Raw genomic sequence first — 144,179 nt, forward strand, 5'->3', positions numbered from 1 at the left:
CCTTTTTCCTCCCACTAGATCGGGACATCTCAGAGGACAAAGCAGGCGAGTAGAAAAGCCAAGAACGAACAAAATACTCGTGGCATACAGGTTTTCACATCGAGTCATCAATACTTGGACCCTGCTACCCGAAACAGTGGTGTCCGCACCTTCAATTGACTCTTTCAAGAGAAGACTGGACACTCCCAGAAGCATACTAGAAAAGGAATAACATAGGCCGTAGGCCTTCCGTCCTTACTACACAAATCTGAAAAGTTCTCAGAGGTGAAATGTTTCGAAGCCAACATAAACAATCTACTGGTATCCTTTGGTGACAAGTTCACATACATTAAGCGAATCTCCTATGCTTCCATGTGAACTCAGCGTACATATTTGCATTTCCGCGTTTCTTAAAACGTTGAAGGTTATTCGGGTCAAGGTCATAGCCTAACTGGTTTTTCATAAATTGACTAGTGATGCTATTCCGGGGTTTGACCTCAACAATCTTGGTAGTTGGACTGTAGTTTAATGACACTATTCTAGGCTAACAAAACAGGATTTGTGTCTCTCACTAAACATGCTAAGCAGTTTCATCTCGTAAGTGGCATTTAGTACTGTATTACTTAACAATGATCCAATCTTACAGTTTTTCCAAATATTAATATATAAACTTCTCAGTTTACATATGCGGTCAGATTTATTCCTCATATATTTCATTCCTGTCTGTTGGCATACCGCAGGTCACGGCAACTGTAACGATCGAATCTCCTATTTTGGGGAAATTTTTTCTGTTTTAGTGTGTAGTGTCAGTCATTATTTTAGGCCCATATATCTTATTCTAGCTTTCGGACATTCCATCCTATTCATTCTAATTGAGTCATATTTTGACCTTGTTAATTATTCGCTTATCAATATAGACTTTTTATATCAGCGTATATGTGTGTACACATCATATTCCATGACTCACAACATGTCTGTAGTTTATTTTGTCTGCCTATAAATATTGAGTAACGCTTGACAAAAATGGAGTTGGCTTCCCAGCCATCTTCCCTGCGTGTCATTTTGCTTTGTTCTGTTTCATTCGCTTCATATACAAAATATATGTATTCACAAGTCAATTCTCGTTATTCGACTTATTTAATTCCGTTATTGACTAACGCGATTCAAGTGGACGATGATATACGAGAATAGGCGATAGCAAACATCCATATGATCTAAATAGAGTCAGATCCACGGGCCACAAAAATGGGTCGTCGTTTTTATTTCCTTTTGAGCTATCTCGATTCTTACTCCCCCGAGAACTAGAGCGAGGTCTTGTAGATGTGAAATTGGAGATTAATAATTTTAATGCATCTAGTTTATTTTCAAGACTGGCAACAGCTCGTTCGTGATGTGCTCGTAGTTCGCCTAACTCAGCAGTTAACGATGCTATGGTAGGAGTTTTCTTGTCGTTCGAAGTTTCTGATATTGTCTGTACGTAAGGTGTAGTACAGGGTGTAATTTCTAGAATTTTATCAGCCATGCTAGCAAGACTTTCTAAATCTAATGGTTGGCTAAGAGCGCAAAGAATTTGCCTAACTACTGTTGGCAAACGTTGTAGCCAAATCTCCTTGAGGAAAGCATCATCAAATTTATAAGGGCCGGCCAATTGTCTCATGTGGCGTAATAATTGAGACGGTGACTTGTCGCCTAGCTCACATTCGTGCAGTAATTGTTGTAGTCTCTTTTCATCCGATAATGAGGTACGTTGGATAATTGCCTGCTTCAATTGATCATATGGATTAGATGCAGGTAATTATCCAACGTACCTCATTATCGGATGAAAAGAGACTACAACAATTACTGCACGAATGTGAGCTAGGCGACAAGTCACCGTCTCAATTATTACGCCACATGAGACAATTGGCCGGCCCTTATAAATTTGATGATGCTTTCCTCAAGGAGATTTGGCTACAACGTTTGCCAACAGTAGTTAGGCAAATTCTTTGCGCTCTTAGCCAACCATTAGATTTAGAAAGTCTTGCTAGCATGGCTGATAAAATTCTAGAAATTACACCCTGTACTACACCTTACGTACAGACAATATCAGAAACTTCGAACGACAAGAAAACTCCTACCATAGCATCGTTAACTGCTGAGTTAGGCGAACTACGAGCACATCACGAACGAGCTGTTGCCAGTCTTGAAAATAAACTAGATGCATTAAAATTATTAATCTCCAATTTCACATCTACAAGACCTCGCTCTAGTTCTCGGGGGAGTAAGAATCGAGATAGCTCAAAAGGAAATAAAAACGACGACCCATTTTTGTGGCCCGTGGATCTGACTCCTATTTAGATCATATGGATGTTTGCTATCGCCTATTCTCGTATATCATCGTCCACTTGAATCGCGTTAGTCAATAACGGAATTAAATAAGTCGAATAACGAGAATTGACTTGTGAATACATATATTTTGTATATGAAGCGAATGAAACAGAACAAAGCAAAATGACACGCAGGGAAGATGGCTGGGAAGCCAACTCCATTTTTGTCAAGCGTTACTCAATATTTATAGGCAGACAAAATCAAACTACGGGCCTCCACAAAAATAGTGAGCCCGTTCGACAACATCGTTCGATCTAAACAACGGCAGGACTACGGGCCACCGAAAGTGTAATTCCGGGAAAGCCGCTATGTAAGGCTTTGGTGCATTTCTCAAGAAATGGCACAAAACCCTCAAAATTTTCCCCTAAACTTTGGGAAAAAACCCGAAATTTTCCCCAAATCGGCAAATTAATGGTCAGATCACGAGCTTCCAATTTTAGGGAAAATTTGGCACATGTTGGGGAAATTTTAGGAAGGCCATTTGACTTCGGAAGTTTCCCCAAAATTGGAAGCTCGGGATTCAGATTTGTGTAGTAAGGACAGAAGGCCTACGGCCTATGTTATTCCTTTTCTAGTACGCTTCTGGGAGTGTCCAGTCTTCTCTTGAAAGAGTCAATTGAAGGTGCGGACACCACTGTTTCGGGTAGCAGGGTCCAAGTATTGATGACTCGATGTGAAAACCTGTATGCCACGAGTATTTTGTTCGTTCTTGGCTTTTCTACTCGCCTGCTTTGTCCTCTGAGATGTCCCGATCTAGTGGGAGGAAAAAGAGAGAATGAGTTAGGTCCGAAATCATTTCTCAGTATTTTGTACATCAAAATTAGATCTTCTCTTAATCTGCGATAGGACAGAGTAAAAAGGTCCAGCTTTTCAAGCCGCTCTTTGTATGGTAAACCCCGGAGTTCTGGAATTGCACTAGCGACTGCCTTCTGTACTTTTTCTAGGATATCTGGACCATCTTTTAAACAGGGACTTGCAGCCTGAACGCAGTTCTCAAGCTTATTTCTCACTAAGGATGTGTATACTGTGGTGAACATGGTAGTATATAACTTAGTGAATGTCCGTTTTAAAGCCCAGAGGGTTGGAAACCCCTAAGCTGCGACCTCCAGGCAATGGGCTGTCACCTTAAGAACATGACTCACTGTCACCCCTAGATCCTTATGAGACCAGACCACGGGTAATAGGCATCAGCCACTCTTTAGACCAGTTAATCATATTATTTAAGTCCGCCTGAAGAGCACATGCGTCTGTGTCTCCAGTTATTACTCGCCAGATCTTTACACCGTCAGCGTATAACAACATTGGAGACTGTACTATACTTGGAAGATCATTAACATACATTATAAAGAGTAAAGGACCTAGGACGGAATCTTGAGGTACCCCACTAAGTACTAGTCTTCAGATGGAGCACTTTGAATTTATTGTTATTCTGTCTACGACCTACTATTAAATCCTTAATCCATTTTAAAAGATGTCCTACAGTACCAAGGTTTTCCAATTTTTATGGCATTCTATTTAGTTGGCAACTTGTTAAAAGCCTTACTGAAGTGTATGTAGACAACATCCACTGAGTTTCCGTTGTCTTGTGCGTTTATCCAAAACTCCCTTGCAATAAGGAGGTTCGTTGTACCAGATGGACACTTTCTAAAATCATGTTGTTCTTTGTTTAGCAAGTTATTGGTTTCCGTAAATGCCATTATGGTCCGTTTGACTATTCTTTCCAATATTTTAAACACAACACTGGTGAGGCTTGCAGTTCTGTAGTTCTATGAATCTTGTCTTGGTCCTGTTTTATGTATGGGAGTGACGATTGCGTCCTTCCAGTCCATAGGTAACACACCTTGGTCAAGTGACATATTGAATATCACAGTCAGTGGGGCCGCGATATATTGGGCCATATGTCTCAAGATTTTGGGGTGTAGTTCATCTGGTCCTGTTGACTTCTCCATGTTTAGGGTGCTAAGAGCCTTAAGCACATCGTTTTGGTCGAGGTCCACGGTGAGCAGCTGGTTTGTTGACTCTGTATTTGAGTCTGGTTCTTTCTTTAGAGGAGGTTCCTGAGTGAAAACTGCCACAAAATAGTCAGCCATAGCCTCTGCTTCTTCCTGATCTTCCTCTGTCATTTCAGATTCACTCCCTTCTTTAATTAGGTTGGGAATCCAATGATGCATCATTGTTCTGTAGTTTATGTACGAGAATATTCTCTTGGGTTGCTTGAGTGCAGATTGTGCCAACTGCATTTCATATTTTCTTTGAGCTTCCCGAATTCTTGTTATACACTTGTTTCTTACCGTTCTGTAGCGTTCCATCGTACCTGCTGTGCCAAGGCGGATGGCAACATCCCAACATTTCTTTTGTCTTCATAAACGTTGAATATCCCGGCCTATCCAGGGATGGCCGTGTTTCTTCTTTGGAACTGTCCAGGGTATGTATTGTTGCGTTACCCGATTGTATAACTGCCTGTAAAGAGTTCATGCCTCTTGTACTGATGCATTTGAGTCAATTTCCCAGTTTTCAGCCGATGCTGTGGAGTTGATTGCCTCCATATCTGCCTTCCATATATTAGGACCGGCCGGCGCAACTGTTTGACAGGCAATCTCAGCAATGAATTTGAATAAGATGACTGCATGGTCACCTCTTCCTAGTGGTGGGAAAAAAGTCATTTGACCAACGTCATCACCGTATGTGAAGACTAAATGTAAAAGAGAAGAGGAGTTTCTTAAGTCATATCTTGTGGGGTTTCTAATGTTTTGGAATAAAACCAATCCAATCGAGGTTTCTAACAGTTTGCAATCGAACAACGTTATCGATGACCCTACTTCTAAGTAAACCCAGTTTATATACGGTGCATTAAAGTCGCCTACTACAATGCTTTTACCCTTATTACGTCAGGACTTAAGTTTACTTAGGAGAAAATCATCTGCTACACATTCTAGACTGGGATATACTGCAACTAATACAATAACTTGCCGTCTACATTTCAGCTTACATCGCACCAGTTTACATGTCCCTGAAACACGTGCCACTGTCTCAGCTACTCTTATGGGTACTCTTAGGGTGCTTTTCGTGTACAGGATAACCCCGTCTCCCCTACAGTTTAATCTATCAGCCCTACTGGTTAAAAAACCAGTCAACTGAATTTCATTATCTAATACTTCTGACGTTAACCAAGTTTCCGAGGTAGCAATAACATCCGGGTTTTTTTATCCACCATTGACTTGAGCCCCGCCATTTTTTTTAGTAGACTGCAACCATTTGTGTAGCATACCTTCAAGTCTGTGGAGAACTTTCCCTTACCACCCAGAGTCGTTTGGGGATCGTTTTGCTCCGAACTTTTACAATTTGAAAACCCTTCAGAACGAGGTTTCTTTCACGGTTTCGGCGACGCTCATTTATTTCCACTTCTGCAGCTCGTCTCTTAATACGGCCAGCTAGACTTAGATCCTCACGGACGTATATTCCGGACCCAATCAGTTTACGTGAGTTGTCTAGAATTAGGTTCCTTTCTTCAACCGTGGCAAATATAACCGTCAAGAGGCGGTTTTTCTGAGGAATCTCAGAATCCACCTTTTGTCCTATTCTATAAAGCTTATAAATACTAACTCCTGAAACTGTATCTGGGAATAGTTTGCTTATTAAGGACTTAATATGACTGAGGTCGTGTTCAAATCTAGCCGTTGGTTCCTTATCGGAAGATTCTCTTGACTTATGAAAAGTGACTGACCTCTCAGAGAGATCTGTCTTGACACGCAGTGGAGTTTTTGTTTCTGATACCGTCTTTTCCAATGACTTGCTAACCAGCTGTGTTTTACCTACAGTTTTGGCTTCTAAAAGTTACCATCGTCTCCACGTTTCCTTAAACACTACGATTCCTCAGTTTCAGTTCACATGTCATTTTCTGCTTACTTAACTATCATTATAACATTGGGAATCCGGCACGTGCATATTCTTTACTTCAACATGGAGATGTGTAACTGTGATGTTGTACTAAGTTATTGTTTTAAGCATCTCTTCCTAGTAGCAAAATAAATCATGGTATTTTGACTGGTTCACTATTGTTTTTGGTCTTTTTTCACATGTAGGTATCAATGACTATCACGTTATACATGGTTCTGTTTTAAGCCGTTTTAAGATGGAACGGCTTAGTTTGTCAGTAGTTAGTTGTTTTGTAAACTATTAGAGCTGTAACCATCTCAACTTTCTTCAACCGTATCGATGAGTCATGGGCTAACTTGTCAGTTTCTAAGATAAAAAGGCTGAGATTCCGGTGTCTTAATTTCCAAGTGAGCGGATGCTCTACGTATCCTTTTAAGAGTCCCAAAACCTTTAGCAGCTACTGGTCTCTAGTATGTAATGATTGTTTGACACTAAACGTTTTCTTTCAAATTTTCATTACGTCGAATACAAACATTGGAATGAGAGGAACCAAATATTCATGTACCACGCAATAAGAATGAGGTTGTAAAGAGATAAAAAAGGAAATGTCATAAAAAAGAACAATAAACAGAAATTAGCGTATGAAAGTGAAATAGTAATAATGGGAGAAGCAGTTCATATGAAATGAAACTAACCAGAAAGAATTCTTTTAGTCAAAGAAGTTACTATTACTTTTATCAAGAAAGTTACAACAGTATCGCCACTGGTTTCTATTCTGAACCATGTTTTATAACGTGTTGCATTATCTTTAGGTCCTCAACTAGAGTAGTGAAGGACCAACAGAAGCCAGTTCCGTATAGCTTTCTTTCATGCCATTGCACTATATCGTCCACATCTCCGCTTTTCCCAACCAGTCCCAGTGTCGGCAAATAATGCACGACGTGGAATTCTCTGGGACAACATTCGTAGAACATGTCCAAGCCACCGAAGTCGATGTTTCAAGATAGTGAAACCAGTTGGATTATCGTCTCTGCACCCGAACACACGATGCCGAACCTCTGCATTACTAACATGGTGTTGACACTGGATGTCAGCAATCCTTCGGAGACAGCGATGGTCAAACACAGAGTCGTCTAACATCCTCAACTCGGAGACGCCAGGTTTCACAAGCATAGAGCAAAACTGCTCTCACTGACGTGTTGTAGATCCGACCTTTTACAGCCAGACTAACATCACGAAGGCGCCAAAGATGGCCCAGATTGGCATAAGCCGCTCTGGCTTTCACTATACGTGCATTGATCTCATCACTCACGTCACCAACAGCACTTATGCAGCTACCTAGATACACGAACTTCTCGACTACTTCTATTTGCTCACTACCCAGGGTGAGTGCAGGATCAGGATGCTATCAGTCTTGTAAAAGTACTTTGCACTTCGAAGGTGCAAAGCACATACCATACCCACGGACGCTAATCACCTGCATGGCTTGGGTATTATCGCACAGTAAGGCAATATCATCGACACACTCAAGGTCGAGAAGTCTTTCTCCAGGCAACAGATTCACATAGACATTACTTACATCCATCAGAGCTGTTTCCAGAACGTCATCGATGGTAAAGTTAAAGAGGAATGGTGAGATTGGGCAACCCTTTCTAACCCCACTGCTTGAACAGAACAATGGAGAAAGGTGATTATATGCCCTCACTCTCTTTGGGGTGTTTGTATATACGGCCTTTAGGATGTTAACGAACTTTTCAGACACACCCTTCTTCAATAGACAGTCCCAGAGAACAGTCCTGTCAAACGAATCGAAGGCGCTAGCTTAAGACCAGCAGAAGTGACTTCTTTCACTGATAAACCCCTTTTGCTACCTGGATATCCACTACTATTGGATTTATTATGCCACTTCTAAACCCAAATTGAGTCCTTTTTTGTTCAGGTCTCTTTATTCTTATGGTAAGTGACATATCTTTAAGCACATGCTCATCAGTTTATTGTAGTTTGTTTATTTCTCAGTATTAAATCTTTCTTATTCAGGTTTGAACATTACCTTCCGTAATTATGTCCTGTTTGACCCTTAATCTGTTGATCGACTGCGTAACCTATAAATCTTAAGGATAGTGATTTGTGGCAAGCCCATTTGACTACTGTATCATTTATCTAGTCATTGTAACTCAGACTCAATTCACTATGTTAATTTCGGTGTGTATGATCGAATGTATGTCTGTACATTAACTTTTAAGCTATCTTCCTATTGGTTTCAATGTGCAGATAATCGATAATCTATCCACACCCGATTAACTCAAATATATATGGATTTTTAACAGACTCACTCACTCTCCCTGTTTCATCGTGTGCTTGCTCACCGAACGCTTGTGGATTATTATTATTCATTAACAATAAACTATCTCTATAACTGGTGTTCAGGCTTTTTAATAATCTCGAGTAAATTCGCAATTCTACTAGGTGATTAAGCCTACCTAAAATACTCAGTTACGGGATATTATTATTTGGAGTCAGATATTGAGGACATCATCCTCAACATATTGGAATCAGGCTCAATATCTGACTCCAAATAATAATATCCCGTAACTGAGTGTTTTAGGTAGGCTTAATCTCCTAGTTGAATTGCGAATTTACTCGAGATTATTAAAAAGCCTGAACACCAGTTATAGAGATAGTTTATTGTTAATGAATAATAATAATCCACAAGCGTTCGGTGAGCAAGCACACGATGAAACAGGGAGAGTGAGTGAGTCTGTTAAAAATCCATATATATTTGAGAGTTAATCGGGTGTGGATAGATTATCGATTATCTGCACATTGAAACCAATAGGAAGATAGCTTAAAAGTTAATGTACAGACATACATTCGATCATACACACCGAAATTAACATAGTGAATTGAGTCTGAGTTACAATGACTAGATAAATGATACAGTAGTCAAATGGGCTTGCCACAGATTCCGGTAACTTTAGGAGGAAATGAGTTATTGTGTCATCCTAATTTCTCCCACTTATTGGAAGCGAATTTTCGAACTTAAATCCTTACTCCTCGATTTTATGATCACTCTTATGTATCTTAACTACAAGTAAGACAGCCTTTCATAAATGACGTCAAGTGCTCTCCATCTATTTCACTACTTTCCATTCAGTCTTTTGTAATGGTTGGATGGGGAGCAGTTTTGTATTATTCATATTATTAGGACCTTTTTGTATCTCCGATTATCAGTCCTGTTAGTTTGCTTATTAGTGGAAGCAGTCTCGTTGCAGTCTCATTTTTATTTGGTTCGATTCTATTTGTCTGAGCTATATACATCTTGGGAACACTTATAAGTGACATGCGACAGGTGTTTGAGCAGCAGTTTTGCACATTCGAATGCATCCTGCCTTGCTAAACCTTTTAAAGGCTTCGGATGTGAAATCTGTCCAAAAGTTAGGGTACTAGCCTCTAGCCTTACCATAGTATACGCAGCTTTTTCCCATGGAAAATAACACGGTTGTTGATAGCACGTTTTCGTAACCATCGCTCAAAAGATATTAATTTGTGTCATAAAAACTTGTATTGAACTAAAACTTGTTGGGAAAATACATCAATTTATAATTAAACTATCAGATTAATGAGCACAAGATGAAAACTATCACAAAATCTGGTATTCCGGATTTCTTAACTGAATTCAATGAGAGCAAAAACAGTAGGCTTTAATACTTAAAAAGGGTCAAGACTGGAAAAACTAATCGAAAAAAGAAGAGGTACCAAACCTTTTTAAAATAGGGGTTTTGAGCTGAAAACCAGAGTTCTGAGATGGGCGATAATATTTGTTCTTCGAGTGGATAATTTTGGCGTGGTTTCGTTCTTTAAACTGGACGGTTTAGTCGTGAAGCATTCTTCGTCTTTTTGGACATCGTCATTATATTGCTTTTCTAATTTCTTGTACAATTCAGGGTACTTCATCAAATGCTGAGGAAAAGAAGACTGTTACTCTCCTACCTGGTGATGGGGTGTGGCCAGAACTCTTCGTTTGTGTAAAGTCAGTTTTCAAAGAATTCAATGTACCTGTTCAGTTTGAGGAGGTGAAATTTGGGTAAGAAATAGATTGGTATCCTGTTTGATTCCCCCAGATTTAACAATAATTTAGATCCAAATGGTGGTCTCTATAATGCTGTCAACTCTGTTACTAAAAACAAGGTCGGTTTAAAAGGAATTGTCCGTACACCTGTCGAAACTCAGGGATCTAGTGCACTTAACCTAAGAATGAGGTATGTCTTTGTTTCTGATCAAGTAAGATCCATATTTTTCAATTTATCCGTTTTTCTGCCGTGTTTACAATATTGAAGTTTGTACCTCTATTGTGAACAGTAAATTTTGACAACAGTTTGTTTTGGACTGAACCAATAAGCTTTTTTTTCATTATCATATTTTATGTAAAGTAATTGTCTGTACTGATAGCCAAAAGATGAAAAATATTTGGTCTTATTTCTTAAAGCGTTTTTAGACTAAAAAATGTCTTAAGTATAGACTCGACTATTTGTTGGATTACTTGGTATGAGAATTTGTTGAATAAATGGGAACTGTATATAAAGTGGTTTCCTTCCATACTTGTTCATTATGAGAATCATTTTACTAAATTCAAGATAGTTAGCGGAAGCTTTCCCGTAACTTTTGAATATATTATTTATGTAATACAATTTGATTTTTTTTCTGTAGATAGTTTTATGTCAATTCTGGCACCAAGTATATATTTTAATCTTGTCTTACTGATACTCATTATTTCTGAAGAATTCCTTGTAGTTAGTTTAATAAAAATACCAAATTTCCATTGTCATCAAACACCAAGGTAAATTTGCTGGTCCTTCAAAACTTGTCGGTTTCGATTCGTAAGTTACTTGTTCTTTTTTGTTGGTGAAGTTCCTGAGGTTTAATTAACGTCAGTAAGGCATGCTATTGTCATTTTGAGGTGATGGATAATATTTTAGCTCAGGATGAGAATTTTGGAGTTATTGTGACCCCTGAAAGCTCCACAAGTAATCCGTCTAGCTTTTGTCGTTTGCTGAAATATCTAGTTACTTAATGTCAATGAATAAATATTTGATGAAATATCACCATATTTCAGGGAATAATCATAGCTATTACTACTCTTGTTATTTCAGTACTTACAATAACATTTCAGCTGGTTTGAAATTTCCATTTTTATCTTGGAAAATCACAAACTAGTTATGGAAATACTTTTCATTTAGCTTTTCATTGTGACTCCACACGAGTACCATAGTGTTAGCGGGACATAGACTAGATTAAAGCATGCTCAATTCACGATTGCTTTGGTGCACGCTGATTGGCTAATTCTTATCCAATCAGCACTAGTCGATAGTTGGAGAACACTCTAGAATCTTCTCATGTAGAAAACTATAAATATACTGACGTTTTCTCTATTGTGCTTCTGACTTCCATCTAACCTTGTTATTTGGAATATAATCTCTTCCTGTTCAACCGTGTTTTGATTTGGGGACTTGTCGAGTGAATCGGTGTCCGAGAATACTAAGCAATAGGAATAGCTGGGTCATAACCGTAAGAAGAAAGAGATTATAACAGTGGCGACGGGGAAAAAGGAAAACAAATTCAAGATGCCCATATCAGATGACCAGCTTAACCGAATACTACAACAACAGCAAGCACAACTTGATGCACAAATGCGGTTGTTGGAGACTCTGACTCAACAGCTCAACATCCACAGCTCGAGTTCACACGCTATTTCAAGTTCGTCTTGTGATGCAGTTGCTAGCAGCATCCCAGAATTCATCTATGATCCTGAAAGTGGAAATACTTTTCTCACGTGGTTCAGACGTTGGGAAAATACATTTAGAACAGAATTCTGTAACCAAGACGATGCGTGGAAGACCCGATTGTTGGTACGTAAGTTGGGAAGCAGTGAACATGCACGTTTTGCTGACCATATATTGCCAAAGTTACCTCGAGAGCTCAGTTTCGAGGAGACGGTATTTCAGTTGTCAGAGATATTCGGCGAGTCATCCTCGTTGTTTAGTATTCGATATCGGTGTCTAAATTTGGTGAAACGCGAAGCTGATGAGTATGGTGTTCTAGCAGACATTGTCAACAGAGAATGTGAACGTTTCAAGTTACGCTCGTTGACTGATGACCAATTTAAATGCTTAATATTCATCAAAGCTCTTCAGTCACCACAAGATGCTGAGATCAGGACGAGACTTTTAGCTCGACTGGATCAAGACCCAAACGTCACACTCAGAACATTGACAGATGAGTGTAAGCGTCTACAAAGCATCAGACACGACAACGAGTTGATTGAACGGGTAAATCCTAATTTAACCTGCGGTAGTGTAAATACTATTACTAGGTTAAAAGTTCAGAAGCCTTTAACAACTCGTAACAAACCAAGGACTGCATGCTGGTTATGCGGTGATTGGCATTATGCACGATTCTGTCCATTCAAGAAGCATAAATGTCAGGAGTGCAACAAACGTGGACATAAAGAAGGTCACTGTCCACCGAAGCGTACGTCTCAGCCTAAGAAGAAGCATAAACGTCCTCGACATGTGAAATCAGCCGAGTCTAAATCTCTTTCTCTGGTAGCTGCCTTTCAAACAAACTATGACATTCAGAGAAAGTATGTTACCATCCAGATAAACGGCATATCAGCTCGTCTTCAAATTGACACGGCATCAGATATCACGTTAGTGTCTAGAGAAACGTATAACTTGCTGGGTAAACCGCCAATGAAGCCATCTAAGAAAAGGGCTAAAAACGCATCAGGTGGTGTGCTAAAACTGGTTGGTGAATTACAGTGTGAATTTTCCTTCAATGGAACTAACTGTACAGGAATATGTTACCTAACAGAACGGCCGAACCTTGATCTTCTTGGTCTAGATATGTTAGACAAACTTGGAATAATGGATGTACCAATTAACAGTGTCTGTAACGTATCGTGTTCATCATTGGACACCCCAGTACTTCCAAAGAAGACAGGTGAAAGGTTACTAGGAAAACTGAAAAGAAAGATACGAACACATTCCGATGTCATCCGTCCTACGCCAGCTATTGAACCCCAACGAAACCTATCGATGGAGAATCAGTCCAACCGACATCATGGGGCACAAAGACGATTGTTCACGGTGGGACAAAAAGTGCTTGCTATGGACTATCGTGGGAAACATCCTACATGGACAGCTGGTCGGATCTTGAAAAAGAAGGGGAGTGTGGTTTACGAGGTGTCAGTTGGCTCGGAAGTTTGGGTACGTCATGCTAACCAATTGAAAGCAACTTCGATAGCCAGCAACAAGATTCAATATCGATTACCTCTTGATGTTCTGCTAGACACCTTTGAAATCAAAACGCCGGGAATAGACACATCAGTTTCTGTGCAAGAAAAGAGTGATACTTCTCTATTGCCTAGACGATGGACTAATCGAAAGCACAGGCCAGTCACTCGGTTGCAGTTCGACCCTAGCACCAGATCCTACGAATCTGCTCAAAGGGGAGGTGTTAGCGGGACATAGATTAGATTAAAGCATGCTCAATTCACGATTGCTTTGGTGCACGCTGATTGGCTAATTCTTATCCAATCAGCACTAGTCGATAGTTGGAGAACACTCTAGAATCTTCTCATGTAGAAAACTATAAATATACTGACGTTTTCTCTATTGTGCTTCTGACTTCCATCTAACCTTGTTATTTGGAATATAATCTCTTCCTGTTCAACCGTGTTTTGATTTGGGGACTTGTCGAGTGAATCGGTGTCCGAGAATACTAAGCAATAGGAATAGCTGGGTCATAACCGTAAGAAGAAAGAGATTATAACAGTGGCGACGGGGAAAAAGGAAAACAAATTCAAGATGCCCATATCAGATGACCAGCTTAACCGAATACTACAACAACAGCAAGCACAACTTGATGCACAAATGCGGTTGTTGGAGACTCTGACTCAACAGCTCAACATCCACAGCTCGAGTTCACACGCTATTTCAAGTTCGTCTTGTGATGCAGTTGCTAGCAGCATCCCAGAATTCATCTATGATCCTGAAAGTGGAAATACTTTTCTCACGTGGTTCAGACGTTGGGAAAATACATTTAGAACAGAATTCTGTAACCAAGACGATGCGTGGAAGACCCGATTGTTGGTACGTAAGTTGGGAAGCAGTGAACATGCACGTTTTGCTGACCATATATTGCCAAAGTTACCTCGAGAGCTCAGTTTCGAGGAGACGGTATTTCAGTTGTCAGAGATATTCGGCGAGTCATCCTCGTTGTTTAGTATTCGATATCGGTGTCTAAATTTGGTGAAACGCGAAGCTGATGAGTATGGTGTTCTAGCAGACATTGTCAACAGAGAATGTGAACGTTTCAAGTTACGCTCGTTGACTGATGACCAATTTAAATGCTTAATATTCATCAAAGCTCTTCAGTCACCACAAGATGCTGAGATCAGGACGAGACTTTTAGCTCGACTGGATCAAGACCCAAACGTCACACTCAGAACATTGACAGATGAGTGTAAGCGTCTACAAAGCATCAGACACGACAACGAGTTGATTGAACGGGTAAATCCTAATTTAACCTGCGGTAGTGTAAATACTATTACTAGGTTAAAAGTTCAGAAGCCTTTAACAACTCGTAACAAACCAAGGACTGCATGCTGGTTATGCGGTGATTGGCATTATGCACGATTCTGTCCATTCAAGAAGCATAAATGTCAGGAGTGCAACAAACGTGGACATAAAGAAGGTCACTGTCCACCGAAGCGTACGTCTCAGCCTAAGAAGAAGCATAAACGTCCTCGACATGTGAAATCAGCCGAGTCTAAATCTCTTTCTCTGGTAGCTGCCTTTCAAACAAACTATGACATTCAGAGAAAGTATGTTACCATCCAGATAAACGGCATATCAGCTCGTCTTCAAATTGACACGGCATCAGATATCACGTTAGTGTCTAGAGAAACGTATAACTTGCTGGGTAAACCGCCAATGAAGCCATCTAAGAAAAGGGCTAAAAACGCATCAGGTGGTGTGCTAAAACTGGTTGGTGAATTACAGTGTGAATTTTCCTTCAATGGAACTAACTGTACAGGAATATGTTACCTAACAGAACGGCCGAACCTTGATCTTCTTGGTCTAGATATGTTAGACAAACTTGGAATAATGGATGTACCAATTAACAGTGTCTGTAACGTATCGTGTTCATCATTGGACACCCCAGTACTTCCAAAGAAGACAGGTGAAAGGTTACTAGGAAAACTGAAAAGAAAGATACGAACACATTCCGATGTCATCCGTCCTACGCCAGCTATTGAACCCCAACGAAACCTATCGATGGAGAATCAGTCCAACCGACATCATGGGGCACAAAGACGATTGTTCACGGTGGGACAAAAAGTGCTTGCTATGGACTATCGTGGGAAACATCCTACATGGACAGCTGGTCGGATCTTGAAAAAGAAGGGGAGTGTGGTTTACGAGGTGTCAGTTGGCTCGGAAGTTTGGGTACGTCATGCTAACCAATTGAAAGCAACTTCGATAGCCAGCAACAAGATTCAATATCGATTACCTCTTGATGTTCTGCTAGACACCTTTGAAATCAAAACGCCGGGAATAGACACATCAGTTTCTGTGCAAGAAAAGAGTGATACTTCTCTATTGCCTAGACGATGGACTAATCGAAAGCACAGGCCAGTCACTCGGTTGCAGTTCGACCCTAGCACCAGATCCTACGAATCTGCTCAAAGGGGAGGTGTTAGCGGGACATAGACTAGATTAAAGCATGCTCAATTCACGATTGCTTTGGTGCACGCTGATTGGCTAATTCTTATCCAATCAGCACTAGTCGATAGTTGGAGAACACTCTAGAATCTTCTCATGTAGAAAACTATAAATATACTGACGTTTTCTCTATTGTGCTTCTGACTTCCATCTAACCTTGTTATTTGGAATATAATCTCTTCCTGTTCAACCGTGTTTTGATTTGGGGACTTGTCGAGTGAATCGGTGTCCGAGAATACTAAGCAATAGGAATAGCTGGGTCATAACCGTAAGAAGAAAGAGATTATAACAGTGGCGACGGGGAAAAAGGAAAACAAATTCAAGATGCCCATATCAGATGACCAGCTTAACCGAATACTACAACAACAGCAAGCACAACTTGATGCACAAATGCGGTTGTTGGAGACTCTGACTCAACAGCTCAACATCCACAGCTCGAGTTCACACGCTATTTCAAGTTCGTCTTGTGATGCAGTTGCTAGCAGCATCCCAGAATTCATCTATGATCCTGAAAGTGGAAATACTTTTCTCACGTGGTTCAGACGTTGGGAAAATACATTTAGAACAGAATTCTGTAACCAAGACGATGCGTGGAAGACCCGATTGTTGGTACGTAAGTTGGGAAGCAGTGAACATGCACGTTTTGCTGACCATATATTGCCAAAGTTACCTCGAGAGCTCAGTTTCGAGGAGACGGTATTTCAGTTGTCAGAGATATTCGGCGAGTCATCCTCGTTGTTTAGTATTCGATATCGGTGTCTAAATTTGGTGAAACGCGAAGCTGATGAGTATGGTGTTCTAGCAGACATTGTCAACAGAGAATGTGAACGTTTCAAGTTACGCTCGTTGACTGATGACCAATTTAAATGCTTAATATTCATCAAAGCTCTTCAGTCACCACAAGATGCTGAGATCAGGACGAGACTTTTAGCTCGACTGGATCAAGACCCAAACGTCACACTCAGAACATTGACAGATGAGTGTAAGCGTCTACAAAGCATCAGACACGACAACGAGTTGATTGAACGGGTAAATCCTAATTTAACCTGCGGTAGTGTAAATACTATTACTAGGTTAAAAGTTCAGAAGCCTTTAACAACTCGTAACAAACCAAGGACTGCATGCTGGTTATGCGGTGATTGGCATTATGCACGATTCTGTCCATTCAAGAAGCATAAATGTCAGGAGTGCAACAAACGTGGACATAAAGAAGGTCACTGTCCACCGAAGCGTACGTCTCAGCCTAAGAAGAAGCATAAACGTCCTCGACATGTGAAATCAGCCGAGTCTAAATCTCTTTCTCTGGTAGCTGCCTTTCAAACAAACTATGACATTCAGAGAAAGTATGTTACCATCCAGATAAACGGCATATCAGCTCGTCTTCAAATTGACACGGCATCAGATATCACGTTAGTGTCTAGAGAAACGTATAACTTGCTGGGTAAACCGCCAATGAAGCCATCTAAGAAAAGGGCTAAAAACGCATCAGGTGGTGTGCTAAAACTGGTTGGTGAATTACAGTGTGAATTTTCCTTCAATGGAACTAACTGTACAGGAATATGTTACCTAACAGAACGGCCGAACCTTGATCTTCTTGGTCTAGATATGTTAGACAAACTTGGAATAATGGATGTACCAATTAACAGTGTCTGTAACGTATCGTGTTCATCATTGGACACCCCAGTACTTCCAAAGAAGACAGGTGAAAGGTTACTAGGAAAACTGAAAAGAAAGATACGAACACATTCCGATGTCATCCGTCCTACGCCAGCTATTGAACCCCAACGAAACCTATCGATGGAGAATCAGTCCAACCGACATCATGGGGCACAAAGACGATTGTTCACGGTGGGACAAAAAGTGCTTGCTATGGACTATCGTGGGAAACATCCTACATGGACAGCTGGTCGGATCTTGAAAAAGAAGGGGAGTGTGGTTTACGAGGTGTCAGTTGGCTCGGAAGTTTGGGTACGTCATGCTAACCAATTGAAAGCAACTTCGATAGCCAGCAACAAGATTCAATATCGATTACCTCTTGATGTTCTGCTAGACACCTTTGAAATCAAAACGCCGGGAATAGACACATCAGTTTCTGTGCAAGAAAAGAGTGATACTTCTCTATTGCCTAGACGATGGACTAATCGAAAGCACAGGCCAGTCACTCGGTTGCAGTTCGACCCTAGCACCAGATCCTACGAATCTGCTCAAAGGGGAGGTGTTAGCGGGACATAGACTAGATTAAAGCATGCTCAATTCACGATTGCTTTGGTGCACGCTGATTGGCTAATTCTTATCCAATCAGCACTAGTCGATAGTTGGAGAACACTCTAGAATCTTCTCATGTAGAAAACTATAAATATACTGACGTTTTCTCTATTGTGCTTCTGACTTCCATCTAACCTTGTTATTTGGAATATAATCTCTTCCTGTTCAACCGTGTTTTGATTTGGGGACTTGTCGAGTGAATCGGTGTCCGAGAATACTAAGCAATAGGAATAGCTGGGTCATAACCGTAAGAAGAAAGAGATTATAACAGTGGCGACGGGGAAAAAGGAAAACAAATTCAAGATGCCCATATCAGATGACCAGCTTAACCGAATACTACAACAACAGCAAGCACAACTTGATGCACAAATGCGGTTGTTGGAGACTCTGACTCAACAGCTCAACATCCACAGCTCGAGTTCACACGCTATTTCAAGTTCGTCTTGTGATGCAGTTGCTAGCAGCATCCCAGAATTCATCTATGATCCTGAAAGTGGAAATACTTTTCTCACGTGGTTCAGACGTTGGGAAAATACATTTAGAACAGAATTCTGTAACCAAGACGATGCGTGGAAGACCCGATTGTTGGTACGTAAGTTGGGAAGCAGTGAACATGCACGTTTTGCTGACCATATATTGCCAAAGTTACCTCGAGAGCTCAGTTTCGAGGAGACGGTATTTCAGTTGTCAGAGATATTCGGCGAGTCATCCTCGTTGTTTAGTATTCGATATCGGTGTCTAAATTTGGTGAAACGCGAAGCTGATGAGTATGGTGTTCTAGCAGACATTGTCAACAGAGAATGTGAACGTTTCAAGTTACGCTCGTTGACTGATGACCAATTTAAATGCTTAATATTCATCAAAGCTCTTCAGTCACCACAAGATGCTGAGATCAGGACGAGACTTTTAGCTCGACTGGATCAAGACCCAAACGTCACACTCAGAACATTGACAGATGAGTGTAAGCGTCTACAAAGCATCAGACACGACAACGAGTTGATTGAACGGGTAAATCCTAATTTAACCTGCGGTAGTGTAAATACTATTACTAGGTTAAAAGTTCAGAAGCCTTTAACAACTCGTAACAAACCAAGGACTGCATGCTGGTTATGCGGTGATTGGCATTATGCACGATTCTGTCCATTCAAGAAGCATAAATGTCAGGAGTGCAACAAACGTGGACATAAAGAAGGTCACTGTCCACCGAAGCGTACGTCTCAGCCTAAGAAGAAGCATAAACGTCCTCGACATGTGAAATCAGCCGAGTCTAAATCTCTTTCTCTGGTAGCTGCCTTTCAAACAAACTATGACATTCAGAGAAAGTATGTTACCATCCAGATAAACGGCATATCAGCTCGTCTTCAAATTGACACGGCATCAGATATCACGTTAGTGTCTAGAGAAACGTATAACTTGCTGGGTAAACCGCCAATGAAGCCATCTAAGAAAAGGGCTAAAAACGCATCAGGTGGTGTGCTAAAACTGGTTGGTGAATTACAGTGTGAATTTTCCTTCAATGGAACTAACTGTACAGGAATATGTTACCTAACAGAACGGCCGAACCTTGATCTTCTTGGTCTAGATATGTTAGACAAACTTGGAATAATGGATGTACCAATTAACAGTGTCTGTAACGTATCGTGTTCATCATTGGACACCCCAGTACTTCCAAAGAAGACAGGTGAAAGGTTACTAGGAAAACTGAAAAGAAAGATACGAACACATTCCGATGTCATCCGTCCTACGCCAGCTATTGAACCCCAACGAAACCTATCGATGGAGAATCAGTCCAACCGACATCATGGGGCACAAAGACGATTGTTCACGGTGGGACAAAAAGTGCTTGCTATGGACTATCGTGGGAAACATCCTACATGGACAGCTGGTCGGATCTTGAAAAAGAAGGGGAGTGTGGTTTACGAGGTGTCAGTTGGCTCGGAAGTTTGGGTACGTCATGCTAACCAATTGAAAGCAACTTCGATAGCCAGCAACAAGATTCAATATCGATTACCTCTTGATGTTCTGCTAGACACCTTTGAAATCAAAACGCCGGGAATAGACACATCAGTTTCTGTGCAAGAAAAGAGTGATACTTCTCTATTGCCTAGACGATGGACTAATCGAAAGCACAGGCCAGTCACTCGGTTGCAGTTCGACCCTAGCACCAGATCCTACGAATCTGCTCAAAGGGGAGGTGTTAGCGGGACATAGACTAGATTAAAGCATGCTCAATTCACGATTGCTTTGGTGCACGCTGATTGGCTAATTCTTATCCAATCAGCACTAGTCGATAGTTGGAGAACACTCTAGAATCTTCTCATGTAGAAAACTATAAATATACTGACGTTTTCTCTATTGTGCTTCTGACTTCCATCTAACCTTGTTATTTGGAATATAATCTCTTCCTGTTCAACCGTGTTTTGATTTGGGGACTTGTCGAGTGAATCGGTGTCCGAGAATACTAAGCAATAGGAATAGCTGGGTCATAACCGTAAGAAGAAAGAGATTATAACAGTGGCGACGGGGAAAAAGGAAAACAAATTCAAGATGCCCATATCAGATGACCAGCTTAACCGAATACTACAACAACAGCAAGCACAACTTGATGCACAAATGCGGTTGTTGGAGACTCTGACTCAACAGCTCAACATCCACAGCTCGAGTTCACACGCTATTTCAAGTTCGTCTTGTGATGCAGTTGCTAGCAGCATCCCAGAATTCATCTATGATCCTGAAAGTGGAAATACTTTTCTCACGTGGTTCAGACGTTGGGAAAATACATTTAGAACAGAATTCTGTAACCAAGACGATGCGTGGAAGACCCGATTGTTGGTACGTAAGTTGGGAAGCAGTGAACATGCACGTTTTGCTGACCATATATTGCCAAAGTTACCTCGAGAGCTCAGTTTCGAGGAGACGGTATTTCAGTTGTCAGAGATATTCGGCGAGTCATCCTCGTTGTTTAGTATTCGATATCGGTGTCTAAATTTGGTGAAACGCGAAGCTGATGAGTATGGTGTTCTAGCAGACATTGTCAACAGAGAATGTGAACGTTTCAAGTTACGCTCGTTGACTGATGACCAATTTAAATGCTTAATATTCATCAAAGCTCTTCAGTCACCACAAGATGCTGAGATCAGGACGAGACTTTTAGCTCGACTGGATCAAGACCCAAACGTCACACTCAGAACATTGACAGATGAGTGTAAGCGTCTACAAAGCATCAGACACGACAACGAGTTGATTGAACGGGTAAATCCTAATTTAACCTGCGGTAGTGTAAATACTATTACTAGGTTAAAAGTTCAGAAGCCTTTAACAACTCGTAACAAACCAAGGACTGCATGCTGGTTATGCGGTGATTGGCATTATGCACGATTCTGTCCATTCAAGAAGCATAAATGTCAGGAGTGCAACAAACGTGGACATAAAGAAGGTCACTGTCCACCGAAGCGTACGTCTCAGCCTAAGAAGAAGCATAAACGTCCTCGACATGTGAAATCAGCCGAGTCTAAATCTCTTTCTCTGGTAGCTGCCTTTCAAACAAACTATGACATTCAGAGAAAGTATGTTACCATCCAGATAAACGGCATATCAGCTCGTCTTCAAATTGACACGGCATCAGATATCACGTTAGTGTCTAGAGAAACGTATAACTTGCTGGGTAAACCGCCAATGAAGCCATCTAAGAAAAGGGCTAAAAACGCATCAGGTGGTGTGCTAAAACTGGTTGGTGAATTACAGTGTGAATTTTCCTTCAATGGAACTAACTGTACAGGAATATGTTACCTAACAGAACGGCCGAACCTTGATCTTCTTGGTCTAGATATGTTAGACAAACTTGGAATAATGGATGTACCAATTAACAGTGTCTGTAACGTATCGTGTTCATCATTGGACACCCCAGTACTTCCAAAGAAGACAGGTGAAAGGTTACTAGGAAAACTGAAAAGAAAGATACGAACACATTCCGATGTCATCCGTCCTACGCCAGCTATTGAACCCCAACGAAACCTATCGATGGAGAATCAGTCCAACCGACATCATGGGGCACAAAGACGATTGTTCACGGTGGGACAAAAAGTGCTTGCTATGGACTATCGTGGGAAACATCCTACATGGACAGCTGGTCGGATCTTGAAAAAGAAGGGGAGTGTGGTTTACGAGGTGTCAGTTGGCTCGGAAGTTTGGGTACGTCATGCTAACCAATTGAAAGCAACTTCGATAGCCAGCAACAAGATTCAATATCGATTACCTCTTGATGTTCTGCTAGACACCTTTGAAATCAAAACGCCGGGAATAGACACATCAGTTTCTGTGCAAGAAAAGAGTGATACTTCTCTATTGCCTAGACGATGGACTAATCGAAAGCACAGGCCAGTCACTCGGTTGCAGTTCGACCCTAGCACCAGATCCTACGAATCTGCTCAAAGGGAGGTGTTAGCGGGACATAGACTAGATTAAAGCATGCTCAATTCACGATTGCTTTGGTGCACGCTGATTGGCTAATTCTTATCCAATCAGCACTAGTCGATAGTTGGAGAACACTCTAGAATCTTCTCATGTAGAAAACTATAAATATACTGACGTTTTCTCTATTGTGCTTCTGACTTCCATCTAACCTTGTTATTTGGAATATAATCTCTTCCTGTTCAACCGTGTTTTGATTTGGGGACTTGTCGAGTGAATCGGTGTCCGAGAATACTAAGCAATAGGAATAGCTGGGTCATAACCGTAAGAAGAAAGAGATTATAACAGTGGCGACGGGGAAAAAGGAAAACAAATTCAAGATGCCCATATCAGATGACCAGCTTAACCGAATACTACAACAACAGCAAGCACAACTTGATGCACAAATGCGGTTGTTGGAGACTCTGACTCAACAGCTCAACATCCACAGCTCGAGTTCACACGCTATTTCAAGTTCGTCTTGTGATGCAGTTGCTAGCAGCATCCCAGAATTCATCTATGATCCTGAAAGTGGAAATACTTTTCTCACGTGGTTCAGACGTTGGGAAAATACATTTAGAACAGAATTCTGTAACCAAGACGATGCGTGGAAGACCCGATTGTTGGTACGTAAGTTGGGAAGCAGTGAACATGCACGTTTTGCTGACCATATATTGCCAAAGTTACCTCGAGAGCTCAGTTTCGAGGAGACGGTATTTCAGTTGTCAGAGATATTCGGCGAGTCATCCTCGTTGTTTAGTATTCGATATCGGTGTCTAAATTTGGTGAAACGCGAAGCTGATGAGTATGGTGTTCTAGCAGACATTGTCAACAGAGAATGTGAACGTTTCAAGTTACGCTCGTTGACTGATGACCAATTTAAATGCTTAATATTCATCAAAGCTCTTCAGTCACCACAAGATGCTGAGATCAGGACGAGACTTTTAGCTCGACTGGATCAAGACCCAAACGTCACACTCAGAACATTGACAGATGAGTGTAAGCGTCTACAAAGCATCAGACACGACAACGAGTTGATTGAACGGGTAAATCCTAATTTAACCTGCGGTAGTGTAAATACTATTACTAGGTTAAAAGTTCAGAAGCCTTTAACAACTCGTAACAAACCAAGGACTGCATGCTGGTTATGCGGTGATTGGCATTATGCACGATTCTGTCCATTCAAGAAGCATAAATGTCAGGAGTGCAACAAACGTGGACATAAAGAAGGTCACTGTCCACCGAAGCGTACGTCTCAGCCTAAGAAGAAGCATAAACGTCCTCGACATGTGAAATCAGCCGAGTCTAAATCTCTTTCTCTGGTAGCTGCCTTTCAAACAAACTATGACATTCAGAGAAAGTATGTTACCATCCAGATAAACGGCATATCAGCTCGTCTTCAAATTGACACGGCATCAGATATCACGTTAGTGTCTAGAGAAACGTATAACTTGCTGGGTAAACCGCCAATGAAGCCATCTAAGAAAAGGGCTAAAAACGCATCAGGTGGTGTGCTAAAACTGGTTGGTGAATTACAGTGTGAATTTTCCTTCAATGGAACTAACTGTACAGGAATATGTTACCTAACAGAACGGCCGAACCTTGATCTTCTTGGTCTAGATATGTTAGACAAACTTGGAATAATGGATGTACCAATTAACAGTGTCTGTAACGTATCGTGTTCATCATTGGACACCCCAGTACTTCCAAAGAAGACAGGTGAAAGGTTACTAGGAAAACTGAAAAGAAAGATACGAACACATTCCGATGTCATCCGTCCTACGCCAGCTATTGAACCCCAACGAAACCTATCGATGGAGAATCAGTCCAACCGACATCATGGGGCACAAAGACGATTGTTCACGGTGGGACAAAAAGTGCTTGCTATGGACTATCGTGGGAAACATCCTACATGGACAGCTGGTCGGATCTTGAAAAAGAAGGGGAGTGTGGTTTACGAGGTGTCAGTTGGCTCGGAAGTTTGGGTACGTCATGCTAACCAATTGAAAGCAACTTCGATAGCCAGCAACAAGATTCAATATCGATTACCTCTTGATGTTCTGCTAGACACCTTTGAAATCAAAACGCCGGGAATAGACACATCAGTTTCTGTGCAAGAAAAGAGTGATACTTCTCTATTGCCTAGACGATGGACTAATCGAAAGCACAGGCCAGTCACTCGGTTGCAGTTCGACCTAGCACCAGATCCTACGAATCTGCTCAAAGGGGAGGTGTTAGCGGGACATAGACTAGATTAAAGCATGCTCAATTCACGATTGCTTTGGTGCACGCTGATTGGCTAATTCTTATCCAATCAGCACTAGTCGATAGTTGGAGAACACTCTAGAATCTTCTCATGTAGAAAACTATAAATATACTGACGTTTTCTCTATTGTGCTTCTGACTTCCATCTAACCTTGTTATTTGGAATATAATCTCTTCCTGTTCAACCGTGTTTTGATTTGGGGACTTGTCGAGTGAATCGGTGTCCGAGAATACTAAGCAATAGGAATAGCTGGGTCATAACCGTAAGAAGAAAGAGATTATAACAGTGGCGACGGGGAAAAAGGAAAACAAATTCAAGATGCCCATATCAGATGACCAGCTTAACCGAATACTACAACAACAGCAAGCACAACTTGATGCACAAATGCGGTTGTTGGAGACTCTGACTCAACAGCTCAACATCCACAGCTCGAGTTCACACGCTATTTCAAGTTCGTCTTGTGATGCAGTTGCTAGCAGCATCCCAGAATTCATCTATGATCCTGAAAGTGGAAATACTTTTCTCACGTGGTTCAGACGTTGGGAAAATACATTTAGAACAGAATTCTGTAACCAAGACGATGCGTGGAAGACCCGATTGTTGGTACGTAAGTTGGGAAGCAGTGAACATGCACGTTTTGCTGACCATATATTGCCAAAGTTACCTCGAGAGCTCAGTTTCGAGGAGACGGTATTTCAGTTGTCAGAGATATTCGGCGAGTCATCCTCGTTGTTTAGTATTCGATATCGGTGTCTAAATTTGGTGAAACGCGAAGCTGATGAGTATGGTGTTCTAGCAGACATTGTCAACAGAGAATGTGAACGTTTCAAGTTACGCTCGTTGACTGATGACCAATTTAAATGCTTAATATTCATCAAAGCTCTTCAGTCACCACAAGATGCTGAGATCAGGACGAGACTTTTAGCTCGACTGGATCAAGACCCAAACGTCACACTCAGAACATTGACAGATGAGTGTAAGCGTCTACAAAGCATCAGACACGACAACGAGTTGATTGAACGGGTAAATCCTAATTTAACCTGCGGTAGTGTAAATACTATTACTAGGTTAAAAGTTCAGAAGCCTTTAACAACTCGTAACAAACCAAGGACTGCATGCTGGTTATGCGGTGATTGGCATTATGCACGATTCTGTCCATTCAAGAAGCATAAATGTCAGGAGTGCAACAAACGTGGACATAAAGAAGGTCACTGTCCACCGAAGCGTACGTCTCAGCCTAAGAAGAAGCATAAACGTCCTCGACATGTGAAATCAGCCGAGTCTAAATCTCTTTCTCTGGTAGCTGCCTTTCAAACAAACTATGACATTCAGAGAAAGTATGTTACCATCCAGATAAACGGCATATCAGCTCGTCTTCAAATTGACACGGCATCAGATATCACGTTAGTGTCTAGAGAAACGTATAACTTGCTGGGTAAACCGCCAATGAAGCCATCTAAGAAAAGGGCTAAAAACGCATCAGGTGGTGTGCTAAAACTGGTTGGTGAATTACAGTGTGAATTTTCCTTCAATGGAACTAACTGTACAGGAATATGTTACCTAACAGAACGGCCGAACCTTGATCTTCTTGGTCTAGATATGTTAGACAAACTTGGAATAATGGATGTACCAATTAACAGTGTCTGTAACGTATCGTGTTCATCATTGGACACCCCAGTACTTCCAAAGAAGACAGGTGAAAGGTTACTAGGAAAACTGAAAAGAAAGATACGAACACATTCCGATGTCATCCGTCCTACGCCAGCTATTGAACCCCAACGAAACCTATCGATGGAGAATCAGTCCAACCGACATCATGGGGCACAAAGACGATTGTTCACGGTGGGACAAAAAGTGCTTGCTATGGACTATCGTGGGAAACATCCTACATGGACAGCTGGTCGGATCTTGAAAAAGAAGGGGAGTGTGGTTTACGAGGTGTCAGTTGGCTCGGAAGTTTGGGTACGTCATGCTAACCAATTGAAAGCAACTTCGATAGCCAGCAACAAGATTCAATATCGATTACCTCTTGATGTTCTGCTAGACACCTTTGAAATCAAAACGCCGGGAATAGACACATCAGTTTCTGTGCAAGAAAAGAGTGATACTTCTCTATTGCCTAGACGATGGACTAATCGAAAGCACAGGCCAGTCACTCGGTTGCAGTTCGACCCTAGCACCAGATCCTACGAATCTGCTCAAAGGGGAGGTGTTAGCGGGACATAGACTAGATTAAAGCATGCTCAATTCACGATTGCTTTGGTGCACGCTGATTGGCTAATTCTTATCCAATCAGCACTAGTCGATAGTTGGAGAACACTCTAGAATCTTCTCATGTAGAAAACTATAAATATACTGACGTTTTCTCTATTGTGCTTCTGACTTCCATCTAACCTTGTTATTTGGAATATAATCTCTTCCTGTTCAACCGTGTTTTGATTTGGGGACTTGTCGAGTGAATCGGTGTCCGAGAATACTAAGCAATAGGAATAGCTGGGTCATAACCGTAAGAAGAAAGAGATTATAACAGTGGCGACGGGGAAAAAGGAAAACAAATTCAAGATGCCCATATCAGATGACCAGCTTAACCGAATACTACAACAACAGCAAGCACAACTTGATGCACAAATGCGGTTGTTGGAGACTCTGACTCAACAGCTCAACATCCACAGCTCGAGTTCACACGCTATTTCAAGTTCGTCTTGTGATGCAGTTGCTAGCAGCATCCCAGAATTCATCTATGATCCTGAAAGTGGAAATACTTTTCTCACGTGGTTCAGACGTTGGGAAAATACATTTAGAACAGAATTCTGTAACCAAGACGATGCGTGGAAGACCCGATTGTTGGTACGTAAGTTGGGAAGCAGTGAACATGCACGTTTTGCTGACCATATATTGCCAAAGTTACCTCGAGAGCTCAGTTTCGAGGAGACGGTATTTCAGTTGTCAGAGATATTCGGCGAGTCATCCTCGTTGTTTAGTATTCGATATCGGTGTCTAAATTTGGTGAAACGCGAAGCTGATGAGTATGGTGTTCTAGCAGACATTGTCAACAGAGAATGTGAACGTTTCAAGTTACGCTCGTTGACTGATGACCAATTTAAATGCTTAATATTCATCAAAGCTCTTCAGTCACCACAAGATGCTGAGATCAGGACGAGACTTTTAGCTCGACTGGATCAAGACCCAAACGTCACACTCAGAACATTGACAGATGAGTGTAAGCGTCTACAAAGCATCAGACACGACAACGAGTTGATTGAACGGGTAAATCCTAATTTAACCTGCGGTAGTGTAAATACTATTACTAGGTTAAAAGTTCAGAAGCCTTTAACAACTCGTAACAAACCAAGGACTGCATGCTGGTTATGCGGTGATTGGCATTATGCACGATTCTGTCCATTCAAGAAGCATAAATGTCAGGAGTGCAACAAACGTGGACATAAAGAAGGTCACTGTCCACCGAAGCGTACGTCTCAGCCTAAGAAGAAGCATAAACGTCCTCGACATGTGAAATCAGCCGAGTCTAAATCTCTTTCTCTGGTAGCTGCCTTTCAAACAAACTATGACATTCAGAGAAAGTATGTTACCATCCAGATAAACGGCATATCAGCTCGTCTTCAAATTGACACGGCATCAGATATCACGTTAGTGTCTAGAGAAACGTATAACTTGCTGGGTAAACCGCCAATGAAGCCATCTAAGAAAAGGGCTAAAAACGCATCAGGTGGTGTGCTAAAACTGGTTGGTGAATTACAGTGTGAATTTTCCTTCAATGGAACTAACTGTACAGGAATATGTTACCTAACAGAACGGCCGAACCTTGATCTTCTTGGTCTAGATATGTTAGACAAACTTGGAATAATGGATGTACCAATTAACAGTGTCTGTAACGTATCGTGTTCATCATTGGACACCCCAGTACTTCCAAAGAAGACAGGTGAAAGGTTACTAGGAAAACTGAAAAGAAAGATACGAACACATTCCGATGTCATCCGTCCTACGCCAGCTATTGAACCCCAACGAAACCTATCGATGGAGAATCAGTCCAACCGACATCATGGGGCACAAAGACGATTGTTCACGGTGGGACAAAAAGTGCTTGCTATGGACTATCGTGGGAAACATCCTACATGGACAGCTGGTCGGATCTTGAAAAAGAAGGGGAGTGTGGTTTACGAGGTGTCAGTTGGCTCGGAAGTTTGGGTACGTCATGCTAACCAATTGAAAGCAACTTCGATAGCCAGCAACAAGATTCAATATCGATTACCTCTTGATGTTCTGCTAGACACCTTTGAAATCAAAACGCCGGGAATAGACACATCAGTTTCTGTGCAAGAAAAGAGTGATACTTCTCTATTGCCTAGACGATGGACTAATCGAAAGCACAGGCCAGTCACTCGGTTGCAGTTCGACCCTAGCACCAGATCCTACGAATCTGCTCAAAGGGGAGGTGTTAGCGGGACATAGACTAGATTAAAGCATGCTCAATTCACGATTGCTTTGGTGCACGCTGATTGGCTAATTCTTATCCAATCAGCACTAGTCGATAGTTGGAGAACACTCTAGAATCTTCTCATGTAGAAAACTATAAATATACTGACGTTTTCTCTATTGTGCTTCTGACTTCCATCTAACCTTGTTATTTGGAATATAATCTCTTCCTGTTCAACCGTGTTTTGATTTGGGGACTTGTCGAGTGAATCGGTGTCCGAGAATACTAAGCAATAGGAATAGCTGGGTCATAACCGTAAGAAGAAAGAGATTATAACAGTGGCGACGGGGAAAAAGGAAAACAAATTCAAGATGCCCATATCAGATGACCAGCTTAACCGAATACTACAACAACAGCAAGCACAACTTGATGCACAAATGCGGTTGTTGGAGACTCTGACTCAACAGCTCAACATCCACAGCTCGAGTTCACACGCTATTTCAAGTTCGTCTTGTGATGCAGTTGCTAGCAGCATCCCAGAATTCATCTATGATCCTGAAAGTGGAAATACTTTTCTCACGTGGTTCAGACGTTGGGAAAATACATTTAGAACAGAATTCTGTAACCAAGACGATGCGTGGAAGACCCGATTGTTGGTACGTAAGTTGGGAAGCAGTGAACATGCACGTTTTGCTGACCATATATTGCCAAAGTTACCTCGAGAGCTCAGTTTCGAGGAGACGGTATTTCAGTTGTCAGAGATATTCGGCGAGTCATCCTCGTTGTTTAGTATTCGATATCGGTGTCTAAATTTGGTGAAACGCGAAGCTGATGAGTATGGTGTTCTAGCAGACATTGTCAACAGAGAATGTGAACGTTTCAAGTTACGCTCGTTGACTGATGACCAATTTAAATGCTTAATATTCATCAAAGCTCTTCAGTCACCACAAGATGCTGAGATCAGGACGAGACTTTTAGCTCGACTGGATCAAGACCCAAACGTCACACTCAGAACATTGACAGATGAGTGTAAGCGTCTACAAAGCATCAGACACGACAACGAGTTGATTGAACGGGTAAATCCTAATTTAACCTGCGGTAGTGTAAATACTATTACTAGGTTAAAAGTTCAGAAGCCTTTAACAACTCGTAACAAACCAAGGACTGCATGCTGGTTATGCGGTGATTGGCATTATGCACGATTCTGTCCATTCAAGAAGCATAAATGTCAGGAGTGCAACAAACGTGGACATAAAGAAGGTCACTGTCCACCGAAGCGTACGTCTCAGCCTAAGAAGAAGCATAAACGTCCTCGACATGTGAAATCAGCCGAGTCTAAATCTCTTTCTCTGGTAGCTGCCTTTCAAACAAACTATGACATTCAGAGAAAGTATGTTACCATCCAGATAAACGGCATATCAGCTCGTCTTCAAATTGACACGGCATCAGATATCACGTTAGTGTCTAGAGAAACGTATAACTTGCTGGGTAAACCGCCAATGAAGCCATCTAAGAAAAGGGCTAAAAACGCATCAGGTGGTGTGCTAAAACTGGTTGGTGAATTACAGTGTGAATTTTCCTTCAATGGAACTAACTGTACAGGAATATGTTACCTAACAGAACGGCCGAACCTTGATCTTCTTGGTCTAGATATGTTAGACAAACTTGGAATAATGGATGTACCAATTAACAGTGTCTGTAACGTATCGTGTTCATCATTGGACACCCCAGTACTTCCAAAGAAGACAGGTGAAAGGTTACTAGGAAAACTGAAAAGAAAGATACGAACACATTCCGATGTCATCCGTCCTACGCCAGCTATTGAACCCCAACGAAACCTATCGATGGAGAATCAGTCCAACCGACATCATGGGGCACAAAGACGATTGTTCACGGTGGGACAAAAAGTGCTTGCTATGGACTATCGTGGGAAACATCCTACATGGACAGCTGGTCGGATCTTGAAAAAGAAGGGGAGTGTGGTTTACGAGGTGTCAGTTGGCTCGGAAGTTTGGGTACGTCATGCTAACCAATTGAAAGCAACTTCGATAGCCAGCAACAAGATTCAATATCGATTACCTCTTGATGTTCTGCTAGACACCTTTGAAATCAAAACGCCGGGAATAGACACATCAGTTTCTGTGCAAGAAAAGAGTGATACTTCTCTATTGCCTAGACGATGGACTAATCGAAAGCACAGGCCAGTCACTCGGTTGCAGTTCGACCCTAGCACCAGATCCTACGAATCTGCTCAAAGGGGAGGTGTTAGCGGGACATAGACTAGATTAAAGCATGCTCAATTCACGATTGCTTTGGTGCACGCTGATTGGCTAATTCTTATCCAATCAGCACTAGTCGATAGTTGGAGAACACTCTAGAATCTTCTCATGTAGAAAACTATAAATATACTGACGTTTTCTCTATTGTGCTTCTGACTTCCATCTAACCTTGTTATTTGGAATATAATCTCTTCCTGTTCAACCGTGTTTTGATTTGGGGACTTGTCGAGTGAATCGGTGTCCGAGAATACTAAGCAATAGGAATAGCTGGGTCATAACCGTAAGAAGAAAGAGATTATAACAGTGGCGACGGGGAAAAAGGAAAACAAATTCAAGATGCCCATATCAGATGACCAGCTTAACCGAATACTACAACAACAGCAAGCACAACTTGATGCACAAATGCGGTTGTTGGAGACTCTGACTCAACAGCTCAACATCCACAGCTCGAGTTCACACGCTATTTCAAGTTCGTCTTGTGATGCAGTTGCTAGCAGCATCCCAGAATTCATCTATGATCCTGAAAGTGGAAATACTTTTCTCACGTGGTTCAGACGTTGGGAAAATACATTTAGAACAGAATTCTGTAACCAAGACGATGCGTGGAAGACCCGATTGTTGGTACGTAAGTTGGGAAGCAGTGAACATGCACGTTTTGCTGACCATATATTGCCAAAGTTACCTCGAGAGCTCAGTTTCGAGGAGACGGTATTTCAGTTGTCAGAGATATTCGGCGAGTCATCCTCGTTGTTTAGTATTCGATATCGGTGTCTAAATTTGGTGAAACGCGAAGCTGATGAGTATGGTGTTCTAGCAGACATTGTCAACAGAGAATGTGAACGTTTCAAGTTACGCTCGTTGACTGATGACCAATTTAAATGCTTAATATTCATCAAAGCTCTTCAGTCACCACAAGATGCTGAGATCAGGACGAGACTTTTAGCTCGACTGGATCAAGACCCAAACGTCACACTCAGAACATTGACAGATGAGTGTAAGCGTCTACAAAGCATCAGACACGACAACGAGTTGATTGAACGGGTAAATCCTAATTTAACCTGCGGTAGTGTAAATACTATTACTAGGTTAAAAGTTCAGAAGCCTTTAACAACTCGTAACAAACCAAGGACTGCATGCTGGTTATGCGGTGATTGGCATTATGCACGATTCTGTCCATTCAAGAAGCATAAATGTCAGGAGTGCAACAAACGTGGACATAAAGAAGGTCACTGTCCACCGAAGCGTACGTCTCAGCCTAAGAAGAAGCATAAACGTCCTCGACATGTGAAATCAGCCGAGTCTAAATCTCTTTCTCTGGTAGCTGCCTTTCAAACAAACTATGACATTCAGAGAAAGTATGTTACCATCCAGATAAACGGCATATCAGCTCGTCTTCAAATTGACACGGCATCAGATATCACGTTAGTGTCTAGAGAAACGTATAACTTGCTGGGTAAACCGCCAATGAAGCCATCTAAGAAAAGGGCTAAAAACGCATCAGGTGGTGTGCTAAAACTGGTTGGTGAATTACAGTGTGAATTTTCCTTCAATGGAACTAACTGTACAGGAATATGTTACCTAACAGAACGGCCGAACCTTGATCTTCTTGGTCTAGATATGTTAGACAAACTTGGAATAATGGATGTACCAATTAACAGTGTCTGTAACGTATCGTGTTCATCATTGGACACCCCAGTACTTCCAAAGAAGACAGGTGAAAGGTTACTAGGAAAACTGAAAAGAAAGATACGAACACATTCCGATGTCATCCGTCCTACGCCAGCTATTGAACCCCAACGAAACCTATCGATGGAGAATCAGTCCAACCGACATCATGGGGCACAAAGACGATTGTTCACGGTGGGACAAAAAGTGCTTGCTATGGACTATCGTGGGAAACATCCTACATGGACAGCTGGTCGGATCTTGAAAAAGAAGGGGAGTGTGGTTTACGAGGTGTCAGTTGGCTCGGAAGTTTGGGTACGTCATGCTAACCAATTGAAAGCAACTTCGATAGCCAGCAACAAGATTCAATATCGATTACCTCTTGATGTTCTGCTAGACACCTTTGAAATCAAAACGCCGGGAATAGACACATCAGTTTCTGTGCAAGAAAAGAGTGATACTTCTCTATTGCCTAGACGATGGACTAATCGAAAGCACAGGCCAGTCACTCGGTTGCAGTTCGACCCTAGCACCAGATCCTACGAATCTGCTCAAAGGGGAGGTGTTAGCGGGACATAGACTAGATTAAAGCATGCTCAATTCACGATTGCTTTGGTGCACGCTGATTGGCTAATTCTTATCCAATCAGCACTAGTCGATAGTTGGAGAACACTCTAGAATCTTCTCATGTAGAAAACTATAAATATACTGACGTTTTCTCTATTGTGCTTCTGACTTCCATCTAACCTTGTTATTTGGAATATAATCTCTTCCTGTTCAACCGTGTTTTGATTTGGGGACTTGTCGAGTGAATCGGTGTCCGAGAATACTAAGCAATAGGAATAGCTGGGTCATAACCGTAAGAAGAAAGAGATTATAACAGTGGCGACGGGGAAAAAGGAAAACAAATTCAAGATGCCCATATCAGATGACCAGCTTAACCGAATACTACAACAACAGCAAGCACAACTTGATGCACAAATGCGGTTGTTGGAGACTCTGACTCAACAGCTCAACATCCACAGCTCGAGTTCACACGCTATTTCAAGTTCGTCTTGTGATGCAGTTGCTAGCAGCATCCCAGAATTCATCTATGATCCTGAAAGTGGAAATACTTTTCTCACGTGGTTCAGACGTTGGGAAAATACATTTAGAACAGAATTCTGTAACCAAGACGATGCGTGGAAGACCCGATTGTTGGTACGTAAGTTGGGAAGCAGTGAACATGCACGTTTTGCTGACCATATATTGCCAAAGTTACCTCGAGAGCTCAGTTTCGAGGAGACGGTATTTCAGTTGTCAGAGATATTCGGCGAGTCATCCTCGTTGTTTAGTATTCGATATCGGTGTCTAAATTTGGTGAAACGCGAAGCTGATGAGTATGGTGTTCTAGCAGACATTGTCAACAGAGAATGTGAACGTTTCAAGTTACGCTCGTTGACTGATGACCAATTTAAATGCTTAATATTCATCAAAGCTCTTCAGTCACCACAAGATGCTGAGATCAGGACGAGACTTTTAGCTCGACTGGATCAAGACCCAAACGTCACACTCAGAACATTGACAGATGAGTGTAAGCGTCTACAAAGCATCAGACACGACAACGAGTTGATTGAACGGGTAAATCCTAATTTAACCTGCGGTAGTGTAAATACTATTACTAGGTTAAAAGTTCAGAAGCCTTTAACAACTCGTAACAAACCAAGGACTGCATGCTGGTTATGCGGTGATTGGCATTATGCACGATTCTGTCCATTCAAGAAGCATAAATGTCAGGAGTGCAACAAACGTGGACATAAAGAAGGTCACTGTCCACCGAAGCGTACGTCTCAGCCTAAGAAGAAGCATAAACGTCCTCGACATGTGAAATCAGCCGAGTCTAAATCTCTTTCTCTGGTAGCTGCCTTTCAAACAAACTATGACATTCAGAGAAAGTATGTTACCATCCAGATAAACGGCATATCAGCTCGTCTTCAAATTGACACGGCATCAGATATCACGTTAGTGTCTAGAGAAACGTATAACTTGCTGGGTAAACCGCCAATGAAGCCATCTAAGAAAAGGGCTAAAAACGCATCAGGTGGTGTGCTAAAACTGGTTGGTGAATTACAGTGTGAATTTTCCTTCAATGGAACTAACTGTACAGGAATATGTTACCTAACAGAACGGCCGAACCTTGATCTTCTTGGTCTAGATATGTTAGACAAACTTGGAATAATGGATGTACCAATTAACAGTGTCTGTAACGTATCGTGTTCATCATTGGACACCCCAGTACTTCCAAAGAAGACAGGTGAAAGGTTACTAGGAAAACTGAAAAGAAAGATACGAACACATTCCGATGTCATCCGTCCTACGCCAGCTATTGAACCCCAACGAAACCTATCGATGGAGAATCAGTCCAACCGACATCATGGGGCACAAAGACGATTGTTCACGGTGGGACAAAAAGTGCTTGCTATGGACTATCGTGGGAAACATCCTACATGGACAGCTGGTCGGATCTTGAAAAAGAAGGGGAGTGTGGTTTACGAGGTGTCAGTTGGCTCGGAAGTTTGGGTACGTCATGCTAACCAATTGAAAGCAACTTCGATAGCCAGCAACAAGATTCAATATCGATTACCTCTTGATGTTCTGCTAGACACCTTTGAAATCAAAACGCCGGGAATAGACACATCAGTTTCTGTGCAAGAAAAGAGTGATACTTCTCTATTGCCTAGACGATGGACTAATCGAAAGCACAGGCCAGTCACTCGGTTGCAGTTCGACCCTAGCACCAGATCCTACGAATCTGCTCAAAGGGGAGGTGTTAGCGGGACATAGACTAGATTAAAGCATGCTCAATTCACGATTGCTTTGGTGCACGCTGATTGGCTAATTCTTATCCAATCAGCACTAGTCGATAGTTGGAGAACACTCTAGAATCTTCTCATGTAGAAAACTATAAATATACTGACGTTTTCTCTATTGTGCTTCTGACTTCCATCTAACCTTGTTATTTGGAATATAATCTCTTCCTGTTCAACCGTGTTTTGATTTGGGGACTTGTCGAGTGAATCGGTGTCCGAGAATACTAAGCAATAGGAATAGCTGGGTCATAACCGTAAGAAGAAAGAGATTATAACAGTGGCGACGGGGAAAAAGGAAAACAAATTCAAGATGCCCATATCAGATGACCAGCTTAACCGAATACTACAACAACAGCAAGCACAACTTGATGCACAAATGCGGTTGTTGGAGACTCTGACTCAACAGCTCAACATCCACAGCTCGAGTTCACACGCTATTTCAAGTTCGTCTTGTGATGCAGTTGCTAGCAGCATCCCAGAATTCATCTATGATCCTGAAAGTGGAAATACTTTTCTCACGTGGTTCAGACGTTGGGAAAATACATTTAGAACAGAATTCTGTAACCAAGACGATGCGTGGAAGACCCGATTGTTGGTACGTAAGTTGGGAAGCAGTGAACATGCACGTTTTGCTGACCATATATTGCCAAAGTTACCTCGAGAGCTCAGTTTCGAGGAGACGGTATTTCAGTTGTCAGAGATATTCGGCGAGTCATCCTCGTTGTTTAGTATTCGATATCGGTGTCTAAATTTGGTGAAACGCGAAGCTGATGAGTATGGTGTTCTAGCAGACATTGTCAACAGAGAATGTGAACGTTTCAAGTTACGCTCGTTGACTGATGACCAATTTAAATGCTTAATATTCATCAAAGCTCTTCAGTCACCACAAGATGCTGAGATCAGGACGAGACTTTTAGCTCGACTGGATCAAGACCCAAACGTCACACTCAGAACATTGACAGATGAGTGTAAGCGTCTACAAAGCATCAGACACGACAACGAGTTGATTGAACGGGTAAATCCTAATTTAACCTGCGGTAGTGTAAATACTATTACTAGGTTAAAAGTTCAGAAGCCTTTAACAACTCGTAACAAACCAAGGACTGCATGCTGGTTATGCGGTGATTGGCATTATGCACGATTCTGTCCATTCAAGAAGCATAAATGTCAGGAGTGCAACAAACGTGGACATAAAGAAGGTCACTGTCCACCGAAGCGTACGTCTCAGCCTAAGAAGAAGCATAAACGTCCTCGACATGTGAAATCAGCCGAGTCTAAATCTCTTTCTCTGGTAGCTGCCTTTCAAACAAACTATGACATTCAGAGAAAGTATGTTACCATCCAGATAAACGGCATATCAGCTCGTCTTCAAATTGACACGGCATCAGATATCACGTTAGTGTCTAGAGAAACGTATAACTTGCTGGGTAAACCGCCAATGAAGCCATCTAAGAAAAGGGCTAAAAACGCATCAGGTGGTGTGCTAAAACTGGTTGGTGAATTACAGTGTGAATTTTCCTTCAATGGAACTAACTGTACAGGAATATGTTACCTAACAGAACGGCCGAACCTTGATCTTCTTGGTCTAGATATGTTAGACAAACTTGGAATAATGGATGTACCAATTAACAGTGTCTGTAACGTATCGTGTTCATCATTGGACACCCCAGTACTTCCAAAGAAGACAGGTGAAAGGTTACTAGGAAAACTGAAAAGAAAGATACGAACACATTCCGATGTCATCCGTCCTACGCCAGCTATTGAACCCCAACGAAACCTATCGATGGAGAATCAGTCCAACCGACATCATGGGGCACAAAGACGATTGTTCACGGTGGGACAAAAAGTGCTTGCTATGGACTATCGTGGGAAACATCCTACATGGACAGCTGGTCGGATCTTGAAAAAGAAGGGGAGTGTGGTTTACGAGGTGTCAGTTGGCTCGGAAGTTTGGGTACGTCATGCTAACCAATTGAAAGCAACTTCGATAGCCAGCAACAAGATTCAATATCGATTACCTCTTGATGTTCTGCTAGACACCTTTGAAATCAAAACGCCGGGAATAGACACATCAGTTTCTGTGCAAGAAAAGAGTGATACTTCTCTATTGCCTAGACGATGGACTAATCGAAAGCACAGGCCAGTCACTCGGTTGCAGTTCGACCCTAGCACCAGATCCTACGAATCTGCTCAAAGGGGAGGTGTTAGCGGGACATAGACTAGATTAAAGCATGCTCAATTCACGATTGCTTTGGTGCACGCTGATTGGCTAATTCTTATCCAATCAGCACTAGTCGATAGTTGGAGAACACTCTAGAATCTTCTCATGTAGAAAACTATAAATATACTGACGTTTTCTCTATTGTGCTTCTGACTTCCATCTAACCTTGTTATTTGGAATATAATCTCTTCCTGTTCAACCGTGTTTTGATTTGGGGACTTGTCGAGTGAATCGGTGTCCGAGAATACTAAGCAATAGGAATAGCTGGGTCATAACCGTAAGAAGAAAGAGATTATAACAGTGGCGACGGGGAAAAAGGAAAACAAATTCAAGATGCCCATATCAGATGACCAGCTTAACCGAATACTACAACAACAGCAAGCACAACTTGATGCACAAATGCGGTTGTTGGAGACTCTGACTCAACAGCTCAACATCCACAGCTCGAGTTCACACGCTATTTCAAGTTCGTCTTGTGATGCAGTTGCTAGCAGCATCCCAGAATTCATCTATGATCCTGAAAGTGGAAATACTTTTCTCACGTGGTTCAGACGTTGGGAAAATACATTTAGAACAGAATTCTGTAACCAAGACGATGCGTGGAAGACCCGATTGTTGGTACGTAAGTTGGGAAGCAGTGAACATGCACGTTTTGCTGACCATATATTGCCAAAGTTACCTCGAGAGCTCAGTTTCGAGGAGACGGTATTTCAGTTGTCAGAGATATTCGGCGAGTCATCCTCGTTGTTTAGTATTCGATATCGGTGTCTAAATTTGGTGAAACGCGAAGCTGATGAGTATGGTGTTCTAGCAGACATTGTCAACAGAGAATGTGAACGTTTCAAGTTACGCTCGTTGACTGATGACCAATTTAAATGCTTAATATTCATCAAAGCTCTTCAGTCACCACAAGATGCTGAGATCAGGACGAGACTTTTAGCTCGACTGGATCAAGACCCAAACGTCACACTCAGAACATTGACAGATGAGTGTAAGCGTCTACAAAGCATCAGACACGACAACGAGTTGATTGAACGGGTAAATCCTAATTTAACCTGCGGTAGTGTAAATACTATTACTAGGTTAAAAGTTCAGAAGCCTTTAACAACTCGTAACAAACCAAGGACTGCATGCTGGTTATGCGGTGATTGGCATTATGCACGATTCTGTCCATTCAAGAAGCATAAATGTCAGGAGTGCAACAAACGTGGACATAAAGAAGGTCACTGTCCACCGAAGCGTACGTCTCAGCCTAAGAAGAAGCATAAACGTCCTCGACATGTGAAATCAGCCGAGTCTAAATCTCTTTCTCTGGTAGCTGCCTTTCAAACAAACTATGACATTCAGAGAAAGTATGTTACCATCCAGATAAACGGCATATCAGCTCGTCTTCAAATTGACACGGCATCAGATATCACGTTAGTGTCTAGAGAAACGTATAACTTGCTGGGTAAACCGCCAATGAAGCCATCTAAGAAAAGGGCTAAAAACGCATCAGGTGGTGTGCTAAAACTGGTTGGTGAATTACAGTGTGAATTTTCCTTCAATGGAACTAACTGTACAGGAATATGTTACCTAACAGAACGGCCGAACCTTGATCTTCTTGGTCTAGATATGTTAGACAAACTTGGAATAATGGATGTACCAATTAACAGTGTCTGTAACGTATCGTGTTCATCATTGGACACCCCAGTACTTCCAAAGAAGACAGGTGAAAGGTTACTAGGAAAACTGAAAAGAAAGATACGAACACATTCCGATGTCATCCGTCCTACGCCAGCTATTGAACCCCAACGAAACCTATCGATGGAGAATCAGTCCAACCGACATCATGGGGCACAAAGACGATTGTTCACGGTGGGACAAAAAGTGCTTGCTATGGACTATCGTGGGAAACATCCTACATGAACAGCTGGTCGGATCTTGAAAAAGAAGGGGAGTGTGGTTTACGAGGTGTCAGTTGGCTCGGAAGTTTGGGTACGTCATGCTAACCAATTGAAAGCAACTTCGATAGCCAGCAACAAGATTCAATATCGATTACCTCTTGATGTTCTGCTAGACACCTTTGAAATCAAAACGCCGGGAATAGACACATCAGTTTCTGTGCAAGAAAAGAGTGATACTTCTCTATTGCCTAGACGATGGACTAATCGAAAGCACAGGCCAGTCACTCGGTTGCAGTTCGACCCTAGCACCAGATCCTACGAATCTGCTCAAAGGGGAGGTGTTAGCGGGACATAGACTAGATTAAAGCATGCTCAATTCACGATTGCTTTGGTGCACGCTGATTGGCTAATTCTTATCCAATCAGCACTAGTCGATAGTTGGAGAACACTCTAGAATCTTCTCATGTAGAAAACTATAAATATACTGACGTTTTCTCTATTGTGCTTCTGACTTCCATCTAACCTTGTTATTTGGAATATAATCTCTTCCTGTTCAACCGTGTTTTGATTTGGGGACTTGTCGAGTGAATCGGTGTCCGAGAATACTAAGCAATAGGAATAGCTGGGTCATAACCGTAAGAAGAAAGAGATTATAACAGTGGCGACGGGGAAAAAGGAAAACAAATTCAAGATGCCCATATCAGATGACCAGCTTAACCGAATACTACAACAACAGCAAGCACAACTTGATGCACAAATGCGGTTGTTGGAGACTCTGACTCAACAGCTCAACATCCACAGCTCGAGTTCACACGCTATTTCAAGTTCGTCTTGTGATGCAGTTGCTAGCAGCATCCCAGAATTCATCTATGATCCTGAAAGTGGAAATACTTTTCTCACGTGGTTCAGACGTTGGGAAAATACATTTAGAACAGAATTCTGTAACCAAGACGATGCGTGGAAGACCCGATTGTTGGTACGTAAGTTGGGAAGCAGTGAACATGCACGTTTTGCTGACCATATATTGCCAAAGTTACCTCGAGAGCTCAGTTTCGAGGAGACGGTATTTCAGTTGTCAGAGATATTCGGCGAGTCATCCTCGTTGTTTAGTATTCGATATCGGTGTCTAAATTTGGTGAAACGCGAAGCTGATGAGTATGGTGTTCTAGCAGACATTGTCAACAGAGAATGTGAACGTTTCAAGTTACGCTCGTTGACTGATGACCAATTTAAATGCTTAATATTCATCAAAGCTCTTCAGTCACCACAAGATGCTGAGATCAGGACGAGACTTTTAGCTCGACTGGATCAAGACCCAAACGTCACACTCAGAACATTGACAGATGAGTGTAAGCGTCTACAAAGCATCAGACACGACAACGAGTTGATTGAACGGGTAAATCCTAATTTAACCTGCGGTAGTGTAAATACTATTACTAGGTTAAAAGTTCAGAAGCCTTTAACAACTCGTAACAAACCAAGGACTGCATGCTGGTTATGCGGTGATTGGCATTATGCACGATTCTGTCCATTCAAGAAGCATAAATGTCAGGAGTGCAACAAACGTGGACATAAAGAAGGTCACTGTCCACCGAAGCGTACGTCTCAGCCTAAGAAGAAGCATAAACGTCCTCGACATGTGAAATCAGCCGAGTCTAAATCTCTTTCTCTGGTAGCTGCCTTTCAAACAAACTATGACATTCAGAGAAAGTATGTTACCATCCAGATAAACGGCATATCAGCTCGTCTTCAAATTGACACGGCATCAGATATCACGTTAGTGTCTAGAGAAACGTATAACTTGCTGGGTAAACCGCCAATGAAGCCATCTAAGAAAAGGGCTAAAAACGCATCAGGTGGTGTGCTAAAACTGGTTGGTGAATTACAGTGTGAATTTTCCTTCAATGGAACTAACTGTACAGGAATATGTTACCTAACAGAACGGCCGAACCTTGATCTTCTTGGTCTAGATATGTTAGACAAACTTGGAATAATGGATGTACCAATTAACAGTGTCTGTAACGTATCGTGTTCATCATTGGACACCCCAGTACTTCCAAAGAAGACAGGTGAAAGGTTACTAGGAAAACTGAAAAGAAAGATACGAACACATTCCGATGTCATCCGTCCTACGCCAGCTATTGAACCCCAACGAAACCTATCGATGGAGAATCAGTCCAACCGACATCATGGGGCACAAAGACGATTGTTCACGGTGGGACAAAAAGTGCTTGCTATGGACTATCGTGGGAAACATCCTACATGGACAGCTGGTCGGATCTTGAAAAAGAAGGGGAGTGTGGTTTACGAGGTGTCAGTTGGCTCGGAAGTTTGGGTACGTCATGCTAACCAATTGAAAGCAACTTCGATAGCCAGCAACAAGATTCAATATCGATTACCTCTTGATGTTCTGCTAGACACCTTTGAAATCAAAACGCCGGGAATAGACACATCAGTTTCTGTGCAAGAAAAGAGTGATACTTCTCTATTGCCTAGACGATGGACTAATCGAAAGCACAGGCCAGTCACTCGGTTGCAGTTCGACCCTAGCACCAGATCCTACGAATCTGCTCAAAGGGGAGGTGTTAGCGGGACATAGACTAGATTAAAGCATGCTCAATTCACGATTGCTTTGGTGCACGCTGATTGGCTAATTCTTATCCAATCAGCACTAGTCGATAGTTGGAGAACACTCTAGAATCTTCTCATGTAGAAAACTATAAATATACTGACGTTTTCTCTATTGTGCTTCTGACTTCCATCTAACCTTGTTATTTGGAATATAATCTCTTCCTGTTCAACCGTGTTTTGATTTGGGGACTTGTCGAGTGAATCGGTGTCCGAGAATACTAAGCAATAGGAATAGCTGGGTCATAACCGTAAGAAGAAAGAGATTATAACAGTGGCGACGGGGAAAAAGGAAAACAAATTCAAGATGCCCATATCAGATGACCAGCTTAACCGAATACTACAACAACAGCAAGCACAACTTGATGCACAAATGCGGTTGTTGGAGACTCTGACTCAACAGCTCAACATCCACAGCTCGAGTTCACACGCTATTTCAAGTTCGTCTTGTGATGCAGTTGCTAGCAGCATCCCAGAATTCATCTATGATCCTGAAAGTGGAAATACTTTTCTCACGTGGTTCAGACGTTGGGAAAATACATTTAGAACAGAATTCTGTAACCAAGACGATGCGTGGAAGACCCGATTGTTGGTACGTAAGTTGGGAAGCAGTGAACATGCACGTTTTGCTGACCATATATTGCCAAAGTTACCTCGAGAGCTCAGTTTCGAGGAGACGGTATTTCAGTTGTCAGAGATATTCGGCGAGTCATCCTCGTTGTTTAGTATTCGATATCGGTGTCTAAATTTGGTGAAACGCGAAGCTGATGAGTATGGTGTTCTAGCAGACATTGTCAACAGAGAATGTGAACGTTTCAAGTTACGCTCGTTGACTGATGACCAATTTAAATGCTTAATATTCATCAAAGCTCTTCAGTCACCACAAGATGCTGAGATCAGGACGAGACTTTTAGCTCGACTGGATCAAGACCCAAACGTCACACTCAGAACATTGACAGATGAGTGTAAGCGTCTACAAAGCATCAGACACGACAACGAGTTGATTGAACGGGTAAATCCTAATTTAACCTGCGGTAGTGTAAATACTATTACTAGGTTAAAAGTTCAGAAGCCTTTAACAACTCGTAACAAACCAAGGACTGCATGCTGGTTATGCGGTGATTGGCATTATGCACGATTCTGTCCATTCAAGAAGCATAAATGTCAGGAGTGCAACAAACGTGGACATAAAGAAGGTCACTGTCCACCGAAGCGTACGTCTCAGCCTAAGAAGAAGCATAAACGTCCTCGACATGTGAAATCAGCCGAGTCTAAATCTCTTTCTCTGGTAGCTGCCTTTCAAACAAACTATGACATTCAGAGAAAGTATGTTACCATCCAGATAAACGGCATATCAGCTCGTCTTCAAATTGACACGGCATCAGATATCACGTTAGTGTCTAGAGAAACGTATAACTTGCTGGGTAAACCGCCAATGAAGCCATCTAAGAAAAGGGCTAAAAACGCATCAGGTGGTGTGCTAAAACTGGTTGGTGAATTACAGTGTGAATTTTCCTTCAATGGAACTAACTGTACAGGAATATGTTACCTAACAGAACGGCCGAACCTTGATCTTCTTGGTCTAGATATGTTAGACAAACTTGGAATAATGGATGTACCAATTAACAGTGTCTGTAACGTATCGTGTTCATCATTGGACACCCCAGTACTTCCAAAGAAGACAGGTGAAAGGTTACTAGGAAAACTGAAAAGAAAGATACGAACACATTCCGATGTCATCCGTCCTACGCCAGCTATTGAACCCCAACGAAACCTATCGATGGAGAATCAGTCCAACCGACATCATGGGGCACAAAGACGATTGTTCACGGTGGGACAAAAAGTGCTTGCTATGGACTATCGTGGGAAACATCCTACATGGACAGCTGGTCGGATCTTGAAAAAGAAGGGAGTGTGGTTTACGAGGTGTCAGTTGGCTCGGAAGTTTGGGTACGTCATGCTAACCAATTGAAAGCAACTTCGATAGCCAGCAACAAGATTCAATATCGATTACCTCTTGATGTTCTGCTAGACACCTTTGAAATCAAAACGCCGGGAATAGACACATCAGTTTCTGTGCAAGAAAAGAGTGATACTTCTCTATTGCCTAGACGATGGACTAATCGAAAGCACAGGCCAGTCACTCGGTTGCAGTTCGACCCTAGCACCAGATCCTACGAATCTGCTCAAAGGGGAGGTGTTAGCGGGACATAGACTAGATTAAAGCATGCTCAATTCACGATTGCTTTGGTGCACGCTGATTGGCTAATTCTTATCCAATCAGCACTAGTCGATAGTTGGAGAACACTCTAGAATCTTCTCATGTAGAAAACTATAAATATACTGACGTTTTCTCTATTGTGCTTCTGACTTCCATCTAACCTTGTTATTTGGAATATAATCTCTTCCTGTTCAACCGTGTTTTGATTTGGGGACTTGTCGAGTGAATCGGTGTCCGAGAATACTAAGCAATAGGAATAGCTGGGTCATAACCGTAAGAAGAAAGAGATTATAACAGTGGCGACGGGGAAAAAGGAAAACAAATTCAAGATGCCCATATCAGATGACCAGCTTAACCGAATACTACAACAACAGCAAGCACAACTTGATGCACAAATGCGGTTGTTGGAGACTCTGACTCAACAGCTCAACATCCACAGCTCGAGTTCACACGCTATTTCAAGTTCGTCTTGTGATGCAGTTGCTAGCAGCATCCCAGAATTCATCTATGATCCTGAAAGTGGAAATACTTTTCTCACGTGGTTCAGACGTTGGGAAAATACATTTAGAACAGAATTCTGTAACCAAGACGATGCGTGGAAGACCCGATTGTTGGTACGTAAGTTGGGAAGCAGTGAACATGCACGTTTTGCTGACCATATATTGCCAAAGTTACCTCGAGAGCTCAGTTTCGAGGAGACGGTATTTCAGTTGTCAGAGATATTCGGCGAGTCATCCTCGTTGTTTAGTATTCGATATCGGTGTCTAAATTTGGTGAAACGCGAAGCTGATGAGTATGGTGTTCTAGCAGACATTGTCAACAGAGAATGTGAACGTTTCAAGTTACGCTCGTTGACTGATGACCAATTTAAATGCTTAATATTCATCAAAGCTCTTCAGTCACCACAAGATGCTGAGATCAGGACGAGACTTTTAGCTCGACTGGATCAAGACCCAAACGTCACACTCAGAACATTGACAGATGAGTGTAAGCGTCTACAAAGCATCAGACACGACAACGAGTTGATTGAACGGGTAAATCCTAATTTAACCTGCGGTAGTGTAAATACTATTACTAGGTTAAAAGTTCAGAAGCCTTTAACAACTCGTAACAAACCAAGGACTGCATGCTGGTTATGCGGTGATTGGCATTATGCACGATTCTGTCCATTCAAGAAGCATAAATGTCAGGAGTGCAACAAACGTGGACATAAAGAAGGTCACTGTCCACCGAAGCGTACGTCTCAGCCTAAGAAGAAGCATAAACGTCCTCGACATGTGAAATCAGCCGAGTCTAAATCTCTTTCTCTGGTAGCTGCCTTTCAAACAAACTATGACATTCAGAGAAAGTATGTTACCATCCAGATAAACGGCATATCAGCTCGTCTTCAAATTGACACGGCATCAGATATCACGTTAGTGTCTAGAGAAACGTATAACTTGCTGGGTAAACCGCCAATGAAGCCATCTAAGAAAAGGGCTAAAAACGCATCAGGTGGTGTGCTAAAACTGGTTGGTGAATTACAGTGTGAATTTTCCTTCAATGGAACTAACTGTACAGGAATATGTTACCTAACAGAACGGCCGAACCTTGATCTTCTTGGTCTAGATATGTTAGACAAACTTGGAATAATGGATGTACCAATTAACAGTGTCTGTAACGTATCGTGTTCATCATTGGACACCCCAGTACTTCCAAAGAAGACAGGTGAAAGGTTACTAGGAAAACTGAAAAGAAAGATACGAACACATTCCGATGTCATCCGTCCTACGCCAGCTATTGAACCCCAACGAAACCTATCGATGGAGAATCAGTCCAACCGACATCATGGGGCACAAAGACGATTGTTCACGGTGGGACAAAAAGTGCTTGCTATGGACTATCGTGGGAAACATCCTACATGGACAGCTGGTCGGATCTTGAAAAAGAAGGGGAGTGTGGTTTACGAGGTGTCAGTTGGCTCGGAAGTTTGGGTACGTCATGCTAACCAATTGAAAGCAACTTCGATAGCCAGCAACAAGATTCAATATCGATTACCTCTTGATGTTCTGCTAGACACCTTTGAAATCAAAACGCCGGGAATAGACACATCAGTTTCTGTGCAAGAAAAGAGTGATACTTCTCTATTGCCTAGACGATGGACTAATCGAAAGCACAGGCCAGTCACTCGGTTGCAGTTCGACCCTAGCACCAGATCCTACGAATCTGCTCAAAGGGGAGGTGTTAGCGGGACATAGACTAGATTAAAGCATGCTCAATTCACGATTGCTTTGGTGCACGCTGATTGGCTAATTCTTATCCAATCAGCACTAGTCGATAGTTGGAGAACACTCTAGAATCTTCTCATGTAGAAAACTATAAATATACTGACGTTTTCTCTATTGTGCTTCTGACTTCCATCTAACCTTGTTATTTGGAATATAATCTCTTCCTGTTCAACCGTGTTTTGATTTGGGGACTTGTCGAGTGAATCGGTGTCCGAGAATACTAAGCAATAGGAATAGCTGGGTCATAACCGTAAGAAGAAAGAGATTATAACAGTGGCGACGGGGAAAAAGGAAAACAAATTCAAGATGCCCATATCAGATGACCAGCTTAACCGAATACTACAACAACAGCAAGCACAACTTGATGCACAAATGCGGTTGTTGGAGACTCTGACTCAACAGCTCAACATCCACAGCTCGAGTTCACACGCTATTTCAAGTTCGTCTTGTGATGCAGTTGCTAGCAGCATCCCAGAATTCATCTATGATCCTGAAAGTGGAAATACTTTTCTCACGTGGTTCAGACGTTGGGAAAATACATTTAGAACAGAATTCTGTAACCAAGACGATGCGTGGAAGACCCGATTGTTGGTACGTAAGTTGGGAAGCAGTGAACATGCACGTTTTGCTGACCATATATTGCCAAAGTTACCTCGAGAGCTCAGTTTCGAGGAGACGGTATTTCAGTTGTCAGAGATATTCGGCGAGTCATCCTCGTTGTTTAGTATTCGATATCGGTGTCTAAATTTGGTGAAACGCGAAGCTGATGAGTATGGTGTTCTAGCAGACATTGTCAACAGAGAATGTGAACGTTTCAAGTTACGCTCGTTGACTGATGACCAATTTAAATGCTTAATATTCATCAAAGCTCTTCAGTCACCACAAGATGCTGAGATCAGGACGAGACTTTTAGCTCGACTGGATCAAGACCCAAACGTCACACTCAGAACATTGACAGATGAGTGTAAGCGTCTACAAAGCATCAGACACGACAACGAGTTGATTGAACGGGTAAATCCTAATTTAACCTGCGGTAGTGTAAATACTATTACTAGGTTAAAAGTTCAGAAGCCTTTAACAACTCGTAACAAACCAAGGACTGCATGCTGGTTATGCGGTGATTGGCATTATGCACGATTCTGTCCATTCAAGAAGCATAAATGTCAGGAGTGCAACAAACGTGGACATAAAGAAGGTCACTGTCCACCGAAGCGTACGTCTCAGCCTAAGAAGAAGCATAAACGTCCTCGACATGTGAAATCAGCCGAGTCTAAATCTCTTTCTCTGGTAGCTGCCTTTCAAACAAACTATGACATTCAGAGAAAGTATGTTACCATCCAGATAAACGGCATATCAGCTCGTCTTCAAATTGACACGGCATCAGATATCACGTTAGTGTCTAGAGAAACGTATAACTTGCTGGGTAAACCGCCAATGAAGCCATCTAAGAAAAGGGCTAAAAACGCATCAGGTGGTGTGCTAAAACTGGTTGGTGAATTACAGTGTGAATTTTCCTTCAATGGAACTAACTGTACAGGAATATGTTACCTAACAGAACGGCCGAACCTTGATCTTCTTGGTCTAGATATGTTAGACAAACTTGGAATAATGGATGTACCAATTAACAGTGTCTGTAACGTATCGTGTTCATCATTGGACACCCCAGTACTTCCAAAGAAGACAGGTGAAAGGTTACTAGGAAAACTGAAAAGAAAGATACGAACACATTCCGATGTCATCCGTCCTACGCCAGCTATTGAACCCCAACGAAACCTATCGATGGAGAATCAGTCCAACCGACATCATGGGGCACAAAGACGATTGTTCACGGTGGGACAAAAAGTGCTTGCTATGGACTATCGTGGGAAACATCCTACATGGACAGCTGGTCGGATCTTGAAAAAGAAGGGAGTGTGGTTTACGAGGTGTCAGTTGGCTCGGAAGTTTGGGTACGTCATGCTAACCAATTGAAAGCAACTTCGATAGCCAGCAACAAGATTCAATATCGATTACCTCTTGATGTTCTGCTAGACACCTTTGAAATCAAAACGCCGGGAATAGACACATCAGTTTCTGTGCAAGAAAAGAGTGATACTTCTCTATTGCCTAGACGATGGACTAATCGAAAGCACAGGCCAGTCACTCGGTTGCAGTTCGACCCTAGCACCAGATCCTACGAATCTGCTCAAAGGGGAGGTGTTAGCGGGACATAGACTAGATTAAAGCATGCTCAATTCACGATTGCTTTGGTGCACGCTGATTGGCTAATTCTTATCCAATCAGCACTAGTCGATAGTTGGAGAACACTCTAGAATCTTCTCATGTAGAAAACTATAAATATACTGACGTTTTCTCTATTGTGCTTCTGACTTCCATCTAACCTTGTTATTTGGAATATAATCTCTTCCTGTTCAACCGTGTTTTGATTTGGGGACTTGTCGAGTGAATCGGTGTCCGAGAATACTAAGCAATAGGAATAGCTGGGTCATAACCGTAAGAAGAAAGAGATTATAACAGTGGCGACGGGGAAAAAGGAAAACAAATTCAAGATGCCCATATCAGATGACCAGCTTAACCGAATACTACAACAACAGCAAGCACAACTTGATGCACAAATGCGGTTGTTGGAGACTCTGACTCAACAGCTCAACATCCACAGCTCGAGTTCACACGCTATTTCAAGTTCGTCTTGTGATGCAGTTGCTAGCAGCATCCCAGAATTCATCTATGATCCTGAAAGTGGAAATACTTTTCTCACGTGGTTCAGACGTTGGGAAAATACATTTAGAACAGAATTCTGTAACCAAGACGATGCGTGGAAGACCCGATTGTTGGTACGTAAGTTGGGAAGCAGTGAACATGCACGTTTTGCTGACCATATATTGCCAAAGTTACCTCGAGAGCTCAGTTTCGAGGAGACGGTATTTCAGTTGTCAGAGATATTCGGCGAGTCATCCTCGTTGTTTAGTATTCGATATCGGTGTCTAAATTTGGTGAAACGCGAAGCTGATGAGTATGGTGTTCTAGCAGACATTGTCAACAGAGAATGTGAACGTTTCAAGTTACGCTCGTTGACTGATGACCAATTTAAATGCTTAATATTCATCAAAGCTCTTCAGTCACCACAAGATGCTGAGATCAGGACGAGACTTTTAGCTCGACTGGATCAAGACCCAAACGTCACACTCAGAACATTGACAGATGAGTGTAAGCGTCTACAAAGCATCAGACACGACAACGAGTTGATTGAACGGGTAAATCCTAATTTAACCTGCGGTAGTGTAAATACTATTACTAGGTTAAAAGTTCAGAAGCCTTTAACAACTCGTAACAAACCAAGGACTGCATGCTGGTTATGCGGTGATTGGCATTATGCACGATTCTGTCCATTCAAGAAGCATAAATGTCAGGAGTGCAACAAACGTGGACATAAAGAAGGTCACTGTCCACCGAAGCGTACGTCTCAGCCTAAGAAGAAGCATAAACGTCCTCGACATGTGAAATCAGCCGAGTCTAAATCTCTTTCTCTGGTAGCTGCCTTTCAAACAAACTATGACATTCAGAGAAAGTATGTTACCATCCAGATAAACGGCATATCAGCTCGTCTTCAAATTGACACGGCATCAGATATCACGTTAGTGTCTAGAGAAACGTATAACTTGCTGGGTAAACCGCCAATGAAGCCATCTAAGAAAAGGGCTAAAAACGCATCAGGTGGTGTGCTAAAACTGGTTGGTGAATTACAGTGTGAATTTTCCTTCAATGGAACTAACTGTACAGGAATATGTTACCTAACAGAACGGCCGAACCTTGATCTTCTTGGTCTAGATATGTTAGACAAACTTGGAATAATGGATGTACCAATTAACAGTGTCTGTAACGTATCGTGTTCATCATTGGACACCCCAGTACTTCCAAAGAAGACAGGTGAAAGGTTACTAGGAAAACTGAAAAGAAAGATACGAACACATTCCGATGTCATCCGTCCTACGCCAGCTATTGAACCCCAACGAAACCTATCGATGGAGAATCAGTCCAACCGACATCATGGGGCACAAAGACGATTGTTCACGGTGGGACAAAAAGTGCTTGCTATGGACTATCGTGGGAAACATCCTACATGGACAGCTGGTCGGATCTTGAAAAAGAAGGGGAGTGTGGTTTACGAGGTGTCAGTTGGCTCGGAAGTTTGGGTACGTCATGCTAACCAATTGAAAGCAACTTCGATAGCCAGCAACAAGATTCAATATCGATTACCTCTTGATGTTCTGCTAGACACCTTTGAAATCAAAACGCCGGGAATAGACACATCAGTTTCTGTGCAAGAAAAGAGTGATACTTCTCTATTGCCTAGACGATGGACTAATCGAAAGCACAGGCCAGTCACTCGGTTGCAGTTCGACCCTAGCACCAGATCCTACGAATCTGCTCAAAGGGGAGGTGTTAGCGGGACATAGACTAGATTAAAGCATGCTCAATTCACGATTGCTTTGGTGCACGCTGATTGGCTAATTCTTATCCAATCAGCACTAGTCGATAGTTGGAGAACACTCTAGAATCTTCTCATGTAGAAAACTATAAATATACTGACGTTTTCTCTATTGTGCTTCTGACTTCCATCTAACCTTGTTATTTGGAATATAATCTCTTCCTGTTCAACCGTGTTTTGATTTGGGGACTTGTCGAGTGAATCGGTGTCCGAGAATACTAAGCAATAGGAATAGCTGGGTCATAACCGTAAGAAGAAAGAGATTATAACAGTGGCGACGGGGAAAAAGGAAAACAAATTCAAGATGCCCATATCAGATGACCAGCTTAACCGAATACTACAACAACAGCAAGCACAACTTGATGCACAAATGCGGTTGTTGGAGACTCTGACTCAACAGCTCAACATCCACAGCTCGAGTTCACACGCTATTTCAAGTTCGTCTTGTGATGCAGTTGCTAGCAGCATCCCAGAATTCATCTATGATCCTGAAAGTGGAAATACTTTTCTCACGTGGTTCAGACGTTGGGAAAATACATTTAGAACAGAATTCTGTAACCAAGACGATGCGTGGAAGACCCGATTGTTGGTACGTAAGTTGGGAAGCAGTGAACATGCACGTTTTGCTGACCATATATTGCCAAAGTTACCTCGAGAGCTCAGTTTCGAGGAGACGGTATTTCAGTTGTCAGAGATATTCGGCGAGTCATCCTCGTTGTTTAGTATTCGATATCGGTGTCTAAATTTGGTGAAACGCGAAGCTGATGAGTATGGTGTTCTAGCAGACATTGTCAACAGAGAATGTGAACGTTTCAAGTTACGCTCGTTGACTGATGACCAATTTAAATGCTTAATATTCATCAAAGCTCTTCAGTCACCACAAGATGCTGAGATCAGGACGAGACTTTTAGCTCGACTGGATCAAGACCCAAACGTCACACTCAGAACATTGACAGATGAGTGTAAGCGTCTACAAAGCATCAGACACGACAACGAGTTGATTGAACGGGTAAATCCTAATTTAACCTGCGGTAGTGTAAATACTATTACTAGGTTAAAAGTTCAGAAGCCTTTAACAACTCGTAACAAACCAAGGACTGCATGCTGGTTATGCGGTGATTGGCATTATGCACGATTCTGTCCATTCAAGAAGCATAAATGTCAGGAGTGCAACAAACGTGGACATAAAGAAGGTCACTGTCCACCGAAGCGTACGTCTCAGCCTAAGAAGAAGCATAAACGTCCTCGACATGTGAAATCAGCCGAGTCTAAATCTCTTTCTCTGGTAGCTGCCTTTCAAACAAACTATGACATTCAGAGAAAGTATGTTACCATCCAGATAAACGGCATATCAGCTCGTCTTCAAATTGACACGGCATCAGATATCACGTTAGTGTCTAGAGAAACGTATAACTTGCTGGGTAAACCGCCAATGAAGCCATCTAAGAAAAGGGCTAAAAACGCATCAGGTGGTGTGCTAAAACTGGTTGGTGAATTACAGTGTGAATTTTCCTTCAATGGAACTAACTGTACAGGAATATGTTACCTAACAGAACGGCCGAACCTTGATCTTCTTGGTCTAGATATGTTAGACAAACTTGGAATAATGGATGTACCAATTAACAGTGTCTGTAACGTATCGTGTTCATCATTGGACACCCCAGTACTTCCAAAGAAGACAGGTGAAAGGTTACTAGGAAAACTGAAAAGAAAGATACGAACACATTCCGATGTCATCCGTCCTACGCCAGCTATTGAACCCCAACGAAACCTATCGATGGAGAATCAGTCCAACCGACATCATGGGGCACAAAGACGATTGTTCACGGTGGGACAAAAAGTGCTTGCTATGGACTATCGTGGGAAACATCCTACATGGACAGCTGGTCGGATCTTGAAAAAGAAGGGGAGTGTGGTTTACGAGGTGTCAGTTGGCTCGGAAGTTTGGGTACGTCATGCTAACCAATTGAAAGCAACTTCGATAGCCAGCAACAAGATTCAATATCGATTACCTCTTGATGTTCTGCTAGACACCTTTGAAATCAAAACGCCGGGAATAGACACATCAGTTTCTGTGCAAGAAAAGAGTGATACTTCTCTATTGCCTAGACGATGGACTAATCGAAAGCACAGGCCAGTCACTCGGTTGCAGTTCGACCCTAGCACCAGATCCTACGAATCTGCTCAAAGGGGAGGTGTTAGCGGGATATAGACTAGATTAAAGCATGCTCAATTCACGATTGCTTTGGTGCACGCTGATTGGCTAATTCTTATCCAATCAGCACTAGTCGATAGTTGGAGAACACTCTAGAATCTTCTCATGTAGAAAACTATAAATATACTGACGTTTTCTCTATTGTGCTTCTGACTTCCATCTAACCTTGTTATTTGGAATATAATCTCTTCCTGTTCAACCGTGTTTTGATTTGGGGACTTGTCGAGTGAATCGGTGTCCGAGAATACTAAGCAATAGGAATAGCTGGGTCATTACCGTAAGAAAAGCGATTTATAACATATATTTTAATAGAATACACGACACTTTAATCACTATTTGTGTGTTAATTTAGAATGTCGCTTTTCAGGCATTTGGTAGTAGTTAATTAAGCAAAAGTAACATGTGTAAGTGAAAATAATTTTTTTCTCTTCAACTTCTACACCAAGGAATTATTGGGAAAAAAACTTATTGTTTTAAGGTGGTTTGTTGTCTATACTGACTACACATGATAATAAGAAATAGGAAGAAAATGTTTTCGTGTTTTCAAATGTTCTGAATATTTGCAGTTTCATCCATAAATATTTGTACATTTCATATGATAGCTGATGCATTTTTACAAAGCATTCTTTTCGAGAGTGTCTACTTTGGTGATAAATCGTACTTTTTGTTGTTTTGTTTATTTGTTGTAGACGAGCTTTGGATCTGTTTGCCAACGTTGTTCACATTCGTACGTTGAAAGGGATCCCAAGCTTTCATCAAAATCTTGATTTAGTCATCATACGTGAACAGATAGAAGGAGAGTATTCGTCACTGGAACATGAATCTGTTAAGGGCGTAATTGAGTCCTTAAAAATTATAACACGAAGTAACTCTGAACGAATCGCAAAATTTGCGTTTGATTATGCTGTCCGCAATAAGCGTAGGAAAGTTACTGCTGTTCATAAAGCTAACATTATGTAAGTTTTCATTTATATTTATGTATTTACTTCCAAATGCTTTGACAGTATTAAGTGGTCAGTGTTCAAACCGTGCACTTATACCTTATTTTTTGTAAACGATATACAAAGATAAGGTGATAAGTGTTATATTTTAAAATATATTACTATTATTCCTCGTTATGAACAATTGGAAGATGTATCTTAATACGCCAAATCCGAGAGTAGTAGAGGTAGTAACGATCTCAGTGGTAGTAGAAAAGATTAGACATCGAAGATACAGTTTAAGAAGACATAAATTTGTGAAAAAGGTTATGAGGAATTTAAAATTTCAGAGTTTGAGAGAATACAAAGATTGGATGCATTTGGGCGATTGCAAATGATTTTGAGCCACGCCCTTCTAAGTCTCTAACTACTGGTTGCGTTTGTCACGCAGACCCCAACCAGGTAGTTTACATTTATTAGTATGGCTCAGTCCAGTTGTCATTGACTTCGTGGACGGATACCATGTTTCGGTTTGGCTGCCCCTGTTTTTCTTCCAGTTTACTGCTACACCAAACAACATCCGTCGAGGTTAGGGAATGATTAGGCGTATGTAACTCATATCCCAACCGCTTAAGTTGACGAAGATATACTACGTCACCAATCGATTTGCTATCATTATGTAGTGGATGCTACTCACAAGATTGCTCGTAAATATTATGTTGTGGAAGGTAGCGTCAATGTTGTCGGATGGAGTGAAGAGTTTCAGTACAGCGAAAGCACGGCGTAGGCGAAACCCACGTAGACCAAATGAGAAGATAGTTGAGACTAAAGAACACCGAAAAATGCTGTGAATATGTATTATCTAGACGCTTTGTAACCTCTTACAATAAATAAAGATTTCCTCCGTCTATTGCTCTTTTTTACACTTATGTAATACCCTATTCTTAATCCAGGTATTGCTTCCTCAGTGGTCCCAAAATATACGACCAATATTTCGAAGGCATCTATGATCGAATACTAGTGAATTACGGCTATCCTCTGTTCTTAGTAGCTACGTCCCATATCCATAAAGTGGAACGGTGCGAACTATTGCATAGTAAACTCATTCTTTGGTTGAGAGAGTGACATTTTACTTACTCCACAAGTGATACAAGTTGGGAAAAGCCAACAGAGCCTTCTGAACTCGTAACAAGATAAGTAAATCGGTCGATACGTTCAACTACCTTAGTACTTTGATTCAGGAACTGACAAGTTCTTCTTATCAATAAGTCGAGCTGATAGCTAAAGTTGTTTTATCAGACACTAGTCTAGGCTCATAGTGACGACCGAAACAAAAGGTGGACTACTAACTCTAAGTCCTCACAATTAGACAAAACGGACACAAGAACACATAGACTTCGTCAAAAGGGTTTATAAAACCTAATACCCAATTTAGTAGTCCAAACAGATTTAAGGATTATGAGAGAAAGAATACCATATGTATTTATTTAGGTCATTGTGTACCATAAGGACATATATACACTGTCTTGTCAGCTAAAATCTTACGGTGGGCTCCACTGGCGAGGTAGCGGTTTCTTAAGTGATTCACCTGTTTCAGTCTGTTGGTCTGAAGGGTTCTACAGTTATTAAACATGGAAGTCTAAAGTGAGGCAAACAGGGTTTAGTGGATAGCATACCTTTGTGATATACATTTTTAAACGTACTTGTATTTTTAATTTCAGTATTTATCTAAACAAAAGTCCATTAAATATATTGCTACCGTATTTTCAATATTCTTTTGTTAATTTTTTTATTCAGGAAATTAAGTGATGGTTTATTTCTCGAAACTTGCCAAAATATGGCCAAACTTTATCCACATATTCAGTTTAATTCAATGATTATAGATAATTGTTGTATGCAACTGGTCAGTAATCCTGAACAATTTGATGTGATGGTTATGCCAAACCTATATGGTAACATTGTTGATAATCTTGCTGCTGGTTTGGTTGGTGGTGCTGGGGTTGTACCGGGTGTATCATATAGTCATGAAGTTAGTTTGAGTTTCAAATACTTATTCATTTTATGTGATTTGCTGGTGCTAGTCACTATGGTAGTTGGAAATATATTTCGAAGCCGTCATCTATATTTTATACTTTTAAATGGTGATGATATGGTACTCTGAAAGTGAATTCCCACATACTTTGGGACTTGTATACAATTTATTCAGCAACATGATTGTAATTTGTTAACCTAAATTTATCTGGTATCTGTGGAATAGATTTTAATGTTTATAAAAGTTGAACCCTTTGGGTTCTGCTCAATTATTTTCAACCATCAAGATATTTCGTTGACCAAGGAGGTGTATTGCACGTAAAGATTATTATTATGAGCTCAAACCTAACAGTTTATATTTGCTAAGGATTTTGTAGAGTATGTGACTTTTCTAGAGTAAAATTAAGATTTAGTTCAACTACAAGTGAAATAGTGCGTATACAAGAAAACGTATTTACTCAAATAAAACAGCTATATGTACTCAAGGTTTGGTATTTGATTGATTAACATTTATTATTAGACTTTATTGATAAGTATGCTCATAGGAGAAGAGCGATGACAGCGTATTCATAGTTCGTCGAATGAACTGTACGTTTTACATAAATATATTAGTTAGTAGTCATTACAATTTGTTTGTTTACCTATTGAACCATTGAATATGGAATTCACTTTGTACGGGCGTAAAATATATCGTTAATAGGAATCCAAATATTAGAATAGAATAGTTACAATATTTATTTTATATTCTTTATATTATTTCGAAAATGAAGCCAATGCTGCGTAGTATTTTAGTGGATTTCTTTGAATAATATTAATTATGAATTCAAAACTTAGAGTTTAACAATATTCGAATATTTTCAGTGACTTATTTCATTTTAAAATCTTATTCCTCTTTGTTGTTTTCTTAGTTTGCTGTTTTTGAACCGGGCACTAGACATTCATTCAATGTGGCATCAGGCAAAAATATGGCTAATCCAACAGCGATTCTATTAGCCAGCTCAAATTTATTACGTCATATCAATTTAGAAAGTTATGCCAATAAAATTGAAACAGCTTTACTTAAAATTATTAAATCTAAGAAAGCATTAACTTCTGATATCGGTGGTTGTTCATCTACAACTCAGTTTACAGAAGCAATGATAGAACAAGCTCATATTTCTTAATTATATCATACAAAGACTACTTTAACTTTTAACTTAAACAGTTATCTATTAGACATATGCTTTTTGTATAGTAGTCATAAGTTTGAATCTAATTCTAACTTATGACTAGTATTCTAGTTCCTTTGTATTGTGTATCAAACAGTCAGTAGATTATTACTATTATTAATGATAGTAAAATAAGTCACTGATCCATGTTAAAATGTTATGCTTGTAAATAACTACGCATTTACGAATTCTTTATTTTCAAGACAGTGTCGTTATTCTATTGAACTGAAATTAATCTAACTTTCTTCATTCAAGTTGGATCATTCTCACTCATAGTTGATCCGAAATCAATAGCCTTTCATTCCCCATTATTTTAAAGCTTGTTTCATATATATATCCTTTTACAAATGGATATACTTGCAATAGTTTGAGAAATTGTGTTTATGATTATTAAATTCATGAATTTGTGGGAGATTTAATGCTAAAAATAGGATATCAGTTGAGCTAATTGGTGGTAAAAGGACCAGGAAGCTCCTAATAAATGGTTCCAATAAGTTATTTCCATGTAAATTAAATCTTTGAAGCTCATTACTCGCTAGTTACTCTTTTTATTGATAGAACTTCCAGAATTTTAGTGGCAACCTGTGGTTAATTTGTTGTAACAGCTTATAATAAGGATAATTGTTCACTAAAGGAGTTGGAGAATTCTAATCCCATATCTGGCAAAATGTTTGCACTAGTAAACGATCATCCACTTAATGATCATCTAGTGATTAGTTTGTGACATGATTACCACATTTTTATAAGAAAACTGCTGACCATTGAACTTCTGTCGAACCCTACTTTGGGACTCGTTAAGAACAAACACCCGCAACCCTCTCTGTTATCATGCTCAGAACTTTCAGGTCTCAGTATGGACAATACATATCGATCACTGAGGCAAAATCTAATGATTCACATCTTCAATCCCAGTCAACTTGTGCATTGAGATCTGTAACTATTGTCATCAGAGATAACTGTTACTTTTGACGTGGCTAAGTTCACTGGCTTTTCTGTATGACTTCTGGAGATCAGTCACGAACTATCTATGGGAATCAGTTAAAATTCTGTAATTTCTTATAGTGGGAAAGCTGTATATAAGATTTGGGACGTAGATATTTCACCTACAAAAATAAACTGACTTGGTGTATTTTTATTTGGTGAAATTACAGTATGCTAATATAGTAGATTATAGCGACTCATGTGCAATTGAGTTTATTCTCATTTAACTCAGTTAAGCTCTTTCACTAACTTATTTAGCGGACAAAGTCATCCGCACTATAACAATTTATTGTACCCTTATTATTTTGTGTTTGTATGAAATACGTATGCTTGAATATTGCTTACTGCCTACGCATTTATTCACTCTGCTAGTCTTACTACTAACCGCTTATTTGGTTCGATGACTCATTCATTTCACTAGGTATATATATGTCCATGTTATTCATATTCATTACTCTCTCTCGTCTCGCTCTGGCTCTCGCTCGCTTGATTGTAATCGCTTACTCATATTCGCTCGATCGCATGCTTGCCTTTTGGCACAAATCTATGCTCGTTTAACGCATCTGCACATTTGGATATATGTGTGTGGTCTCGTGATAAACGTAATCAACGTTTCGTATTCGCCTTCTGATTAATATACCGTTGGGGCGTTATATAGAACGGTAAACAAGACGAGCTGTATACGAAGTTTAAGGATTATTTTGAATACCGACCACCACAAGATAATCTGTAACAATCGAATGCACTAAGACTGATTACTTTTGAGTTTTTGCTGTATCTAGTCCGTTTACTGTGTGATGAATTACAATTACAGTCATTAATATGCACCACATTAAATTTTATCTATATAAACATACCATTTCCTTACACCATACTAATTGTTCCGATTTACGATATGGAAACGCTGTTAGCGTTTATATAATTGAAAACGATAACTTAAGCAGACCTTATAAGGGGAGTCTCATGTGGTTGAGTTATCTTATAATAGTTGACCTGACAAAATAATGTGAATATTTATTTGTTAGAACACTATGCTTCATAAAATTCAATGTAAATATCCTTATGATTCTTATCGTTTCCTTTAATTAATTACCAGTAGTCTGTTAATTAGCTAAGTTATGCTATAGCGGTTGAATGTCATGAAAACACAGCCGCTTTAGTTTGTCAGTAGATTTTCACACACTCTGTAAATCAGCTAGAGAGTCTGTATTCTTCTATATTACGTTTTAAAGATCTGTTCTGTTAGCGATGTCATTTCGACCAAATCATTTCAGTATTGTATTAAGTCACTTCGATTATGACACATACCTAAATGTATACGACTAAACTGTATTGTAAAATAAACAAAATTTCTCAAATAGGTGTTTGTGTAGTAATCTCACCAAATGAAATTAATCAGTTCCTAAAGTTTGTAATAACTAGTACACTGACAGTAGTAGGATCAATTTTAATTCGCTCTTATTTGGTAAAATGAAGATTTTATGAAATAATCGCTGATATCAATTTTAGTAGTGTCTAGATTTGTAACAAATAATTTCATATATTAAATGTTATTAACAAGCGGTTAAGCTAATTGTTCACTGAATATGTATTTTCCAATGTGATATTCTACTATGTATATTTTTTATTTTACTGTAAATGAGATTTATTTTGTTTTAAATGTTATGTACCGTTACCAACATTGTTTTTATGTTGCAAATATAGTAGTGAGTGACTAGGTGATCATGGGACGATTAGTACCATAATATTCATCCAATTTGTAATATTTCTAATTATCTCGCGGTTTATATTTTGAGTGAGTTTTGACCAGTCTTTGTGAACACTAACTTTAGAATTAAGGTGCATCCAACTGTGGAGTCCCAAATATAGCGGAACTCGTATTCTAGATACCACTGCTAACCACATTTTATGTATCCGATAGAAGCTATAATATTCAGCTTCGAAACAGCATTCTGTTTGTGTTGTTTTCTTTGAACTAGATGATTTAATTGGGGCGATGTCACCATCGTTCTGTCCAGAATCATGAGCTCCTACCTCATGCGGAGAATGGAATGTTACTAAAAGCATCTTGTTGAGCTACAAATCTTCACCATTAATTTAAAAAGCTTTATATCTCTGAATGATGATGAGTAACACTGAACAAGCGAACTTTTAAATCTAATTATCAGTACTTGGGGTAGTAATAGTAATAACAGAGGTAATAAAATCACGTTAATGTAATGTGCACTGTGAGAAATTTATTTTTAACTGGCAGTCGTAATCGGGTTCACTTATTCCCACATGTATTACTCTTCGTGATTTTACATTTGGACAAAATCTAGGTCAATAAAATCTAGATATGACGTAGGTATGCGTTTTTATTATGAAAGCAGATTGTTGTGTTAACCAATAACAACTGGAAGATTTAATTTTTTTTCTTCAAATATCATCTGGTAAAATCTAAAGTAATATACAACATTGTAATTTTAGTGGGTTGCTCCAACAACGCTATGTTGTCCTTGAAGATATCAGATGATGTTTATCAACACTACTAGTCTACAGTCATTCTTTATTATTTCTGATGATGACACTGTTGATAATAAAGTTCGAAACACATTATCATTAAACCAATAATCATTGTACATACCATTTATACTGAAAATATTGAATTATGAAGAGAATGTACGTACCATAGTGAATGAAGTAAAATATGAATGAGCATACCTTTTTTCTTGCGAACTGGCTCGGGTCGATAATCATACTTAGGGAATGGAATTTTGATGTGAAGGAAAGTAAAGTAACAATTGATAATCATAAGGAAGCTAATCAAAGGCTGAAAGATCAGGAAAAGATGAGCAGCTGAAAAAACCATATTTTCACCAAAAAATTCATTATGGTAACTGTTTATAATACAAATAATCTTTTCCTACCTAAGTTTGTGATTTTTCATAAGTATAATTCAAGAAATCACAAAAGGATAACATAGAAACTTCAACACGTGCATTCGGTGATCAACAAGGTATCCAAAATTTGAAATTACTCCTCAACTAGAATAATACATGAAAGATTCCAGTTTTTATATTTGATAAATTAAAAGCTTAAGTTAAAAGGACGTGTCATATCACGAAAATATTTTTGCACAATCTTTTTTCACTTACAGATTATGCGATTACGCTATCACATGTTTCCAGTCAATAAGTGTAGTTCAAAATCTAGTATCGGAACTTGGATATAGTTCATTAGTAAAATTAAAATAGTTTTCTAAGCAACTGTAATCATTTAATTGGATAGTTTCAAGTTGATACATCTAATCTATGTTACTGCATTTGATTACTGAAATCTCATATTAATCATCATGATCCATCAATAATGGTGCAATGTTGTTATTTGAATAATTCAGATATTTATCATAAGTAGGCAAAACCTATAGGAAATCTTCATCCGCATAAGTTGATTTATATCTTTGAAACTAGTTATATTATTTTCAAGGCAATAGGTTATCTTTTCATACGGAAGAAAATAAACTATCCTGTATAAATAGACAAATGATAAAAATAAATACATCAATTTTAGAGTTCTCTGAAATGTGTTTTGTATGGTTTTATCGAGTTGGAAAAAGTTAAGAGCGAAGCTGAAATACATCACCTTTAATCAGTGGTCTAAATGTCCCATTCTTATTTTGAAACCTATAGGTCATAGATTTGATCTCATGGGATCATGAAGATAAACAGATATCCAAGGATCAGTAGTACTTCAATTGGTATCAGTCTACGATATGTTATATTCAAAAATACTAGGTTTTCAAATTGTTTACACTATGAACTGACATTGTATGGTGGAATCAATGAAAACAAGTTACACTGGGTAGATATTGCATCTCATCTTGAAATTTTTTAGTAATTTCAACTAACGATTTATGAATTCTCAAACCGATTACACTGAGTGTTTCATTCGACCGCAACGACTTTTAGTTTGTGATTTTATCAAGACGTTTCTTCTACATGTAAATCTTTATATTCTTGGTTATTTTTTGTGTAGTATACGTAATGTCAACCTATCACAGTTGGAACTGTTGATGACATTATTTCGTCATAAGGTTGGTGTTACTTTATGTTAGTTCTAATTTTCAAGCCATCCTATTCAATGGTGTACACGTCACTTAATTCCATGGGATGTATAGATAACAATGTAATAACTGAAGTTAGCTAAAGTTCGTTTTTTGGTTCATCTTGGGGGCATACCTAAAACATTCAATTCCCTTCTCTTTTTTTCGTTTTCTCGTATCTTTGTTATAAATTTTTCTTCTCTGATTCCATCTGACACTAACGATTTGAATTTATCATTTGTTATACGTGGTCTCCCAAAACTGCACTCTAAGCTACTTCAGTCGACAATTGCTTGCGCACAAGACAGAAATAAAAACTGAAATACGAAATTTCGTCACTTTTTTGTAACAACTACCCATGCCCATATACAGTAACTCTAGTGGGAGATTTCAAGGACCACGTAGGTAGGGTGAACCAGATAGAATAACACTCAGGTAAGCCTTTAGACATTTCATTTCAGTGAGTAGGTGATGGGGATTTGCTGCTGGGAATATAATTAGATAACCTCTTTTTGCGAGTTAGGATAAGGAAATAACCTATTTGACGTGGGGAACCTGATATCGAATCAAAAATCAATATAAAAACCGTCATGTTACAATCAAAAATTGTTTTTTAATAGCTTCATATGAAGATTGATAAATGCTTGAAAGGCGGAAATTAAGCATGGCTTGTAAAAAGTCGGTGACATGATTATAAATAATAGTGAATTGCGAAAGGGATGGAAAAGATAGCGGTGACAAGTAACAATACATTTTCATAGAATCATAAAAAAAAGAAACTAGTTAAAAAATCCATTAGGTACACATTGTAGAATTTTACTTCGTAGTAATTTGTATCAGTAAGACGTGAACTTAAAGTTAGAAGGTATATCATGCTTTTTAGTATTTGACTGCAGATCTATCGGAAGGTTTTGAGGTTATGCATAAGTCACCAAATCAAAATGAAAAATCGTTTGATGAGGTTGTCGCCTTGTAATGGTTTAAGTGGTTGAGAAGTATGTGAGGCGTGGTTTTGAAAGTAATCTTGGTTGGCGAGTTCTAATATTCTTACATCTAATCTCTTAATTTCATTCTCTTTCTTTCCTAGTATATCCGTTATATATAGTTTTTCACTATCATTTATACAAATATATCGGCTGTTCTGTTTTTAGTCATGTTAACTATTTCCTTTGTTGAGCAGAACTGTAACGTATTGAATTGACGCCCATTTATAATTCTAATGAATCAGAAGAAACACTTAATTTAAAAGAATTTGTATTACTTTTGAGGATTTCATACATATTTATAGGGAAGTGATAAAAACAACTTCATTATGGTGCCAGTAAACAAATAATAGCGAAAAAAACAAACAATGAATCATTCTTAACATTCGTGAATATTGAATACAATTTTCTTAAAATGTGATAAAGAGGCATTAAAAGAATAATGTCATGATTGTATATTCAGAAAAATGATTTTTAAATTTGTTTATTCAATAAGTTAGTTACAATACTCTCAGGTGTAAATCATCACTTTCTAACTATAATTTGATACATTTATAGGAATAAATAATGAAAAATATATGGAATTCCATAAATCTCTCAAGAACTCTATGATTTGTAGTGGCATTGGACCATAACCAAACAATCCTCAAAGGTGAATACGAGAATACTCGGAAAATAGATATCCAATATTTAACGTGAAGAAATACCTAACGATGGAGAAGGCGCGAACAATGGGTTGAATGAATTGGAGTTGACTGAATGGCATGGCTCGGCCATGCAGGCGTGGTCCCTGCTGAATATTACCTTATATTTTTTATTCATATTAAATATATTGTTCTTTCTCTAGCCTAACCTTGTCCTACATCATGTATTCGTAATTGATACGATACAGTGAGTTGGTGTAGTCGATGGTGTGACTTCCACGTAAGATCTTATAGATTAGGCAGTTATATCATGGCAAATCTACAAATTTAGGATTAGGTCTATTATTAGAGCAGTACTAATATCATAGCAGACCATAATTCTACAGATTTCTTGCCAAAACATATTTTAAAATGTTCTATTAAAAAAGATAAAGACAATTGATAATATTCTATCAGTATAGGGTTATGAAGATTATTAGGTTTTTGATTGAGATCATGAACCGATTAATGTTAGATCACTATTGAAAACCTGGAAGCACTGAATGGTCATTTCATCCTATTATGAGATTCCTTAGTAGTGCACAACCATCATCTCTCTTGCTGGAATGGATTTTACTTAAAGGATCAATAATTTTATCGATTTATTTATGTATTATTTTCCAGAAATTTATTTTTTTAAAGTTTTCCTTTTCGGGACTATCCACTCTTTAACCTGTCTGAATGAATGAAAACTGGATGATATTTAATATTAATCTAAAATGAAAAAAAAAACTTTTTTTTCATCACATTTTTTTTCTATTTTTTAAATTTTAATTGTTTTTTTTTGAAAAATATAAAAAAAAGTAAGAAAGAAATTTACATTATTATTATTATTATTAATGGCTTTATTCAATATTATATTTTGGTACAATATAGAATTCTCAGCACAGGGTATTTCAACAAGTTACTTACTGAACAACGAACAAAAAGGCAGTAGCGAATACATAAAGAAATATATAAAATAAAAATAAAAAAAACCCAAAAGAAACTACAAACTTTTGAAATTAAAGACATGTTAAGAATGCAAGTTATTGACTAAGTTAATTCTAACAACCTGTTCGTCACAGAGTATATTTGCTAGGTAAGGTATTATAGAACTTTTATACTTTTCCTTGCGTGCAAGGATTTTAATGTAATTACGTCTCGTTCTACTAGAAGATATACAAGGAGAAAGATAAGAGTGAAGGGGATGGCTAGTATCTGATAAAATAACACCTGCCAGGAGTTTGCATGATTTTAAATGTCTATCCACAACCATATTAATTATGACCTCGAAAGATTCACCACACGTCTTACTAACTGCCTTTAGCACTCTTCGCAATACAGCAAAGTCTTTTCTCAAAAGCCCGGGAAAGAATAATGGAGAACAGTAAAGAATAATAGGTAATATGCAAGAATTGACAAATTGTAAGAGAAAATGACGAGTAATTCCAAGAGCATGCAATCTCTTTATGTAGTAGGTCAGACGGAAAACCTTCTTTGATAACGATAAAACGTGGGAAGACCAAGACAGATCAGAGGAAAAGGTGACACCAAGATAATTGACCTTCGACACCGCGTTTATCAAAGAGTCTCCGATGGTACAAGCACTATGGGATCTCAAAATAGTGTTTATATTCCGTTCATGTCTCATACTAAAGTTAACAGCTTGACATTTAGATGGATTAAGTATCAGACCATTACCAACAGACCAACAATCAATACGAGACAAAAACTCATTCATTTCTATGGGATGTAAAGAGGAAGATATAGGCATACATACAGTGAGATCATCCGCGTACTTCACAAAAGTGTTTTCTGTGGAAGATGGCAGGTCATGCAGAAAAAAAAAGAGAATAGAAGAGGTGAAAGAACAGCTCCTTGTGGTACACCTTCCTGAGACAGTAGAGAATCTGAACTCTTTCCTCCAAACACAGTGTACTGTTCCCTTCCAGAGAGGTAGGAACACAGCCAGTTGGTTATCCAGCTGTCAGTGTTGACGCTGATTAACTTGTTAAGTAAACGTTGTCTTGGTATAGAGTCAAAAGCTGAAGTATAGTCTAGAAAAGCACATCGAACATAGTTCTTACCCTTTTCTAAGTTGAACACTATGTTGTGATGCAGAACTGCAACAGCATCTAAAGTGCTTCTTTTGCGCCTGTATGCAAACTGGTATGGGTCAGTATGCTCTTTTATCGCAGGCTGAAGTGGAAGTATTAATAATTTTTCCATGGTTTTGAGGAAAGGTGAAGTTATCGCAATAGGTCTAAATTTCACATTCTTATCACCAGATGCATTCTTGGGTACAGGAATTATCTTCATCTTTCTCCACATTTTTGGTATGAGATTAGATGAGAAAGATCTGTTAAATATAGTTGTGAACGGATGACACAGAACGTCAGCACATTTTTAAAAAGGATGTTTGGGATACCATCAGGACCCAAACATCGAGATGAATTAAGCGACTGGAGACATCTTCGTACTTCAGTTTCAGTGAAAGTATGAACACAGCTATTTTTTAAACCCGTGGATAGAGGGAGCATCACATCAGATGACTGACGTACAAAAGACTTATTTAAGTCACAAACATTCAGCTGGTTATCGCTTCTAAACTTTCTGTCACCTGTAAGTTCTTTAAAGAATTTCCACATACTTGGAGAGTTTTTGCAAGATAAGAGTTTTTGAGTAAACATGCAGTTGAGACGTCTAATCTCTAGGTTTATCAGACCATTTAGCTTACGAACTTCATTTGAGTTCTTCTCCTTGTACATTCTTTCTTTCATCCTCCGTAGTCGTTTTAGTTGTGAAGATGTAAGTCGATCAAAACTTACAAAAATGGTTTCAGTGGGACAACAAATATCAAAACAGAATTTAAGGTAACAAGTGATAACATCAGTAGTGTTTTCGAGTGAGTCATCTGTAAATAATTCCCAGTTAGTCGTATGAAACATGTTTTTTAGATTTCGGATATTTTCTTCTGAGTAATTCCTATATTTGACTTTCTTGGTTTGATGTAAGAGTGTACTCTTCCCATGCTTTCCATATACTTTAGGTAGAACACGAATTATACAGTGATCCGAGCTAGACAATAGGGCACGTTTACGAGTCGCATATATACCCACATCATTAATGAAAACGAAGTCTAAATGAGCATCCAAACGAGTAGGAAAATCTACTACGTTTTGGTGACCTAGTGACGTAAGGAAGCTACAGTCACATGAATTGAAATCACCACATACAACTGAAAGTGAATCACTGAAGGCAGTAACAGCGAACTCAGTGAATTCATCAGCAAAAACAGATAGTGCAGATGATGTGCAATCTGGAGCAACGTAGATATTGGTAACATAAACATATTTGTATTTATTCAGATGTTTTGGACGACACCTTAGAGTTAGACAGTCGATAAAGTCATTTGAAAACTTAAAACACACAAACGAAGATCGACACCAGTTTATGTTTACAAACGTAGCTACACCGCCACCACACCTTTTTTTATTGTTCGATCGATCCTGACGATAAATTTTGAAATCATGTAGTGATACAAGGCAGTCATCCTGTAAATCATTCAACCAAGATTCTTGAATTGTGATGACACCACAATTATGATACGTATTTTGACTAAGCAGGAATTGCAGATAGTCCACTTTGTTGATTAGTGATCGGCAGTTAGAATTTAGTAGCTCGGGAATCGACATACGATTGATGTTCATTCTCTTTAACGCATATTGCCAACCACAACGATGCCTTTTATAGTACTTTTTCGTAACTTGTGCAGCGAAAGGTCGTAGGCTTTTCATAAAAGCGCCTGAATAGGTTATGCGATTAATGGACATAATTATAAATTAAAACAAATGAAAAACAGATAACTTGTTGAAATGATCAGATGGCAGAAACAGGTAGCCCAGATATTCAAGCAGGCCGCCAGTTGGATCCAAAAAATCAATCATTTTGATGGTTGGTTTATTGAAAATGAATTGAATTTAAACAATAAAAAAAAACGATCATTGAAGCATTTTAAATAGCAACAGAAAGAGGTAATGGTAGAAACAGTTTTTGGTATAATTAAATTTATTGTTGATAAGCTTTCTTAAATTAAATTATTGATTTTTGTCTCATATTTACTTGAAGAACAAGTTAAAAGTGGTAAGTTAAGGAAAAGAATATTATTAAACCAATATGAAATCAAATCCATTATGAGAGATTCAACTTTTGTTTTTCTAAGATAAATCTGTCATTTTTGAATCGTCTATTAATATAAACGTGTTTTTTTGTGTGTGTATGGCACTTCATGAGATGAATTCATATTCAGAAAGGCTTTTATATAGAATGGTTTGTAGACTTCATCATTAGCGCAATACATTTCAAACAATCTGATCACATATATACTTGTTAAGAACATTTATACATAAGGTCAACTAGACTGGAAATGGGGTAAGGGGAGAAAAGGATAATAATAATAATAAAAGTAATAATAATACCCTTGTCTCCTCTTATTCTATTTCCAGTCCAGCTGACCTTTCATTTTTATACATAAATATTCTTGTTCGGAATGTATTGCGCTAATATATCACATAGTTCTGATAATCTTCGTCTTCTTATTGCGTTATCGAAATTGTTATTTTGTCTATTTTCCCATGTTTTGACCTTTTTTTCTATATTGGAAAAATTGGTTCAATCTGTTATTATTCATGTTACCACTGATACAGCTAAGATTGTACTATTATTTTCAACTGTTGAGGAATCCCATACTAGGACAAAATGACCGTTCAATGCTTCTAGGTTTTTAATAGGGGGTTAGTTTAGATCAACGTATGACCCCAATCTCCTGTGATTCCCATTCTGATTTTCTACATTACTGATTAGATTACGTAGTCAGCTTGATTGTTGTTGTATTTTTCAGAGATTCTAAAGTAATTATCAAATAGAAATTTAACCAAATGGATATTCTTATTAGACGATTTTTACAAGATCACAGTTGATTATATTGTCATTTTTTTCCAACTACTTTGAATATAGTGAGAGAAAAAAGGGAAGCATAGAAAATTTAGATTATACAATCTGAAAACCCAATTGATGATGACAGGAAAGTAACCAATTGCTGTTCAGATTATGTTTAAAATATGGTGACAACGCTAAATAACTGAAAACAGAGGTGTTTGTAATTTGACATGGAATTGTTAAAGAAAGTCGTCATTATTTCTTGGATGCACGTTTGTTGCTTGCCTATGCACATCAGCAAGTTTGAGTTTCTTGACCAATATAGATGTTATCCAGCAAATACAGGCAAATGATGGCTTACTGTCTGCAACACGTTATTGAAGACATTTTGGTAAGTATGGTTCAAATGGTTTTATTTTCATGCTACTAACTTAGGATCTAGTTGTACCTGTTCTTTCTGTTATAACGGTTGGTTACCCACGTTTACACGTATGGGACATTAATTTACCTTAGACGATCACCTACACTAGATTCTCACCCAGTGTCTATTCTACAGAACTTCAACATAACTCAGATCAAGAACAAGTGGTTAACCTGACTAGAACGTAAATATATTTCCACACCGAAACCCGACACAATCTAAGAACAATGAACAATCATTAATAATAATAATAATAATAATAATAATAATAATAATAATAATGAGAGGGTAATATATAACTCATCTGACACCTGTCAGACTATCTACATGTCTGACTAAGCAGAAAACTAATCATTATCATTCTCCCCTACACATCACTTTCTAGTCTTGATTCCCGGTTTTACAAGAAGCTTTTAAGCTGAATTACCTTTGCGCTTTGGCGATATATGTACTAAAATTTGAACAATTACGAAATGATCACCATGGTCTGAGAACAAGAGTGGCACACAAAAATGTACAGCATCCTATATTTGATCCTCTCCATTGCCGCTTTCATATCATAATGAGTTATACAGGTTAGGTCCTATTTTGGTAGTTAAGCCAGTTGGAGAGTTGCAAGACTACAACTGACAAACTCGATATCTAAGGCGGAAGTCGTATTATTAATTATGATGGTGGTGTTTTCCTAAAACAAATAGTATTTAAAGGGATTTTTCTTTATCTCAATGAAATGAGGGTATATAACACCTCTCTTACGATTAAAATTGTTTACGTTTAATTTCGTCAAGCCCTTCAAATAACATATTTAACAGACAGTGTTATTCAAATAGTAACAATTTTTTATCTTGGTATTATTATCATGTCTATATGAACATCACATGTGACAGACGTAGCTCGTATCTCTCCTTCTAGCTTAAATGTTATTTGCTTAGATCACCCAACGAATCATTTGCTTTGCATGTGTGTTCGAATTCAATCATTTGATCCTACTATTAATTCACATCTGAGTTTACTCTTTCAAGTCAACTTTTGTGCTCTAATTCACTTGGTACGCTTAAGGCTTGGTGATCTGTGCTATTCAATAATAAACTTTAGTCAACGCCTTCGTTATTACCTTCTGAATTTATACACCGTTTGGATTTATTCAATGACGGTTATTGGGGAATTATCTTGAAGGCAATTCAATACGAGGACTAGAATTAGTCATTGACACACCTCATATTATCCCATAGATTTTGCTAGGGGTTAGGTCTGTAGATTACACAGCTAACATAACAAGAACTTATAAAATGACTAAATGTAACTGGCTACATGCAGTTGTCTCCTGGACTGTGATAACATTCCCATGCTTTCAAGATTATTACTGAATCGGTTCCCTTTCCCTGTCCCTTAAGAAGAAATACCCTTTAATGGTACGGACAGCAAAGAAGTATCAATCACCCCTATATTTTTATCAGTACTCAGGATCACTATGATCTACTCATCCGAGCATTTAACGTATATCTTCGCTCTTAATTATTAGGAAAACTGAACTGAATCTCACTCTAGTAATTTCGTAGTAAATATGAAAGCGATAATCACTAACATTTTAATTTACATTGCGTTACAGCGTTTATTACCTCTAGAAAGTTTAATGATACTAGATAAATTTATTTGTTAGATTTTGTGTAAGGCAAATGAAAAAACTTCATTAATATTTAAAAATTCTTGATTTACATCTGCTATTCTCTGGAATTTATCCAGATATCATTAATAATTTATGCATGAATGTTTGTTTCATTTGAATATACTTTAATACTTCTACTTCTTTATATGGATTAAACGCTGTAATATCTCTGAAACCTACCACGTACTTTCCGCAACCGTAATATATATATATATATATATATATATATATATATAAGGATTAATTGAACACTGGTCATTCATAAGTATTTTTATTGCAAGGAGTTTGTTCTGCGATTGTGGTTGTTAATGTTGTCATTTGAGTATCAGTTAATCGGATTTCTCATATCCACAACTACATGCTCACATTCACATATATTTACAGGTGCACGCCAGTACACATACATACATAAATTTATAAACTAAGTAAACAGTTGTACATATCACGATAACTTTTTTAAACAGAAAATACAACTGTAAAGAAAATAATGAAGGGAGAAAACAGTTGGTTCTTCTAAATAAATGCAATTTACGCAAGTACTCATAAAGCACTTATATATATTCTTCTTTTTAAGAACATCAATATACATGAAAAGTATGAAATTAGTCAACCATAATGGTGAGTAAGTATATGGATTCATTGGCTTTAGTAAGCAAATGTAAAGTTCAATAAAAACTCTCAACAAATTGATATTTGTTTAATTCGGTAGATCATGATATATTCAATTATTTACCTAATTCTTCTTTAAAAACTTATTTTATTTGTCCATATGATGTTAGGGATAAATGTTAAAATTGTAATTTCATTTTTTATTTAATTTCACTACAGACAGGTCCTTGCCATACACCTCCATCACCGTCAGCTATTGTCATATAACTTGTATGTTGTCCTTTCGGTTTGTCAATTGATTTGTGCATTTTTAATTGATTATTTATGTTTTCTTCATTATCAAAATCCATATGATCATTTTTAGTCTTTTTATTATCATTATTATTATATGTGTAACGTGATATGAATTTTGATTGAGTTTGTTGTCTAGTTGTTAATAATGATGAATTTTTAGAACAGAATTTATTATTACATTGAAAAATAGCTTTAAATTCTTGTCGAAAATTATTATTTAACCATGCATATATAAAAGGATTATAAACAGCTGAACTCATTGCAATCATATGACATAATATAAATGTATGATGAAAATAAACTGAACCTTCAGCTTTTTCACCAATTATATCTACAACTATCCATAGAACATTTAATGGTATCCAACAAACAACAAATATAATAACCATAGCTATTAACATTTGATTTGTACGACGATTACGTTTTATTTCAAGTTCTTCTTTTTCACGACTTTTACGTCCACTACCAATTTTTGTTGAACCTCTTGAGCGTAGTACACAACTTACTCGATAATAACATATTGATATAATCAAACAGGGTGCAACAAATTGAAGAATAAATGTTATGACTGTATATATCTAAAATGTTGCGAGAAAAATGGAAAGATTTAAATAAGATTATGCTGTATTGTCGGCTTATATATATATATATATATATATATATATATATATATATATATATATTGATTGCAGTTAGGCATATAAACCATGGAGTGATGGCTCGATAGTATACAACGTTAAGGCCGAATGAGAGACCAGGAGGCCCTGGGTTCAGTTCCTGGGGGGTTCATGAGTACGTACAGTTGAAGAGCCCCACATAAGGTTGAAAAGCTGTCCAGTGCTTCCTAGTTTTTAGTAGATTTCGAAGGTCAGTCCATGATGAAAATTAAAGCACTCACCAATTTCCACAAGCTCCCCATACTGATTATATATATATTCTCTAGTCAAAACCGCAATCGATTTATAAAACTTGGATTATATACACATAAATCTCTGGCTGTATAACAACCAATTTAGTTTTAAGCTATCTTATGTTTACTGAGAGAGTTTTGCAACACCAACCTTTTATGCTCCCAATATACACATATGATAATTGTATTTACAGGTTGAAAGAATGTATCATTTGTAATTGTGAAGTTAATCATTTTTGTAATAGTTTAGACTCAGATACCAGATGTCGTATGCCAATAATAACCATTGACAGAGTATCTCTGAATTTTGTGACACTATCAAGAACACTTTAAAATATTCAGTCTTAAAGATAGTGTATTATTGTTATTATTATAAACAGAATCCAGTCAAAACTGTACTGTCTAGTTGTTTAATAACTGGAAATGATATTTTATTTGAATTCCTATCATTAACCATATTATAGCAGTATAGGTAAGTTTGTATAACAATCCTGATACTACTTCTTTTTTAATGATAATTATTTGGATAAATTAAGGGATACAATTATGTAATCGTATAATTTAATTTCTCAAAATCATATTAGCTCTTCTATCCTACTAATAACCGACTTTTATGCAAGCACTTTTTTTAAAATAAAAAAAAAGAAAATAGTGTTTTCTTCATCGAACCGATTACTTTAAACACAAATGAAAATATATGAATTACATGTGTGATTATGGTTTAATTGTCTTATACAATGTTATATATATAAACAATGTTTGATTTGCGTGCATGCACATATTTATGTTAGCTACTTATGTAAATCCCTTTTTTTCATGTGTATAATTCTCACTGATTCAATACAAAATAAGAATTTTTCAATTTAGTACAAATTAATAATAATAATAATAGTAATAACTTTTGTTTTTGTATAGTTTTTTGTCGCCTATTTAATTTGGCGACATACTTAAATTTTATTAGAACCCAAAAAACTAAAAAAAAGCGAAAAGAATTAAGGTAGATGATGATAATGAGAAACTTGTATAGTGATTATGTTATTGTTTATATTCATTTTTGTGTGTATGTTGTATACGTACCTGTAGGGTGTATGTGGGGAGATGTAAACGACTGTGTCATTTAATTAAGAAATGTAATAATAAATAATGTTAGGAATTTCTTTCATTCGTTTAATTGTGGAAAAAAATTTATTATTCGGTTCTATTTAGTGTTTATTTATTATTCTTCTTAATATGAAATAGTTTTTCTTCTTTACAACCGAATTCGAGACAGACAGTTTATTATAGTAATCAAATTTTTAATAGGAAAAGAATTATTTTAATGGATAGAAGATTGTTATTGATTCATTCAGATGAGACAGATTTCATTGATTAGAAATACTGGTGAAAATATCAATAAAGACAAAGAAATTATTATTATTATATAAATTCATAAATAAAAAGTTATGATGGATAAGGAATTGATAGTCAGATAATCTAATTAAGAGTTCTATAAGTTTTAAAGCAAAACATATCAGGTTCAAGCCTTAATAATGATACTGGGAAGTATGAGGTTGTAGATTTATCCAGCTGATAAGCTTTGAATAGGACGACATGTTTTGAAGGATGATATTTGTTTACTTCAAACTTTTCTTTTTTGAACGTGATCTGTTATTTCTAATAGTTGTGGGGATTGCCGAATTTTGTTGACATCAAAGCTAGATAACTATTGAGGACATGAAAACATTTGATGGTCTAATTGTCCTAGCGGTGCGCGCCAACGAACCGCAACCGCGGAAAACATGACCAATGGAATTCAACTGTATTGGATGTAATAAAGGTATCCATCGAAGACAACAGAAGATGGTCGCATAATATCGCGAGCTGATCAAAATTAGATCTATATTTTATCAGATATAGCCCTGTGGTCTAGAGATTTAACGTTTGAGGACGAGAAGTATGGCCCCAGGTTTCAGCCCCAATTGAGAGGTTGTGGATATGCCCTTCTGAGCAGTCTCACGTTAAGATGAAATGACTGTCCAGGTCTTGTTTTTGAGTCATTCCTTTGAAAATGTCCAAAATCTGTAAAAAGAATTTTTTTGTGACTTTATATTAAGCTATTAATGCAAAACATGGGACAGGTTCTGTGAATTTATTCGTTACATAATGCAATCAATTTATTGTATTTAGAGTTTATTTTGACTCTTAGTTAATAAATAAGTTTTATTTATGTTGCACCTGTGGGGATCAGTAGGTTTGTATTCATGAATCACATTCAATAAAGATGAATGACCGATTCTTTCTAAAATGCAACTTTATTCAATGGTACAGTACGTCTGACTTCAGTGGATCATCTTGTATGTTGTCTGATCTTGTTTCTTTCTCTTTTTGTAATTTTTCTGATAGGCCTTCTGTTGTTTCAGCTTACTTATTAACTTATTATCGTAGTATCAGCTTTTGTTTCTCCTCGTAGTAAGAATGTAATTCAGTAACGAGCAGTCATAAGAATACTTTGAACTTTTTTCCTCATTGATGAAATTTGTTAAAGAATACTTTTTGAGACTTTTAAGATGTATAGCTCATATCTTAAATCAGACGCAGAAAACTATGCTTACAGAACTATATTTTGTGCCGTTTAATAAATATCGTAATTATGAGCATAGAAAATAAGGAAAGAATTTATGACATTAACATGGTTTAAGTATTATTTCTTATAGTTTAATCATGAATAAAATCCCAATGAATTTTCTAGCCTAACATCTGAACAACATCAGGGTAGTTTTATCGGTTCTAGTCATGACAGTTAGACGTCGGATTTTGGGGAAAAGTAAAAGGTCTGCTTTTTAATAGGAAGCAGTATGTTTCGTTATTTCATCAAAATTCTATCATAACATTGAGTTAACCGAAATTGGGAAACAAGATTTGTTTCTAGAAAATGTCTATCTGATGTGTATATACCTTCTGAACCTTTCGCATAAAAATAATCAATTATGCCTATCTCTGAGATTGTTGGTATGCGCAAAAGTTTACAAACCTTTAATAATCAGTAGATATTTTGGAAAACGGTGAGCCATACTTTCACATAATATTTAAGTATTTCGATGATAATAATTACTTTTCTCTACAAACTGCATAAATTACAGTGCTTTGTCAAGTTGATTAGGACATAATTTGTTGACATGATCTGTTCAAAATTCTGGGCAACCTGTTTTCAAACTGTGAATATTGTAATTCACTTAATTATTTCTTGAATTTATTTTAACTGATCAGTTGTTTGTATTTTTACGCTTCTTCAGAAAACTTATAACCAAATGGAATGGAAATTACTATAAGATCCAAAAAAAGACTCCCATAGTAGTTTAATTATTTTTTTTTCCATTCGAGGTTTCGAGGAGCTAGAAATGACTGTAATTAACAACCTCGGACTAGATGTATTGTATGATCAAAACAAATATCATAGGAGTAAATCTAGTACGAAACATTTAGTAATGAATACGAATGGGAGGTGATTACTGTTAAAAAAGCATTACTAGACACATTCTTTGGATATTTCCAATTTAAATGCATTTTAAAAGAGTATTTCATGAAACGTAATACATTTTCTAATGAGAATTATTTACTATAACCAAACAATTGAAATCGATTATTATGATTGGTGGTATTACTTTTTATTATTAGTTAAAGTAAACAAAATATCAATCAATTTGTTGTTGATAGATATTTAAGAATCAGATAGATTATTACTGAGAGATGTAACTGGTATCAATGGTAACGCTATTTTCAATGGTAAATAATAATCATCTGTTTAGTATACCAGTTTTTTAAAAAAAATTCATATGCGTCTGTAGAAAAAAAACCCGTAGAGATGTACAAAATTATTCCGTTGAAACAATACAAATGACTAGAATGTAACTGAAGTAAATTTCAACAAGTTAGTATTTCTATTGGTTACGGGGTGTTCGATGTTTTGTCTTGTTTAACAAAACAGTACAGTATTATAAAAGTTGTATACTATATTGTTTGCATACAGTAACATTTTGATCTCAATTAGTTTTGTATGTGAATATCGATTTTCAATACTGACATGTAAATAGGAAGAAAATAGATAAATAAATTTATTGTCTACTAATCACATTTTTCTATTTACTGAAATCTTATTTTCTTTTCCTTCTAAAGTATTATAATCATTGGAACTAATATTTTGAAATGAAATCTAGATTACACTATGATAACGAAGTAAAATGATAATTTTTTACTGACATACAAGATTACTGACGTTAAATATTCAGTTAAATTACAGTCACATTAATGGGATACACAGAGAGTTAAAACATTTCATGATTGACTAAGAATTAGTGTCGGCATTAAATATTGATTAGTTATACTAATTGTTGTGACTTTATGTCCGGCTTCTTATCACGTGATTGATCCACCGATCAAAATACGACTTATACAATCTAAGCACTGTGTCAAACCAATGACTTTCGACTGGTATGAGCAACCTGGCGTCCTTATTGGTCCTATGTCCGCCTAGCCCGTCTACTTGAGTCCAGAACACCAATACCAGCTTCCAATATGCGAATCGAATCGAATCATTTATTTCAGACATACTGGGTTTATATATCAATCAAACAGACCGCAACGCACCATAAAATAGGAAATAACATTTGTACACAATAAAGCCAAAAAGTGGCGGTGAACGTGGGGGGCAGTAGTTAATAAACTGAACATAGCTTAAGAACCGTAAATCGTACAATAATAAATTATGGGTCAAAATAAAACTTATAATAAGAGGAATATAAATATACATAATCTAATTATTGAATAGTTATACCATAAAAAAGTATGGATAATATTAGTCAGTTAATATGTCTCAGAAGTTACTCGTGATTTAATCATCGTTCGGATATAACACTAATCAATCACTTCTTTCAATTCAGATCATGCCAAAACAAACGAAGCATAATAAAATTGTGACATATTAGATCAATACATTTCGAATAATCTGACCACTAATTTTTTTAATCATCAAGACTTGTTAAAAGTGTGAATTAAAGTTGAAGAAAACATACTCCATATATAAAAAAATGATACTATCTATGTGTAAAATTTTAACAAGTGTAAAACGAGTTTACAACATTTCGTGACTTATTCTAATTCACTTCGTCAGAAAATAAAAGAATGAATAATTTGTGATTTGAAATGTATATGTAAGATGAACGGCTATTATGAGAATGCTTATTTGATCAGTATTGTAGGGTTCTAGAATTAGGTTTCTCTATTTTACGTAACATATGAGCTTATGAAATATTCAAGTAAATAAATAATCAATTGATCTACATAAAAGAACTGCAGTCACAAGGCTTACTGGAAGGCATTTCATAGTAACAGGTTTCAACAAAATCAAAGTGCGTTAAAATAATGTGCTTCAAATTAGACGGAATCAATGAAATCGTCTATTACGAAACTGACGAAAAATGTTGATGAGATATTCCACTCACTTGAGAAAATCCCTGACATACTGGAATAACAATCTTTAGATTACGTGACTGAAGTCATGAAATTGAGAGAAGAAAGGTTCAACTGATCCAAAGTTTATAAAACTAGAGCATAAAAACAACATTTTCATCTAATTGAAGTCAATATTTCCATATATATATATATCTTAGAATCTTCATTTTGACGTGAATGACTTCGAAGTATTATCCATTGGCCCTAAGTTTTGGGATATTCATAATTTCGTCAATAAAGTAAATATGCAAGTTCGTTGCTTAAACTCCATTTTTTAACAAACAAGGAGTTCCATAACTTCGGGTAACGGGGATATAAAAAACTCCGATCAACTTAAATATATTGTTATTTTAAATACAAAATATGCAAATATAACACAGACAATATTCTGACTGATAGATACAAAGTTCTTCTACTCAAACTGAAGATAAATGCTATTTCGGAAATTATCTTATAAAAATTGTCAGTATAAGTTTGTGGAGATTTAGTTGAGATCATGGACCACCACCATTAAAATCCTGAAAGCACTGGACGGCCGTTTCGCGCTAGTGTGGGGCTCTTTAGCAATGTGCATCCACAATCCCGCACGCGGAACTCCGGCTCGGTGGTCTAGAGGTTAAGCGTTTGCGTGAAACCGAAGGCCCTAGGTTCTGTTCCCTAGGTTCTGACAACATATATTATTATAACCTGATTGTTTAATTTCCTTAACAGCTGCCTCATTAATTACTTGTAATTAATTTTACAGGTAACACTAAACATTTATATTTAATTGTTTCATTTGAAACTTAGTTTCTATTCCTAAACTTACGTAACAGGTCATAATAATTAGTCGATTGTGCAATTTAGTCTTAGGTTTGCATCTTTTTTTTCCATCAGCTGATTTCTATTGATATACATGTTAGATTATTTATTTATTTGGACACAGATATTGGTACAAGAAAGCACCAAATACATATGCGCCACACAAATCTCATTTGATTTGTGTGAGAGCTGGAATACTGCGCGAGTGCCCAAACCGAAGCAGACATGCTAGATTACCTAATATTATTTATTTAGTATGGATTTTATATTTAATTGTCGAATTTATATAATAGTGTATAGCCATCGATGTAAGGTTAACTATAAAAAAACAAACCAGTTTATCGCTATGCATTGGTATCAGATGACAAAAATTATTTATCATCAAAATAAGTTTAGGGATGTATTTGTTTTTGAAATCATTGTATCTGATCATCTGACATACAATGTAATCCAAATTAATTCATTTTAAGTTTCATATGCAACACGGTAATCTTAAATCAAAGACATACATATATATATTTCTGAAAATCTTGAACAAAGTAACTAAGATTTTTATAATGATGCACAATCTCATTGTCAGTCAAGAAATGACAATCTTTTGTAGTGAACAAGAACACGAGTGAAGACAATCAAACTTATCGGACACGAAATTACTGAGCATCTCAATAAAATTTGAGAACCATATGGTATATAGTTAATTTGCAAAACATCAATATATCGTCTCAAATTTGATTGTTCCTTTGCAGATATCAGCCGATTGTCTCAGATTTCATTGTTCATGCATTTTCATACCAATCGCATTCCGTTTCCGTTCTTTCCTTATCGATCTTCTACTGAAATACATCGTTATATACTACTTGTGTGGATATAAGTAACCCACACCATACTTTCATTTACAATATTCATTTATATGTATATTCTAGATTATGAACTGTACTGGGTCTATATTTTAGATTGATCTTTTAGGATGTTATTCATTGCATATATCTTATTATCATATGATAATTACTAAAATTACTTGTATTGTACAGCTGATCAAATAAATAATGTAAAATGACTTTCATAAGAGAAAAGGTATCCGTAGAAAATTTTGTTAAGTTTACTTATTATAGTTTCATTAGTTATTAGAATAGAAACGTATATATATTCAACAGTAATTGCGTCCTTAGTTGACCTGTATTACCAGAGAATGATGGATAATAAACACATAAATCACTACTCCATTAAATTTTTGATTATTGAGAAAATAAACCTTTTTTAAAAATTAAAACAAAACATTTTGAAAATTATGCTTTTTGGCAGATAATGATAACATTGTATCAGTAAAATACTGAAGTTAAAATCAATATATTTGATGATGATGATGATGATGATGATGATAGTATGAAACTAATTAAGTGACTGATTATTAAGTCATTGGTTATATTAAGAGATCATTTGCTGGGTTTATACATTTAGGGTGATTAATTTATGTTTTTCTTTTTTCTCAAGTTGAATCTCTTAAGCAAGATTTAGGATGAAGAACAAGTACCAACAGACTGGGAAGAAGGATGCCTGATCAAGATACTAAAGAAAGGGGATCTCAGCAAGTGTGAGAACTACAGAGGCATCACTCTTCTCTCAATACCAGGAAAAGTCTTTAATAGGGTGTTGTAAACAGAATGAAGGACTTCTTAGACGGCTAACTTCGAGATCAGTAGGCTGAATTCCGTAAGGATTGATCGTGTACCGACCAAATCCAAACACTATGGATCATTGTGGGACAATCAATCGAATGGAATTCACCACTGTACATCAACTTCAGTGAATACGAGAAAGCATTTGATAGCGTGAACAGGACAACACTATAGAGGCTTCTTTGACACTACGGCGTGCCTGATAAGATAGTTAATATCATACAGAATTCCTATGGTGGACTGAGTTGCAACATCGTGCATGGAGGACAGCTGACAGACTCGTTCGAAATAAAGACTGATTTCAGGCAAGGTTGCTTACTCTTAGCCTTTTTCTTTTTCCTGGTTTATAAATTACAAAAATATGCTGATGAAATCATGTACGTCCATTGAATCTTCTTAACAGTTTACATGTTTATCGAATGCAAGTAACTTGAAAAAAAGAAAATTATTTTAATTTTATTGAGATACTAATATAATGGGTTAAAAAGGTAAAATCAAATTTTACCTCGTTGGGATTTTCGATCAACATAACTACCGGTTTTTTTAACCCACTATGATGATTATTCCGTGTAGTATTTGTTTTGTATTCCAATGGGGTATTTTATTCGGTACAACATTAATTTATCTCAACGTGATGTTTGTTCAAGATACAATATTCTTGTATTAAATTATCATGAATTATGCTCAGCATGACATACAGCATGTGACTTAATTGTAACTCTGGGTGTTTTTTATATTTGTGATTTTATTCTAATTAGTAACAAAAATGAGCGTACCATCAATATATATATATTCAACTAAGACGCTGGTCGTGCTTTGGGGTGTAATAAATCTTTACTTGTATCTGTCTTGGTGTTCTTACTTCACGTCTTGGGAACTGCAGTGTTTCCTCGTTTGTTTTTCCAAGTATAAGTAATAAGCGACACATGTATAACAAAAGCCTTTATCACTTTATATAGCTGAGCATAGTTTTGTTGGGTAATACTACCTGAGTTACCTTTATGATTGCGAGTGAATACAAAAATTAGTGTATGAACATAAAAAAATTCAGTATTCAATGATACAATAAAGATACAATAATGATGGATAGCAGATATGAAGTGTATGCTGGGTACCTCTTCTTAATTGGTACTATTTGGGATTCATTTAAGTAAAAAAATTACATCTATGAAATTTTTGGATCTCATCTATTTATTTTTCAAAATTTTGTCGTTATTAGTTATAAACAGATATTTCATTGTATTTTTACAGTATATCGGTCAGGTTGCTGTTAATGTTTTAAATTCAGTCGAAATATTAGTCAACGGTTTATAATTATGGATGAAATAAAGCAGTCCTATTTATGAGTAATAATCGCATCTCATCTTGGGAAGTGAAAAGGTTTATTCATTTATATCACGTAACCTTAGAAATTCCGGAGTCTACGACCAGAATATGAGTACTAAATGAAGAAGTTTTACAGGAAATAAAACAAGTGATGATGGTCGTGACCTGATTGAAGAATAGCTAATCTGATTTTATTATATAGGATTCAAAGAAATAGGAAACAAAGAAGAAAAAAGTCATCATTCTGGTCGACAAATAGTTCACCAGAGTAATTGAAGATAGAGAAGACTATATTTAGAAGGCCAAGGGACTACTGAGCTAGAAAAGTACAAATCAATCAATGGAAACTAACAGTTCTACAAATCGGTTAACCAGATTATTTGGGCTGTTAACAGATCTTTTAGAGGTGAACAGTCAATAAAAGTAGATTAAGAGCAAGTGATGTCAAACGAACCTGTTATTTTGTTGATTTGAATCGAAATTGCAAAAGCCGAATATCATTCTACTGTCAGTCGCTCCATTTCTAGGGATCACTACATACATTTGATCAAAGATGTTAAAATCTGTAGTGAACTCATAAACTAACTATCAGGTCTCTCAAAAGTTTTTTTAAAAATAAAATCAAAGATGTTCAAAATGCTAGCAGTGAATTTAATGGTATCCTTCAATGCTATAATCTTATTCATCAAAATCTAACCGAATTCGGCAAGTGAGACTACATTTCTGATACTCGCTAATGACACGAATACTTGTAGACACATTAATTTTTAACATCGAACCGTAATTGATCTTGTCGACTGATGTCTAACAACGTATTTCCAGTTCAGCGGCAGAACAAACAAAAGGAATTACAATGAGATACCACACTTCTGAATTAATTGGAGAAGCAGTATCACAGAAACTAAAAACTTCAGTCTTACCAATGATTAAATCAAAACTTGGATACGCTGTGTAGATAGAGCATTTTTCAATATCAATTAGGATCAATTGGAAAGTGCTTACATTTGCGTCACCAGCGTCATTGACAATATAAAGCTCACATTCGAAAATAAACCAAAAAGCAAGTTACTGTTCTTGGACGTATTGATTGCCAGAACCTATACCAAAAAATTTGTTGAAAGCTAATCCATAATGAATGAATGTTCAATAACAGCAGAGGAAATACAATAACCCACAAATTAAGCTGTATACAAAAAATATTCAAAAAGATTGGAGGCACAGTACAGAGCTACCATTATGTGAAATGAAAGGAACTACCTTTTGACTGTAGTACGGAAAAATGGCTGGACACAAAACTTCATAAATAAATGTTTATCAAACGGATGACAAAGTGGATAATAATAAGTTAAAGTTACGGAACGGGTAATTCTGCTTTACATGAAAAACATTTCCTAGATCACGAAACAGATTATAAAGATAGTTAGGAATCAATGTAGTTTATACTCGCGAAATCATTACGGTCAGTATTACACGGGTAAAGGGATAGAAAGACAAACGAATACCAACCAATTGTCTTCTATAAGACAGACTACAGTAACTACAAGAAAAATTATATAGGACTTAGTAGCAGACCTTCTTGTCTACGTCTACATGATTACTAGCTGGTTATTGAACACCACAACACAGAATCACTGACATCAAGGGGTAGAGACAACTATAGACATAAGATTGACTAGAAGAACATCAAAATGTTGAACACAGGAAAAACAAGAATATCTTGGGGATTTTCAGAAGCCTAGTAATCCAACCGTATATCAATCCGTAGACACTATCGACATTGACCCGAAATAAAAAAGAATTAACCATTCCGTTATCATAGGTTGGATCTAAAGGGAAAACAACCGAAACAAACTTGCAAACAACACCCAAGAAATCATAGAAAAAAGCTATCCCAATTCCTGATCAACAGAACAAGCTGACAGCCAGTTGTGAGAAAAATTTATTAGCTCAATTTTCATTGAAGTGTTTGGTGATTTTATGTAGAAGGATAATAAAAGCTTCATAATTTACCACCCAGTTCAGAGGATACTACAACTTTAAAATCCTTATCTTGAGCTATAAATATTCTCCGTCATCACTGAGGGAAGACAGGAAAATTTCATGCCACTTTACTTCAGTGAACCATGGAAAGATTGAGTAAAGGAGAAACCGGGTGAAAGGTATTATAAGTGAAACTAAATTATTTACTGTTATTTATTTTAATTTACCTGACATTGTTTTACTAGAATCTTCCCATTGATGTTTTAGGACTGAAATTGATCAGTCTCTTATTGGCATATGTGCATACTGTGCGTATGCCTCGATATTGCCTTAATTTACAAGGATTATAGGCAAAGATGGACAGTGGCTAGCAGTGGAATCCAGGACGCGCGTTTCGTCCTGTTTAGGACTCGTCAGCTGGATGTACCTGCGTCCTGGATTCCACTGATAGCCAGTATCCATCTTTCTTTATAATGCTTGTAAATTAAGGCATTTTCGAGGCATACGTACAGTATGCACATATGCCAAAAAGAGACTAATCAATTTCAGTCCTAAAACATCAAGTGAATATCAAGTGAATTAAACTTCACCCCATTGCACAAGAAGTGGCTGTCAGGACATAGTAGCTAAGTGGATAACGCGATGGCGTTTGAAGCGAACGGTACTGAGTTCGAGTTCCAGAGTGAAAATCAACTCTATGATGCAGGTACATCCAGCTGACGAGTCCCAAACAGGATGAAACGCGCGTCCTGGATTCCACTGTCAACCACTATCCATCCTTGTTATTTATTTTTTTCATCATCCACTTTCCTATATACGTTGTGAGAATATGTAAGTAGAGTCTCCATGTAAACAAATATGAGAATAATACGCCAAGAAGAACGTTTAGAGAGGTTAGTTATGAACAAAGATTATTGCCTTCTTTATCTAAGCTGTTTGTATGTTAAATATTAATAACACTGACTACCAACTATTTTGTTAAAGATGAGATGAGTTTGTGAGTATTATGATTCAAGTGTTCGTTAAAATTTGTGAAGCAAGACTTGTAGAAATCTACATTTATTAGTCTTTAAAATAAAATTGATTCATTTTCTTATATAAGATAAACATTTGGGATATATTTTATTATACAAAACAAATCCATAGGGTTTACAAAAAGAGGCATATTTCATGACACTTTAATGGTTTTCATTTTGTTTTAATTTTGTTTCATACTTTAAAATTCAAACTGAATAAACTGAAAGGACTGGATATTTTTATTTTGCAACTTAGTGTAACATGCATACGATTCTAGTTAGTCTATTAAGGTATCGATCTTAAAAATAGCAGTGGAGATTTCAATAATTAAATAGAATAACTTTTATTATAAATTTGAAATGCTCATTTGCATTTTAAATAATGTACTTGATTAGTATAAAACACGGGGAATATGGCTAACAATATAATTCAGGACGTATATTTTGTCCCATTTGAGATTCGTCAGCTGATTGTGCCTGGATATCAAAGGTGATGTTCACTTCGGGACTCAAATCTATTATTGTTTGAATAAAACATCATTGAATTATCCACCTAGCTATTGAATCTACATAGCCGCTCATTTGTTAAACGAGTATAAGTTTCAATCCAGTTTATACTAGTTTGGATTATTTCGTTATCCATGATTGAACATCATCTCTGTGATGCAAGTACATCCAGTTGACGAGTAACAGATAGAACGAAAAGTGATTCCTGGATTCTACTTTTAGCCATCATACAGCTTTTTTTATTATACTTGTGACTTATTAGCAAGATCAAAGCAATTTGCACAAGATACACATATGCCAACTAGAACTGATTTCCATCAAAACTTCAATAACCGGATCATCAAAACCACTTCAAATTGAATTCTAGGTATCTTCTTGTTCAAATAAAAGCGTCTAGTGATCTAATATAATCTAGAATTTTCCATATCTCTCATTTTAGCTGCATTTTTATCAAATTACTTAATCTGAATCAATTAATGATAAATCAATGAAATTTGAAAGTTTGTCCGATAACAAGTTTGTATTAGTTTAATTTTGTCCGTTAAAACAATTTCTTGTGAATATAAATTTCCTCTAAACAAATGTTTGCAATGCCAGATTAATATTGAATTATCAAAAAAGGACACACACACACAATAACCCTTAAAGAATTAATTTATTAACAACTTATGTTAACATACATAAATTCCAGTCAAACAACCAAATGGGATTGACACTAAACATTTAAAACACAATTGTATGAACGAAGAACATTTATTAGTTTTTATATTGAAAGTGGATTAAACTAGATGTATAACAACGAATAAACACCTACAGATGTATTTTGTTTTTGTTTTGTGATTCTTATGTTACCACTTACGCGTATTATGTTTATTTCAATGATACTTGCTTTTCAAATCACTAGTTCTCTATTTCATAAACAAATCTCTTGTTTGATAGTTTATTTACTGAATATTTGATAGTGTCCATTAGTTATTAAGATATGAATATAATTCATCATAATGCTAAAAAGTTTTCACATTATTTTTTTACTGTTTAATAAAACTATAGGTTATTAATAAATCAGTTCAATAAGACTGGGTCATTCTGATTCCTTCTGGAATTCTTTGACACTTACAAGCAAAGCAGAAAACTCCGTAACGATAATAAAGAAACAATAGAGTTTCGAATAAAAAGGAATTAGGGTATTTTTGACTAAGTTAAGAAACCGTAACTCTCTCAAAACTTCATATTAAAACTTTTGATTACATTCAGAATATATATTAATGTGATTTCATTTTGAATTGGAAAAGCTTGTTTGCATTGATGACAGACGTTAATAGATGTTAGTGTATATTCCCAGTTATAATAGTATAGGTTTATAGCGAAAGATATGCTTAAACTTATATAATTCAATGAAGGATTTGTATATATATATATATACTTCAAATAGTTCCATATCACTTTTATTTATGGTTTTACATGACTCAGTGATTATCCGGGTAATCTTACTTTTAGTGGACCTTTATTTGACTCCAATTAGATTGTATAAATGATTGTCATTGAATGATTGATGACGAAATATATATGTCGCCAATCCTCCTATATAATCATCGACTTTAATCGCGTTGGTGAATAACGGAGTCAAATAAATTAAATACGAACATCGAATTTTGAATACGTATATTTTGTACACTCGTTGATCTAGACAGCCAATCAGAGGGACGGAGCGAAGAGAGCGAATCAAAATGACGCGCAGTGCATAAGGCGTGTGAACGAACTCAATCAAGCGTGGATCGATACTTATAGTTACACAAAAATAAATTACGGATGTTTAGTGAGCAAGATAAGAAGTGCACACACATGCGCTTACATAAAAACAGTTAAGGTTGATAAGTGAATAATTAACATGGTCAAAATTTGACTAAAGATGGATGAATAAATTGGCTTGTCCGGAAGCCAGAATCAGTGATGTGGGCTTAACATAGCGACCGACACTCCATACTTTAATAAATTATTCATGTCATAATGTGACCTGAAGGTCCAGAATTTATTTCCTGGTTGGGTCCTGGATGCTAATTGTTAGGGTGTTTTACACTACGAGACGTAACAAATGTCCAGAATTCGCAGTTGTTTATTATTAGAACTCTTTAAACCCGAGTGTATTTTAATGATTATAAGGTCGTATTGAGGACGCTAAATTTCCAAATACAAGATATAAGGAAGAAAATCAATTTTGATTCCACAAATCAATTCAAGTGTATGTCTGTCCAGTCAATTTCAATTCATCCATTGTATTAGGTTATTCAGAGTGAATTTTATTTATTAAACTTTCAGCCTATTTCATTTATTATCAGCTGTTTGATTCTTAATAGATTTTTTATAGCATTGGACATTTCAGCATGACATTTTGTTCAGTGACAATGACTTAGTTGTTTAATACTATGATTAATAATTGTTAAATTGCTGTATAAATAAATTATCTTAGATATCAATTCATATAGTCTTTGGTATTTACCAGTCACTCTGCTTAACAAGACTTTTCGCTTAGAGCTGCTGTAAACAGTGTCAATATTGTTGTGAGATTTATCACCGCATTTTTCTTCTTACGTTAGTCTTTTTGAAGAAAATTAGGTTCTTTTCATGGACGAAAGCAATGTTTACTTCAATAAGAAGAAATATTTTCATGTAAGATTCGTCCCAATCATTGCTGAGAAATAATTGCCAGTATGATATTTCAGCCGAAAATGTATATTATAACCAATAATTACACTTTTTAAAATAGTGAGTCGTTAGTCAACTTTATTTGGCAAATGATGATTTCAAATGGAGTGAGTGTTTTTTAACAGTGAATTATTAGAAAAAATAAACACAACATGATCAAAGGTATTTACTTGATCAGTTAGCATTTTATTGAAAAGTGTATTAGTAGTTTTTTAACAATTCATTTAGGTCAGTATGTGGATTTGTGGAGTTTGTATTATTTCAACAGTTGAATTCCCAAGTTGATCTAAGCTAGATCACCATTGAAAACCTGAAAGCACTAAACGGTCTTTTCGTGCCAGTATTGAACTCCTCAACAGTACACATCTACGATCATGCACGTGGAAATCGTCCCAAGGACCTTCGGTCTCGCACGCGTACGCCTAACCTCTAGACCATTGAGCTGATATCCAATGGTGTTAATGTTCAATATCAATCGATCCACGATCCTATGTAACCCTTCATCCATTCATTCATTTTTGGACAAGTGTTTTCTTTACATTCGAAATATCATGGTAAGGCATGACTAATTTTTAGCTCTTTCTTGAAACAGGAAGTAGGTTTAAACAAATCAATCACTACTGAACGAGTAATTTTCAATAAAAATATTTTAAGAAAGAATTTCAATAAAAATACAAAAGGCAATTTATTTGCCAAACTATTGAATTGTTACTGTTATTGCAAATCGTTTTTTTATTCTGTCAGTCGATTATTGACATTTTGTAAAAAGTGAATGAACTTAGTTTTCATGGAAGAAGTAAATGACTTTTTATTAGGTTATCCTAACTTATTATTTATTATTAATGATTGAACACGTAGTTATCACTAAGAAACAATGCATTAATTTGATTTTCTTATTATTACTACTGTAGTTAGTCAATGAGAACTGAGATAGGGAATACCAATTTAAATTACAGAGTGTTTTCAGAAACTATGATAATTATACATCAAGTACATCATTTGCACATCTTCCTTTACTTGTCCTTTACATGTTTTATGATTCTTTTATTTCTGTTGTTATTACAATCGTTCGCTGTTTTTTTCCTGTTCTATTTATTGCAATATTCTCAATCTTTCGCTCGCAGACATTTCACTTCTGATTGATGTTACGTACTACTTATCTCTGTCAACATAAGTAGCATACACTGGACTACCACTACTGTGAATTGCAATAATACTTTTATTATTATTACTATCGTCATTAATACTATATCAGCTACTCTTGTTTCACTTAATAACGTAACTACTACTGGTAATCGAAGTTTAAAAAGATAAGTTATTGAATTTTGGTTTATGTTTTATTTACATCATCAATAGTTTCATTTAATGCCATATGAATTAATGTAAAAAGACTATAATATAAACAAAATATGTAATTAGACATTAGCGAACAAATATGTGAACATATACTAATTACCTTACATCATAAATATATCTGAATTTATTAAATCACTTTGAATTACACACTTTAAAATGAAGAAAAGAATTCAGTTAAGAAATAATGAGTAATGAATTTAATTTATACATGAAAATACACTTAAACTGTAAGCGATTATTCCATAAGGTCTGAAATAAATTTATAAAGTGAACTTGTTCGATTTCTGTGAACGAATTCAGAAACTAGACTGTTTTACATGTTGTAACACTAGATTTATATGTATATAAAAGGTAGGTTTATAAACAAAGAAGTACTAGGTTGATAAGCAGGATTATATCCATTGTCAAACCGTTAAATAAAATTAGTTGTATTTCATTGATTAGTTACGGTGATTTACTAGATAATGGGTGTGATTAGTTATGAACCGAATATACTAACAATAAAGTTGCTGGTTTGAAATGGCGTATATCTGAGTGTTTAAAAGTATACCAAGGGTTAGAGAAATATGTTGATGATCGCTAAAATTGATACGTAATAGTAACGATGTACATTAAAATTGTTTAACAGCATAGACTCAAGATACTATTCGAAATAAGATAATCGATTACTATAATAAAGCCATTTAATTAAAAAAATAATCATGGAGTATTTTCTTAGTTAAAATTGAAACTTACACAAAGGCTATGAATTTCTATTGTCATTTTACTAAGAGCGGTTCTATAAAACGTATTTTGGTTTGTAGGTGACTAGAAACATGCATCGTATCGTCTTAAGTAATGTTCTTTTAAGGTTTTGTTTCAGGTCCCGAAATTGTTATTTTCAATGGCATATGAAAACAATAACATTGTACTCATTAAATAGTAGATCGATTGTTGCCAGTAGTGAATCTAGAAAGATAGTTTAGCTCTTCTTAAAACTTATGCTTTAGATTCAACTGTATTCCACCTTTAATGTTCAAATTCGAACTCCACCACACCACTTTTTGATTCAAATACCCATGTGCCATCTTCTTAGGTATTGAGTTCAGTTGGCCACTCATCTGTTCAACAGGTATGATATTTATATCATTATTAGAACGGATTTGAAATATCTCATCTGTAATATTTGTGAATGACAAGTTTCAAATAAGATTAGACACGCTCTCTAGTTTCCACTGCTGGCCAAAAACTATCTTTTCTACATAATTTGTAATAAAATTGCTAACTCTATACAATGAGCACAGGATGCAAATACACCAACAAAGACTAGTCGAACTTCAGTCAGAAATATTAAAAACGGAAAATTCCAAACTCTTTGATATTGTTCTCAATAATTTCAGATGGTTAGGAATTATTAACGTTTCATATATTGTCTGAACTTCATCCTTTTCCACCTTTATTAAAAGTGGAGATCATTCAGTTTTTTTTTAAACTAATTATCTGTATATTACTCAACTAATCAGTATTGCTACTGACTTATTTCTTTAAAAAATATGCAAACATAGTATTCTGCTATTTGATATTTAGTCCATTTACAAATTATTCCAGAACGAAGATATTTTTTACTCAAAGTATATATCCATTACTTACAGCAAATCTGAATAACATTTATAAAAGTAATCGTTTAATTTAAAATTAATTGTTGACATAATAATCTGTAATTGTATTGGTCACTAGATATAAGAGACTGATAACTATAGGCGAAATGATAAATATATTTTTTTGTTATATCCCAATAAGTAGAAAATTTGTGTTTCTGATGTTTCGTGACTTTATGTAAACTACTTCTTCAGAGTAAATTAATAACCGAATTAAATTAACATAAGTTTAAATAGTAAAAACGAAATATCAGAAATAGATTTTTCCCACTTATTATTATTAATTATTTTCTATCCAATGTTGAATTGTTTTTGAAACTATCAAGTCCAACCTTGGCGTTGATACCTATATACGCAAAATGCTTCATTCTCTAAACAGAATCATATATAATATTACATTTTTGATTTCAATAAAGGATTATATAAGAACATTTTTTTCAACTTTATGAAACTTTATGTTCAGTATAATTTTACTGTTTTGTAAACTGCTGTTTACATTCAGTTTTCTTCATTAATCAGATAATTTTACAAATCACTAAGTAAATCTGTATAATATCAGAAGGGGTTTTTGTGGATATTATAGTGATTTTAATAGTTGAGATCATGAGTCAACTGAGACGTTGGATGTCAGCTCAGTGGTCTAGAGGTTGAGTTCGCACGTGAGACCCAAGGTTTTGAGTTTGAATCTCGCGAGCAGGGTCGTGGATGCGCACTGCTAACGAGTTCCATACTAGGACGAAACGGTCGTCAAGTGCTTCTAGGCTTTCCATAGTGGTCTAGCTTCAACTGACTATTGATCTCAACTATCAAAATCTATATAAGTTAAATAAGGTTTCAAAAGTTTTTAATATATCGTTCTTTTCAGTGGAAATCTTCAACATGGTAGATTATTTCACTGAAAATAAAATTTTCTTTTAGCCATGAAAAAGGAGTTACTAAATCGATCAACAGCAATGTTGTATCTCACTCGGTAGATAGTGAATATAATATTAAAGTAGAGGAGGCTTTCTCTGTTTTATATCAAGTTCCAAAAAATCAACCTCAAGCAGCTAGATTACGGTTACTTTACATAGCCGAAGCCATCTGGGTCAACTACAGGAAACCAAAATTATGTATCCAGAAAAGGTATATCCAACCTCTATGTTTATATTGGCCTACGACTGGATCCCCGCATAGCTAAAACGAATATTGTAAACCTCTTACCCTCTTCCCGTTTTTTATTGATTACGTCTATCTTAATCTTCACATCCATCATTCTCAATTCACATGAGTTCCTTTTTTCACTAAATGAAATCATGAGTCAATTGAAGTTAGATCATCATGGAAAACCTGGAACCACTAGACGGCCGTTTCGTCTTAGCATAGGAATCCTCAGCAGTGCGCATCCACAACCTCGCCCTTCTCGAGATTCGAACCCAGGACCTATCAGTCCCGCGCGCGAGCGCCTAACCATTAGACCACTGAGCCGGCATCCAGTGGTGTTAATGTCTAACTTCAACCAATCCACGATATTGCGCCACCGTATATCATTGTCTTCAGTGAGTTACTATCTCACAACAGACCTGGTTGAACTCCACTGGCAACGACTTCTCACTAGAATTCCAGGAAATGCCTCTTGAAGTCAGTCACTAGTGAGCAGATGATTATTATCAGAAGCGGTTTTGTGAAGATTTTTTTAGAAATTCCACTAGTTGAAATCATGATTCCATTGAAGCTAGACCACCATGAAAACCTGGAAGCACTGGATCGCCGTTTCATCCTGCTGTGCGACTCCTCAGTAGTGCGCATCCGCGATACCATCCACTGGGATTCGAACCCATGATCTACTAGTCTGGCGCGCGAGCGCTTACCCTCCAGACTACTGAGCCATGTTTGCTCTATTCTGGCCATTATTAAGTGACTTTTCTAATTTGCAAATAACACAATTTTGAATTATCTATGTCGTAACGGATGAAAACGTTCAACATTCTCAATATATAACATTGTCAAATTCATTAATACATGTTTATAATGAACTTATAAATGTATAGCTTGATGATAAAGTTATTCAAAACAATTTTTCACTCAAATACTCTTCATTTTTGAATATTCTATGGGGATTTTTAAATTGCGTAAAAAAATTTTTAAACATAAAAAAATGAATTAAGAATGAATTATATATCCACCCTTTGAATAGTTATATGAATAGTAAAATTTTATGTACAAGTGCCCTGGTATTAATATTCCTACTATTTATTGTTAAAAGAACATCAGTTAGTTCTTCACTAGACTCTTTCATTATGAACAATCATACACGAGTACAGGGGAAAGAAAGAAAAATACTGTTCAAAGTTAATTTCACATGTAAAATGTACCGAAAATTTCAACAACAACAACAACAAAGAATGAAATATCAAGAAATTAAAGATTACATAATATAAAATTCATACATCTATTACATTCAATACATTACATTGGTGTTTAATGAAGTGTTTTGACAGGGAAAAAACAAAACAAGGAAACTTAGAAGTATAATATACATTTCAAAACTATTTAATTACAAACCAAAATTTCTCTTAAAGTATCCATTGTAAAACTATTTCGTCTTTAATTATTGTTTAGTTCAAAAGTTAATTATATGTATAGTAAAATATAGACTAAAGTATTTTTTTGTATGACAAATGAAAGAACATTTTCTTGATTGCTTTGTTGTGAAACAAAACTGATTCAAGTAATATAATCAAGAAAATGTTTTAATTCATGTTGTTATTGGTGGTGGTGATGTTGTTCTATTGTGCTACAACAATCTTAACAGTTTATTAAAACTGATGAAATGACCAAGGTGAATAAATGGGTAGTTTTATGCATGAAATACATTCTTAAGGTTCAGTTGATTATTGTTCCAAGGAAACAATCAGTGTTATTTGGATAATGCAATGAGAAGATAAAGTTTATTAGAATTATGTGATATATTTGCGTAATACATTTCAAATAATCTGATCACATATATACTTGTTAAGACATTTTTATATGAAGATTAAAAGGTCAACTAGACAGGTTAAAGGTAAGAAATAGTAATAAAGTACACAAAAACAATATGATTACCTCTCTGGATAGTAAATCAGTACTACTAAGGTAGGTTAGGTATAAGGACAAATTGTTTTTGAACGCACAAAGTGGGTTTCAGTTTCCGTATAGCCAAGGCTTCAATAAACGTTAGTATACGTCCTTGAAGGCTTTTGTATAACACTACAAATGCTGATTTGATGTCAACCTTATGACCAGTTTTAATCAAATGTTTCGCGATGGAGGATGATATCTATCTATCTATCCTGTGATCTTATTTGACCATTGAAATTCATATGTATGATCAGATTGTTCGAAATATATTGCTCAAATATATCACATAATCCTGATAAATTTTGTCTTCTCATTTCATTATCGAAATTTATCAAAGGGACTAATTGTTTTAAATCAATGTTATGTTGAGTGTGAATAAATTTTAGAATATAGTTAACACAATATATTCAATTAAGAAAACACATAATCAAAGAAAGTTAAAAATGAAACTTACAGGAAAACTAAAATTCCCTGATAAATCATAAAGCATGCATTTTTAACTGTTTCATGCAAATAGTTACGTATTAATTGATTGTAATATTTATTATAGACTTTGTGAACTATTTTCTGTATAAACTAGATGTTGATTACCGAAATCCTGTTGAATGTTAATTCAATGAAACTGAAGAAAAATTATAAGCAAAGATGGATAGTGATTAGCAGTGGAATTCAAGACACGCATTTCATCCTATTTCTTACGGTTTATCTTATTATTAATAATATTCATTCGGTTATATTGATAAACCATCATTAGTTTAAGTAAATCAAAGCAACAATAAGTCTCACAAGTATTTCTAAACTTTCGTTCCATTCCATTATTGTAATTATTCCATAACTACTTAAAAAATATTATTCAGAATATAAGTTTCATTCACAAATTCTTTTTAGTGTAATTACGTAACGTTTTATTTTTAAGAGAAAAATTACTATTATCTTATAATAAATACCATTAGTTGTTTATACATTCATTTTGCTATAAAGTTAGATTATAAAAAGCACTTAATCCATTATTGGTTACATTATGATTTTTACTTTTTTTATTTTTACAGAATTTAGTTAATTTCATGTATCATATTTTGAAAAAAGAAAAGAAAAAAAGAGAAAAGAAAAAACAGCTATTTAAAGGTATGATTTTTTTCTCAAAGTTAACTTTTTTCTTTGAAAACAAACAGTTAAATTGAATTATGAATATTTACGTTTTTCTTTTTTTTCTTTTTCTTCTTTTTTTAAAATTAATTTTCTTATTCATAATCGACAATTCTAATTTTATTTTGTTTTTTTGCTTCTTTTCAAATCTGAAAAGAAACAAAATTATTTTTGAATTATTGAAATATTTATAATCAGTTTCCATTGAAATGAAACTAAAACAAAATGATGTTTTAAAACAACAACAACAACGGTAACAACAGTAACAACAACAAAAATTGGAGTCAATTTACTCTGATGTATTATATATTTCGTGTTGTAAAAATTCGATTTGCTTGTTTTACATATATATATATATATATATATTCCGTTTATTGATTAGACGTTTAGTATTAATGGGATATTATTTAGTTAAATACCCTATTGGTTAATTTGTTATTTTTCAAAAATTCTATACATTCAATCATTTAAATCTGGTTTATTTTACATTTTTGTTTCTATCAGGATAGAATAGAGTGAATAAAGCAAATTATTTTATAGTTGATTTTAAAATATAACTTATATAGTTCATCTTATATTCACTGTTTGAATTTTCCTAGTGATAGTGTTTTAAGTCATGAGCGTTATAAGCAGAGATGGATAGTTGATAGTAGTGGAATTAATGATGCACATTTTGAACAATCACACGATTGCAAAGCTAGAAGATATTTGAAATTAGTAGCTAATTTGGTTACACTATTGTGTTTGAAGCGGACGACATTGGGTTGGAATCCCAGAGTGAGAACCAACTCGGATGCAAGTACAATCAGTTAAGGCATCCAGAATAGGATAAAACATGCGTCTTAAATTTGACTGCTAGCCACCGTATATCTCTTTTTGTAACTAAGCTAGAATATTAGTTTAATTGGGTTTTTCATACTCTGAACGTTAGATTGTTAACTATTAGGTTAATAATACTATAGTGAACGTGAATACAGTTTAACGCTTCTGCCGTTGTTATATAGATATTAAGGTTGACTAATTTTGTATAGGACTGAAAACTAATTGACATTAGTGAAAAATTATGGTTAAATCCATTGAGAAAGTGATTGCTTTCTGTAAACAGATTGTTTTTAAGGCAATTTCATTGCTTTAAATAACTCACTAATTAAAACAAGTGTCTAATTTTCGCAATTTCAAAAGAAGGTTTAAATCATAATTTATACAGTATCTATGTTGAGCCTATTAGAAAACATATTACTCAAGTATGCTTTGATAATACTGATGGCTCAAATATAAAGGATACCTTTTTTATACCACTCATGATAGCTGATAGCATGTTTAGTATGTTTAACTGTTTCATCCAAAATTTCAACAAAGAGGTAATACACTTTACAGCCTTTTCAGTAAAATAAAGTGTTTTACTAGTGATGTATGTGGGATGCTTTTACGAAATATTTATTATAACTATTCAATTTTTTTATGTCTGGTACTAAAATGTTGGAAAACGAATTCTCAATCTCTAACTAGTTTTTCAGAATCCTTCAAACGTAAGCCCTAGTGGAAGGCAGAAGTTCTGTATTGAAGCTTTATTTCAAAGGCTATTTTAAGTGCAAAAATCAAAGGTATTTTTGGATTTGTGGGTAGCTTTGACCTTCTGTCCATTTCTGAAAACACAAAATTTAGTAACTAAATCGGTATTTATGCAGAGTATACTAAATTATAAGTCATTTTTCTAGAGATTTTCGGCAAATTTCACCAAGCGACTTGATGTGAACAGAGAAATAACAAGCCTTGATAAACTACGAAAGCTATTTTTGTGGACGTTATTTCATTGAATTCAAAGCTTGTAAAACAGTAACATTTATTTTTGTCCCTAGTCTATTCTACAGATCATAAGCTTTCGTTTGATGTTTGATTCACTATCATAGCCCTTTTTGTTCCAAAGCTATTGTAATTTAAACGTAATATTTTTTACTATATTTTCTACGCTGATCTCCAGTTTGGGACATAATTGTATTTTCCTAATCATTATGTTTTGTAGTCTGGTTAGTCATCTATTTATTCATGTATTTTTTTACACTAGTCTGAAATCGGGAACTAGTTCGGAATTGGTAGTAAATCGTGTAGTGTTCCAGTTGACTTGTCTTCTCTCACTCGTGTACTTGTCAGTCAATCAGGTGATAGAAAAGGTTTCGTCTTTCTACTTCAAGCAGTTGATCTAACTTCGAACTCACGCATACTGACTTCAAGGTTAAGCTAGTTAGCCTATCGCGTCAAGGTCTTAATCTAGATTTAGACAAGTTATCCTCTGCACAAAAGTTGGTGGACAGATCAAGGACGTAACACGACTATATGGCTAAAATGTTTTCAACCATCATCTTAACTACTAAAGTGTAGTTCAAGGAATTCGATACTATAATGAAACCAGTTATTTTTACCTTTAAACCTAATGTTTTACTCTCAAATAATATAGATTTCTAAATAATTTATTTAGGTTTTTTTTCCAAAACTGTTCTGTGAATTATATAACATTTATTTAAATGTCAATAGTCTGTATTTTCTTTATAATAATATAATTAGTTGAATATCTTTTATACAATAATAAACATTCATTTTATCATCCTTATCTTACAGTGAATTCACATACATACATTGTTAGTCTACTTAAGTTTTAAACTAAATATTTTACCATTAACTGATTACAAACTATGGATTTTTACTATGAAATGTCAAGTAGCGATTTTATGCGGTTATGTAATTTATGATTTCTTAGACGTATATCATGAAATCCATTTTGAGTAGTGACATATAATAACAAAAAAACACTATCAGGTTGTTGATAAAATCTTGAATCTTTTTCTTTGTTGTTGTTGCTGTTTGAAATTCTAATAAAACATTGAAGATGTTTTAAATAAAACGAGATTAGAAAAGTATTTTGTCCAAAAAAGAATGTTATCATGATAAATTTTGATGGAATTAGTAGTTTCTATTTTTTTTGTATTTTTTGAAAGTAACATGCCAACATGCGTCTATGACATCTTGTTATAAACCTACATTTCTATTTAATTCTGAACAATTTATTTTGTATAATTATCATGACAATTCTTAATCACAGTTGATTTATAAATGATAAAGAATTTAGAGGTAGAACACATGTTGATTGGTGATTAAAATAAGATTTGCATTAATTTGTTTAGATAAATATTGAAAATGACCAGATTTAAGGATTATACTAACAATGAAGCGATTCACATATAACGTCAGAAAAAAATCAATCGAAGTTAAGTTTCAACAGAACAAGGTTCTAGTCATATGTGGATAAATTTGAATAACTCGTTGTATGTGAAGTCTATAGTGATGATGTTGTCTAAAAATATAATGAAAGATTCAGTATTATGCCACCCAGACCGGAGTACGCAATTTCAGCAAAATTGTAACCCAATGGATCGTGATTCAGCGTTTCGAAGCTTAAGCGTTTGCGTTAAAGACCGAGGATCCTGGGTTTGACAAAAACCTCTGATATATTGTGAAACGATGTATTGTAACTCAATTATTTGTAAATGATGTAGATTTATGAAAATGTAATAAGTTTCGGTTTTGTCACTTTTTATATAAAGAAGCTTATCCAACTAGTTAACTAAATACTGTGGGGTATTATTTTATTAAAACCATTGATTTATAATGATTTCGTTATGGATACAAATTGATAATGATAAATTATTTAAATTTAAACATAATTCTACTTAGTCATAATGTTTATATTATGCTGCATGCTTTAAATATACCACTTATTCTCTGAGAAAGTTCATGTGTTTTATCGGCAAATTAAAATACAAGCTCAGTGGTCTAAAGGTTAAGCATTTACATTCGAGACTGGGTGTCTTGGTTTTGAATCCCTCAGGCGGGATCGTGGATACACATTGTAGAGAAATTCCATACTAGGACGAAATGACTGTCCAGTACTTTCAGGTTTTCAATGATGTCTAACATTGATTCATTCATGTCAAATGAATATGATGACTGAAATATAGTGCCTCTTCAAAATATTCTCTAAGCTGTTTATAGTAGTTTAAAGTTTATATATTTGAGGAGGTCTATAAAACTGTAAGGGAACAATTTAATTTTCTTTTTGAAATCAACTGTTTAAATGCATTATAATGTAAAATTAGATATTTCAAAAAATTCTACACTTAAACTCTTTCTCTAAAGCGAAATTATTAGAGTTAAATTAGTGGTTTATGGATTAAGTAATTTTAAAGTTATTATCTTATCATCCATTAATCGCCAGCAATTATAGTATCCTTTAGTCTTATCTGTTGGCATAATTTTATGAATAGGATTAAACTAAACAATTATTTAATGTGATAGTCCTAATTCTCAGCAAGCTTTTGTTAGTTTTATTACAAATGATATACATAAGCTAATATTTTAAAGAATTATTTTTTTGTAATAAGAGTAATAAATTTAGTGATCATTATGTACCACTATAATCCAGAGATCATTGAATAGTAGTTTCTTCTTGGCATGAGATATGGAATCTATAACATTGTAGTCTAGCTGTAAGTACGATAAGTTTGGACCAAATAAATAGAATAATGCAGTCGGCGATGAATGTCTTTCTTCTTATATGGTTTCAAAAGTGAACATCAAATATCATGATTAGTGAGGACAAGACTATAGTTTTGTTAAGAGATTTGTGGGAAGTAATTTAGTGTTTGGGTTGTAACCATCATGAATCAGAGAGTATCTTCCGCAGGTCTGTACCACTGGCTGGTCTTATAAAAATGAACGAATGGGATGTTTAGTGCTCATTGCTTTTGAATAGTATCCAAACTAGTGTCAATCCATGACGAATATATAGGCGGCAAATTGATCTAATCTACATAAACACCTTTAATGACATTTCTCTTCGTATAACATACATGAACTGCTTACAAGGTTAAATATTATTCAAGGAGATGAATTACAAGGTCTATAAGTTATCTATCTTTGAAATAATGATTTGTCTACTATTTCATTATACATTTCCAGTTTCATCTTCATTTAAACATTCAGAATCATTTAGTAAGTAGTAAATTACTTTTTATGTATACAATATTTAATTTCAAGTGAATAATGGGAATATTTTTTTCATATCGTATTTGAATAAACCTTAAGTTACATTGTATTTTCTATATATTCAATTCCTTCTGTTGACTGTTCACATACTTATTCTTTTGCGTGTAAAAATAAGTTGACTTGATTTTTTATAAATTATGAAATCGCAATAAAATCGTCTCTGTCTGCAAAACTAAATATTCAACAAGAGAAAGCTTTTGAAATTAGTCATCTAGCGAATAGCAGAGAATGTCATATAGCCTAATCTTTAATGATAATGTTGTTCTTTCAGTTGAGTTTGGGTACTCAGATCAGTGACAGTACAAGTTGATCTCTATCCAAACTAAACAATCTCCACAACCATTTCACTAGTGACTAGTTTCAAGTTAGATTTAGTGGAGTTCTAGTAAGAAGTCGTGACCTGTTGAGTTCATCTCTGTCTGATATGAGTCAGTTACTCACTGAAGACAATGGCGGACGGTCGCACAATATCGTGGATTGGTTGAAACTAAACATTAACATCGCTGGATGTCGGTTAGCTCAGTGCTCTAAGGTTAAGCATTCACATGCGAGACCAGGTGTCTTAGTTTTGAATCCCTCATGCGGGATAGTGGATGAGAACTGTTGAGGAATTCCATACTAGGATGAAATGACCGTCCAGTTCTTTCAGGTTTTCAATGGTGTCTAGCAATGATCCATTCATGATATCAATCAAAACTCAACAATATCTACAACCCTATACTGATTACTTAAATTGACTTAATCGACGATTTTGACTGCTACAGTATATAACATTGAAAATCTGTAGAAATAGTTATTTCAAGTTATTTCTTATTTCACTGGTTGAAATGATGAGTCAATTGAAGCTAGACCACCATCGAATAGCTGGAGCCACTGGACGGCCGTTTCGTCCAAGTATGGGGCCCCTTAGCAGTGCACATCCACGATCCTGCACCCCCACGAGATTCGAACCCAGGACCTATCAGTCTCGCGTCAAGCGCTTAGCCAACTAGACCACTGAGCCGGCATCGAACGGTGTTAATGTCTAACTTCAATCAATCCACGACGTTGCACCACCGTACACCATTGTCTTCAGTGAGTTCCCATCTCACAACAGACTTGGTTGGACTCCACTGGCAGCGGCTTCTCACTAGAACTACGGGAGTATCTCGTGAAGCCAGTCACTAGTGAGCAGGTGATTATTATTATCCGTATGGGTTTTGTGGAGATTTTTAGAAATTTCACTTTTTGAAATCATGAGTCAATTGCCGATTGAATGTAAACAAGTTAAAAATCTAACATCAAATCTTTTCACGTTTATGCATATACTAATAAAATAAAACTACATTATTAATTCAATGTTATCAGAAGGGGTTTAGTTGAGATCATGAGTCTATTGGTGGTCTAACTTCAATGGGCTCATGATTTCAACTATTAAAATCCATTATTACTGTCCACATAGAATAGTATTAAATACAATTAGCTATTCCAATATTGATGGAGTTTAAGAATTATAATGAACACAGATTTATATTTCGAGTTCTTTTTTAAAAGTACAATAACGGAACAACAACCAAATTGAGAATATGATATAATAAAACCTAAAACTTTGAACTATTTATATGGATTCTTTTGACCTAGTAACATAACTTTCAAGGATTATAATTTAATTTTATAGTCTGATATTAGTAACCAAGTAAAAAAAATTATAGGGAATAAAACTGAAATGAAAAAAATTTTTCCCCAAGTTTTAAAACATCTAAGCTTGAAATACAACTGTACCTGTCTAGATAAATGATTATGAAATTTGTATAAATCAAATATATTGCGTCAAACGTTTTGATAGATAAGTTAAAAAAGGAAAAGAAAAACAACAACAACAACGACAAAAATAAAGGCAATAAATCTTAAACATTATTTTGTTCATACCACAAAAATCAAAAGCAAATCTAATTATTTATTCAGTTAACATTTATAATCTATGAATTTTAGGCACATGGCAATTGTTTATGGATTACCATCAAGAAAAGAATAGGTTTTGTTTTTAATCACTTGTCAAGTGAAAGGTGTATGCTTTTTTTTCTTCTAAATTATAGTATAGTAGATTAACCAATGTTTCCCAGAAACAAAAAATGTCCAAATTTAGGATAGAATTTTAGACCAATCATTTATATATATTAATAAAATTTATGGAATTGTGAAATTTTAATAATATAAGATTTTCACACATTATTTATATGGGTCTATAGATTAGTTTATTATCAAGGTTTCGGTCCATAGTTAATTTTAAGAAATTTTTTGGTTGAGATCATGAATTATTTGATGTTAGACCACCGTTGGAAACCTGGAAGCACTGGACGGCCGTTTCGTCCTAGTATGGGACTCCTCAGCAGTGCGCATCCACGACCCCGCAACCCGCGGGATTCGAACCCAGGACCTACTGGCTTCGCGCCTGAGCACTTAACCATTAGACCACTGAGCCGGCATCCAGTGGTGTCAGTGTCTAACATAAACCAATCCACGGAATTGCGCGACCACCTTCCATTGTACTGAGGTAGATACCTGTCTCTACCCGACACGGATTAGCTCCACTGGACGCGCACTGCTGAGGAGTCCCATACTAGGACGAAACGGCCGTCCAGTGCTTCCAGGTTTCCAACAGTGGTCTAACATCAATTAATTCATGATCTCAACCAAAAACTTAAAACAATCTCCACAACCCGCATACTGATAATTTTAAGAAAGATGAAGTGGGTTTTTAAAAAATTAATTTTGTATTGGTTGTTTGAATCTTCTGAATGATGTTAAAGACTGTAATTATCGATAAATGTACATTCTATACGGATTGGATTCGATATCGTTTTAATCCTTGGAGTGAACATCAACTCTAAAATGTGGGTACAAACAGTTGATAAATTCCAAATAGGACGAAATACGCGTACTGTATTCCACTGTTAATCATCATTCATCTCTGCTTATAAGGAATGTTTATGTAGTTGAATAATATACCGTATCGTAATTCATCAGTAAAAGACTGTTATATTATGGTAAAAGTTTGTTATCTATAGAAGAATTAAAATATAATGAAAACTGAACGTGTAATTATAGACTATATAAGTTTGGGTAAATGCTCATTACCAGTCATATTCAACATCACTTAGTCTGAATTAATATAGTTTAACAATTATTTTACGAATAACAGATTGGTTGATTAGACATATCGTAAATATCACGTATATATATATATCATTAACTAGACCTATTTGATTTTGACATATACCTACTATCGTACTAAGTATAAATAGGTACAAGTTTTGTTTACAAATTCGTTAAATGTACCACAATTTTCATGATTCTAGGAAAAAAACTCATTCAGTAACCTTCAATACTCTAAAACTATTCATCATCGATTTTTGTTTGTTCCATAGTTTCTAGCTATCATATTTTTACTTTTATAATAGGAAATAAACAAAATATTCCCTTTTCTTAGTTTTATTTACAAATTTGAGTAGAGAATTTTGTTTAGGAAAACTGAAAATGACATATGATGATAAGAATAATGTGACTTATTTTGTTTAATAATAAATTTAACATCATATAAATCGTTGTCATATAAACAACATTGAAAATAGTAGAGCAATATCCTTTTTACTTATGTTTGATGCATTGAATGATTCATGTTTTCTATGAAGATTAGATTATAAAAGTGAAAAGAATGTTTTTGAATCACATATTTGGGGGTGGGATTTCAATTATCAAGGGAAAAGCATAACAAACATATATTGATTAACTTTTATTAAACTATTTTTCATAGCGAACGTTTAGTTTACTACCTATCATTGGTTATGATACTTTAAAGGAAATAGTTCTGTAAATAATCCTGTAAAATTTTATTTCAGCCTAATGTCTATAATATCTGTTTATATCTGATTACGTTTAATGTTTTCTATTACAACTTGTTTAATAATTTGATGGGAACAGTTAAAAATCTCTCTTATACCGGTTAGCTATGTTTGTTAGCCAACCTGAAAGATTTTAAGATGCTGAGGAGTTCCACAATAGGACGAAACGGCCGTCCAGTGCTTCCAGGTTTTCCATGGTGGTCTAGTTTCAATTGACTCATGATCTCAACTGTTGAAATTACTACAATCCCCACAAAACCCCTTCTGATTATAATTAACTCTTGTTTTCTTTATATAAATGATGATAAATACATTGAATTTTTCTCAATCTATCTAATTGATTATTCTAATCTATCTATCAATCGTGTTTAATTGAAGAAGGTTTGTACTTTCAATATATTGCAATTCAAGATTACATTTAATCATTCTTTGTTGAGACAATAACTCGTTGACGAGTTGTATAACTGTAACATATAGCTACAATCTGACTATAATTCACTTAAGAGTTCATTATTGATAAGCTATGATTTACAATCTATGAATATTTTATCCAAGCCTCAATCTATAAAATAATATACATATAACTGAGGAATTATATAGTGACGAAACATTTTCTTATTTCTTACTATTAACTTTTTATACAAAAAAATTTTGTCATTTGTTTTAATGATAAACTGATTATATTCGGAAATTCTACTAATCAGTTGCATCATTATAAGATTCAAATAATATTATAAATGTATAATCATTTGTATTATGTAACATTCATTTTTATTTATAGATATCATCATTAGACGAGAGCGATATTATTTATTCAGCTGCTATATTAAATGTAAATGTTGACATCTATCAACAAATTGTACTAGAATAGTCATAAGTTGGAGAGATGGTAAATATATATGTATATATATATAAACATATGTTTATAGGCATGAACAATATTTATTCTCTATCAATGATTTATATCTAAAATTTATACACTTTAATAATTATCATCATGCAAGCTTTTATACTAAGTTGAAACTATTAAAATAAACTTTACTATGATATTTAACATTGATGAAATCTTATTAGACTGAATATAAACGAATTGTTTTTATGATATAACCATAATGTTTTAAATAGTTATGTATATAATGGTAAAGATGTATGGTTAAAGAATGAATGAGTCAATTTATATATGAATCATGTTATTTAATTTATCATTAAAAAGGTCCAATTGTATATTGAATTGTAATGATAAATAAGATTTACTGAATACATATTTTAAAGTTATGTGTATTTTAGGGTCCTTAGAAAATTCATTAAATGGCTGTTTATATTGTGACCTATTAGTTTTGAGGGAGATGGTAATGTTGTAAATTATTGTGTTGTACCACAAAGTTCTCGGGTTGTTTTTTTCTAATAAAAACAGTTTCAAAACATCTTTTTATTTAGCTTGGACTGTTCGATTGATAGCAGTGACCATCATATATATATGGTTATCGTATATAGTTGCTAACCTAAAAATAATGCAAGACAGTATAACAAACGGAATTAAATGGACGATTGGTATAAAAGTGGCTAGGAATTTTCAAATGATTGTCAATTACGGTTGGGTTGTAAGTTATCATGTGTTTATTAGGGATTATTTGATTTCAAATAATGATGTCAATGGTATTTAAACACACATTATTAACATTAACTGGATTGGTGAAGAATAATATGAATTCATTTTATTTCGTTAGGTTCTCATCAGCTGCTTACAACCTAAATTATTTGAAAATCAACATTATTACAGATATTGACATATTTATACATGAGAGGGTAATTAAGAATGAATAAATGTATCATGGTGTAGCGAAGATTCCGATAGAGTTAATGAGGTCATAAAATTTTTTCTCGAATAAATAAAGTTTGAGAGGGGAAGTTCCGGAACATTGAAATAGTGATTAGAACTCATGAAACTAGATTAATGGTAATAAAGAAAATATGAATTGAAATCAGTCAGTTATGTATGATGTAATTTAAAAGAGTTGGAGTAATGACGCAATAAATAAATAGAGAAATAAATGAATAAAAGGGGTTATTGTTACCAGGGTAAAGAAAGATTTATTACTGTCTCTTTTGGTATACATAAATCTGGTTTTAAACGTTACATCATGATACACATGTATTCATCCTTAATCACACTCTTATGTAAAAATATGTCAATATCTGTAATAATGTTGAATTTTAAATAATTTAGGTTGTAAGCAGCTGATGAGAACCTAACGAAATAAAATGAATTCATATTATTCTACACCAATGTTTGTTCTTGCTCTATTTAAGATAATAAATGGAACTATGTGTATGAAATTAACTGAATTATTTGATGAGTTTAAAAATTTTTATTTGACAGATTCAAGTGAAATCAAGCTAGTGTATTTCCTAATAAGTCCATTTTAAGTAAATATGATCAAATATTCACCTGTTTATAGCAGTGTTACATTTTCTCTGTGATAAGATGGATATGGAAAACTAAGACAACAGTTTTACTCTTTTCAGTCAAGCTTATGTGGTTGAAAAATGACTATAACAATGTAAACATTATGAAATCGATCATATAACATCCAATTTTATGATAGTTTTACAGTTCCGTAATATGGGAAGATAGATATTTAGTTCGTTTGAAAGATGTTAATTATTATGCATTGAGATTCTGATTGAACGTTAAAAGTAAAGAGTAACTTTGTTTCGAATAAATTAGTTACTGTTTATTTAACCTTATTACCAACGGACTGATTTAGTGAGGTTAACAATATGCCTCATCGATAAAGGTTAAAATTGTTTCTTTAAAACACTGTTTGTTTATTTTTGATTAAAAATTGGCTAGTGCATCTGCTGAACAAATTAAATGTAGCATTTATAAGAACTTATTTAAGTTATGAATAAATATTTTAAAAATAATGAATAAAATATGTAGTGTCAATCCAAACTTAAGAAATTCATCCAGCTTAAAATTGTGTTGACTGTTTAACAAAGGATATACCAGATTGAAGGATCCAGTTTTAGACATTTTGGTTATATTTATTTAAAAAGTTTCTAGTATTTAGAATCGTTTGAAGTTAGACGTTAACAAAGTTGGATATCGGATCAGTGTTTAAGCGTTAAGCGTTCGCGTGCGAGATCGGACGTCCTAGGTTGGAGTCTCAAGTGCGGGATCGTGGATGTGCACTACTTAGGAGTGCAATACTAATAAAAAAGTTCTGTTGCATCATTCTACGTCTACGATCTGTCTACAGAAGCTAACTTGTATCGATCTATGTTAAGTTCATGAACGATAGGCTGACTGGTTTAACCTTGAGGCTAGAAGTGTGGGAGCCCGAATTAAAACTAACTGCCTTGGGTAGGGGGACGAAAACTATTTTTTCATTTGATTGGTTGATGATTGAGAGATAGAAGACGAGTTGACTGGAACTCGATTTATCGATTGCGATTCCCAATTTCGTCTCAGATTAGCGTAAAAAGACACATGAATAAGTAGATGACTAGCATGACCACAATGCATAAAGAATTCAAAAAATACAATTATGTTCAAAACTAGGCATTGGGGTAGAAAAATAGAGTATTTAGTATTACGTTTAAATTACAGTAGCTTTGGAACAGAAAAAGGTATGGCAGTGAATCATAAATCAAATGAAAGCCTATAGTTTAGAGTATAAACCAGGGACTAAACTAAATGTTAGTACTTTACGAGCTTTTAATTAAGTGGAATAACGCTCCCAAAAATAGTTTCCGTTGTTTGTTATGGCCTCTTTACTTCTCTCTTCACATCCTCCTTGAAACTGTTGATCTGAACTGTGTGAAGTAATCTTGGTTTCGCTTTTGATATTCTCAAAATATTAGGCATCTCTAGTTATGCGTATGGTATAGAGTGGTTCAAAAGCAATGATAATGACTTAACTTCATATCTGTCCTTCCTTTTCTCTAATTTTGAAAACCATCTCGCTCCACATTTATTTATCTATTTTCTCGTGATATTTCTTATCATCCATTTTTTGTGTGCATTTTTCCATATTGATCTTTTCATCATTCAGTTATTTTGAAAAGGTTAAAGACTATGACAGTTATGATATTATCCTAGGCTTGTCATGACTTCTTGTATTCTCTGTTTACATAACATCAATTTTTATAGATAGCATACTTGTTGATTAACTGTAGTGTGTGTTATGAAATGTTTGTAAATTTAACAAAAATGTTTATAAAATTAAATACTATAATGCCGTAATTTAACTTAGTTTTTCATTATTGGTAATACAAAGTATGTTATCAATGATGAAGTAGTAATTATTTGATGCAGAATGTATTGAAATGTCAAATAGCTGGAACCATGTACTCATTTGTTATTGAACGAATGTTTGAATATATCATCAAATTATTTCTTCAATTTGAAAATAATTATGGAATCATGTATTAACATCAGCTAACAAGTACAATAAATTTTTATGGAGTTTGGTATTGATTTTGTTTTTGTTTGTTTTTTGATCTTTCGGCATACATCTACTTATTTAGATCTCAGCTACAATTTCATCAAGGAATAGTGATAATAATAGACAATGTAGTCAGAAATAAGTAGAGACTGGTTTGAACCTGCACCCAATTGATTATAATCTTGATTTCTTGAATAATTATGTCACGAATCCTCATTTTATTGGAGGATAACGTCATCCATGTTGTTGGCCATTTAGATTAGAGTTCTTAAATTAGTTGACTGACTTATTACTTTCAGTAAACATATATTTTTAAATACAACGTTACTGAGTTTCTGCAGTTTATTTCTACAGTTATTTATAATTTTTGAGCCTTCAGGATACCTACACAGAAGAGGGGGAAGTGTAATATTACTCCAACTGTGCATAACTGTCAGCAAAACCAATACATAAAAGATAGAAGCGTTGCATTAATGATAATAAGAATACAAGACATATTACATGTCAGATTAGGCGTGAAATTTATCTAATTTTATTCAACTCTACCTGGGAGATAAGATAGTTATTTGATTTATCTTTATTGTAAAGAATTTCTAATCAGTTACCATTGACTACTTGCATAGAATGGTTGAAATTGTGTAATTAATAACAATCAAAGAGAAAAGCTGAATCGCTACATCAAAAGGATTGAGAGTTTATAATATGTAGTTCAATGAAGGAGAATGAGATAAGCGCTGAATTCTTACTTGAGACATCACTACATAAAAAAATTGTTTGATGTATGAAATAGTCAGTTGAGTGTGTTTTTAACTAGTATTGGTATACAAAAATGTATCATGCATAATAGCTATGGAAACGAATAATATTGTTGTCATTTTGAAAATCATTTTATTTAAACGCAGAATGAAATTGTCTCGGAACGCACGGTCACTAATGACATACGCATATATACACTCCTAGGTTATAATAGTTTTAAACATACAACATATTTACCTAAAAATGTTATGCCAGTTATTTTAAACTGGTGTTTCAACACTGCATAATTTTCTTTCCTTTCAAATAATGCCTGTATTTAGATGTAACAGAACGTATTTATTGTCAACAACTACTAAGGGAGATATTTATTTATTGTATTATCATGCATAAAAGTATTATGGGACTATGACAACTGTTCGGTAGACTCTGAATATTTTGAGAAAAAAAGGAAGAAATTATCCATGACATAACTTGACGATTAATTACGCATCTCAATTAAATAACCACGAAGATCTATGAAGTACTGGATGGATGTTTTATTCTTGAAGGTGACTACTACGTATTAAAATTTTAAAGATTACCATTGCGTAAGTCAGAACAATAAATATAGGCAAATAATATTGTTCTCAATTAGATCGACATTTGGTTTTTCCTCTTCAGATTTATATCCTATACTATATGATTGTTTGTACATTTTTCATAACACAACCTTAGTAATTTTTTTCTACTTATTATTTCCAATTCTATTTATCCAAGTTTGGCCTATTTGTTATGTTGACTTATTGAACTATCTTAACCACACTAGCAAACCTGTCTATTTACTATCAATTTGTACTTTTCACCTATTATGCTTAGTTGTACAACTGATTTCGTTTTGATCTCCAACTCATAAGTTAACTTGATTGGTCTGATATTTTCATATAATAAGGTGAAACTAGATGAATATCTAACTGAAAACAATGTCATTTTCCTGTACTTTTTATTTTAATACAATTTATCATACACTAATGACTCATCGGGGGTCAAAATTAAAACTTTCGTGCCTTCTAACGAATGAATTGCCTTCCAACAATTCAACAGTTATCTACTAATCTTCCTTTCCAGTTTAAATTCATCCACAGATCTTTTATACTAATGAAAAGATTTAATTTCCAAAGTCCTATGTTTACCACTGGTTTTAAAAGTGTTTTCATGGAGTAACATCTCTGTAAGAATAACTATGAATAACATTTTCTAACATCCTGTTTGCAATGTAGACTGAAATGCTTAATCGTATATGAAATAATGAAATGTGAAATTTATTACAAATAAAATGAATATTATCAGAAGAATTGTTCAGTTTTAGAAATTTCACAGATTTCAATCATGAGTCAATTGAAGCTAGACCACCATCGAAAAGCTGGAACCACTGGACGGCCGTTTCGTCCAAGTATGGGACTCCTCAGCAGGGCACATCCACGATCCCGCACCCCCACGAGATTCGAACCCAGGACAAGTCAGTCCCTCGCCAAGCGCTTAACCAACTAGACCACTGAGCCGGCATCCAGTGGTATTATTGTCTAACTTCAATCAATCCATGACTTTGCACCACCGTACACCATTGTCTTCAGTGAGTTCCCATCTCACAACAGACTTGGTTGGACTCCACTGGCAACGGCTTCTCATTAGAACTCCAGGAGTGTCTCCTGAAGTCAGTCACTAGTGAGCGGATGATTATTATCAGATGTTTGTGGAGATCTTAGAAATTTCACTTGTTGAATTCATGAGTCAATTGAAGCTAGACCACCATGGATAGTAACTCACTGAAGACAATGGTGTACGGTGGTGCTATTTCGTGGATCGGTTGTAATAAGACATTAACACCATTGGATGCCGGCTCAATGGTCTAGCTGGTTAAGCGCTTGGCGCAAAAATGAATATTGTTGATAACCTACTGTTCATATGTTTTATATAGTTAAAAGATTTATAACGTTAATCATATTTTCATTTAGGATTAAAAAACAAACTCAAATAATTAGACTAATAGAAACATTAGTATAATTATATCATATGATGTATGTTTTAGTTTATTTTATGGAATGATTTTGTTTCCGATTTATCGCTGAAACCTAAAAACTTTTGTTAGACATAAAATGGTCCCATTTAATTTTTTTCTTAAAAAAGGGAGAATATGGTAATATCATATATATATATATATATAATACATAATTGAAGCTAATTATCCTAGACTATTATTTCACGTTCGTCATCCAAGCTGTTTTTTTGTCATATATTTCAATAGGACATATTTCAGTTATGTTCGTTCGAGATTAGGATTTACACAAATTTTCATTATTATTATCATCTACTGATGAGTATGCTCTTGTTTGTTTGTTTATAGGAAAGTTAATTACATTTGAAATCTGTTATTACTTCATCAATAAATAGGAATAAATGTAATGAAGTATGAAATGGAGAAATTTTTACTAAAATATTATCAGTGTGGTATGCATGAAAGAAAGGGTTTTTCTAGTTCACATACACTGATTGTTTATTAGATAGTAATAATGATTAATAATTTCAAATATTAAATTATTTTAGTTATATCATTAGTTTACTAATAACAACTCAAAATAACACCTTTGCAAACATAAAAAGCTATTCGTAAGGTCTGTTGAATTAAGTATTCATAACATCGATCAATAAGCTTGTTTATATTTTATTCATAATCATTGTGGTTACATTCATATATTATCAGAAGGGGTTTTGTGGAGATTTTGGAAATTTCACTGATTGAAATCATGAATTAAGCACCTGGCACTAGACCGATAGGTCCTGGGTTTGAATCTCGCAGAGGGGGGGCGGAATCATGGATGCTTACTGCTGAGGAGTCCCATACTAGGACGAAACGAACGTCCAGTGCTTCTAGGTTTTCCATGGTGGTCTAGCTTCAATTGACTCATGATTTCAATCAGTGAAATTTATATATTACTATTAAATTTAATAAGGGTATTTTCATTAGCTAGTTCCTGTATACAAATGTGACAAGATTGATCACTAGCATGAATCTGAAAATGAGCATGATTATTGTTTGTTTACTAAAATGTAAGATTGTAATAAAGAATGTATGGAAATTATTGGATTTTTTTCTGTTATTTTAGTACATAGGCATGTTGATATCTCAAAGATAAAATACTAGAAGATTTGGTTGTATTTAGTGGGTGATTGCGTGAATGATTTTATAATGACAATGTAGTGAACAAAAACACGAGTGGAGACAATCGAATGTATTTGACACGAAATTACACAGCATCTCACTAAAATCTGAGAACCATATAGTACCTCGTTAATTTGCAAAATATCGATCCATCGTCTCAGATTTCATTGTTTATGCATTTTCATACCAATCGCGTTCCGTTCCCGTTCTTTCCTCATCGACCTTCTACTGAAACACTTTCTATGCCTGACCAACGTTATATACTACTTATGTGGATATAAGTAACCCACAGCACAACAGTACCGAATTAAGTAAAACATCTACAGATCACATATTATTTCAAAGAGATGAGTTATTCGAAAAGTCAATATCTAGAAAATAAAATTGAGGTTAATTATACTTTTGATTGACTGGTCAAATCAAACTATTCAAATTGTAGTAAAATAATAAATACAAAGCATTCAAATATGGTGCATAGAAGATTATTTTGATGACAATTAAATGTTGATTCATTAGCAACTGTAAACATTATATCAAGACTTTAAAAAATCATGTTGTAGTTATTTCATTGTTAAACAGATAAACAAAACGGACATGTGAGCGATAGAATTATCATCTAAATACTTATTGAAAACCAGGGATTGCAGAATAATCTCTATATCTTGCTTTACGACTCCATACTTAAGTTCACATTTAACACAGTCAAACTTATAACTTTCAAATGTTTCAACTAAAAACTATGCTTTTAGATAACTTATATAGAAATTAGCATTTAAAAATTGCATAAGTTCGCAAAATGATGTTACTTCATTTTGAATGACCTCTAACCACAATTTTTATAATCCATTTTTTAAGAATATTAAGGAAACAATCACTATTTTATTGAGTGATGAATTCAGTAAATGTGCATGGATTATCAATAATTTTAGAATTGATGTCTTTGATTAAATTAGTGTCCAACTGTATTAAATGATTCATCATGCCGCTGGTTTAACATATGCAGAGTATAGCTCATTATCGTAATTCACTTTCTAATGTTAATCAGTAATGATAAACTTATATTATTGATTAAGTCATACGAAATTTTATCAGTACGTGATTAAAAATGCTATAATCATTTAGAACATTGAAGGCTGTTTTATGGATGAGTTCATTATTATGATATATCTAACTTGATGGCTTGCTTGAACATCTAGGCTACCTGTTCCTACAATCTAGATATTTCAATAAGTTATCTAATTTTGTTTATTTTAATACATTATTATGGTTATTAATCGCATAACCTATTCAGGTGCGTTTCTGAAAAGTGTACAAGTTACAAAAAGCCCAATCAAAGATATCGTGGTTGCTAGTAATATGGAGAACAAGGAATGTACATTATTTCGATATTGACTGACTAGACTGCTAACTTCTAACTAGCAATCACTCAATATTTATAGTCAATATCGACTAAGAAGTAAGAAACGGAAACTTGTTGAAATACTTTGTGCTAAGAATTCTATATTGTACCAAAAATATAATATTGAATAAAGCTAATAGTAATAAATTTCACAGTATACTTCGTTATTGTCTAGCATTATCTACTTATAATCAGCTACTATTTTGTTTTGATGTCCACAAAAAATGTACAGCTCATTGGTTAACATTGAAATATTTAAATATACAATGAAAACAAATCCAGAATAATTAACCAATGAATTTAAAATACCAGTATGGGGGTTGTGGAGATTATTAACTTTTTTCGATTGAGATCCTGAACCGACTGATGTTAGACCACCGTTGGAAACCTGTAAGCACCGGAAGGCCACTTCGTCTTATTGTGAGACTACTCAAGAGTGCGCATCCATGATCCCACTCGCGGGATTCCAACCCAAGGCCTTTAGTCTCGCACGTGAACGCTTAACTTACTACTTTCCACAACCCTATATCGATAACATATTTTGTTTCTGATGGCCTATATGAACATATAGTAATGTAATGAATTTATTTTGTAGATTAGTATTTTTCTTTGGGTTTTGAGTAGTGAATTCGTTTTGTAAAATATGCTACTATAGTTTAACACTGTATAGAGAATCAATTTGTGAAAATTTTGTTTGGATTGATTAGAACTATTGAAATTTACAATATGTTCGCATGGACTTTTTTTACTTCTTGAAATCCCTGTGTTTTTTTTAAGAGTAATGGTTTTCACCGAAATCTTATAACTAAGTGATTCTGTGGTTTTAAAAGAAACATTTTATTTTAAATATAGCAGATGCCAGTCATATAAAATTGAACATCTAGGCAAATTTAAGGGGTGAAAAATATGTTAAGTTTCTCATCAATAACGAAGTTTTTTTAGTTGGATGTAATTCGGTTTTAAAGTTTGATTTTAATAGAAAACGTTTGTTAAAACAAAGAAAAAATTGTTTAAACAATTATGTATTAGTATTTGTAAAGATTTTAAGTACAGCATGTAAAGAATAATTCTGTGATTTCGAGCTAACCATGAATGAATATGCTCGCATATTAACGTACAATTAAATGATACAATAAATGATTGTATGGGAATATTCCTTATACCCCTTTCATTTTACGATGGTTATGTATTGGGATCCTGATAAATTCGTTTCTCGAGGTATTTCATAGACTACTGGCATAGTCAGTTTCCGCAATTGAAATTGGGAGAGTGATACAATCTCCATAAATCAAATATGTAAAAAAACTGTGCGGAGTGGATATTAGCTTCGGTCTACAACTCTTGGGGTTTTAATGAGAACCCAAGATCAGTGGAGTTCAATCCGTGTCACGTTTAAGACATTTATCTTACACAGCCAATGAATGAGAGTCGTGCAATATTGCGGATTGTTGAAATTAGACTTCAACTCCAGTGATCTAGAGGTTAAACGTTTGCCCATTAGAGTGCACATTTTTGGTTCGATTTCCGCGTGAGGGGTCTTGGGTGCTCACTACTAAGGAGTTCCATACTCGGGAGAAGTGGTTGTTCAGTACTTCCGGGTTTTCAGTGGTTAAGATCAGTTCTCAAGTTAAACTATGAAAACCTCTTATCGCTGGTAACAGTTGGCAACTGATGTTAACTGCGCACAAATAGTTGTTAACCATCAGGAATGAATGTTGGTTTTTCAGACTATTTAAAAACAAAGGATAATAGATGTAACACCGTTATTAATATTATTCGTTATTTACGTATCTCATCTTATTTTTATCAGATAATGAAACAGAATAAGGTTTACTTTCAAATTTATAAGATGGGAAGTTATATTGAATTAAAGTTCTTCGAACGGCTTTGCTGATTATTATGGCCCTGTTAAAAAAATAATATATTCAGTATAATTCAATAAAGACCATGGATGAAATACTTTTGAATAGTTTGGCCAAATCAGTTAGACTTTAGAAAAACACTATCTATAGTATGAACGTTTAAAATCGGTATTATTTTTTCACCAAGTTGAGAACGGTGAATTTCAGGGTTCTATAATAGACAATAAAAATATACAAAAGGTAATTTCTACGATATCAATGATTATTGTCTCGGAATGCTTTGTCTTATTCCATGATTTTGTTAAAGTCAAACTACTTCAATACTACATATTTACAAAGTACCTTATATCCATTTCACTAATGACATCAAAAGTTTCCACTCGCTTGAATTGGAATATTATGTCAAAAGAATATGAATGTGATTTCAGTCTCAAAACTCATACATAAAGATAGAATCACATATATTACCAATTATGCACAGTGATTCGTTGTTTTATATTTGTGCTTTGATAAGCGAGTTCATTTCCATAATCCCAGCATTTTGAGTGAATAGTGACAAACTTCAGTAAGAGAAATCAAATAACACACTGAAATAAAATCTATGTTGATTCTTATGAACTTTAGAGTTATTGTTATTGTTAAAACAACCCAAGGCAAAACTGAAAATCTCTATATTCAGAATCTATCCCACAACTAAATTACTTGAAGGACTTGATGTTCAATAAAACGATCAAAAGTTGTTGGTTACTCTTTTCCATATTACTACGAACTATACTTTTCAGTCTATATGTATCTGTTTAAGTTAGTTAAATTGTTATATCAGAAAAGAGAATTTGACCAAGTTTCTGTCTAGATATATGAGGTACCACTATTTCTAAATACAAAGTACAAGATATTGAATCGTTTTATATATCTAATAAAGAATCTATCCAAAGTCTTCTCAAATTTATTGGATTTATTTTTATAAAAAAGAGAGTTCAGAACCTGAATTATGTGTTAAGATGAAATCATTTAACGATCTTTCTTTAGTTTGATAATGGAACATTTTATTAATTACTATATTAAACATCATTTCTCACTTCCGTTCTGTTTCCTTTTAATATCCTAAATTTAACCAATAGCGTGAAAGGTCATATCATTTTGTTGAAACTGTGCTTGTTTATTTCATCATTAAATTATGAGAATCAAGAAGACCGAATTGATGATGCGATATATAAAAACCAATCAATTTTTTATTACTAATTTATTATTTATTATCATTCTAAAGTATTTAAAGAGGTTAATATTAACTTTAAAGTCCAACTGGTGTTTAGTGAGCTTTCAACTATTTCTTGAACATAGCTACCGTAGTTTTCTTTTTGTTACTATAACAGTTATAGAAAGATATGTAATTGTTATACTCAATATGTGGCAGTAATCATGATGAACATTTTGCAGCTGATTTTATACACATGAAAATAGTCAATAAATAATTAACTTCAACTTGTGAATACAGATTTAGTCTGATTGGACCACTGTGAAATTATTAGACTAAAGTGTTGACTTAAATACCTGTATGATCTACAGTTTACTACATATTATTAACGTCAAGAGTTATATATTTTGGCAAATATAAATGGTTAAGTGCTCGCGCGCGAGAGCAGTAGGTCGTTGGTTTGAATCTCGCAGGGGGCGTGGTCGTGGATGAGCACTGCTGAGGGGTCCCACAATGGGACGACACGGCCGTCCAGTGCTTCCAGGTTTTCCATGATGGTCTAGTTTCAACTGACTCATGATCTTATTCATTAAAATTATTATAAATTATATGTTCTGAAACTTCTATGGTGTGTAGTTCAGTGTACTTCATACTGTGTTAAAAAAAACATGAATACAAATGAATTCAGTCAACATTTCAAATGGTTTGATTTTCTTACACAAATAGGTAATATGATTAATTTTATTGGATTATTTTCATAGTGAGTTGTCTGGTTAAATAGTAGTATATATGGTTCCACGTTACTATAGAAAATGTATGTTACGAGAAAAATTATCTTATTGATTTGGGTACCTAATATACACAATTTTGGTACATAAATACACATGAACATTTTGTTCATATTTTTATCCACTACACTAAATCAATCAAATTTACAGAAAAATATAATAAATTGAAAAATTTCAATATTTTTCACTTACTGGTCTAGATAATGGATGTGGCCATGATTCCATACAGGATGGTTCATTATTTCTTGGGTCAATTCCAATTTTTGTATAAATTCCCAATGGTAATGATATGAGAACAGAAATAAGCCATACACCAGCTATGATAAGTCCACATATACTGTGTGACATACGTGTTCTAAATGGATGTACAATAACTAAATACCGGTCAGCAGCTATAGCGGTTGAGGTAAGAGTTGAAACATAAACACTAACACCCATTGTAACAGGTAATAATTTACAAAGAAATGTAGGTAATTTCCAATTTTTCATATGAAATACAATTGGTGTTACGGGTGCTGCTACAAAACTCATTAATAAATCAGATGCAGCTAAATTTGATATGAATAAATTGGTTATTGTTCTCATTGCAGTACTACGTGTTACAGTTAATATAACAATACTGTTACCAACTGTGCTAAATATAATTATTAGTGGGTAAATGATAGCAACAATCAGGGTCATAACTGTACTGGATGATTCAATCTCTACACCCATTGTCTGGTTTATGAACATTTCATCATACTGTGAACTATCATTCATGTTTTACTGAAGTATTATCCTTAATTTCAATTACATTTGCTTTGAATAATTATTATATGATACTTTCGAAAAGATTCCTACAAGTTTTTAACGTGAAAATTACTGTTTAGATTATTATTTTTTTCATTTTGAAAAACTGAATAAACCAATCAAAACTTACTTTCATTAACCAATCATAATAGAAAAGCAAATCTTTGGGATGATACAGTCTCTGATATCTACAGTATACTTTTCATATAGAATGAGGATATTTTGATGAGATAAGCGTTGTTTAAAATTTGATACGCCAAACTATAGAAATTTCTGTTAATACATGCAATGCTTGAGTATTCGGTTCAATCAAAATTTTGTCACATCCCATTGCGTTAATCAATTAGCATGTATGTGCGTAAACACGTACATAGGGAGGAGTAATCATGAGCTTCAAGTAAGGGTAGCCGAATGCATACCTAGATGGTGGCAAAAAACAAATGTATTTCAATGGTCAAATAAAATCACAGGATAGACAAATATCTTCCTTTATTGCGGAATATTTGGTTGAGATCAGTCATAAGGTTGATTTCCAGTCAGCCCATGTTGTTTTGTATAAAAGCTTTGAAGGGCATATTCTAAAATTCATTGATGAAACCTTGGCTATACAGAAAATGAAACCCTCTCTGTGAGTTCAAAAACAATTTGTTCTCACCCTTTAACTTACCATAGTAATAGTAATTTATTATCCAGAGTGGTTATCACATTGTCTTTGTGTATTCTATTTTTTGTTACGGCAAAATATTTAATTTATCTTACAATAATGACGATTTAAAATAGCATATCGATGTTCTAGCATGAAGTTGTTTAAATAATGATGAAACACAATTCGTAGTAATGTACAATAAGGTCAAAGTATTACCTAATAATAATTATCATTTACTGAATTTTCTACAGTGACCAATATAATCTTATTCTATCCAACTCGCTTCTCACAAATTTTGATTTATTAGCTCTAAACAATTATGTTAAATATTTTACAAAACTAATGAGTCACTTTTTTATCGACTTTATAGTAGAAATACATATTTTATAAGCAAAGATGGATAGAGGCTAACAGTGGAATCCAGGACACGCATTTAATCCTATCCGGGACTCGTCAGCTGGATGTGTCTGCGTCATAATTGTGATGTTCACTCCAGGACTCGAATCCAGTACCATTCACTTCAAGCGCCATAATGTTATCCACTTAGCTACTGAGACCTGATAGCCACTAGCATATGCAATGGAATAAAATTTGAATTCGCTTAATGTTGTTTGACTGTATCTTTCCATTGTTGTCTAGGACTGCAGTTAGGATGTAGGTACATCCAACTGACGAATACCAAGTAGGACGAAACACGGGTCCTAAATTTCACTGTTCGCTACTATCTATTTTTGCTTATGAGGCTTGTGAATTAAGGCGATATCGAGGGAATCCGCATAAGCTACACATATACCAACAAGAGGTTGATCAATTGCAGTCCTAAACAACAATGGTAAGATACAAGTAAACAACACCAAGTGAATTGAAATACATATTTGCTTAAATTGATGAAAACGTAAACAAAATGATAAATGATCTTGTCAATATCGTTTATGTATTTAAATCTCCTCCTTTCAATTGTCATTCAAACTAATTTAAGCGTAATTTAAAAGTGACTATTATAATGGAATTTCAAATTATATTGAACTATTAAAACGACAAATGAGAAAATCATCTAATAAATTCATTTGTATTTTTAGTTGATTGGGAACAATTTACCGACAGTAAATATTTAATTCTTGAGTTGAATATGTTAGTAGTAGCCTTTTAGGTTGAAATGAAGACAGAGTTATACTTGGTAAATCTTCATTTAGTGTTAACAATAATCAAATTAAATAAATCTACATTAAATCACCTATAAGGAAAATGATGAGCATTGTTTGCTTATTCACACTTCTAACAATAAATTACATAATAATTACAATAATGATTCAATAATAATTTTTTGTCTCCAATTTCTAGGTATCATTCCATCAAAGTATTTTGTAGATGTATTTTTCCCGTGAAGAATAAAAAAACAACGTCTAGATTACTATTGGTTTCTATCAATGAGTTTCTGTAATGAAAATATATGTTTAAAGTATACAATATAATATGAGTGATCAAGTGAAATAAAAGCTTGATATACATAGAGTATAACATTATTCGTGCAATTAATAATAAATCTGGAATAATTAGATAATAAAACAAACTTCATTAGATACAATCATCGTTATGTAACTGAGTACTATAGATAAGATGATAATAAAACAGCTTTATAACAGCCTACTAATGATTTATTTTTTTCCGTATTCCAGATCAATCTAGAATAATATCTTTTTTATCAGTATTTGTAAGCAGAAGAAAAATACACGGATGAAGATGAATTTAAAATCCACATCATTATATATGCTAGTGGCTATCAGGACTCAGTAGCTATGTGGATAACGTGATGGCGCTTGGAACGAATGTTACTGGGTTCGAGTCCTGGAGTGAACATTAACTCTGAGATACAGATACACCTAGCTGACGAATGTTAAATAGGACGAAACGCGCGTCCTGGATTGTGCTGATAGCCACCATTCATCTTCGCTTATAGTGCTTGTGAATTAGGATGATATCTAGGCAGTCTGCACAGGACGTACATATACCCATAAGAGTTTGATCGATTGATGTACTAAACATCAATGGGAAAATTCAAACAAACAGTGCAAGATGATGATGTTGTTTGCATTGTATTAATCCGAAAAAGAAATGTAGATTAACGGCATTATCAATAAAATCTTGATGTAGAGATTTTTATTCTCCCACCCGTTGGCTGTTCTCTATTTATATCTAAGGTTTGTTTAAATATAATGAATAATATTTATAGTTGGGAGCCTAATTCCAGGTTGAAACATTAAATTATGATCTTTTGATTTCAGTAATAAATACATACTCAAAACAACGTATTACATTATTTTTTGATTATGAAAGTATTTGACCGGCTTTCTAATATTTTCCAAATGAAAACAAATCCATACTCCAAAAAAACGTAGCAGAACAAAATTTGGTTTCATGACTACTGGTTTACTATACACTGATCATGAATTACTTTTCAAATAATTTAATAGCAAGCTTACTGGTTAACAGACTTTTCCTATGGTTTGTTAATAATTTAATAGTTGAGTTCATTAGCTAATTGAAGTTAGACCACCATGGAAAACCTGGAAGCGCTAGACGGCCATTTTGTCCTAATATGGAACTTCTCAGTAGTCCACATCCGCGATCCCACCTTGTGGAATTCGAACTCAGGACCTATCGATCTCGCGCGAAAATGCCTAACCTCTATACCACTGAGAGGGCCAGCATCCAACGACGTTAATGTCTAACTTCAATCAATACTGAACTAATTTAAATGGTGACAAACTTTTCGAGAGAATAACAATTAGATACTTTTATTATACAAGCATTTACTATAATAAAAAAATATAAATACGGTGTGTTCTTTCAACCTAACAAAACTCTTTTTAACTGTTAATAGTCATATATTAGGCGAAAGAAGAAGAATCATATAAAACAAATAGAAAAACGAAACTTATAATTCAAAATTGCATAAATTATTTTTAATAATTTAATATTTTAACCGATTTTTCTGTTGTACAATAAACACGTTTTAAAATTAGACATTGAAATAATGATCAAAATAGGATAAGAACTGTAATAATAATGATACTTAATTTAAAACAAAACAAAACCTGATCTGATCTAAATTTTTCAGTCGTGTTGAACACAGAAAATATACAACAATATAGATAGGCTTGGATACTTAATTTGAGTATAATTTAAAAAAAAAATCTAATTTAAAGGTAAGCAAACTGTAAACAATAACACTAAATATAGTTCAGCAGGAGGAAAGTATTATTTATGTATTAACTTATAACTGTTTCAATCCATGGACAATCATTTTTTTCAGTCAACAAACATTTTGAATGAAATGAAATAATTTCATTATAGGTTTTCTTAGAAAATATGTAATATTTTAAGAAATATCAAAATGGGTTTTATGGATATTATAGTAATTCCAGTAGTTGAGATCATGAGTTAGTCGAACACAATAGTGGATTAGTTGAAGTTAAACATTAAGACTTTTGGATGCCGACTCATTGGTATAGAGGTTAAACGCTCGCGCGCGAAACTGACAGGTCCTAGGTTTGAATCTCGCAAGGCGGGATCGTGTATACGCACTGTTGAGAAGTCCCACAATACGACGAAACGGCTGTCCAGTGCTTTCAGGTTTTTCATAGTGATCTAGCTTCAATTGTCTATTGATCTCATCTAATGAAATTTTTTTTTAAATGTTGAAAGGGACACGTTTACATTAGACAATCATTCAAGTCAAAATAAATCATTTCCCTGGTTAGTTTCTACTGTTTTCTCCATTTATTCATAAAACAAGAATGTCAATAAATTCCAGCAGTGATATCATTTTTAAGTCATCTTTCTTAAACTTACATCATATGATAGATTTTTATTGTTGGTCATATTCTTTACTATAGTTTACTTACTACTACTGATATATATATATATATATATATATATATATATATATATATGCTATTTGTAATCTACTGGTTTATTACATAATGTTTCTAAGTGTGAAACAAAAGCTTATTCGAAATATGTAAAGAAAAGAACTACACAGCTTGATATTTACATTCAGGTATATCAAAAAATTGACTGGTAAGTATCTGTTTATGTCATGAATACTTCAAGATCTAGTTTAAAGATAGATCTAATAATAGTAATACAATAATACATCATAGTTTATAAAGTTTTAACATAAAATTTATTTTATTATTTAGTATGAATTCGTCAAAGAAATTACTTCAATCTTAACAAGTGTATTCTACTGGACAATTAATATATAACATTTATCAATACAATTTGTCTGTTATTAGAACGAATGACCATGGTTACTATTAAATTATAGTGCAAATGTTTCATCATATATTCTATCTAAGTTAAATGGTAAACGTGATGTATTTCTGAAATTTTATATTTTTGAAGAAAAGTAGATTATGTCAAATGGAACATCAACAACTACAATCCGTTGGTATAAACAAATAAATTTAAAGAAAAAAACTTATTCAGATTCTATTCAACCATTAAACTTTTGTTTCATGGAAAGAAACTGCACTAAAAACACACTTTTTGACTGGAATGATTTCTACAGAACAAGTAATGACATTTAATTATTTATTAGAATTGACATTTGAATAACCAGTTACTGACATTAGATCATTTATTAAACTATAGAAATATAATTCATGTAAACGTAAAATATAGTTGAGCGATGCGCATTCACTAACCAATTAAATGAATGATCTCTCAAAAAATAGTTCTATCAGAAGACAGAAAAAAATAGCGCTTAAAATAGTTATTCTCTTTTCAGAAATCAATAAGAGATAGCATACAATGAGATAATAAACATTGTTTAAAACCACTGAGCCGATATCCAACGACGTTAATGTCTGTCTACGATCAATCAACCGAATTGCGCGTCCGTCTTTCATTGTCTTCGGCTGATAAATGTCTCACACCCAACCAGAACTCTGAGAATTCTCTTTCGAAGCTAGTCACTAGTGATCACAAGATAATTATTCGTATAGGGTTGTGGAGATTGTTAAGTTTCACTGAAAAATGGTTACGAAAAGTGGTGAATTGATTGAAGTTAGACATTAACACCGCTGAATACCAGCTCAGTGGTCTAGAGGTTAGGCATTAGAGTGCGAGGTCAAAAATCTTGAATTCAATTGTCGCCCACGGAGTCGTGAATCCACACATCTGAAGTGTCCCGTATCAGGATGAAACGGCCGTCCAGTGTTTTCAGGTTTTCAATGGTATCCTAACATTGATCGGTTGATGATTTCAGTGAAACAATATATTTTCTAAGGTCCAAATGAATTACTGGAATAAGGAATCATAATCAGTTTTCTGTTGTTTTCTCTATGCCTCGATCTCCTTAATCTCTTCATTGTCTAAATTTCATCTTTAGATGCATATGAATAAACTGACTTCTCTGTGCGCGAATTTTACTCTTGATTTATATTTTATTTAGATTCAGATGGTGTTTCAATAGACATATTTCAAAGTCCACTTATAAGGTATCATGGATAATAAACTACTTGTAATCTAATCTTAAGGTAAATTATTTGTTTGTGATTTCTGCCTTACTTTCAATAACCATAATGAATATAATTAATTATAAAAATATTGTATTTCTTAAAAAGTCATGTTGACTATGTGATAATAGACTTTAACTTACTTAGTTATTTTGATCAAGTTTTCGAAACTGGAACTAAGTTAACCTACATCATAAAAAGTAATCCAGGTGATTAATAGTAATAAACTATGATAGACTGACTATAGCCGCACGCTTTCATTGTATTTGTAGTTTTATTTATTACGCTTCTAAAATTATAAGATACATCATCAAAATCAATAGAGTTCGATACCTGAGAATCAACAAACACATTCCCAACAAGGTGGAATCAAATAACTGTCTACAAGTATTTCAACAACCTTCCCAGACAGACTAAGTTATTTACTCCTGTTACCCCTTGCGGAGGGGCATAAGCCACTCACCAACACTCTCCTTCCAACCCTGCCATGAACAATCCTTTCCAGTTGCTTTTCAAACTTTCCATGTCTACTTCCGATTCCCGACGTACTGTGTTCTTCGGCCTTTCCACTTTTTCATTTCCCTTCAGGATTCCAAATTAGAGCTTGCTTAGTGATGCAGTTTGGTGATTTCCAAAATGTATATAGTACCCACTTCCAATGTCTTTTCCTAATTTCCTCCTCAACTGAATGCTGGTTTGTTCTCCCCCACGGTAGGCTGTAGCTAAAGGAATCCGACCAACGGATAATGAGCATCGTGCATAGACAACCGTCAAAGGTTATTAGTCACACAGTGAACCACGCCGTGACCTTGAGCCTAATTAAATACGACCCTATTGTCAATGATCCTGCAACATACAATAGTAAAACTAGGTAGCAAAAGGTAATTCATTAACCAAGGCCATATAATAAGAACTCGGACACGGAAGATTGAAGAACATAAGGTGCAGTTAAAAGAGACCTGAATTAAGGTTAAAATACAAGACGGTGAGAAGAAACAATTAAATGACAATACCGTTTGGCTATATTTTGCTAAACAGAAGTCATAAACATATCAGAGTTGGTGGCTTTAAACTCAGGGTTATTCAGAATCGATTATTACACAAACGATCGACTCACGTCTTCGTATATTACTAATATAGAATGTTATTTATAATACTGGGAATATTTGACAACTAATGAGAGATATAAGTCGTTCAGTTTACGACATTTATCTATTGCTTAAAAAGTTTAATATTACGCTTTGTTTACTTCAAAAGGTCGTTGTTATATCACTAGAATAAGATCTATTTCAAGGATTGATGATTAGAACTTAAGTGATTGGATACTAATTGTCTGATATATTATTTTGAAATGATTAACAAGTAGATTTGGATAACAAAGTCCATCACTGTGTTGGTATGAAAGTTGAGCTAATAAGCATAATCTGCAGAATAATGGATGAAGCAAAGTTTATTTGTTTACTTTTAAGAGAATTATGGGGAATTGAAAACCTGTATTTCATACACAATAAAATCATAGTAATACTTATAGTCAATTTAAACTTAGCCAGTTGTGGAATAGTAGTATACATCGTAGTCTATTAAAAAAATCGGAATGGGTTTTATGGAGATGTTTCATAGATGTGTTTCATAGTTGTTACCACAATCCAGTTTGACATTTGACATTGACCTTACAAATTGTATTTATTGATTGTCCATGGAATAGTTGAATACATTTCATAAATTATATTTGTCCTTGTATTTGCGGTAGAAGGGACAAAATTCCCAATATCATTTTAATGTATATCCTATTTTGATAGGCAAAAGATTATCTAAATTAATTAGCCTATTTGTTATCGAACAGTAAGCTTGGATGAATTGGGAAAGAATAATTAGCGATTTGTTCAGATATTGAAATAATAGGTTAAAATTTGTTCTATTGTTATGAATATGTTGAACAATAAATAGCTAGTGATTCTCATCAAAGCATCATCAATCACAGCTGACTGAATATATTGTGAATGGTGTGATCCACAGGTAGTGAAAAGTAATAAAATGGAATACACCAGTGGATATGCTCCTCAGTAGTTACCTACTGGAGCTAGAGATCATAGTGATGGGACATGTATAGCGGTAGTCATTAGTATGAAGATTCTGTAATAAATTCAGATGAATTTATCTTTACTAAAAACCTACGGTTGACAGGCAGTTAGACTGTAATGTATGGGCGACCTGTGAGCGACTCTAAAGCGAACTTGAGAATGTTCACCTACTTACTAAGACAAAATGAAGATTATAAAGCAGTATCAGGAATTAGAATTATGATTTACAATTGATGATTAGAGTTGGGAACTAGACTTACAGTTTTCATCATGAACTGACATAAGCTAAAATGCCAATGCCCTATTTAGACAAATGGATGAATGAATTTCTCGCCAACATCCAAGACCTGTTATCTTAAATCTGGTTGGTTCGTCTATAAATTATAGTCTCACCAATTGTTCTTCAAACCATAGTTTCTACTTCTAAACATTTCCCTTGAAATAGAGGATCGGATACGGTTTCTTAAGGAAAGTAGTGTAAGAGACGCAATGGTTTTCATGTAGAAATATATATTTTTAGTTATTTTGAGTGAAGATTCATCCTATCTGCCCCAGCCTAACTAAAACTCTTACAGCTAAAAAAACTTTTTAGATGCTCCAACTGACTTAGTACATAAAAACACATTGGCACATATCCTTTTTAATCCTAAAATTTATTTATCACGTTTAAAGTGGAAGCCATACATTATTTATCTGGATGAAACCGTCAGCTTTATAAGTTTCGTTTCAGTAAATTTTCTAAACCAACTTTAGAAACGTACTAGAGTCCTATTCTCAGTGTCATCAATACAGTTTTTTTTAAATCGACAGAAAATTAGGTCAGTTTACTATTGATCTAATTGTAGTATTCAGTACTATTTCACGCCTACGTAAATTATCCTAACTCTTGGACTAAACTAGTTGTCTGTTCTTTTAGAGACATTATTCACACATATATGTTTGACCATTTCAGTTATTCGCTTGTACCTGTGAACGTGTGGCATGGTTATTTATCACTTACTCTCATAGTCACATGTCATTATTTTGCTTTTCCTGTCTGACGCCTTATTAAACTCAGTTGGCACGCTTGCATTCTCCGACCTGACTACCTACCTCTTGTTGTCTGTCTGCGTTAACAAATACACCGAGTATGTTTATCCAAGAACCATCCTTATATTTGACTAAATTTATTCCTTTATTGACTAAACCGAATTAAGTCAGCCAGTATGTAGAAGTTTAAGCGGGATATACATTTTGTTAGCCTCATCATCATCCGATAATAATAGAGTCGGACAACGATCCTACGTAGTATTGACTCTCTACAACGAAATATGTAGTGGTTACATTCTTTTAATCTAATATAAATGTTTGTATAGAATGTCTAATCCATGTGGTACACATTTCTTAATAAAATATATCAAAAAGGATGGTTATCATAAAATAAAGTAAGTAGCGTAAACGTTAAAAATTAGTGAGATAGTAAAACACAATTAACGCAATTGTGGCATGAATGAAATTCTGGCTGATAATTTATTTTGAAACTAGGTGGGGTTAGTCACTTATAGGTAGTGTAAGGTTGAATTTGTATACAGAATCATAAGCTATCAGTATGTCTTACTTATAATTTCACCATTTAAGGTTCAGTAATAGGTTATATCAATTGAATTAGGATGACGCTTTTATAGATTAGGAAAAAATATTTGACATATTTGATGGACCGTGTAACATGATGAATTATCTAAAAAATACTCTTAATGAGCAGGAAAATTTAGCCAATATATTTGAGTCTGGGTTAGGGCAATACAGGAAAACACTAAAATCGACCGTGTTGTACGTGTATCCTCCTTGTAATGGCTATAAACGACAAGTGCTTTTATCCAAATAGCTTACGATATGTTCTTGAACGCCACTCACCACTATCTAAATGTTAGACTGTAGGGTTAGGGCTTATACGTCTAAGTGCGACTATCTTATGTCATGACACCATAATGTCATTTTCACTCTTCTACATGAACTTATAGGAAACGGTTATTGTTTCCGACCACTTAGCTATTGTGTTTTAATTTCGGTTACCTCTAATTAAGAGCTTCTATGATTCTCAACTGGACCTATTCCAGTTATTTCATCTAACTCTCCAGGTTCAAAGGAAATGTTTATTGTAGTTTATCCATTGCCACTTAATATGTCTGCTGCTTGGATGATTGATAATAACTACACCTACATTTAAATCTCAAAACTATTGATAGGTTAAGAATAGAAACTTTACTTGAAGGTTCATTAATTTACGAAAAACATCAGTATTTAGAGATATATTGGTAGCTTTTAAACTCTGGAAACTTGTTGATACATTCTAAATTAACTAACAGATTTGGTAATCATCCGATCATTGTATGAAACATAATCCGTATATTCTCTATATGTTTTCGTGATATATGTCAGTTGAACGAAACCTTCTCAGCCTTTTTCTAGCTTTTAAAGACCTTATGATGTAATTATCGTGTAGTCGTAACATAACATTTTCATAGATGCTTCTAAAACTTCTTTACATATCTTCTCATTGATTAACGGAAGTCTAATGTTCGGGTGTATACATTTCAATGCCAGAAATTTCTTTACGTTCAATAGTCTTATTTCATTTCTGATAAATAAGTAATATTTTTACCAAAGAATACATTTTTGTTGATAAAACTTTCTCCATTAATTTACATTAAACGTCTATTATATAATCAGTTCAACGTGTTCTTCTAACATCATTTCATTAGACAAACTGTCAATACAGCTGAACCCACCCCGATTTCTTAATGTTGGTTTTTCTCAATTCATTGGGTTACAAATCCTTATTGGACCAGTTGAAATTTTTTTGATGGCTTTTAAAAAACTGATTATGCTTAGAACAATGAAATTTCTAAGGAGGAAATTTATCACTAGTAAAGAAATCGATTAAATGAATAAGGATTGTAAATTTATCGATGTCTATATTTATCCTATAATTCTAAGTAACAGTAGCTTTTATCCCAACTTAAAGAAATATTTACAATGATGGCTCATTGGATGGGTGTATTTTCTTAATGTTAAACTATACAGTAGTATACATCTACGATCCCATCATGGATGATACCTATGAAATGTTAGCCTCATAGAGACCCCAATATCTTCGTATCACTCAAATAATCTCAGTCAACGTACATTTCCAACTTTAATACATTCGGTTTACGAAGCGATGATCTGTTCACGTGGTAATAATTATCTTACTTCCAACATGTTTGAGATGCAACAGACATGACCATGGAAACATATCTCAAACATCATCAACTCTAAGCATACGATTAAAGTTTGGTTAAATAATTTATTGGAATAAGTTGAAAACTGTGATTAAAGGAGAGTCAAAAAATATTTTTCCTTAAAAACATCTGAACCAAATTTTAAAGGCATTGGAAATACTGGTCATTTTATCTCATTCAATCATTCGTTCATTTTTTAATAATTGAGAAAATGATAAGGACTTGATGAGACTTTGAATTTCATTCATTTATGTTAACATGTAGCAGTGTACTTTCTACAACTTATATGTATCAAGCTTTCAGTACATCTAATTTACAGAGTACTTGGAGAATGAAACTTCGTTTGCAATTCACACAATGCTTAGTCTTTATTATTATTTTAGCCAAAAAGTATTTGATTTTGTTTTGGATAACCTGATTCTGAGATGCCTTGACCACTACACTGACCAGTCACAAATGAATGAATATGTATAGAAGAATAAGAGAACTTAACAACAGTTTTTAGTTTTAAAACATTTTATACGCTGTTATAATCCAACATAACTAATTTTACGTTCATCAACTTTAATTCAAATTTGAAAGACTGTCAATATGTTCATCCGTCAGGATATTGTGTTGTAATAGATTTCTTTTATCTGAATATACTATGAAACTGTTATATAAATATGAAAATTTTACTACAATGAACTAAATCAGCATTGAACGCTTAAAATGCCGCAAATCTAGTCAACTTCCATCAGATCAAAGTCAGTATAAGTAATTCATTGAAAATTGTTATACCTTCAAAAATTACTTTTAATTTCCGGTTAATTGCTTACGCTTTGATCACTTGACAATGAAGTTTGAAATAGAAATAAATATACCGACTTTTAGAACTAAAAAATACCTGAGATTAAAATTTTAAGATTCTATAGTTGACTGTCATCAAAGTCGGAGATTTTCTAGTTTGAATGTAATATGACAACTATAAGATTTCAACATTGTTCATTATACAGTTATATGTAGATTGGTTGGAAATTTTACTTTTTAAATTGAAGTCGAAGAAGAACAAAAATTGAATTTTCGATCATATGTAACGACTAAAATAGTCCTAGTTGTAACGATCGAAAAGTTTATGTTCGTTTTGAACGCAGAATTAACAAGCCAAAGTTTATTCGATTAAATCAGACTACGTTCTTCTGTATAGCTTATGAAGCGTTTATGACTGACTCGTATTAAATTATATCAAAGCATAAATTTTATGTTCAATTTAAACGGTTCTAATTTAAGAAAGAGAATAACTTATATCATAAGTGTGAAATATCTCAAGGGGTTTCTCTAACACAAACTAATGTACCAAACAACAAAAGGAATAGTTAATAAACGAGAATTCGATACCTGAGAATCAATGAAAATATTGAGATAATTTAACATATTTTGATTATTTCCACATCTTTATTTTTCATCTGTTTATAAACCATTATTTTTTGGATAAGTTATTCCAATTTCTATATTCTTTCAACAGATCAAACCAGGTGAATAATGGCACTGGCGAATAATATATAACCTGTTTGTCTGAATGATTTAGTGATAAGTTTGCCAGCTATAGGGGGAATATCATAGAATAATTTACTTCCAAATATTCAAATAAAAAAGCACTACCAATACTAATTGTTTACGAATATAAACATAAATGATGTTTCAGTTAGTGACAAAAAAGTTCACCTTGAATAGTATTTTACCATGTAGTCTTATCATTAGTTTCTTTCTTATGACAGAAATTAGGCGCGATGGTTGGATTTCACAGTTTACAGTAGTCTAAAAGTTTAGAGCTTACCATGAAACCTGAAGTTTCTGAATTCAGTACATGGTGAGATTGTGAATGCCTAATGTTGAAGTGTCTTATAATAGGACAAAGTACGACTTCTTAGCTTTTAGTGGTTGTCCAGTTAATATCAGTTAGTAATCTAAACTGTGAAAACAGTTTCCTTATCATGTGTTATTATTTATATCCTTATCTGAATGTACCTAGATGTAGTTTGTCACAAAGCATCCTGAATGCTGATACCAGTCTATATATTCTCAATTTTATGATGTTTTTTTCATTTAAGGAAACATTCTCTTTTAAAAGGTCTTATTGAAGAAAAAATGACTGAATCTCAAAGGGATTCAATGAACTAATGAAAGTAGGTCAAATTACCGTTTAATAATTGGATATTTGTTATATCTAAAAAATATTGCTAAATCAAATTATCTAGTAATTAAAACATTCCATGTATAAAGTAGGTTTAATATCCGGTGGATAAATTCCAAAAGATCTGTGCCAGCATTTTGTTACAACCACAAGAATATAGTAACTGAAAGCTTCATAAAGCAATTTTCATCACTAAAACTTTTTTCCCAGAAATGATAAAGGTATACTTTAATGATTGTACAATCAATTAGATGTTCTGTACTCAATTTGGATTAAAATATTTTGGACATCCACAAAATGTGATTATGCTGTTGTGAATAAAAAAATTATTAGGATATTTAAAATAGCGGTTCACTTTGTCACAAGGTAATCTTAGTATTATTCAATTATATTGTGACAAGAAGTAACAGATACTCGTTTGGGCCGTATTGCGTTCCATGTGATCAAAACGTAATAGCAGCAGAGGAGATGAATAACAACTCTCTGATCGGATTATCGATTATTCAATCTATTTTGCTAATAAAACCGATAACCTAATTATCCTCACCTTCTTTCTAACTCAATGGTCATTTCGAAGACAAAGAAAAAAACCCAGAATAATTCTCCCTTTTACATAATAAATCATGAATCAAAACTCATGAAATTAAATACTTGAAATGTTTGACCTTAAAGCAACACTATCAAGGGATTACTAAGTGTACATAACTTATTCATAAATGATACAAAACCAGAATAATGGGATCATATAGTCGACGGTGAACGTAAACAACAATATAACTTATTGATTAAACAATAAAAATATCGATACTAATTTATTGTATGAATATATAAGAAGTTATACTTACACACTATCCATCCTATTATATCAAATTATATCGGATCAATAAAGGTTTTATCACCTAATCTCATTGAATTAAATTATATTGTGACAAGTACAATTAAAGTACAATTCATTCATGTAAACGAAGAAACAACACAGTCGACAGATCAAAATTACTTCATTTTACTTTAAGACATTTCATTTATAAGAAATCGTACATGAAACCGAATATTAATTTATTTAATAAATCGGAAATCAATTTTTGAAATAAGATAACAAGGTGAAAGAATAAGATATCGTAAGCTTTTTTTGACAATATTGTTGTAAATGTGGTATATGCTACTTATGTTTGCAGATATAAGTAGTATGTAACACCAATTGTAAGTGGAATGTTTACAAGGAGAAGGTTAAGAAGATAGAAATGAAGAGAAGAGTTAAGGAAATTGAAAGTAATCAAGAGAACAAAAAAATGAAGGAACAATTAAACTTGTAAGAGACAATCCGAAAAAAGATTTAAAAGCAGTGTCTTATGTAAAACAAAATAAATTTAAAATTCACCGATGACCAATTACTTTGTTAACATTGAAATATTCACTTTATTCTATCTGAAATGCTTCATTCTTTTTTTGTTTACTTCAGTCATTTTAATTATGAAACCTCGGTTCATACGTAGTATCGATGGGAAATTTGAATATAATCTAAAGATTTTTATGTTGACTTGGCTTTTTAAGTAATTGGATATATAAAAACCAGTGGAGTTCAACCAGGTCTGTTGTGAGATAGTAACTCACTGAAGACAATAGTGTACGGTAGCGCAACTTCGTGGATTGGTTGAAGTTAGACATTAACACCGTTGGATGCCGGCTCAGTATTCTAGTTGGTTAAGCGCCTGGCGCGAGACTGATAGGACATGGGTTCGAGTCTCGCGGGGTGCGGGATCGTGGATGCGCACTTCTGAGGAGTCCCATACTTGAAAGAAACGGCCGTCTAGTGGTTCCAGGTTTTCCATGGTGATCTAGCTTCAATTGACTCATGATTCCAATCTGTTAAATTTCTAAAATCTCCACAAACCCCTTCTGATAAAATTGCTAAATTATCCTGTTGCATAATTTATAGTGATAGATAGATTTAACTGGTTGATAGGTTCACACATGAATGGTTACATAAGAAGTATAGCCATAATTATTTCACATCATATAACTTAATAATCTAATCTAAAATTTTGAAGTTTTTCACTATCATGAAGCATCAAACAGTTAGCATTCAAAGATTCTTATTTGCCAAACAAATTAGACAGCTTAAAATGATAGTTTTAGATGTGTATAATTTGTTATGTGTGAGAATTAAAATAGGTAACATAGCAGATGTATTGAATCGTATTGTATTTTAGTATAAAGAATCATTTCATATATTGTAAAAATTCAAAGATAGCTGTATTTATTTAATGTCATCTACAATGTGTGTTCAGAGGAAATATTCATTGTCTCGTAAAATATGGACTTCTGTATGAAATTAGACAAAATCACATCAAACATCATTTTCTTTTCGAAAATAAGTGAACGAAGCAAGATCTTGTGTAATATGTTGTAATTAGTGGCTTTGAGCTTATGCACTTACTTGCGATGCCGAAGGTTCTGAGTTAAATTTCCATGTACAGGGTCGTGGATGCGCACTTTTAAGGAGTCCCATACTAAGATGAAACGGCTATATGGTGCTTTCAGGTTTTCAGTGGTTGTTTGACTTAGATTAGTTCACAATTTCAATGAAATGAATTCGTATACGGGAAGCGTTGTTTAAATTTCAAAAATTATTATGATTAGCAAGTACTTTACTAGAATTGTGGTTCAGCATTTGTTGTATCAGAAACATGCTACCTAAGAAGATGTCGTCAAGGCAGAACTATATTTTTAGACGCTGTTACAGGTATCTTTATAATCATCTTTATAGTTATATGTTACATAAAATAAAATTTACGTGTAATGCAGTAGTAGTTTGTAGAGATTCCAAGTTTTTAAATAACTCCAGGAAATAAGTTTCAATGGTCAAGATCAGTAGTTTGCATCAAAACTGAATTCATTTTCTACTGATATACAGTTATGAGGACAACTTGTCCTTACTTATTTTTCGGTTTCCTTAAGTGAATACTTTGTTTATAATAATTAAACTACTAATAAACAGGGTTAAGTTAACTAGGCAATACATAGTTAATTATTGTTCATTATAGGGTATATTTTTCAATTTAACTATGTTATTAATACATTGTATAAACAATTGTTGCCATGATATTCAATATGAAGATTATTATAAATGGTACAAATTTATCTTATGCGCTTATTCATAAATATCATTACAGGAGAATAGAAAATCCCCCCCAGCAAAAAAAACAAAAGCAAAAACTACAGTATAAATGAATCTTATGCAAAATAATTCACCATATAATTTAAATAATGATAAACAATGTTTTGTTTTTTTTTATTTTCAAAGATATTAACTCATTATCAAGGGAATTTTCACAGAAAAGTTTTATTTTCTAGTTTAAAATAAATTTGCATTTAGAAAATGTTTCTGTTTAGTATAATTAGTCAATAAATATGATGATGATGATGATGATGATGATGAAGTGTGAATTATTGCAAATCTAAGGGAACTGCCGAATAGGAAGAGAATAAAAGCAAAAACTAAGAATGAATTATTATAATCACTGAGGGGTTTTATGGAGTTAGTAATGATTTCAATTAGATGAATTATTGTTTTCTTCTTTTTGTAACGAAGTAACCTAATATGTTTCTTAAATGACAAAACATTAAAATTTAAATCCATTCATAATTATTTTTGATGTATGAATAATAAACTAAGGTTAACTAAGTTATGAATAAGGTATTTTAAAGTAGTATGTAGCATATGTATGATGAATTAGCTAGAATAGATGAGAAATAAGTTGATGAAGGTGAGTATGACTATTTGTCTTACAGTCTGATATAAAAAAAGCTCGAAATTTGCCTTAAAAAGATATTTCTCTGTATATCTGAATGTTATGTATCAGACTTGGTCCCGGTACTAAATCAGAAAACAGACAATCCGGTTTTCGGTAGTTTGAGTGTTATTTAAACAAACATAGCTTAACTCAGTTAGTCACCTTTTATCCATCCAAGTTATTATTATACATTACATCATATATTACAAAACGAATGTAATTTAATAAGGAAAAGCCATTACATCAATTTGTATACAACGGTCAAACTGATAGTAGTTTATTTTAGAATGAAATTTAATTAGTGTTATTTTACTTGCTCTCATAATATTCAGTGGTATGTATTTATATCAGAAGGGTTTTTGTGAATATTATGGTAATTTCAATAGTTGAGATCATGAACCAGTTGGAGCTAGACCACCATGGGAAACCTAGAACCACTGGGCAGCCATCTCATCCTATTGTGGGACTCCTCAGAAGTGTGCATCCACGATTTCACCCCGTGAGATTCGTGGATTGGTTGAAGTTAGACATTAACACCGTTGGATGCCGACTCAGTGGTATAGAGGTTAAGTACTCGCGCGCGAAACCGATGGGTCCTAGGATTGAATCTCACGAGTCGGGATCGTGGATAAGCACTGTTGAGGAGTCCCAAAACAGGATGAAACGGCCGTCCAATGCTTCCAGGTATGTAATTATTTATAATAGTAGTCTCATAATATGAATTGCTTCAGTATAATTTGTCCAACTAAAGTCGTAATACTTTTCTTTTCTAAACTAGTGAGTCTACATAAAAGCAAATCACCTAAGCGCCGAAAATTTAACAAACGTTATAAAACAGACTAAATTATGTTGAACGTACGACTAATTATTGTGTATAGATTAGTTTAGGTCGTTAGTCTTTTTATTTCTTTATCTTCTTTGTTGACTACAAAATCCAAGATATAAGAAATTTCGTCAAAATTTGAATGCATGATTTGACAATAATAGGGTCCCAAGTTATTAAAAGACCTTTAAAGTTAATTGGTTTTGTAGGAAGCCCATATATAAAATATAAAATAATTCCAAGGGAAAATAATTCCCCTAACGGAACATCAATCAGAATAATTGTAAACTCATTATCATTATTATACGAATGGTCATATTAATTATGATTGCTCGTTAAGAAAATTTACAAACTTATCAAAATTCCACAAGCATAAAAATGTGAAGTATTAGTTAGATTGTAAAAAAGAGGAAATTAAGTAATGATTCTAATTAAACATGACAGTATTATGTCGTTGTACTGTAGACTGGATTGGTTTGTTAGACACAAACGTTTTCATCACATCAATGACATTTGCTTCATAGACTGTGCAAAAATAAATAAATAAATTAGATCTACATTTTTCAGGATTATTTTTACGTTTTTGATTGAGATCATGAATCGACCATTGTCAGACCATCATCGAAAACGTGGAAGCACTGGATAGCCGTTGAATAACATTTTAATTTCAATAGTTGAGATCATGAGTCAATTGAAGCTAGATCACCTTGGAAAACCTGGAAGCATTGGACGGCCGTTTTGTCCTATTGTAAGACTCTTCATCAGTGCGCGTTCACAGCCATTCAATGCTTCCAGGTTTCCTATGGTGGTCTATTTTTAATTGACTCATGATCCCAACTAGTGAAATTAGTACAATCTCCACAAAACCCCTTCTGATAATAATCTTTTAATGCAATCAGAAACATAATTTCTAATAACCTAAAGATATTTATATGTTTACGTTGTATTTACGTGTTTTTGATGGAAAACACACAGGATTCACTGCCAGATAAAAACGTAACAAGTTAATGAGCATCTTCCTTTCATCAGACAGAATTTATAGACGGATTCGTTTTGTCACTCTTTGTCGGTAGTGGTTATGTGGTTGATTGATCTAAAGCATTCAGAGTGATTATATGAATATCTTCAAGAATTTGGGCAAAACCCATATCCCTGTGTTCAAAAGAAGCTTGTGATATTTCTGTTTCTTCATTGATCAGATAAATATTACTTTTTCTTTCTGTGCATTCATATCTCTCTTAATATGTAAACTGATTATTGACACACTCTATTTAACTGTAACTAGAGTTTTTTTGTATTTTAACATCCTATCTCTGTCGATCTATTTATTTATTATATCATGGTATTCATCATTCTCATAATTATTACAACGCCTATTATCATATTATTTAACTGTATTCAGTATATATAGAAATTAGCTATGCAGTCAATTTCATTATTAACATTAACCAATAACTTACTTTATTTGGTTTAATAATTTTATATATGTTTATACATTACTGTATTGTATGTTAAATGATAATGAAGAACTGCCTGAAAACAATGTCACTCACTTCTATTTGTTACTATATTTTGTTCATAACAGTCAATTTATCTAGGTTTATGCTTAAAGCATTGGTATAGTATTTTTTAAAATGAATGTTAATTGTTCTACATATACTAAGTAAACCAGTTATTTGGATTCTGACTACATCTAACTAAATAAATATGGATAGCTTATCTAATATTTATTAAATATGCTGAGAGATTGATAGTTTAGTTTGGTTTAGCATAATATGTTCATATCAACTATGTAAACAATTCATTGTTGAGAATCATCTTCAACTTTAAAAATAGTTCATTTTTGTTATATAATGAATTAGGGATAATACAATAAGATGAAGGTTATAATAATTATGTGATATATTTGCTCAATACATTTTAAATAATCTGATCACATATATACTTGTTAAGACATTTTTATATGATTACTGATTTATTATCTAGAGTGATTATCACATTGTTTTTGTGTACTTTATTTTTCTCTATTACGGCTTACCTTCAATCTGTCTAGTTGTTTGGTTCAACTCAATTGAAAATACTTCCATTTACTAAAAGATTAAGTCTATTGAATATCGACTATGACTGAATTCATCTTAAGTAATATGACCTCTAAAATAAATGAAATATATAGACGACCAATAAATGTTAGTAAATTATGATTGACAAAATATTAAATACCATTATGTGTACTAATGTTTTGTTAATAACAACTATTTCAGACAAATGAATATCTGATAGAAAGGTATTCGTTTTTTTACACATTCATGTTCACTCATTAGTACTAATTACAAACTCGAGTTGGATTCATCAGATAAGTCGACATATAGTCTGACGTAACTATTGTTGATTTCTAGAACAAAAAATGTAGATCATCAATAAACTATATATATATATATACATATTTGCTGATAAATTTTGAATTTTCTAGCACGTTCAATGTTAGTAGTATATCCAACATAATACGAAAAAAGTTATATTGCTAAGTTATTCAGCCAAAACTATACAAATTCCCTATTAATGAATCAATTCGATTAATTAATTTACAGTTCATAACCAAATTTATTCAGTTTGAATATAATTTTCATTAACGTATTGATATGATCTACAGAACTACTCGGCGCTATAGTACATTGATTTGACGGCAATTCAATTATAAACAGAGATGGATGGTGGATAGCAGTGGAATCTAGGACGCCTGTTTCGTCTTATTTGGGTCTCTTCAGCCGGGTGTATCTGAATCCCAGAGTTGATGTTCATCCCGTAACTCGAACCCAGTACCTTTCACTTCAAACATCATCACGTTATCCACTTAGCTACTGAGTCCAGATAGCCAATAGCTTGTGCAATTGAGTGAAGTTTAAGTTCACTTGACATTGTTTACGCGAATCTCCCGATTGATGTTTAGGACTTCAGTTGATCAGTCATTTCTTGGCATATGTATATCCTGTGCTGATTGCTTCGAAATCCCCTTATTTGACAAGCATTGTAAGTAAAGATGGTTGGTGGCCAGCAGTAGAATTAAGGTAATATGGAGGCAGTCTGCACAGGATTCACCTATGGTAATAAGAAACTGATCAGTTGCAGTTCCAAACATCAATAGAAAGATTTAAATAAAGAATAACAAGTGAAGTTGATCCAAATATTTTTAAAAAAATTGTGTGAGCATCCGATATTTTTACACGCTTGATGAAATTTATTATGACTGTTTATCTTTGAATGGGAAAAGAAGTAAGTGAATATGTTATCATTTCCAAAAAAGTGTTATGATATGATATATGTTTAGATGCTTTGTTATTTCACTAAAACGTTATTGTAAATTTGTCCATAAGTGATTGCATCCCAAATTATCTAACAAAGGTTTGTTAATTAATATTCCGTTTAACGTGATTAAGTATGAAGTTTCTTAAAGATTAGATAATGAATGCCTAAGTAGACAGTACTTTATACAGAAATCATTAATAAGGAGTCATCTTAACAAATACAAGATGTTGCTGATGAGCCAATCACGATATTTTTGTTAACAAGTGCTTTATTATGAATCCCTATGACAAGAACAGTTATTTGATAGTATAACAATAAACGTTTATCAAGTAAAACATTTTTAACTTTGAAAAAAACCCATTTCATTCAGTGTTTGGATAACAAAGTAACTTAATGTGTTAGTAAAAATTTGATCAACTCGTTGGCTGAAAACAGCTACGTCACTCACTAGCTTTATTGATAAGAGTATTTCATTTTATAGGCAACCTGCATAGACCATAAATTATTTACGGCACTCATTGAAGAGTTGTTTCCCTGTTGTATCAACCCTAGAAATTGGTAATTCACCAACCTATGTTGAATAAGGTTGCCTTTAATAAGATTGTTGCAGCTTTGTTTCCCAAAGGTTATTTAAAAGAATGCAGAATTTCGATTCAGAACATTTCATTAATCTTGATCAGTCAAAAAATCAAGATACCAATTTTAATATTGTTTATAAAATTGGCCACATTATTTCTCAACCTACTATTACCAACTCCTTGAAATATAAGTGCCAGACAAGTGGTATTATGTCATTTGTCCAAAACACTTATTATTAGATAGATTATGTCTCATTTTTGAAGGCAGTGAACAGAGATAATTGGTATAAGTTGAAACTCGTCAACTAGGCGTGATTGGAATTATTTGGGGGACAAACGCTGGTAGTTGATCCAAAACGGTATCACACAACATTATTATTGCTATTATTAATGGCCATATTCAATACTATATTTTTGGTGCAATATAAGATTCTCAGCACAAAGTATTTCAACAAGTTTCCTATTTTCTTCTTGATCGATTCTGACGATAAATATTGAGTGGTCGCCAGTTAGATGCAAGCAGTTCGGGAATCGATATTTGAATAATGTTCATTCTTTTCAATACACATTACCAACCACCACGATATCGCCGATTGTACATTTTTGTAACTTGTACAGCGTAACATCGTAAACGCTTCATAAACGCGCCTGAATTGATTATGCAATAAATAGACACAGTAGTGTGTTCAAACAAACAAAAACAGATAACTTGTTAAAATTAGATTGCAGGAACAGTTAGCCCAGATATTCAAGTAGACCGCTTAACGATAAACAATTCACATTGTGATTGAATGCACGTAGGACGGTGATATTTACACTGCCTGATTGCTGACCAGTAAAGTCTCGTACTTTTTTTGGTTTTTATTGGTTAACTAAATGTATTGTTTCAGTTGGGCAAGATCACTAGTTTTGGTTTCAAGACACTGCATTTAATTAAATTATGTATATTGTAAAAAAGGTGTCATAATTTTTGTATTTAAGATTGGTCTTAGAAAAAACTTATTATTCATTTTAAATTGTTATGGTTACCAAGGTATTGAACTTTAACAATAAAATAGACTCCAAGACTCATATCATTTAATCTACTTTTTACTCAATTCCCCTCATAATGCGTAACATCTGAGCAGCAGGTGATGAAACCATATTGAATGGATTTTAGGAGTTAGTTGAAAAAAGTCTTCCAAATGGCTAGATTAACAAACGTTTATAAGTACTAATCAATAACAAATTAAAACAAAGAATTCTTTCTCTCCTTTTCTTTATAGGTTGAATTAATACAGGTATATAAACTCTAAGAATTCTTCCAAAGCATCTTAATGGACAAATAATAGCCATATAGTTAATATTGCTGAGTGGTTAGTTATTGTATATTTTGTGATATCAAAGGTTAGAGACAGTTTGGTTCAGTTAATCCAACGAAACATTGTATAAACTTTCAAAATTTTTTTCAAGTTATTTATCATCAGGATACTAAATGTTTAGTCAAATATTTTGGTTCTTCATTGAAATAACAAGCATTTTAATGCAATCAGTTTTCAAAGTGAAACATCTGATGATTCATGAGAAACAATTTTGAGTTACTCTTAAGTTTTTGTTTGCAAACTGACAATAGAACCTTTAACAACATTTTGTATAAACCTGTAGATATGATATTGAAGAAAAACTTCCTCTACTAAAAACATCCATCCTTCAGTGATTATTTTTAAATTATATATATCCTAAAATATCACTAATGATATAATTTTATTGTCAGGTATGAGGCAGTTACTCAACAAAGACAATAAAAGATGATCACGCATTGTCGTGTAGTGGTTGAAATAAGACATTACCACCTTTGGAATCCGGCTCAGTGATACAGAGGTTAAGCGTTAGCGCGAGACAGAAAGTCCTGTGTTCAAGTTTCGCGTGCGTGGTCGTGGATGAACATTGCTGAAGAGTTCCATAATATGACGAAACGGCAGTTCATTGCTCCCAGTTTTCCAGTCGTGACTTAACA

The 144,179-nt window shown here is 35.1% G+C and overlaps 2 protein-coding genes across 2 annotated transcripts; one reads left to right on the top strand and one right to left on the bottom strand.

Annotated features, from left to right (window-relative positions):
* The first annotated feature begins 402 nt into the window (after positions 1–402).
* IDH3B (Isocitrate dehydrogenase [NAD] subunit beta, mitochondrial) lies at positions 403–60,778 on the top strand. Its single transcript, XM_051213158.1, has 7 exons — positions 403–488; positions 523–576; positions 10,167–10,306; positions 10,344–10,481; positions 54,832–55,098; positions 56,860–57,091; positions 58,002–60,778. Exons 1-7 carry the CDS (start codon positions 456–458, stop codon positions 58,254–58,256), a joined length of 1,119 nt encoding a protein of 372 aa, XP_051069104.1. The 5' UTR covers positions 403–455; the 3' UTR covers positions 58,257–60,778.
* A 12,070-nt stretch (positions 60,779–72,848) lies between these two features.
* On the bottom strand, positions 72,849–120,017 carry MS3_00005126 (uncharacterized protein; the record flags this gene model as incomplete). The annotated part of the gene is made up of 2 exons (XM_035731672.2): positions 119,407–120,017; positions 72,849–73,520 (listed from the first exon to the last, which is right to left on the bottom strand). Exons 1-2 carry the CDS (start codon positions 119,971–119,973, stop codon positions 72,849–72,851), a joined length of 1,239 nt encoding a protein of 412 aa, XP_035585787.1. The 5' UTR covers positions 119,974–120,017.
* Between the last annotated feature and the right edge of the window lie 24,162 nt (positions 120,018–144,179).

Source organism: Schistosoma haematobium, chromosome 3 (assembly GCF_000699445.3).
Source record: "Schistosoma haematobium chromosome 3, whole genome shotgun sequence".
NCBI lineage: Eukaryota > Metazoa > Platyhelminthes > Trematoda > Strigeidida > Schistosomatidae > Schistosoma > Schistosoma haematobium.

Bases quoted from the DNA above. Each gene is read 5' to 3' on its own strand.
- IDH3B (XM_051213158.1), top strand. From the start codon at position 456: ATGCTATTCCGGGGTTTGACCTCAACAATCTTG. The intron at 489-522 runs GTAGTTGGACTG...ACACTATTCTAG, and splicing joins GTTTGACCTCAACAATCTTG to GCTAACAAAACAGGATTTGT. The intron at 10,307-10,343 runs GTAAGAAATAGA...TGATTCCCCCAG, and splicing joins TTTGAGGAGGTGAAATTTGG to ATTTAACAATAATTTAGATC.